Below are 115489 nucleotides of genomic sequence, written 5' to 3' on the forward strand. Positions count from 1 at the left end.
ACCAATCTAAAAAATGGTAGCTGACATGGGCTAACTGAATGACAAATTTTGCCATAGGGTGGAGAGAAATTGTTGCAGTTTTAAAGCTAATTTCCTGCAATTCTACACATTTTGCCATGACTTATGCCATGTTAATATGATATCTGAGTGAGAGTGACTAACAAAATAAATGGGGGCCCCCTGGAGGTCAGGGGACCTTGGCACGTGCCCTTTGTGCCTAGTCGATAATTCAACCATGATTACTACGTTTAGATAACTGGCTAGACTCATTTACCAATCTACAAAATGTTAGCTGACATGCTAATTGAGTGACTCTCGGTTACTTCTGATGCACAACCAAATTTCGAAATTGCACCTTGTGTATTCTACTAATCTAACTCTCAACATTAAGGTTTGGCCTTGACTGAGTTCCTAAAAATACATGTTTTGTTTAAAAATACATGTTTTTTTTTAAATATATAAATTGAGTGTACAAAACATTAGCAACACTTTCTAATATTGAGTTGCACCCCTTTTGCCCTCAGAACAGCCTCAATTCATCTGGGCATGGTCTACAAGGTGTCGGAAACGTTCCACAGGGATGCTGGCCAATGTTGACTCCAATGCTTCCCACAGTTGTGTCAAGTAGGCTGGATGTCCTTTGGGTGGTGGACCTTTCTTGATACACACGGAAACTGTTGAGCGTGAAAAACCCAGCAGCATTGCAGCTCTTGACACAAACCGGTGCACCTGGCCCCTACTACCATACCCCGTTCAAAGGCACTTAAATCTTTTGTCTTGCCCATTCAAAATCTGAATGGCACACATACACAATCCAAGTTTCAGTTGCTCATGGCTTAAAAATCCTTCTTCAACCCGTCTCCTCCCCTTCATCTACACTGATTGAAGTGGATTTAACAGGTGACATCAATAACGGATCATAGCTTTCACCTGGATTCACCAGGTCAGTCTACGCCAGTGTTCCTAATGTTTTGTACACTCAGAGTATATATAAATATATATACAGTACCAGTCCAAAGTTTGGACACACCCACTCATTCAAGGGTTTTTCTTTATTTTTACTATTTTCTACATTGTATAATAATAGTGAAGACATCAAAACTATGAAATAACACATATGGAATCATGTAGTAACCAAAAAAGTGTTCAACAAATCAAAATATATTTTACATTTTAGATTCCTCAAAGTAGACACCCTTTGCCTTGATGACATCTTTGCACACTCTTGGCATTCTCTCAACCAGCTTCATGAGGTAGTCACCTGGAATGCATTTAATTAACATGTGTGCCTTGTTAAAAGTTAATTTGTGGAATTTCTTTCCTTCTTAATGTATTTGAGCCAAATCAGTTGTGTTGTGACAAGGTAGGGTTGGTAAACAGAAGATAGCCCTATTTGGTAAAATACCAAGTCCATATTATGGCAAGTACAGCTCAAATAAGCAAAGAAAAACGACATTCCATCATTACTTTAAGACATGAAGGTCAGTCAATACGGAAAATTTCAAGAACTTTGACAGTTTCAAGTGCAGTTTCAAAAAACATAAAGCTTTATGATGAACCTGGCTCTCATGAGGACCGCCACAGGAAAGGAAGACCCAGAGTTACCTCTGCTGCAGAGGATAAGTTCATTAGAGTTACCAGCCTCAGAAATTGCAGCCCAAATAAATGCTTCACAGAGTTCAAGTAACAGGCACATCTCAACATCAACTGTTCAGAGGAGACTGCGTGAATCAGGCCTTCATGGTCGAATTGCTGCATAGAAACCACAACTAAAGGACAACAATAATAAGAAGAGACTTGCTTGGGCCAAGAAACACGAGCAATGGACATTAGACCGGTGGAAATCTGTTCTTTGGTCTGATGAGTCCAAATTTGAGATTTTTGGTTCCAACCTCTGTGTCTTTGTGAGACGCAGAGTAGGCGAACGGATGATCTCTGTTGGAAGAAAAAAAATGATGCACTCACTAACTGTAAGTCGCTCTGGATAAGAGCATCTGCTAAATGACTAAAATGTAAATGTAAATGTAATCTGGTTCCCTCCGTAAAGCATGGAGGAGGTGTGATGGTGTGGGGGTGCTTTGCTGGTGAAACTGTCAGTGATTGATTTAGAATTCAAGGCACACTTAACCAGCATGGCTACCACAGCATTCTGCAGCGATACGCCATCCCATCTGGTTTGCACTTAGTGGGACTATCATTTGTTTTTCTCATAGTTTTGATGTCTTCACTATTATTCTACAATGTAGAAAATAGTAAAAAATAAAGAAAGACCCTTGAATGAGTAGGTGTGTCCAAACTTTTGAAATCTAAGCGACCTCCTATGTCACTTATGCCCAGGGCCACCCTTCAGTCTCTGCTCTTATGAGCAGTACTATTGCACCCTCTGATGGATTTTGTAGGTGGTGGAACTATCCCGAAGATCAGGGGTGCATTCAGTGCATGCATACTGAGCAAACTGTAGCAAAATGTTTTGCAATGAAAATTAACGTTTCTTATTCCGGACCCAGTTGCTTTTCAATAAAGCCTTTCACTGAAAATATTTTTTTGCTTTCTCACATTCTTAACGTGGTGCAACTTTGTCAGAGAACCTAGTACTACATTGTAATGTAGTTTAGTTTGAAAGACATCAATAAATGGAAAGATGGGTGTTTTCTTTCCATAAGTTCTGCCATAATGATCCACTCATTTTGTTTACAGTTTTTTTATTGCTTTGCTACTATTTTCACGTGGTGAATTTTCAAAACTCATAGTACAAAACTCCAAACTGGTAACACTTGTAACGCAGTCAGTCTTACATTCAAAACATTTAACTGTGCGTTCATTTTGTTTGTAGTTTTCTTTCACCACACAACCATTGATCCAAAATATAAGTTTACTATGAAATACTGTATAATCAGTATATTAGTTTAACCACCAAAGCACAGCATAATGATATCTTCTCAATTTAGTTAGTTTAAAAACCAATTAATCCAATAGGAAGAAATGTAAGATACATGTTTCAAAATTGCCCTTTGAATGTAGTATGCTACAGTACTGTAAATTACAGTCCATTACACTGTTTTCACATTAGGCAATGCACTTACACTATCCATTAAAATGAACTGAACATCACATTTCCCTCATTTCTATCCCATGTGTTATCAAAGGTGTGATCCCTGAAGACATATTTCAGAATATAATCAAATGAAAGAATTTAAAGAAACATAATGTAAGCCGTCACTAGTTTGCATCACACCTGTCTTGAGCATTTGGTCCCCCCCCCCCCCCCCCCCCCCCCCCCCCCAATCAAAAAGCAACTTCATTTTGGATACATGTTTATGCATTTCTTTCTTGTTTTGGACTTTCTGGATTATTTGCGTATTAGTATCGTATTTATATTGTATTACTGCACTGTAGGAGCTAGAAACACAAACATTTCACTGCACCTGCTGTAACATCTGCTAATCTGTGAGCTCAACCAATAAACGTTGATTTGATTTGTTACATACAGTACATGGGTGGCAAGGAATAAGTTAGTCCTAAATATTTCCAAAACTAAAAGCATTGCATTTGGGACAAATCATTCACTAAACCATAAACCTCAACTAAATATTGTAATGAATAATGTGGAAACTGAGCAAGTTGAGGTGACTAAACTGTTTGGAGTAACCCTGGATTGCAAACTGTCATGGTCAAAACATATTGATACAACAGTAGCTAAAATGGGGAGAAGTCTGTCCATAATAAAGCGCTGCTCTGCCTTCTTAACAACACTATCATAAAGGCAGGTCCTACAGGCCCTAGTTTTGTCGCACCTGGACTACTGTTCAGTAGTGTGGTCAGGTGCCACAAAGAGGGACTTAGGAAAATTACAATTGGCTCAGAACATGGCACCACGGCTGGCCCTTAAAAGTACACGGTGATCCAACGTTAATTATATGCATCTCAATCTCTCATGGCTCAATGTGGAAGAGAGATTGACTTCATCACTACTTGTTTTTGTAAGAAGTGTTGACAAGCTGAATGTACCGAGCTCTCTGTTTAAACTACTAGCACACAGCTCGGACACCCATGCATATCCCACAAGACATGCCACCAGAGGTCTCTTCACAATCCCCAAGTCCAAAACAGACTATGGGTGGCGCACAGTACTACATAGAGCCATGACTACATGGAACTCTATTCCACATCAGGTAACTGATGCAAGCAGTAGAATCAGATTTTTAAAAACAGGTAAAAATACACCTTATGGAACAGTGGGGACTGTGAAGAGACACGCATACACACACAAGAGCTAGCGCACGCACTCTACACACGCGTACATTATAATATTGTTGTATTGTGGTATTACAGTGCATTCGGAAAGTATTCATACCCCTTGACTTTTTCCACATTTTGTTACATTACAGCCTTATTCTAAAATTGATACAATTGTTTTTCCCCCCTCATAAATCTACACACATTACCCCATAATGACAAAGCAAAAACAGGTATTTAGATTTTTTTGCAAATTCATTAAAAATTTAAAACGGAAATATTACATTTACATAAGTATTCAGACCCTTTACTCAGTACTTTGTTGAAGCACCTTTGGCAGCGATTACAGCCTTGAGTCTTCTTGGGTATGGCGCTACAAGCTTGGCACACCTGTATTTGGGGAGCTTCTCCCATTTTTCTCTGCATTTCCTCTCAAGCTCTGTCAGGTTGGATGGGGAGCGTCGCTGCACAGCTAATTTCAGGTCTCTCCAGAGATATTGGATCGGGTTCAAGTCCGGGCTCTGGCTGGGCCACTCAAGGACATTCAGAGACTTGTCCCGAAGGAAAAGGCTCTTCTCCCCCAATTGCTCAGTTTGGCCGGGCGGCCAGCTCTAGAAAGAGTCTTGGTGCTTCCAAACTTCTTCCATTTAAGAATGATGGAGGCCACTGTGTTCTTGGGGACCTTCAATGCTGCTGACATTTTTTGGTACCCTTCCCCAGATCTGTGCCTCGACACAATCCTGTCTCGGAGCTTCCTTCAAAAATCCTGTCTCAGAGCTTCCTCGAATTCCTTCGACCTCATGGCTTGGTTTTTGCTCTGACTTGCACTGTCAACTGTGGGACCTTATATAGACAGGTGTGTGCCTTTCCAAATCATGTGCAATCGATTGAATTTACCACAGGTGGACTCCAATCAAGTTGTAGAAACATGTCAAGGATGATCAATGGAAACAGGATGCACCTGAGCTCTTTTTCCAAGTCTCATAGCAAAGGGTCTGAATATTTATATACATTTACATTTTACATTTTAGTCATTTAGCAGACGCTCTTATCCAGAGCGACTTACAGTTAGTGAGTGCATACATTTTTTCATACTGGCCCCCCGTGGGAAACGAACCCACAACCCTGGCGTTGCAAGCGCCATGCTCTACCAACTGAGCTACACGGGGCCACATTTCATTTCAATTAACTTAAAAACAAAAACATGTATCTAGAAAATGCCATTAGGTTGACATTTTGCACAATGCACCTGTGGCTATATAGCCTATTGAAATAATGGATGCAAATGGGGAATTTTGCACAATGCCCCTGCGGTCATTAAAAATTCAAGTCACATACAGACATCTGTTCACAGACACTATGGTGGCACCCAACAATCCAGCAAGCATGCAGGCGTTACCATGTAGCATACAAAACAGTAGCATCGCGCATACTACCTTGCACGACCACCACCTCGGTATTGAAAGACACCTCTTTATTTGAATAGCTCGGCGTGATATAAGGTATTTCTGTTTTTTATTTTTAATACATTTGCAAACATTTCTAAAATCCTGGTTTCACTTTGTCATTATGGAGTATTGTGTGTAGATTGTTCAGAGAGAAAAAGAAATCAAGGGGTCTGAATACTTTCCGAATGTACTGTATACATTTTGTATTGTAGATATGTAGTGGTGTAATAATGTTATATGATGTACTGTTTTATATTTTGTTTTATATGTAATGTAAGTGCCTTAATGTGTTTGGACCCCAGGAAGAGTAGCTGCTAATGGGGATCCCTAATAAATATAAATACAAAATCTCTGATCTTGTCAATATCAGATTTTTTAAGAACTTACTGTGAAGGGGGGGGGGGGGGGGGCACTACAATACATACAGTAGGAAGAACATGTATTTGATACACTGCCGATTTTGCAGGTTTTTCTACTTACAAAGCATGTAGAGGTCTGTAATTTTTATCATAGGTACACTTCAACTGTGAGAGACGGAATCTAAAACAAAAATCCAGAAAATCACATTGTATGATTTTTAAGTAATTAATTTGCATTTTATTGCATGACATAAGTATTTGATCACCTACCAACCAGTAAGAATTCTGGCTCTCACAGACCTGTTAGTTTTTCTTTAAGAAGCCCTCCTGTTCTCCACTCAATACCTGTATTAACTGCACCTGTTTGAACTCGTTACCTGTATAAAAGACACCTGTCCACACACTCAATCAAACAGACTCCCACCTCTCCACAATGGCCAAGACCAGAGAGCTGTGTAAGGACATCAGGGATAAAATTGTAGACGTGCACAAGGCTGGGATGGGTTACAGGACAATAGGCAAGCAGCTTGGTGAGAAGGCAACAACTTTTGGCGCAATTATTAGAAAATGGAAGAAGTTCAAGATGAAGGTCAATCACCCTCGGTCTGGGGCTCCATGCAAGATCTCACCTCGTGGGGCATCAATGATCATGAGGAAGGTGAAGGATCAGCCCAGAACTACACGGCAGGACCTGGTCAATGACCTGAAGAGAGCTGGGACCACAGTCTCAAAGAAAACCATTAGTAACACACTATGCCGTCATGGATTAAAATCCTGCAGCGCACGCAAGGTCCCCCTGCTCAAGCCAGCACATGTCCAGGGCCATCTGAAGTTTGCCAATGACCATCTGGATGATCCAGAAGAGGAATGGGAGAAGGTCATGTGGTCTGATGAGACAAAAATAGAGCTTTTTGGTCTAAACTCCACTCGCCGTGTTTGGAGGAAGAAGAAGGATGAGTACAACCCCAAGAACACCATCCCAACCGTGAAGCATGGAGGTGGAAACATCATTCTTTGGGGATGCTTTTCTGCAAAGGGGACAGGACGACTGCACCGTATTGAGGGGAGGATGGATGGGGCCATGTATCGCGAGATCTTGGCCAACAACCTCCTTCCCTCAGTAAGAGCATTGAAGATGGGTCGTGGTTGGGTCTTCCAGCATGACAACGACCCGAAACACACAGCCAGGGCAACTAAGGAGTGGCTCCGTAAGAAGCATCTCAAGGTCCTGGAGTGGCCTAGCCAGTCTCCAGACCTGAACCCAATAGAACATCTTTGGAGGGAGCTGAAAGTCCGTATTGCCCAGCGACAGCCCCGAAACCTGAAGGATCTGGAGAAGGTCTGTATGGAGGAGTGGGCCAAAATCCCTGCTGCAGTGTGTGCAAACCTGGTCAAGACCTACAGGAAACGTATGATCTCTGTAATTGCAAGCAAAGGTTTCTGTACCAAATATTAAGTTCTGCTTTTCTGATGTATCAAATACTTATGTCATGCAATAAAATGCAAATTAATTACTTAAAAATCATACAATGTGATTTTCTGGATTTTTGTTTTAGTATCCGTCTCTCACAGTTGAAGTGTACCTATGATAAAAATTACAGACCTCTACATGCTTTGTAAGTAGGAAAACCTGCAAAATCGGCAGTGCATCAAATACTTGTTCTCCCCACTGTAAGTACATTTGTACTTTACAGACATACATTTTCATTATGTAGTTCTCAAAATCTTTAGTAGATAAACCAGTTTCCATGTAAACTCTATAGGTTTACCAAACATTTAAGTGATCATCAATTAAGAGCAGTCAGATTAAGTAATATTAAAATATATTTTAACAAAAGAGAAGGGAATCATATGAAACGAAATATGAGCATTGCATTGTGAAAAGCATTTACTTTATATGAACATGTATTGCAATTAGAAACATGTATTTCTAGATGAAACACTGATTAAAAGTTAGGTGAAAAAGTGACCTTGTGATGTTGTGTGTTGTACTTAGTCAATTGAAAATGTGCTTAGAGTTTTGAAGCAACTGCATTTTTATGATCTGTTTTGAGTTTTGTACTAAAAGTTGTGAAAATATACCACATACTTGTGAAAATTGCACCAAAGCGAGAGAAAATAAACTGTAAACACATATTGGGAATGGGACCCTAATTGGAGCAGAAATGTAGCATTTGGAGTTGGAGTGACGGTTCCTCTGAATATTGACCACTAGAGGGTATCACATTATTGTAAATCATGACAGAAATGAACTCCATTTTAAGAGCAGAGGCATTACACATAGTAATACACTCCACAGATGTCCCCAACAGAGCAGTGGTTTCTAACCTTTTTTAGTTACTGTAACGCCAATTTAATTTTGCTCTGCCCGGAATAGCCCTGAAGTACCCCCTCATGTGCATTTTACCAGTAGGCCTATGATCTCATGAGTCTTCTCAAGTACCCCCTGTGGATAGGCCAAGTACCCCCAGAGGTCCTAGTACCCCTGGTTGGGAACCACTGCAGAAAAAGGGAGGTACAAACACACACAAATCCTCACATTGAATCACTTTAATTTGTGCTGTGTGAAAGGAGGGACCCAGAGAAAAAGGAGGAGACCCCAATATGTGGAACCAACCACATGCCTTTCCCTGGAGCAATTAGTAGTGGGCAGTGAGCAGGAGAGCCATACAGGCCAGGGTGTGTTACAGGAAGGGCAGGGCCCCCTTCTCTCTGCCCAGGGGAATGGTACAGTATGAGTGCTGGAGGTGGGTGGTATGGCTACAAAGTGTGGTGGTTATTGTGGTGGAGTAGGAAGAATTACCTGCTAGAAACTAAAGGTTTGGATATAGGGAAGGTAAGCTGATCCTAGATCTGTACCTAAGGGAAATATCTAATTTGGAGCTAGCTACTGTAGAATGTGGTTGTTTGTTTGTGTGCATGTGGAATACTGAGGACAAGTGACACTTATTTAGTGCTGTTACCACAGTCGTTAAGTGGGGCCATAATCTTCACAGAATCCCAGTGATGCAGAGACATAGAGTTGCGACCATTGGCCAGGAAATCGGATTTACCTAAGGGAACTGTACACTCTTAGAAAAAAAGGGTTCCTAAAGGGTTCTTCGGCTGTCCCCATAGGATAACCCTTTTTGGTTATAGGTAGAAACTGTTATGGTTCCAGGTATAACTATTTTGGGTTACATGTAGAACCCTCTGGGGAAAGGGTTCTACCTGGAACCAAAAAGGGTTCTTCAAATGGTTCTCCTATGGGAACAGCCGCAGAACCATTTCAGGTTCTAGATAGCACCTTTTTTTCCTAATAGTGTAGGAATCAAGGTATGGGCTATCCCCTAAGATACACTCACACACAAACAGACGCACACACACACACACACACACACACACAAACAATCCTCCGATCTGTTACAGTCATGGTTACAACCTGGTCTCAGAGCATTTTGTATTATTGAGTTTGAGTTTATTTTTTACAGGGACAGTGCACATTAATCAACGTTTCAGTAAAAGTGCCGGTTTTAGCCAGCCGGCTAATTTTCAACCGCAGTCCCTGGGCAGGTTATTATTCTGTTCATAAATCTGAGACACTCCATTTAATATGATATGTTATGTTTTGTATGGTATGTATTAATTTGTGGATGTCCATCATCCATTTCGTATGATATGTTACAAATTACAATTTGTATGATATGCTGCGAGTTGCATTTCATATGATATGTTACAAATTGCAATTCGTACAATATGTTGTGAATTTTCAATACATATGATATGTTACGAATTCCAATTTGTTGTGGCTAATGTTAGCTAGGTGGCTAACGCTAACGTATATTATAGCTAGGCTAGGGGTTAGGGTTAGAGGTTAAGGTTAGGGTTAAGGTTAGGGTTAGGAGTTAGCTTAAAGGGTTAAGGTTAGGGTTAAAGTTAGGGTTAGGAGAAGGGTTAGCTAATATGCTAAGTAGTTGCAAAGTAGCTAAAAAGTTGTAAGTATTTTGCTAATTAGCTAAAATGCTCAAGTTGTCTATGATGAGATTCGAACACGCAACCTATGGGTTGCTAGACGTTCGCATTATACAATACTAAAGGCAGGAAATGGCCTATGAGTGCTGGGGCTCAGATGACTGTGGGGTGTACATGGGCTCTACTGTACGTTGTGTATCCCTCGGTGACTCCCCACAGCACCATAACATACTGACCCTCATCTTACTGTAGCACTCTGGGAAATTAGCCCCATACCCTCTCTCACTCCCGGCCCGGTGTGTTTTAGCTTTAAGATTTATACAGACTTATGAACTCAGATTAACTCACTCACACAGCACAACAAATCATGAAAATAAACTGATCTAGTCTATGTGTGTCTTCAGTAAGGTCTCACTTCTGACCATGGGGAGCGAAACAGTGGCCTGTGTTGTGCTTTTATATGGAGAGTCATCCAGGACTCTAGTGGACACTGGCATCTTATTCAGCTCTGGAGATACTGGCTGTGTCTGGACAGAGAATACAGTCAGGGTGGATAAACGAATCTGAGTATCAAAGCTGTGTTGTGCTGAACTGGCTTCTGAGAGAGTGAAATGAGGAGGAGAAAAATGTGATGGAATGAAAAAACAGACAGCGAGTTTGCTTTCTACTGCTTCGTTCTCCTAGAATGCCTATGATGATATCAGGGCTGAATTAAATGAAAGCTGCAGTGTATTGTAATTTCACCTTTGCAAAGAAATCCAAATCTGCGATTGCTTTACCTAAAACATGCCTTCTCACTTCACTGACTCAAGCAACATTATTTCCCTACAGTTTATGTTGCCACATTGCTTGTTTGATTTAATTACATGTCTTAGGACAGTGATTCATTCTGTCTGCCTTTCCTCTCCTAACTGCTCTCTGCACTCTTGAGTGGGCATGTTGATTACTCACACGGTGGCCTGTGTCCATGTAACCAGTCTACCCACTTTTCAACAGCTCACGGGGCACTTAGCATGGCTACGCTGGCTGCTGCCGGATTATCAGCGGAATGACAGGCCGATTACATCATGCATTCTTCCTGTGCTCTTAAGTGCAATACCCAGATAACCTCAACACTACAACTCACTGTGTGTGTCAGAAATAAATGTGAAGGAGCAGAACACAAATGGGTCTAACGTTGTAGCTAGCTAAATATGGAAATGTTGGTCCTTTTTTGGTATGTATGAGCACAATGCATGTCATCTGTGGAATTGAAACATTCAACAGTGGAAAATGTGGCAGTGAAGATTACACATTTCACTGTAACCAGGTCATGAAGCTGTGGTTATTATGTTCCCACGCAATAATTTTCATATTCATGTATTTTCTCATATGTCTACCATTTGTGTATGGAGTTTTGAATAATGGTCAAGTCAGGGTGGTCATCCACTGTAAGGTGTCATGCAAACAGTACAAACTCAGGGGTACTGTTTCACTTTCCTATGGGGTCTTTGAATGTGGGTAATCCCAGGACAAAGGCAAACAGTACACATAATGTTGAATTAGAGCCTATTAATAATTAATAATCATTCAAACATTATGTTGGCCTGGTCTCACTCACGTCTCATCCATGTTACTACTCTCATTTTCCTTTGGACAAAGTCTTATATTTACTCTCCTTCCCTTTCAACGCCCAGCCTTTGTGCCACTTGTGGCGGCCATTTATGAATGAATGTAATGAAATGATAAGCAATGTAAATAGACTTCGCTTCGCATCATATTCTTCCATCATTCAAAGCCCTGGATTTTTATTTATACCCTGTCTCAATGAACAGCAGGAGGAGGAGGAGGCAAATGTAACAGCAGATAACAGTACAGGCTGGAGAGGATACAATGATTCAGCTGTATAGTGTAGACTGATACAGTCTTTGTGTGGAGAAAGACTGTCCTCTTTCCCATAGCTTTTACTGCCATGTAGGGTGCCTACATGATGGTGTGCTCCACTGATGGAGAGAACCATAAAGAAAGGGTCAGAGTTGAGTTATCCGTGTTATTGTGACCTCCTGGCAGTACCATGAACACAGCTCCTAGTCCAATCCTAGTCAGACTAAGGAGGGCATGGAGGGTAAATGTTATTGATGAGAAAGACTCCTGGAGGCGAATCTCTGGCCATGAGAGGCCATGGAGGCGAAACAGACACAAAGGTCCTATTTGATGTTTTTTCACAGTGTTCATCTGGGATATGGACACATTTCATGTTTAGGTTTCCTATTTATGACACGTTTCCCATGGTCAACAACTGCACTGTATAAAAAGAAATCCTGTTGTTTTTACGATAACTTACTGGCAACCAATTACCTGTAAGTTACTGTAAAAAAGGTACAGTATGTTACCTTAAATTCCAAAGAAACTTTGGTTTAACAGTACATTACTGTATTAATTTTTTTACAGTAATTTACAGGTAACTGGCTGCCAGTAAGTTCCTGTAAAAACAGTACTGAGGACGACACAGAGAGGAATGTTTACAATATATTGTCAGTGCCAAGGCTCATTGGCTTATATTATGCAATAAAGATATAGAAATGGCTGAGGTTCATGTACGCTCTGCACATAAATGCTTCGATAGTGAAATGTTATGAAAATGTGCCATGTGTGAGAGACAGTGACGTGAACCACCTCAAACAGCCTTAAACTAGGTACATTATCTTCACCAAGGACAACAAGAGAATGTAAGCTAATGCTCTGTGTTTTACCTATGGGTATCATCTGTTCTTGTAGAATGTAACTAGCATTTATGTTTTTTGTCTACACTAAACGAACATTCAGACTAACATGTTCAAAGTTGTGTGACAGTCAAATCCCTATTTTCTCCTTCAGCAATACACTCTGCTCTCATTTCCCTTGTGACTCTGTAGCTTTGAATCCAGCTATATCTTACCCATATTCCCCAGTCACCCAGCTTTTTAGGGAGTTTTTTACCTTAAAAGGCCATGCCGAGTCGAGCTGTGGTTTCCTGTGGGAGGGCTTTCCTCTCTCCGCCTGTGTAACTGGGGCCTGGACCTGCCCCTCCTCCCCCTTTACCTCCCTCTCTCTCTCTGGTTCTCCCTCTCTTTCTAGCGGCAAGTCCTGGCTCCTCCACTCTGCCACTCCCTCACACACAAATACACGTTCACTTCTGGTCTCTTTCCTGTTCCAGGCAGAGTAGAGGACAGTCCCCACAAAGCCAGATATACACAGCGTATGAGTGGCTCAACTGGACAGTTCTCTGTGCGATTCTGCTGTCCCCTCCACTCCAAGCTGACCTGACCTCTTACTTAACAGAGGTTAAATATACTTTAAGACATTCCTCCTTTCTCTCATGCTGGTTTAGATGTTTCACGAAATAACCCAAAAATCTGAGCCCAATGATGACCTAATGGAGGATACTGTAGATATTTCCAAACAACTTTACTGCCCACTACAACTACACAATCATGAGAGGCTGGGTGGGGGTGGGGTGGAAGAAAAGTGAGAAATGAAGAGAGAAAGGGGAGAGAGACAGAGAGAGAGAGAGAGAGAGAGAGAGAGAGAGAGTACTCCAAGTAGTGGGTGCTCATTGAAACATTAAATCATCCTCAGCCCATAACATCCTCTGTGAGGAGCATCCTGATTCCTCCTCAGATCAGACAATGATAAATGACTTAGTGAGCTCGCTCATGTCCATATAAGGTATACTTCCACATGCTGAAGATGACTCCTGCTTTACTGAGTACTTTTGAAAACTGCCACAGGTGTTGGTGTGTCATCACTCATCATTAGGTTGGATATGAGTACTTAATCATCCCTGTTGAGGAAATAGGTCTTGCAGCATCACAAGTGTGTTGTGACACAGAAACATAGCCTACTGAAAGCAGTAGTCATACAATAACTACTGTATTAACACATTTGAGCACTATAAATTATTGGAATAGACCTGCATTCATGATACAACATGAATAAGGGAGAGACTAATAGCAAAACTCTCCTTCTCATCTAGTCTCTTGCTCTCTCCTGTCCTTGCTCAGCTCCTTGCTCAGCTGGTAGAGCATGGCGCTTGTAACGCCAGGGTAGTGGGTTCGATCCCCGGGACCACCCATACACAAAAAAAAAGCGTCTGCTAAATGGCATATTATTATATTATTATCTCAATGCTGTCTGAGTGATCAGATTACTGTTTGTGTGCCTCCTGCTCATTATAACCCCATCTAAACTTGTACCACAGGCTTCTGCCCCAACGTGCCTCAGGACAATTCTCAAATAACTATCTGGATTATTGTGTACTGATCAGAACAAATCAAAGAACATGTGGTTATGGAATAAATCTGCAGGACTTGTCCTTGTTATTTTGCTTCATAGAAACGGTTGGCCATAGGCATACAGCCCATCCGGTTTCCAATGGGAAGTGTGCATTGTGAGGCAGTATAATGTGATGGTGATGTATTGATGTGGGATCCCACAGTCGTCACATGGTGACATGCACAGGGACAGGCTTCGTCCCCGACTGACTGAGCGGTGAGAAAAGGTTGAGTCACCCAGGTGAGTGTTTACGAGTGAGCGTTTGTGTCAGTGTATGCGTGTGGGCACATACAGTACCAGTCAAAGGTTTGGACACACCTACTCATTCCAGGGTTTTTCTTTATTTTTTTACTATTTCCTACATTTCCACCTTTTGCATGACGTCATTCCAACAGGCACGAATGCAGCAATGATAATCAGGGGAACATGTGACCTTCTCACACAGCTGTTTGTGAGTGTGTGTGTGAGTGTGTGTGTGAGTGTGTGAGTGTGTGTATGTGTGTGAACGTGTGTGTGTGTGTGTGTTACAGAGGACGAGGAGAACATCATCCTCACGGCTGATAACAGAGACCAGGTGGTGCAGTGTCTAGGATGAGTCATAGTCAGAGAGTCTGAGAGGGATTACAAGGTGATGAATGGAGCTGGAGGTGTAGTTCAGGCCTGCTTTAATTTCTATGACTGGGAAAGAGTGAGAGCCATGACTACATGCTTTTGTGTTCATCATAGTGATAAGGAAGCAAAACTGAGAAAGAATGACTGTTTGAACAATTGAGAGAAGTGTAACTACATTGTAATTAATGGTTGAAGCCATTAATAGTGGTGATTAACATGTTCATATAGGTTTACCACTTACAAATATAATAGGTATGGTAGGAGTAGGATTCCTTTCCTCTTAAGAGAGAAAAAGATCAGCAGGTAAAAATTACGTTTAAAAGATGTTGAGAGAGTCTGCAGATTCATAATCCATGCCAGAATTAATATCCATCAATTCCATCATAACTCTCCCCTTTCCTTATCTCTCTCATATTTTCCGCCTTACATACTTCAGACCAGTATAATTCATGGTTAGAAATCATATACACTTACATACACTTATACTACCTATTCAAACTCAGCAACATATTTCATATTGGTCTAACTTATTTTGAAGCATTTCTGTGGCTCCTTTTCTGAAACAGAATGCGGGCCTGGAAATGTGGGAGAGAATATTAAAAGCACTAAATTATGCTCCAGAGTTTCTGTGTCAGAGGGAACATGCTGAAATATTCAGAAGTATTTCTGATCTCTGGATCCAGAGTGTTCTGAGGCCCCATCAACCTATGTGGTGCCAGCTCCATAGAGTCCATACAGTTGCCTGTCTGAATTCAGGCCTATTCCTAGAGAGGAGATGTTTACATTTAGCAGACACTCTTATCCAGAGCGACTTACATGAGCAATTATGGTTAAGTGCCTTGCTCAAGGGGACATCGGCAGATTTTTCATCTAGTCGGCTCAGAGATTTGAACCATCTACCTTTTGGTTACTGGCCCAATGTTCTTAACCTGCTGTCCCAAAGACAGACATTGAAGGGACAGAGGAAGCCAATTGTAAAACATATTTAAATAACTATGATATGTGATCCTTCTGGTTCTCAACCCACTTTCAGAAATGGGCTCCATATTTGGGAAATTCCAGTGGCATCCATCCATGCAGAAATGCAGTGTGAACAGAACAGCAGTGCAATGTCTTATTCTCAAGAGCAGAAAACGCCACAACAAAGAACCATGAAAACACTAGAAAAACAAGTAAATATTCCTTTCTATTAATTCTTAATATCTAATGGATTTGGATTCCTCATGTCTCATTCCTTAGTGGATGAGATTTGTTATGATTAGACCCTCTGAGCATAAGTCCTTGTATTCTTAGGGGGATACCTTTAATCACACTGGCTTACAGTGCTTACATACAATACAAATTAGTTGTTCCCTTTAAAGCCATATTATCATCATATGAACCTGTCATCAAATGATCTTTGCCATATGTCAAACGCTTATGGACTTAGCAGGCTTTATCTGAACTACTTATGGCCCTACGATAAAGCTGTTAGCCTGGGTTGACGGGTGGGCTGGACAGTACATGGTGTGACATTTTTCACTTCAGTGAGCTTTTCTTGGCCAACTCCCTTGGCACCACTCAAGGGGAAATTGTATGACGGGTAGGGTTGCAAAATTGGGGGAACTTTCAATAAATTCCCTGGTTTTCCCGAAATCCCGGTTGGAGGTCTACTGGAATCAGGAGGGAATAAGCAGGAAATCCAGAATCTTCCAACCAGGATTTCTGAAAAACCAGGGAATTTATTGAAAGTTCCCCGAATTTTGCAACCCTAATGATGGGACTATGGCAACTTTGCACCTCAGTGTCACCCAAGTCATAGCAGCTGTCTGTAAACAATGCTGTTCCATGAATCAGGGGAGTTGGGGCGGTTAGGATGACTTTGGCACTGACAAACCTAACATCTAATAGTGAAAGCACAGTGTTATAAATCAGATCAGGTTCCTCACTGGAAAGTATGTGTAGAGCCAATCAATAAATGTCGCCATGAGGCCTCTTTTGTCATTTGATCTTCTTCTGACCCCTCTAAAACACTGACTATTGTATAACATCCGACCAGTTGGAAAATGAGTTTTTTTCCCAGATCTTTGGGAATGAATAACTTACAGCTCGCATAACTACGCTGTCTATACACAAGGAGAGTGTGTACGGAAGAGATTTAATGAGTTGATAAAATCCCAGATATATTTGGTCTATGTGTTTTGCTTTGGATAAACATGCCAAGGGGAATATACACAGTGTTAACACTGCTATTAGCTTAAAAATGCAATTATAATTAGTTGCGTAGGCTGTTGTTGTAGTGGTTTACCACAGATAGACAGTTGTAGTGCAGCTGCTACGCTACTAAGCTGTGAACAGACAGACAGGCTGCAGGTCCAGGTTTAGGGGGGGACACCCCCTGCACATCTCTCCACATACACCCCTATGAGAGAAAACCTCTCCATAGTTCTCCCATTGTTCACAATGCCCTGGCTCTCTGTGAATTTTCACCCCTCACTCATCAAATTCAAATATCAGGTGTACAGAAATCTGGGCAAAATGGTATCTTTCAGAGGTTGGTGTTTGTTAGCAGAATGCAGAATTTTTGTATGTCAATCCTTAATAAGAATCATGTTTATTTGTCTATGTCTTCCTGTTTCGATGGCAGCCATTATTCTCCATCAGGGTTGGGAAGTAACTGACTACATGTAATCAGTAATATCTAATCTGATTATTAAAAAACGGTAACTGTAATCAGTTACCAGCTAAAATATTGTAAACAGATTACAGTTGCTTTTTAAAAACTAGATGATTACTTCTCGGATTACTTTTAAATTCAGAAAGGATGAAAAAATACATTATGACACCTTTCGGTTTTCTCAATGACATTCAATTCAGCATTGAAAAAAGGTGCAAGTTTAAGTTTGTTCCACCTGAGCGAGTCTGACCACAAGTCAGGGACCACTATGATGACACACCAAATACGTTTGATGGATCCTTTTTGTCTTCTAATGGTAAGTAATCCAACAGTAACTGAAAGTAATCAGATTACATTACTGAGTTTGGGTAATCCAAAAGTTACGTTACTGATTACAATTTTGGACAGGAAACTAGTAAATGTAATGGATTACATTTAGAAGGTAACCTATCCAACCCTGTACTCCATTCTCTCCAATCAACAGGACATCTGATCCCCTCATCAAAACCTAAAAACCCTGGCATTCCCACTAATATCAGCTTGGTGAGGGGAAACTACGTCAATGCAACCTCATTAGATCTGTCTTTTGTTGTATCTGGAGCTGCTAAGCATCCTGTGTTAGTGGCTTGGATGGCCGGTCCAACAATAGCCTACAGACATCTTCACCAAGCAATCACAACTTGATAACTCTCTCTCTCTTTCTCTCTCTTTCTCTCTCTTTCTCTCGCTCACTCACAACAGAGCCCAAACCTATTCTTGAGCAGGGCAAGAGGTGTGTTAAGCATTGTATGTCAACACTTCCAACCACAGGGTTAAATGTGGAAACAGGCCCTGTGTTTCTCTCTCCTGTCTGATCGGTCTTTTTTTCAGTGAAAACATAGCAACCCAAATAAGGAGATTGGCTGAGGGCTGCTGTGTGAGTGAGTGTGTACAGCGGGCCAAGACATTCTTTAGAAAGGCCTCGTATGGGTGGTTTGATTGGGTGGAGTGGGGTGGGGTGGGGGAATGTCTGGTGAGGTGAGGGGGACAGAGTGGTGAGTGCAGGGCGGGAGGGATGGAGGATGGAGAGGAGAGGAGGTCATCGGAGACTACCCTCAGGTTTAGTTGGGCATTTAAAACATTGACGGCAGCCCTAGGCTTGAGTCTGCATCCCTCTGTGCTGCGCGTGCTCCCTCTCTCTCTCACTCCCTCGCTCTCCCTCTTTTCTACCTCTGTCTGTCTCTCTATCCCTCTGACTCTTGTGGACGCAGGTTCCAGTGGACGTTTCTCCAGTACTGAACAGGACAGACTCTGTCTCAAACTACAGGGGTAACACCTCAACTTTCTCAGCTACATTTCTCATCTCAGTGAGCACACTCTAACCAGGCACCATGGAGGCCATCAAGAAGAAGATGCAGATGCTGAAGCTGGACAAGGAGAACGCCATCGACCGCGCAGAGCAGGCCGAGACCGATAAGAAGGCAGCGGAGGACAAGTGCAAGCAGGTGGGTTCAGTTACATGGAACTCAAAAGAGTTCTACCTGGAACCAAAGGGTTGTACCTGGAACCAAAAGGGTTTCTTCAAAGGGTTATCCTATGGGGACAGTCGAATAACCTTTTTTGTTCTAGATAGCACCTTTTTTTTCTAAGAGTATACAGAAGGATAAGGTGTGGGATTTGGTCAATGGGTATGTTTATAACATTGTCTAATAGATTAGTTTAAAGCTCTGTGCAGGTTTTTACAAGAGAAATCTGAGTTGGATGATGATGATGCTCAAACTCAAACCATGTACAGGCTCTGATGTTATGTCTCTTACTGCTCCAGACTTTGTAAGCCAATCTCAACATTTATTCCATACTAGACATATTTCTGAGGAAATGAGGCATAAACACATCACACAGTTTATTTAATTAATCCCAGACATTATGTTTGATTAAAGTATGGACCTAAATCAAAGAGTTATATTGTTAGCAATTTATTGTTAGTGAATTTTAAAAGAAGATGTAAGACCAAGTCAATCAAAGTTGATGAAAATGTATGAAATAATCTAAGTTTATTAAACAAAATGAAAGCATCTTAAAGATGATGCTTTAGAGAGGCAGAGTGTGCATATGCCTACAATGGCTTCAGCTGACAGAGCTTGGTGTGAAAGTGTTAATGTCGGCATAAACCAACAAATGACTCATGGACTCAATGAAACATGAAGACGCTCTGAGGCAAGTTTCCTTACCAACAGCCCACAACAGCCTTGGGAGGGAAAGAGGACAGGATGACAACTCCTTCAATGGACCACACACAGTACCACTGGGACTTGACAAGAAGCCAAGAGTTTGGCTTTAGTGAGCATCAAACTGAATTCAGCACATCACATAAGGATTTATTTATGATTATTTGTATTGTATTCTGCATTGTTGGGAAGGGCCCGTAAGTAAGCATTTCACTGTTAGTCTACACCTGTTGTTTACGAAGCAGGTGACTATAAAATTTTATTTTATTTGATTCATGATGGTCTGAGTACTACATCCCCCACCTTGGACTAAAGTGATGCCAACTGAAAAAAGGACAAATAAGTGCTGAATGCAGCATCACTGGGATATGTCTTGATTGATGGTCTGTTTTCATTAAGGCTCGGCCCCAAATCAAGATATTTGGTCCTACAATCACAACCTCTACAGCCACGGAGACCCAGGCGCCAGAGCCTATTCACCCAGAGTTTGGAGGTTTGTGATGGGGCTCTGGCTGGGGTCTACTGGGAGATCAAGGGTGTCTGTACGGTCGTCCATCCAAATGCCTGACAGGTGTCTCCACCTGGATAGCGGCTGTATTTTTAGACAGCAGGAGAGATAGGCCGTGTGGAATCCAGTGGGATTATCAGGAGCACTTCAGAGCCCCACAGGCACAGAGAGGAACTCTGATTAGGGACTACTTAGCTACCAGTGTGTGTGCAGGATGTGCATGCCAACACTCTTGTTAGTTCTGACTAAAAATAAACGTAGCTTTCAACACCCCGAAGGACGTCACCATGCACATTCTAGACTTATCATCTCATCACTATTACTTTGACCAGATTATCAATCCATCAGCAGAGTTGTTATCATTTTATAGGCATTAATGTTCCTCTCTAATGTTTTACCATCCCATGATAGAGGGGTGTAATAATGGTACCCATGGGGGTGCCCAATAGGTCCCTGAAAAACAAGATGGATTGGTCCTGTAAAGTACACTGAACACAAACATTTCCCCAAGTCAATAAAGCTCCTGGTAAATGAAAACGCACACCCTTTTATTTGCGGCTCTGAGGAATTTGATATAGCTAGATGTGTAGCTGAAGCACAATGCTTTCAAAGCATACACACTCCCGCCCATACCAAAATATTTTCTTATAGAAAATTGGAAATAAAATCTTTCCAATTCAACCACTTAAATTGATTTGATTAATTAATAAAAGAGGATAAACAAAAACGATAAGACATAAAGGAAACTTGATACTAAAAACCTTGAGTTGACCTCAAGGCAAAACACCTGGGGGAATTTGAAGGATTCTTCAAGAGACTTTCTTGTTTAACTTTGATAGGGCTGTAATTTAAGAAGAGTAAAATATGTTATCATAATACTGAAAGAAGAAAAGACACCAAAAGAAAATGTATATGTGTGTGTGAGAGAGCTATCGGGTGAGAGAGAGAGAGAGAGAGAGAGAGAGAGAGAGAGAGAGAGAGAGAGAGAGAGAGAGAGAGAGAGGGAGCGAGAGAGCGAGATAGAGAGAGAGAGGGAGCGAGAGAGAGAGAGAGAGAGAGAGAGAGAGAGAGAGAGAGAGAGAGAGAGAGAGAGAGAGAGAGAGAGAGAGAGAGAGAGAGAGAGAGGGAGCGAGAGAGAGTGTGAGAGAGAGAGAGAGAGAGAGAGAGAGAGAGAGAGAGAGAGAGAGAGAGAGAGAGAGGAGAGAGAGAGAGAGAGGGAGAGCGAGAGAGAGAGAGAGAGAGAGAGAGAGAGATGAGAAGAGAGAGAGAGAGAGAGATGAAGGAGAGAGAGAGAGAGAGAGAGAGGGAGCGAGAAGAGGCGAGATAGAGAGAGAGAGGGAGCGAGCGCGAGAGAGAGAGAGAGAGAGAGAGAGAAGAGAGAGAGAGAGAGAGAGTGGTGGGGGGGGGGGTTAACTGTGTGTACTTTTAACTAACAAACACCTGTCCTGCTCTAGCTGGAAGACGAGCTGCTGAGCCTGCAGAAGAATCTGAAGGGGACTGAAGATGAGTTGGACAAATACTCTGAGGCCCTCAAAGACGCCCAGGAGAAACTGGAACAGTCTGAGAAGACCGCCGCAGACGTGAGTAGGCAGCAAAGCACCCTGGGTAGAGCCTCTATAACACGCCCACTGGGTGGAGATTGGAGAGAGGGGACTAGGAGGAGGTTGGGGGTATGGGTTAAAGCCCACATACTCATTAACCAAACCACAGGCCCCCCAGTTCCTGTCATATGTTTACGTTTGTTTAGAAAATATATAGACTAAAAAGCAGGCTAAGAATAACGGGCTAATATTGCTTATTTGGGGAACAGTAATGTAATGTAATGGTCCATCTGCTACACAGGTTCTCAGTTATGAACAGTCCCTATTTCCAAGGCTTTATTATTCAGTTAGATAATTGTTACAGTATTGAGCATTAGTGGAATGGCTCCCACCTGTTGGGACTGAGCCTTCACCCAGTCCCTTCACTATCACTAAGTGCTCGAACACACCAATAACGTTTGCCTACCGAGATTACTTGCGAAAATGTCGGCAGTCAGACGTAAACAGCACGCTGAACGATCAGTAAGCGAACAGGAGATCCACATTCCGTGCAATGTGTGTGACCCTTAAGAGGCCTTCAGAACACCAAAACCAAACATGGCCACTGTTGTACCAGCACAGATCATTATTTTGAATGGGAATATCCATTCTACAGATTCTATTTCTATGGCTGGTCCGTTGCCCCAGTGCCAGTGCCAGCTGTGAGTGTGCTTTGATCAGGCCTATCTGTTGGGGAGGAGATCAGAGAGTGTGTTCACATTCCTGTGCACCCAGTCCTGAAAGATGAGCTCGCTAACACCTCCATACACACTCACACTCAGTCGCTCTGTTACACCTAAGCACAGCAGCACTGGTTAACAGACAGGAATGCTGGTAAACACTGCATAGTGGTTATTGTGTGGCTGGTCGGCTGCTGTAAAGGGGGTATCCCTCTACACCTTCTCTGACTGTACTGTACTGTCCAGCAGTACTTAAAGACTTAATTTCAAAGTTTTATGTAGAATTAAGGGTGTATTTGTTGTACTTATAAGGGGTATTTTTCAATATTGAGTAAGGATAAACTTGTATTGTTGTTTTTCAATAGCCACAATCTTATTCTAATCTGTAGCCATTAAAATATACAAAATGTACAGATGTTCATCAGAAGAAAGGCAGGTTTTGACATACAAGCAGCTGTCAGAGAGGACGGCACTGTCTGTTTTGCCTGTGGCTAAATTATGTTATCCTGCTGTCATCATCAGATATTATCACTCACACCAGACCAACTTTCAAACACAGTAGGCCTGGTGCCTGGGATCTGCAAGCAGACAGACAGAATGAATGACCACAAATATTTATACAATAAACAATCTAAGCAAACCAACATTTAGCAGCAACAATACAGTTCCTGTAACACTTTCTAAAATAAACTCTAAGGAAAGAGATAGCGGTTTATGGATAAGATAGCAAAGTATCTCAGTCAATGAAGGTTATCTGAGCTGAGTGTGTCCCCCAACTTCCACAAGGCCACTGTATTGTTTGGGTTTCCGGATATCCTAGGGAAATCCACTGTTGTGTTGCACAGGGAGAGACAGGAAGTGGCCGACTAGGCCCAGGCAGGCAGGACTGACATGGCAGCTATGAGGAATTCAGGGCAGGCCTCCTGTGAAAACATGCTCCTGAATGCTCCGCCACATGTCATTTATTAGAGGCAGCAGTCAACTCATTACATATATGAATTCACACAGCCGATGCAGATGAGGAGGAGGGAAGAGCTATCCAGATAGCTGTTGGAGGGAAGAGCTAACAGTAATCCTGTCTGGTATGCTAACGGTAGCCTGTGTTTGTAACTAAGGGCCATTCTTAAGATAGCCTAGTGGAATGGAGTAGGGTGGAGTTGCCCCTAGAAACTGATCTAAGGTCAGTTTTATTCCCCCTTAATGATTAACATCAGGATTTTGGGGAGGGGGAACTCCAACCTGAAGCATGTGGTATGTCCTACACTCTTAGAAAAATAGGTGGTATCTAGAACCTAAAAGGGTTCTTCGGCTGTCCCCATAGGAGAACCCTTTGAAGAACCCTTTTGGGATCCAGGTAGAACCATTTTGGGTTCCATGTAGAACCCTTTCCACAGAGATTTCTACATGGAACCCAAAAAGGTTCTACCTGGATCCCAAAAGGGTTCGACCTGGAACCAAAAATTGTTCTCATATGGGACAGCCGAAGAACCCTTTTGGAACCCTTTTTTCTAAGAGTGTACAGTATGTCTGTGTCTGTGGGGCATGCTACATTATGAGGGAGTGGGCTGAGGTGAATAGGGGGCTGGTGGTAGTTTATTGCAGGCCTGTTACTGAGAAGGGTTGTGGAGCAGCAGGGGAGAGCAGGCTCCAATAGCTGAGTAGCAGTCCCGGAATGTCAGGAATGCAGCTAAAGCAAACAGAAAGGCCCACACAGTTCTGTGTCTAATGAAATCAATGCTCCAAGCTTTTCCGGTGGGCAAATCACACAGGCATTTACAGAGCTGGAGCTGTATCGACCACATTTCCACAACAGACACTCATTTGAGACACCATAAATCAAAACCTGCTTATTCCATCTGCTGGCTGGAGTATATACAGACAACTGAATCATACGCATTGCTTTGTGTATTGGCACCCACACACATATGAGGTATTTAACAATAAAGTTACAGTAGCCAATACAAATAGGCATCTCCAGAGCTACTCTAACACACCACAACATACAGTATAGCCTAAAAATCTAACACTTTGGACTTTGATCTGGACAACTCTTGATAAAACATGGATTTTTTGGTACACTGTAATATATACTATACAGCATAATAAGAATGAACTGTTCAGTTTAATCTCTTAGGTCAATGATGACTTTTCCCTATCAGAGAGGGGAGCTATTTCTATAGGCAATTAAAAGTGTTACATTTAGCCTAATGTTTGCTGGACTGGATTTCCCCTGTACTCCCTGTTCTTTTGTGACTGAACTGAAGCCCTGAATTTGAAGAACATACGTAATTTACCATAGGCAACTGTTGACGTACATAAGGCTTTATAGGCTATGTACTGTATTGATGTCTCATCATTTGAACTATTCATTGAATTTTCATTGAAAGTTCCCTTCGCCTACACCACCCTCAAACATCACGCAACCAGGACGGGCACGCCCCGCCTATCCTGGAACCGTGACCTCATCTGAATCACACTACTCTGGGTTGGAGGAGTGCACATTAACTTTCCTCATAATTCCTGCCATTTTATCTGCCTTTCAAAACTGGAACGCTCTGCTTCGCTAATGCGTTCATACATATTACATTCCAAAGTAGATATTTGAATACTTTTGTTAAGCCATACTTAGGCTGAAGCTGAACTAAAGAAACATTTCGGAAACACCTGGATAGCCTACTGCTTTGGCTTATACAATTTATATTTTTCCACTTGAGATTTCTATTCTGCTCTTTCGGTCCATTCCAAAGATTTTGAAAACTATTTGTAGCTTATATCCTGTTTGGAATAGACCAAAGCAGCTTTTGCACAATATTTTATTTTTCTATACCAAAAGTTTTATTTTTAACCAAATAGTACGACAATGACAGGTTTGAATTCTTTGGAAGCTGTGAAGAGAAAGATCCAGTGTTTGCAACAGCAAGCCGACGATGCAGAAGACCGAACCCAGGTTTTACAGAGAGAACTGGATGGGGAACGAGAACTTCGGGAGAAAGTGAGACAATAGAATACTTATATTTTCCCTCTCTCTGTCTATTCCCTTTGGAAACGTCTTTTACCTGTCCTTCTCCCCCTGACCAAGTCTGTCATGATGTTACGTTTTGTAATAGTGTGGAAAGGCCACGTTAATTAATTGATCTGCCGGTAGTGATGAAGACATACAATGCATGGCGTTGGTCTCCAAAAAAAGCTGGATAATCATTCTCAGAGGTGTTATAAAAGTAGGAATCATCCATCTTTGCCTTAGAAAGTCCTCTATTGACGTATTTCATAGCATAAATATATGTTCTTATATTTGCTTTGGACATTGTCACATTTACTTTTCAATATAAAGGAAGTAAGCTGTAAGTAGGCTACTTCATTAGTATTACATCTTAATAAGGCCTAATTTTGGTTTGTATAAGTGCAAATACTGGAATAAGATGTTAGTAGCCTATAGGTAAATAGGGTAATTCTGGAGGGCCAGTTCAAACGTAAGTTTCTTTTGAAGTAGCTGGATGGTTCAAAAAGTATTTCACATACTGTTCCTTTTGAAATGTGCCTAGGGGATCTGAATCATCAAACTTATTTGCAATGTAAGTATTAAATGTCTTGTTGCATTATGCAATATTAGATTTTGACAGAGAGAGAGAGTGAGGTAGGGAGCGAGAGATTGGAGAGAGCGAGAGAGAGAGAATGAGGAGAGAGAGTTGTGGAGTTGCTGCTCAGTAGAATGGGAGGCAGTCTTGACTTGTTATGTATGTTAAAACACTTGATTATGTATGTAGAGAGCGTATGTAGGCTACCATTTGCATACTTGTAGGAGGCCTGATGAGAGAATTAGAGAGAGAAAGCTCAGGTCTTGCCTGGAAAGGCAGCAGAGGTGAGGTAATGAGAAGATCTGGCTAAAGCAGGGGTTTTCCCTTCATTTCAGAGCAATCCATCACAGGGAGTGAAAGAAAGAGAGATGTGAAATGGATGCTTGATGGATGGCATTGTCCTCCACGAGAAGCCCAGGATGTAAATGTGTGCCACTGGCATCTTGGGAGTTGTTGTCAGCTATAGGCCTTGTGGGGAGGCAGCTTTCATTGACATAAGTCGCTCTGGATAAGAGCGTCTGCTAAATGACGTAAATGTAAATGTAATATGGTGATAAACAAAGAAGAGAGACCCTCAAGGCACATTGGACAGAGCTGATGACAGAATACTGACTCAGGGAAACTATGTGGGCCTGTGAGAAGTTTAAGTACCAGGCTTGGTGAGGGATACTACTGCTATTCTGGTTGGGATGGAGGTCAATTCCATTTCAATTCAGGATGTTAATCGAAAGGTCTACATAGAAAACAATAGACAGTTTTCAGTTATGTCCATTGTAATGAATTTTAAAGGTACAATATGCAGAAATCGCTCTGCCATTTCCTGGTTGCTAAAATTAGAATAGTTTGCCTAATTTCTGTTTGTGAAAAAACAAGCAATGCATAGCGTAGAGAATCATTGTACCATCTAAATGCTGTGACATATCTTTTCAATAACCAAAAATATTGTATTTTCAGCTGTTTGAAGCTGGTGTACAAAACTGAAAGTAAAAGACGCACAAACAAAACTTAAGAACGGGAAGCATAGAAAGAGCGCAAATAGAACAGATCTACCGCTTCTTAGACTTGCTTTCAATGAGAATGACAGATCTATAGCTCATAGTTCTAAGTGAATTTTGGCGGGTCGCCCAAAAAGTTACATATTGCAGCTTTAATACATCCCTTGAATTAACCCCAAGCCCCCAACCTGGCTGCTATTGAGATCTGCCATTCATTCACAGTTTACTCAGACACAGACTGTCTTAACATAATTTCAGTCTTCTCAGCTTCAAAGCATAAGAACACGTACCTCTTAAACTCAAGCTATTCGTCTATGTTCAAGGATGAAAAGACTTGAAGTGGTTGAGTGAGCACTTGTGTAGCAACCTTATGGGAGTATGGGCCCATGTGTGAGTAATTGGCACAAAGCAGGGTGATTTCTTGGCACAACAAACCCTTTCATTGGATCATGGTACACAAAAGAGGGAACATTGTTGTGTCTTTTGGCCTCAAACTAATTCCTTGACGTTAATTTGGAGTGAAGTGGCACTCTTGTCTTTCAAGGTGTTATTTACTTCACACAACACCCTCAGCTTTTGTTGAATCACCATGGAAAGATTTAATTAGGAAAAGCGTGAGGAGCAAAGTGTGCACCATTTACATTCTTTTGCATATTCATATCAACAGTTCTCAGTTTAGTTTAGAGGTTCATTTAGATATAATCCATTTCCCATTCAGGTAGATAAGAAGAATGATTGCCATCTACTGGACACAGACGTCAATTCAACGTCTGTTCCACGTTGGTTCAACGTAATTTCTTTAAAATGATGTGGAAACAACATTGATTCAACCAGTGTGTGCCCAGTAAGTAGCTATAGCCCAGGCTCAGCTAACTCCACTCCCAGTTGAGCAAAGCCTCTTCCTGGAGGGACTACCTCTGGCTCGATGTAGACCAAGTTGCACCAAACCACAGATCTAGGATCCGATTACCCTACCCCCAGTCCTAGTCATAACCATTAGAGGGATGAAACAGTATCTGACCCAGTATCAGTGGTTAGAGACGCAGCTTCTCTACTCCCTGCCCCTGAGGAACATGCCCAGGATACTGCCTGCCTGCCAGCTCCACTCCGACACTTCCTGTGCTTCAGCCCAGATCAGCAGGAAGATAAGCAGATGCTGGACATTTCTCCCAGGCCCGGGCTGTATGATACAGACACATCCTGATTATATGAAGGGTCAAGACAACCCAGTTGCTGTTTGATGTTGGTCACTGACTTTGTTGCTGAAAGTATTTCTCACCAATTCTTTTTTCTTTGAAATACCCCAACTATCCCTTGTTATAATAGACTTAAGGGCAGACAACAGTCTCTCCCTTTCACCAAGCTTTAAATTACATTTGTTTGCTTGGATCTGTATGCTTTTGACAGCCACGTAAACATACAGTAGCCTACAGTGAATGCCAAATAGGCCTAGATCTGTTGACTGGCCTGTCTGGTAATTGGCTAGTGGTTTCCTGCCCCTAATAGCACCCGGATGAATTGTATGCTATGGAAAGAATTACCTCCTTGTTCCACTGGGTTATTTTTTCTCTTTGGACTTTCTCCATGGGAATATCACAACTTTCCAAATTTAACTTTAACAGTAATACATTTTGGCATTAATCGAAGTTCCACGGGGCACTCCCATGAACCTTCGAAGTACATTATTTGATGGAGTGGATTGAGGGATGCAGTGGAGGGTAAACGCACGTTAACCTTTACACCATTTACGTACTTTTTTTGGTGAAATAGCGTTTACTCACCTTTTATTTTGTTAATTATCTTTTACCCACTTATTATTGTGTTCCCAGCGTTGATCAATGCTCAGAACGCTAATATTCCATGTGGGGTCCCCTGAAATGTAAATGGAATCCCCTAAGAGAATCTGTAACCTTATCAAACACATTAATAACTTGTGTCTCTTCAAATGGGTATAGAATACAACATTTTAGAGTCAACTAAGCGGCTTTTACACTGGTGCACTTAAGCAGTTTACAACGCAGAAAACTGAATTGCAGTGCAGCTCACATGAGATACTAAGAACATGAATGTGATTAAAAAGATAACACATTTCAATATAAACATCTCCACATCCTATTTTTCTGGACTTTTCTAGCATCCAGTCCAAATTGACTATTTTGGGAGGGATTACCTGATGTGCATTGTGTGTAATTTTTACTACAGAAAATTGCATTAGGCCTTCCCTATAGACATGCATGAAAATTCAATCAAACAATACAGTTCTAAAAATGTAAAATGTTTTGGTTTATATCGGTGGTTGTTCGTCTTATCTCAATCACCCACTGAGTTTATATTTTACCCACCTTTTTTTTTTTTACCACTACATCACTGGAGTGGATATTGTCTTATACTTACTTACAGTGTTGACCAGGGGTCCCACTGGCTGCCATGCATATCGACAGGCCTAAGCTTGTCTACTGCTTTAGAGTTGTGGGAGGGGGTCACCATGATATATGGACCAGTAAATAGTTTTACTAGCGGAATGTTTACTTGACCTGATGGCACTTAACTCTCTGGTCTCTGCTGTCAGCAAGGCTCAAGGTTTAAGACCCAATTGAGCTCTTGCATCCTTATTTGCATGCATACCCACACTACTGGGGAGCCTACTGAAGCTCAGGCCTTTTGTTTTACCAATGTTTTAAGACTCATAAACGAATCAGTGAGCAGTGAGCAGTCTCCACTATAAAGCTGGCTTAAGTCTGGATGAAGAATGGAACAGGGTCTGAATGTGGCTGAAATATGATGGAGTTGTCCACTCTATTCATTCAGCATCCTATTTGCATTGAAAAGGCTTGTGGAGCTGCATTAGAAGCATGTGCCTGATGTTTAATAGCCTGCCTTTTACATATCTCATTCTCCTCCTGACATGCCTGCTTATATGAGGCTGTCTTTGCATGTCAAGTCTCTGCTAACAGATGGGATCACACCAGGACTGGACCAGCACTATAACATAGCGCCTGCCTGGAACACTTCCATAGAAACCCAAGCCTTATGCTCTTCATTACCCCACCGTCCTCAAATTAAGCAATTATTACATTCCTGATGTCTCACTTCCTTGTGCTGTATTCCTCCTTCCCTCTCAATGCCTATGACTCAACAGGATGAGAGCAACAACAGGAATGTGTTTCCTAATGAATGGCATGTCTCACCTCCTTGGTCCTTTGTGGCTCAGTTCAAGTACCCCTCGCTGCGGCACATAGAACGGGGTGGAGTCGGCTGTGGGGCTGACTCCACCCACAACACATTTTCATTGGTTGAGGAGCATTCTCATTCCACCACGTTCGAGATGTTTGTTCAGCAATACAACATAGCCTGCGTGGTTATATGTCAGCACGTACATGCAGGTACAAATCAGCTAGCTTGCCACTCTAGCTCTAGCTAGCTGGCTAACATTATACAGTGCCTTGGCAAAAGTATTCATCCCCCTTGGCGTTTTTCCTATTTTGTTGCATTACAACCTGTAATTTAAATGGATTTTTATTTGCATTTCATGTAATGGACATATACAAAATAGTCCAAATTAGTGAAGTGTAATGAAAAAAATACTTTTAAAAAAATAAAAAAATAAAAAGGGAAAAGTGGTGCGTGCATATGTATTCACCCCCTTTGCTATGAAGCCCCTAAATAAGATCTGGTGCAACCAATTACATTCAGAAGTCACATAATTAGTTAAATAAAGTCCACCTGTGTGCAATCTAAGTGTCACATGATTTGTCACATGATCTCAGTATATATATATACCTGTTCTGAAAGGCTCCAGAGTCTGCAACACCACTAAGCAAGGGGCACCACCAAGCAAGCAGCACCATGAAGACCAAGGAGCTCTCCAAACAGGTCAGGGACAAAGTTGTGGAGGAGTACAGATCAGGGTTGGGTTATAAAAAAATATCCGAAACTTTGAACATCCCACCTTTAAATCCATTATAAAAAAATTGAAAGAATATGGCACCACAACAAACCTGCCATGAGAGAGCCGCCCACCAAAACTCACGGACCAGGCAAGGAGGGCATTAATCAGAGAGGCAACAAAGAGACCAAAGATAACCCTGAAGGAGCTGCAAAGCTCCACAGCGGCGATTGGAGTATCTGTCCATAGGACCACTTTAAGCCGTACACTCCACAGAGCTGGGCTTTACGGAAGAGTGTCCAGAAAAAAGCCATTGCTTCAAGAAAAAAAGAAGCAAACACGTTTGGTGTTCGCCAAAAGGCATGTGGGAGACTCCCCAAACATATGGAAGAAGGTACTCTGGTCAGATGAGACTAAAATTGAGCTTTTTGGCCATCAAGGAAAATGTCTGGCGCAAACCCAACACCTCTCATCACCCCGAGAACACCATCCCCACAGTGAAGCATGATGGTGGCAGCATCATGCTGTGGGGATGTTTTTCATCGGCAGGAACTGGGAAACTGGTCAGAATTGAAGGAATGATGGATGGCGCTAAATACAGGAAAATTATTGAGGGAAATCTCAGTCTTCCAGAGATTTGAGACTGCGACGGAGGTTCACCTTCCAGCAGGACAATGACCCTAAGCATACTGCTAAAGCAACACTCGAGTGGTTTAAGGGGAAACATTTCAATGTCTTGGAATGGCCTAGTCAAAGCCCAGACCTCAATCCAATTGAGAATCTGTGGTATGACTTAAAGATTGCTGTACACCAGCGGAACCAATCCAACTTGAAGGAGATGGAGCAGTTTTGCCTTGAAGAATGGGCAAAAATCCCAGTGGCTAGATGTGCCAAGCTTATAAAGACATACCCCAAGAGACTTGCAGCTGTAATTGCTGCTAAAGGTGGCTTTACAAAGTATTGACTTTGGGGGGGTTAATAGTTATGCACGCTCAAGTTTTCTGTTTTTCTGTTATTTCTTGTTTGTTTCACAATAAAATATATTTTGCATCTTCAAAGTGGTAAGCATGTTGTGTAAATCAAATGATACAAACTCCCCAAAAATCTATTTTAATTCCAGGTTGTAAGGCAACAAAATAAGAAAAATGCCAAGGGGGGTGTGAATACTTTCGCAAGGTTTACAGAGTCAGTCACGTCTAACAATAAAAAACATTGTTTTTTGGTTAATCATTTCGATTGCCTGTAAATACTTTTTTATGCATGCTTATGGTGCTATAGCGTTTAAGTTTTCACACTTCGAAAATGTTTGTTTAGTGGCTGTCGTCCTCCGTCTCTCTCTGTGTGTGTGTGTGTGTGTGTGTGTGTGTGTGAAGGTACTAGGGTTAGTGCTATCTGGTATCCTTGGGACATCCCTACCCTAACCTTAACCCCTACCTTAACGCTTACCTAACCTTAAAATCATGTTTTTCATGAAATGTGATGATATTTGGATGAAACCAGTTCAAAGTATGATGACCAAAGTATACAAAATTACTGTTGCTTCTACATTGATAATGTTTGATCATAAAGGTACTGGTCCCCTCCCCATGTCAAACACTTGGATTCAGGATGCAGGATTATTAAGGGGATGGGGGTGACATCACCCTAACTCTCATTTGAATACACCAATGATAACATGATATTCTCTTACCTAATTTAAATAAGTACTGCCTTATAACCAACATTGGAGAAGGTGTGTTTGCAGAGGGGCAATGGTTTATATGGCTAGATAGCTACTCAACTGGTGCCAAAATTTGACTGTAGGGTGTCAGCAAATATAATAAAAAGTATACACTATTCATCTATGGCAAAGATAGTTATATGTTTCCCCTTTCATCGGTGTCTGGTGTTTTTCTACTTACTGGCTAGCTAGGTCTTCAGCCAGCATGGAACAAAAGCGGGGAGGGTTGTTCAAAACTCTGAGGTAGTTGTCTTGTCAACACATCCATCAGTGCTGCTGTGAACCGCATCACAAGAGACATGCCAAACAGGAGATGTGTAAAAACAAATAACATAATTGATGCAATTTCAATGTTGTTTCAGTTGCTTTGTGTATCACCAAATTTGCTTGAGATTATTTTACTGCTACACTGCTCACTGTATCCACGTTTCTTGACATGGGAGTTTCAAATAGCTTTCAGTCAAGGCAAGCTCATGAATATAAGCTCCCATGCCCACTCAGCCTGTCTTTTTTAAACTTCCTGATAGTTAGCCATGAGAGAGAAAATATTTTTTCTCAAATTTTGAGCATTTCTATCCCCCAAAATGATTATGGGTGATATTTTAGTCACTCAAAAGGCTATTTTACATGGGAATCAGAATGACTGTTCGGGACCATTAACCCTTACCTTAACCATTTTACATTTCAACTTCAATGGGGCAACGTCAGAGTTGGGACGTCCCAAGGATTCTGGATAGCATGGACCAAGGCACTAGCCGCTTGACAAGAGGGACAAACGCGTACCAGAGCCATGTATTTAGATAAATAAATGCAGGACTCTGACGGGTACCGCTCCAATCATCGCTTGTATGTATGGAATTAAAGATGGTTTAGTTTGAAAACTCTGGCTTAAGTATGGAAATGGTAGTAGTAGTCTTGGTCCTGGTTGAATATCTCAGAGCGTCTGCTCTTTTCATAAAGTATGGTCCTTTGCCTCCGCAAATAAAAATGTGTGGTGTGCGGGGTTGGCCCACCCTGTTCCATGAGCCACAGCGAGGGGCTTCTCGCTCAGTTGGTAAGAGCATGACGCTAGCGGCGCCAGGGACTTGGGTTTGATTTCCGCTGGTGCCATCAATACGAAAATGTATTCAGTCACTGTATAAGTCGCTTTGGTAAAAATAAAGTGTCTGCTAAATTATATGGCCAATCCCTGTCGTCTATAGCTCAGCATTTACATAATTGTGGCCATTGAAAAGCCTCTGGTGTTGATATAAAGTATATTGGAGTTATATTGACAGCATTAAGAAAGCCAGTCGCGTGGCCAAAGGGAGGGAGATACCACTGTGTGCAGAGCAGGGGCCAAAGGGAGGGAGATACCACTGTGTGCAGAGCGGAGGACAAAGGGAGGGAGATACCACTGTGTGCAGAGCGGGGGACAAAGGGAGTGATTCAGCTATTCAGCACTCCAGATGCTGGGCTAACAACATCAAGCTTATTATAGTGAGCTGCGGGCGCTCATTGAGGATGCTGTGTCAGTGTGTAATTAGTGTCAGTAGGGTGTCGTTGTGTCATTAGCTGCCAAGCCTCAAACGGCCTCCAAACAACAGAACACATTCAGCTGGTACTGCAGACATATAGTAGCTACCTATGTGCTAGGAGTTTTTCCTGACCAATATAACTTGGGTTTTCAGTTTTTCCTGATCTGGCCATGGGATCAGAAAAAAACTCCTGGTCCTAGTTATAGACCATAACGTTAACTAAGGTTCCAAGTTTTTCCTGACGTGGCCAGGAGACACTCCTGGCCCTAGCCATAGCTACTGACACACTTTTCATTCAGAACACATTATTGTTGATAGCTATATTTAGTGCCATCATGACATAATATTAGACATGTCATTAATGTAGTCTATTTAGTTTCTCACTAGACATTTCCTATCTCCATTCATAATTGGATCGGCTTAGTTTATATGAGAGAGAGGAAGAGCTAACAGAGCATGTCCTTGTAGCTTGGTATCTTTGCTTTTCCTGAATCCCAGTGCTCACAGATGGTTTAATTTAAGCATTTTTTTCTGTGTGTGTGTCTATGTGTGATTGTGTGCATGTACACAAGTGTGTGTGTGTGTGTGTGTGTGTGTGTGTGTGTGTGTGTGTGTGTGCACGCATGCGTGCGCATGCGTGTGTGATTGCTCTCTAACATCTTCCTGGCACCACAAACATTCTCTTGAGTATGTTTTACCATATAAGGCGTGCGTCGCAGGCAGCCGGAGAATGCTGGGTGACTAAGGAAGGGGCATGGCTAGGGAAAGAGAGAGAAAGAGGGAGAGAGAGCTCTCCTCTGACCCTGAACTGACTGAGAAAGAAAGAGGGGAGGGAGGAAGGAGAGGGTTGGCTTCCTGTTCCTTTTCTACCTTTTTCCCCCTTTAAACTTATTCCACTTCCTTTCTCTCAAAAAGGGTCATTACATTTAGTCTAAAACGCTGAATGTGTAACAGGAATGTACTCATGTACTGTATAGGGTGATCCTGTAAGCTGTTATGTCAGTTTATTGGAAATGAGTTGCATACTTTTCTTTGTGGTACTTTTCAAGTCTCCAGAGTATTCATTAGCAACCATCCATAATGGCATGGGCCTTGTACATAGATAAGGTACTGTGTAGCTGAACAAACAACAACAAAATGCCACTCCCATTCAACCCTGAGAGACTTCTGTGGTTGAATGCCAGTATCTACCATTGTCATGTGTCTCACAGAAGAATGCCTGGTTCCCTCCACATAGCTGAATGAATACCTTCGGAAGCATGAAGGGACATACTGTATAGATAGATAATCATGTTTTAAAACCCACAGAGTATTGTCTGGGGGAGATTTCCACGTGCACAAGTACATTTCACTGTACTTGTGCACGTGACATTAAAAACTTAACTTGAACGTCTGATGTTAGATCGCCATTATAAACTAGTACCTCAACACTATTGCTCATTATTTGAGTGGTAAATCCCCTGGTAATCAATGTTTCTATGCTGCTGATATTTTGACAACAGCCATTAAACTGTTCAGGAAGCTAGCTCTGTTGCTAACTGCCTGCTTGTCTGTATCTGGAGCTATTTTACAGCCGCATACAGACCTGCATACCTAACTGACCTGCGCTCATGAATAGAATGTTTGTTTATGTGTGGAGGCATTCTCCAGATAGCCATTAGACCAGGTCTCTGTTGAAAAAGTGATTTTATCTCAGTGAGGAAAAACCTGATAAATAAAGGTTAAATAATAAAAATGACCTCACCCAGGAAATAACAATCTGTTTTTTCAGGCCCGGTTTGTATTTTCTTTCAAACTGTCTGGCAGTTGATCTGATATCCATAGAATCCTATAAAGAAGTTAGGGAACGAGATATTATCCACAATTATTCATTTTGTGGTCAATTTATGCAACAGCATTCACTGTCTGGAAAATCGGTCATCGTCTCGTTGGATTCAATTGGCTTTTAGCTGGCTGACTGTTGTTCCATCAACCTTTCATTTAACAGACATTTCCTGTCCGCCTCCACTGTCTCTTTACAGGCTTTTGTCGTAACTAGGGAAAGACTGAGAGAGAGAGGGAGAGATCGAGAGAAAGCAAAAGAGAGGCATAGAAAGGAGAGTGCTGACTAACCGCCAGGCCCTGAGCAGAGCAGAGCAGGAAGCCATGTCTCTCCCACAGCCATCCCAGCCAAGAGCAGAGCTGGAATATCCAGGCCATGAGAGAATGGAATGGGATGGCACTCACTCTGCACAAATAGCTCCTAATTACCCTTTTCCCCTGTGCTCTGTTAGCTCTCTCTATGCCTCCCTCTCCAAAGGTAAACCGCCATCTCTGTGGCCCTTTTATTCCAGGCCCTAGCCCTAACCTGTATTCTGCTGGCCTCTGAGACAGCATGTCTCTAGTAGGCAGGCCTAGTGTTCAGTCCTCACGCCCATGGTGACTAACTGACTGAGAGACTGACTGGCTGGTGATAGGACCAAGTGATAGAGGGCAGTGGAGGGCAGCTCCCTTTGTCAGCACGCCTTGTAATTAGGAGAGGAGTAACTGCAGGTTGTGTAAAATGGGTCTGGTCATGGTCAGCCAGAGGCAGGCCTGTGGGTGCTGTACTGAACTGTGGGAGAGGTAGTAGTAGGGCCTGAGTGAGTCAGAGTTTGCGGGAGAGCTTCCATTGAACTGGTCTGGAGTCAGTTTGCTGTGTTTAAATAGGAGGTGGATATGCTTATGGACTAAATAAATGTTTGCTTTTCTGTTTGCTTTCTACAAAGTGGATTGTTTATCGAGTGAAGAGCATCCAATTTTTCTTCCATCTCGTGACCCCGTTCTGTTTTCTTAATAGATGGAATCAAGAGTTCTGTTCACATTTCATTCACCATTAAACCCACTGACCTTAAAAGACTCTAGCTTCTATCCATTTGAACATTTCCTTCAATTCACTTTGCCATTTAGTTATTAGTCATTTAGACACTGTGAATGCATGACTCATTTGACACCCAAGAACTCAGCCATATAGATTGCCTTGGCTTAAGTTATCATGGAGAGGATATGGGCTCTCTGTGAATTCCCCTGTCCTTGGATCCTGACACATGGTTATGGGTGACTGAGGGTGTCTTTAACCTCCATAAGATGGCTTCCATCCAGGGAACATCCTCTTAGCAGGACGTGCTTCTCTCTAGTACAACACATTACTATGTCAGTGTGACCCTGATATCTGTCTAACCTTTGACCCCTCTTCCCCCTCTCTTCTCCCAGGCGGAGGGTGATGTGGCGGGTCTGAACCGCAGGATCCAGCTAGTGGAGGAGGAGTTGGACCGGGCCCAGGAGAGGCTGGCCACCGCGCTGCAGAAACTGGAGGAGGCAGAGAAGGCCGCAGATGAGAGCGAGAGGTCAGTACCAGCCAGCCACAGAAACTGATGTATTTATCATCTTTAATTTGACAGCATATTTATAGGCCCTTTTTCCTGCTGGTTTGAGGCCTGTTGGATAGTACCAGGCACATGCAGCTTGCTTTGAAGGTTCTTTATCGTTAAGTTTTGTTGCTATGTGCATTGCTAGCAAATGACCAGCCCCTTCAATAGCGTACTGAAAGCGTACTATTTCCCAGACAGCCATCTTGAATGTGTAAAACGATTCAATGTGCCTCCATGTTGGATGGGCTATGTAAATGACACTTGCAATTGAGTGTGTCTTGTGTGTTGCTGATATCACTGTGTGTCCTGTCCAATCAGAGGTATGAAGGTGATAGAGAACAGGGCCTCTAAGGATGAGGAGAAGATGGAGATCCAGGAGATGCAGCTGAAGGAGGCCAAGCACATCGCTGAGGAGGCCGACCGGAAATACGAGGAGGTGAGACTTCATATAGTCCCATAGAGATTGTCCTGTGTGGAGCTCTACACCCACCGTCCATTCACCCATTCATACTGTTCTCATAGTGTTCTCATACTGTTCTCATACTGTTCTCATACTGTTCTCCCATTCATAGTGTTCTCATACTGTTCTCATACTGTTCTCATACTTTTTCTTCCATTCATAGTGTTCTCATACTGTTCTCATACTGTTCTCATACTGTTCTCCCATTCATTACTCTTACTTTTAATATTCGTTTTACTCTTACTGTTCCACTTATATGGTTCTCTCTGTCTACCTCAGGTGGCCCGTAAGCTGGTGATCTTGGAGGGAGAGCTGGAGAGAGCTGAGGAGAGGGCAGAAGTCTCAGAACTGTAAGTGCAGCACACTCCTCCTATTACGCTGGAATACAAGGGGAAATTGGGGTTAGGATCCCTCTGTGATGGGGTCTCTTATCCTCCTATTTAGAAATAGAAGAGTCAAAAGGTTTGTAAGGAGCTTCATAACACTTTTTTATTAACATTTTAAAAAGTGTCCAGTTCAAAAATGTGATTTACTGCCATAAGCTAAAATGGACATCAGTTTTCTTTAAGGTTTTTCCAGGCTTGTGTAACTATTGAGATGTCCAAGCTAAGTACTTCTCTTCCTTTCTCCCCCTGTAGTAAATGCAGTGATCTGGAGGAGGAGTTGAAAAATGTGACCAACAACCTCAAGTCCCTAGAAGCCTCGTCTGAGAAGGTCAGTGTGCATACTATTACATCATACAAGTAAATGCAGTCAACTGCTGATAAGTGCACATTGGATAAGTGCGAAGTGCAGTGTAGATCCCCATTCCCAATTCAAATACATTATTTTAACTTATTCTGGGATATCTGCATGTTCTGGGTTAGTTCACCCACTTAGGGCTGTCCCAAGCCTTTGCAGTTATCAGGAGTTGACTATACATGGCTGACATGAAAGCAGAGTTGTTTTGAGTATAATCACTGCCTGCCACACTTTTACTTTCATAGGCATCAGAACAAAGACCCTGTTATCACCTGACAAATTGGATGTTGATTTCTTAATGATAATGTTGATGGCACATGAAGGTGTAATAGTTCTAGACCAGCACAGATTTGTCTCTGCATTCCTACCCAGCCGGTCTAGTGTCAGTCATGCCACATGATTCCCCCTTAGCCAATTAAGCAGTTGCGCTGTGCTGATTAAATCAATGTCCTTCTCATGGTTGGCATCACAGCACAATGTGTTCCCTATACCAACACACAGACAGTTTATCACACCTGAAGTGTTGTATTACAACGAAGCATGGTTGACAAACAGTCCTGCAAGACCATCACTCTCTATGCACTTTCATGCTAATATGTCTGTGTGTTTCTGTATCTGTCTTGGAGTTCAGACATGTTCAAGAATTCAGAGCTTGTCTGTAACAGACTTGTATTTTGACAGTACTCAGAAAAAGAGGACAAGTATGAGGAGGAGATCAAGGTTCTTAGTGACAAGCTGAAGGAGGTAAGCAGTTGCTGGCATCTTATTTGATTCTTAATACATACAGTAGTAAACCAATTTGCTCCATGTCAAAGATGGCGTCTTGTTCTGACGCCCCCCACTCCCTCTGTGTCCCCCAGGCTGAGACTCGTGCAGAATTTGCAGAGAGGACTGTGGCCAAACTGGAAAAGTCCATCGACGACCTGGAAGGTATGAGTGCTTTGTTTAAGAAACTGTTGCAAACTGCTCTATGGCAATATAGAAGAGAATGTAAACGTATCTTAGTGTAGAGCAAGTTACTGTAAGTTAGACATATTTTATTGCAGAAGATTAAACTATATTTTGAAAGAACAGTTTTATCATTGTTTTTAGTAGCATCTCAGACCTCTAAACCTGAGTATCTCTAAACAGAACAACATACGGTATGTCAGGCTGGCAAGGCCGCAGTCTACCATATACATTTCTCCCAGGGAGATATTCCAATTTATTAAATTAGTAAAGATGTCGAGCTTGTTCAGGAATCCCCAGTGGATGTAGTTTCCTAGGTCGAGGTCTGGTTATTTAATCCTCTCTGTGAGCAAAGAAACAACATCTTAATATGCACAGTTCCATTTTGTGATGCAGTTTCACATTGACACGGTCCCAGCAAGGGTTTTGTGTTTCATCTAGCTGGAAATATTTATCTGGAAGAAAGGGTACTCTGCCAAACATATGGAAACTTCTCCGACAAGCTAATAAAACACACTGTCTTGGTCTCAAGTGTAAAGAAATATGTAGGCCCATTCCCTACTAACCGGCAACAGGCCGACCTCCAAAGACAACCACTTTTTGTGTCTGCTGTCTGCACAAAGGACAAAGTGTGCTCAAAATCCTTTTAAAAGATCAGCATATTTGGTCCTAAAGCCACATGGAATGGGTTTACAAACCTTTATATGGGCTTAATTGCTTAAAGTAGTCACCTGCCCATAAAAAAAGATTTGCAACATATTTTCATTTTGAAATGCTCACAGGTACATTTTTAACATTTTACATTTTAGTCATTTAGCAGACACTCTTATTCAGAGCGACTTACAGTTAGTGAGTGCATACATTATTATTATTATATATATATATTTTTTTTTCATACTGGCCCCCCGTGGGAAGGTAGACAAACATCTCTTATCTTTCTGGCATCTTCTGTTCTTACATTTTTATACTGTATGAATTTTCTCTTCTGCAACCACTGACCTGTCCTCTCTTTCTCTTCCCTCTCTTTTTGCTGCCATTTTCTTTCTCATTCCCTGTCCTCCACCTCTCTTTCTGCTACTGCTGCTTTCCTTGTGCCTTACCTGCACTACTTCCTGCTGCCCTTTGACCTCCAGATGAACTGTACGCTCAGAAGCTGAAGTACAAGGCTATCAGCGAGGAGCTGGACCATGCCCTCAATGACATGACCTCCTTGTAGATGTCTCTTCCTGTCTGTCTCCTGCTGCCTCCAGGGTGTATGCCCTCTCACCCTTCCCACTGTAGGCCTACTGTGTCCCAGGGTTAGCTGCCAGAAACACAGGCCTTTCTCCAGTTCTCTGTGCCTTCTGTCCATCTCACTGTGCAATTCAACTCATTAAAAGCCCATTCTTTCCTACATCTAAACTATACTTTCTTCTTGAATTAAATGTTTCAATGTTTCAAAACAACTGTTTTAAGAAGGTGAGAATTTATGGAGTGAGGCATGCATTCACGTTGCCTGTCCCTCACCTATTTTGCATAAATGTCACACAACTATGTATATCTTGACTAACACACTCCTGGTTGTGGTTGCAGTTTAAGTATTTGAGGTGTGTTCACAACAACATGTTTTAAAAAGTGTGCATAAGATCGGAAATGTCCAGTGGCTTTGTCTTTTAAGTTCAGTGCAACAAAGTGCTTTCAATAGACTGTTACTGTACATAGCTGCTGAATAGATGCAGACTTAACCATCATCAGTTTTATGCATGCAAATCTGCATTTTGTAGGGTTCTTTAGTGTGGTTGGGGTTTGCATATGGAACAACTTAACATGACCACAGCAGTTATGTTAAACAGCTGTTGGGCATACTGTATAAGAATTGCTTTGGCATCAGTGTAGAATATTGTTTACCAAACCTAAGGAGAATGAATTAATATTAATCAACTTTATGATGCTCCTGTCCTGTGTGGTTTCATTCAATAATTCTTCAATGTCATTCTTTTTTATTTTCCAGAAAAATTAGCAGGTGCCAAAGAAGAAAACTTGGGAATGCATCAAGTCCTGGATCAAACACTGCAAGAGCTCAACAGCTTATAAAAATTATGAGGAAGATGGAGAGGATAAAAGTCTTGCAACATTCCATAAATATTCAATTTCATTCCCAGTGAAAGGGGATTAACTTAAATACTTGTACCCTTAATATTTCTTCTCTTTTTAAGTCACAACTTTCTCTCTCTCTCTTCAAGAGAAATACATTCCAATCCACCACCATCCTCGAATCCCCTGTTTCTTATGTTTACAGCATTTTGTTTTATGGAACTTTGAGATTATAGACCAGTGTTAAAAGAAAATGGATTATGACCATAATTATAAACAGTCTTATATTCAGACCAATTAGTAAAGAATAGAAAAACGACAACTCATATTTGAAATGTGAACTCCAGGAGCATGGTTTTGAAATAGGTTAAGTGACATGGTCTTCATTTTATGATGAGCTCCGCCTAGAGGTCTTATGTGAACAGTTTACAGGAATCAGCTTTACTGTCCATGCACCCATTGACATGGTCATATTTAGTGCATTCACAATGTATGTGAACATATTCACAAGTTGCACTGTGCCTTTTCAGAATGAGTCAATATTCTGCCTTCGGTGTGCTTGCGTGTGTTAACATGCTCATTGAGACTAGAGGATGACTCATGGAAAGGATGGTGAACATGTCTGTGGTGCTACTGGTGGTGGTAAAATACTATGACTGACAGACATGGAGGGTTTGCCAAAGCCAAAATCATTGTTTTTGATGATGTGAAAAGAGCCTTTAAAGAACTGCATCCCATCCTCTGACTTAACCTATAATCTCTATGGTTTTAAAGTGCCACCGTATGCAGCTTCATAGCACCTCCTTTCCGCTATACCCTGACGTGCTGGACCACTATCCCAGCTCTACATTTGACTGCCTAGCCCTAGGTGTAAAATCACATTCCTGGTATTAAATTTGGTGGTAGCATATACAGTAAAAGTTATGCCAAATAAGCACCACTGGAGCATCAATCACGGTATTAAAACATGGATACTTATTGTATATAGTAGAATAATGTTAGTTATTGAGAAGATGTATTGCTCCAGTTTTTCACCACTTTCTGGCAGGGGAACTCTCGAAACCAAAGAATACACATACCAGAGAAGATGAACCCTCAAATGTTTTTATTGTTGTCTGTGAAGGTGATCATGGCTTCTCGTCCTTTGCCCTTGAAAAAAGCTTCACATTTGACTGAGTCTGTGTTGAAATGTTTCATTCACCTTTCCCGCTTTCAATCTAATAAATTTTTACAAAACAAAATAACCTGGCTTAAGCGATTATTTATTTTATTATTTACTAAGAAAAATATAAATTTCATAAACATACAGAGGCAGACTATTTCAACTTATATTATATCATATTATTCCTATTCAATATGAAAGGAAGACATAATATTGTAGCTGAACATATGACTCTGCTTGTATTTTGCATGAAAGACAGACATCACAATAAGGTCAAAGCACTGTCAATCAGCTCAGCTAAATATACCCATTCCAATCAATATAATGTATGCTAAAATTAAGACTGAAGAGTCGGAATCATCCATGGTCCACCTTTCACGACTATCAGAGTTGAAAGCTCACTACTGTAATCTCCCTCAGTGTTGCTTTCTTCTGAACGAGCAGCCTGGATAGAGAGGCGAGAAAGAGAAGTTCAAGTTAATAATCAGTAGACATTCAATAGAGCTCTAAACTGATATAGTATGTGCATATGCTACTGTATAAGTTCAGGCTCTTGAGCAATGTAATTGTACAACTTCTTACCCTCAGTGAGGCGACATTTCCCCCCTCTGGGCTGGCACAGGACGAAGGAGCAACCGCCACAGGGCACCACTCTCTGGGCATGACTGAACACTGTGGTGATCCTGTAGCAGCCTGGAATAAACGGGACAACAAAGATGTTTTTCTGTTCCCTTATATAATATGTTTTCTTTAAAGGGATAGTTCGGGATTTTGGTAATGAAGCCCTTTATCTACTTCCCTAGAGTCAGATTAACTCATGGATACCATTTTTATGTATCTGCGTGCAGTTTGATGGAAGCTGCTAACTAGTGCTAGTGCAATTGCTAACAAGCGTTAGCGCAATGACTGGCATGCTAGCTGTTCCTGTAGAATTTGTCACTGTGCAACGCTAGCAGATACATTTAAATGGTATCCACGAGTTCATCTGACTCTGGGGAAGTAGATAAAGGGCCTCATTGCCAAAATCCCGAACTATCCCTTTAATAAGCCTTTGTAAATGCTTTATTTTCATGCTTAATTTATTTGTTGTAAATTATTATAATTATTTTAGATAATAATGTTATTATAATAATAGTGTGAACACTACATGTACATAGTTTATCAATGCAGTATGGTAAATAGTGATGGGGGAAAAATCGATACAGTTATATATCATGATATTATTTTGGAAGATAAATCCATACTTTGACTCCAAGTAGAGGGCTGCGGGTCCTGACAGAGATCATTGTGGCGCGGTCGTAACTTTTCATGCTGCGGGCGGGAGCTTGCAGTCAGACAGACAACTTTGGGATGAAAATATTTTTTGCTCGCGCAGATTGTTTGGAAACGGTCGTCTTTCTGCTTTGTATGCATTAGCCTGGGTCTACATATTGTATTAAAAGCACCTCTTTGTTGCATTATTCACACTCTCAGAATTCGCTGCTTCAAGTTCAGTAGCGACCCATCATTCAGCGCATTACTACGCGTCACATATCAGTTTACAAACAATGTAAACAAATATATATACAGTGAGGGAAAAAAGTATTTGATCCCCTGCTGATTTTGTACGTTTGCCCACTGACAAAGAAATGATCAGTCTATAATTTTAATGGTAGGTTTATTTGAACAGTGAGACAGAATAACAACAAAAAAATCCAGAAAAACGCATGTAGAAAATGTTATAAATTGATTTGCATTTTAATGAGGGAAAAAAGTATTTGACCCCCTCTCAATCAGAAAGATTTCTGGCTCCCAGGTGTCTTTTATACAGGTAACGAGCTGAGATTAGGAGCACACTCTTAAAGGGAGTGCTCCTAATCTCAGCTTGTTACCTGTATAAAAAGACACCTGTCCACAGAAGCAATCAATCAATCAGATTCCAAACTCTCCACCATGGCCAAGACCAAAGAGCTCTCCAAGGATGTCAGGGACAAGATTGTAGACCTACACAAGGCTGGAATGGGCTACAAGACCATCGCCAAGCAGCTTGGTGAGAAGGTGACAACAGTTGGTGCGATTATTCGCAAATGGAAGAAACACAAAAGAACTGTCAATCTCCCTTGGCCTGGGGCTCCATGCAAGATCTCACCTCGTGGAGTTGCAATGATCATGAGAACGGTGAGGAATCAGCCCAGAACTACACGGGAGGATCTTGATCTCAAGGCAGCTGGGACCATAGTCACCAAGAAAACAATTGGTAACACACTACGCCGTGAAGGACTGAAATCCTGCAGCGCCCGCAAGGTCCCCCTGCTCAAGAAAGCACATATACATGCCCGTCTGAAGTTTGCCAATTAACATCTGAATGATTCAGAGGAGAACTGGGTGAAAGTGTTGTGGTCAGGTGAGACCAAAATGTAGCTCTTTGGCATCAACTCAACTCGCCATGTTTGGAGGAGGAGGAATGCTGCCTATGACCCCAAGAACACCATTCCCACCGTCAAACATGGAGGTGGAAACATTATGCTTTGGGGGTATTTTTCTGCTAAGGGGACAGGACAACTTCACTGCATCAAAGGGACGATGGACGGGGCCATGTACCGTCAAATCTTGGGTGAGAACCTCCTTCCCTCAGCCAGGGCATTGAAAATGGGTCGTGGATGGGTATTCCAGCATGACAATGACCCAAAACACACGGCCAAGGCAACAAAGGAGTGGCTCAAGAAGAAGCACATTAAGGTCCTGGAGTGGCCTAGCCAGTCTCCAGACCTTAATCCCATAGAAAATCTGTGGAGGGAGCTGAAGGTTCGAGTTGCCAAACGTCAGCCTCGAAACCTTAATGACTTGGAGAAGCTCTGCAAAGAGGAGTGGAACAAAATCCCTCCTGAGATGTGTGCAAACCTGGTGGCCAACTACAAGAAACGTCTGACCTCTGTGATTGCCAACAAGGGTTTTGCCACCAAGTACTAAGTCATGTTTTGCAGAGGGGTCAAATACTTATTTCCCTCATTAAAATGCAAATCAATTTATAACATTTTTGACATGCGTTTTTCTTGATTTTTTTGTTGTTATTCTGTCTCTCACTGTTCAAATAAACCTACCATTAAAATGATAGACTGATCATGTCTTTGTCAGTGGGCAAACGTACAAAATCAGCAGGGGATCAAATACTTTTTTCCCTCACTGTATATATATCATTGACTTAAAGCTGCATACAAACATGGTCTCTTTTTTGCTTTCTTGAGTAAGGCAGCTCCAAAATGCAGGTGTTTCAGCCTAGCTCAGTGCTTTCTGTGGTGGTGGGGCAGCCAGCGGAAAATACGGAGCATAGGTGTTGTTAATGTTCTCTAGTTGCGCTGTGATTGGCTCAATGTTCTGTCACTCATGGAGACACTACATTTCAAAAGTGCTTAACAAATAGTTATTGACTACGTCCATCCTAGCTCGCTCATTATGTCTTAATCGAAATTACGGATTGCCTCTTATCCGCTTGTCGTCCCCTTATGCCATAGTTTGTACATCTCAATTATCAGTAGAAACCACATTTGTTTAAGCAAGTCAGCTATATCAGCTATGTTTTTTTTTTTAAGCCGTAAATGAGGCTGAATGAACTGTTTCGCTGCCAGACAAGGCTCCGCTGATAGCCAGGTGTAGCAGTGGTAAGATGTTGGGACTGCTGTTGGGACAGCTTTATGTAGGCCCTAACAGTTTGTGGGCACCGTCTGTCACCGTTATAGTGCAATTAATGTATTGTTTAGTGTTGTGTTGTGGGTTTGCTGGCATGCATCCCACTTATTTCTTTTTTTTCACCCCACCAAGATTTACATGCTAAAATCTCCACTGAGCCTACCTCTCCTCTCCAAGTGTGCCTACAGTATGTGTGGTCTTAATTAAATCGAGTAGGCTGTCTATGCATGGGTGGAGGAGAATCACTTGACAGTTATCTTTCCAAGGAATTAACTTAAATATGATTAGGCTATAGTTTATTACAGTGTCTGTAAATAAATATCGGTAATGGAAAGAAGTGGAGGGCGCTCAACCAACATGAGTCGAGGTGCAATCCAAAAAATAGATAATCACTGAAAAGGAGAAGGCGCAACCATGTTGCGCGAGCGTTGCACCTTTCCTTTTCAAAGAATATTGATTTTCCAGTAATTTGTCTCTGCCTGCAAATTGTCCCGCTCCTAAAAGGTAGGCTATATTCTATATGCAAAACGTAGCTCAAGAGAAATTGCAAGTGTCCGCTCTCATCATCGTGGTCCTCTGTAGCTCAGCTGGTAGAGCACGGCGCTTGTAACGCCAAGGTAGTGGGTTCGATCCCCGGGACCACCCATACACAAAAATGTATGCACGCATGACTGTAAGTCGCTTTGGATAAAAGCGTCTGCTAAATGGCATATTATATTTATTATTATTATTATTATTATCATTCTTGCTGCTTCAAGTTGAATAGCCATACGTGCAAGATCAGGTGCGCGTGTGGTCTCAATTAAATAAAGCTGCCTGGGCTACAGCCGCATGGACGGAGAAGCACGGGGCAGTTATATTTCCAAAGAAATGTACTTCCTAAATATGATTAGGCTAAAGTTTACTACATTGCCTAGGAATAAATATTCATCACCCATATTTGTCTCCATCTGAAAATCGCCCCGCTCCTAAAAGGTAGGCTATAAAACGTAACTCAAGAGAAATTGTAAGTGTCCCTTGTATCTCCATCTACTCTGCTCTCTTCAAACTACGTCTAGCCTAGGCTGATATAGCCCAGTAATACCAATAACCTAATATAATGGGCCATGTGAGAATCTCTGGTAATTTAACCTATTACTTACTTTTGCACATTTTGATATTGCCTATAGGCGCAAAATTGCTGAGACCATGGCTGGCAAGCGAGCTGAATCACATGCCTAAAATAACATTGCAGGACTGTGGTTGGGTTCGGGACCAGTTCTTGCAGGAGCAGGTGGGAGTTGGACAGAAAGCCAGCTGGAGCGGGTGGGTACAGTATGAAAGCTGCAGGTGCGGGCAGGATGTAACTTTTTAAAAATTGTTATTATTATTATTTTGCTAGAGTAGTGTTTGCTAGCACTAGTCGGCTGTACCTGGGCCAAAACTCCAGTATTGTTCATCCAATAGCTTGTTCTCCATCTTCTTTCTAAATATTGAGCCAACATGTTTTCAGCACATTTATTTCCATGACTGATCAAAACTACTTTTCTCATGGTCTCTCTGCAGCAGATATATAGTGAGCAATATTTTGACCATCAAATCGCAATAAAAGATCAGTATCGAAGTGCAATGGATATGTAGAATCGTGAGAATCACAATATATATCGTATCGGCACATACACTACCAGTCAAAAGTTTGGACACACCTACTCATTCAACGGTTTCTCTTTATTGTTACAATTTTTTACATTGTAGAATAATAGTGAAGACATCGAAACTATGAAACAACACATATGGAATCATGTAGTAACCACAAAAGTACTAAACAAATCAAAATATATTTTATATTTGAGATTCTTCAAATAGCCACCCTTTGCCTTGATGACACCTTTGCACACTCTCGGCATTCTCTCAACCAGCTTCATGAGGTAGTCACCTGGAATGCATTTCAGTTAACAGGTGTGCCTTCTTAAAAGTTAATTTGTGGAATTTATTTCCTTCTTAATGAGTTTGAGCCAATCAGTTGTGTTGTGAGACAAGGTAGGGGGGGTATACATAAGATAGCCCTATTTGGTAAAAGACCAAGTCCATATTATGGCAAGAACAGCTCAAATAAGCAAAGACAAATGACAGTCCATCATTTCTTACACTGTCTGTGATTCTATGGAGACACTTATCTCCCCCACCAACTTTAAGCATCAGTTGTCAGAGCACCTTACCGATCACTGCACCTGTACACAGCCCATCTGAAATTAGCCAGCCCAACTACCTCATCCCTATATTGTTATTTATTTTGCTCATTTGTACCCCAGTATCTCTATTTGCACATCATCTCTTGCACATCTATCATTCCAGTGTTAATACTAATTGTAATTATTTTGCACTATAGCCTATTTATTGCCTTACCTCCATAACTTGCTACATTTGCACACACTGTATATATATGTATTTCTGTTGTATTTTTGACTTTGTTTTGTTTTACCCCATATGTAACTCTGTGTTGTTGTTTTTATCGCACTGCTTTGCTTTATCTTGGCCAGGTCGCAGTTGTAAATGAGAACTTGTTCTCAACTGGTTTACCTGGTTAAATAAAGGTGAAATAAAATAAAATAAAAATTAGAATTCAACGCACACTTATCCAGCATGACTACCACAGCATTCTGCAGCGATACGCCATCCCATCTGGTTTGGGCTTAGTGGGACTATCATTTGTTTTTCAACAGGACAATGACCCAACACACCTCCAGGCGGTATAAGGGCTATTTTAACAAGAAGGAGAGTGATGGAGTGCTGCATCAGATGACCTGGCCTCCACAATCCCCCGACCTCAACCCAATTGAGATGGTTTGGGGTGTCGGACGGCAGAGTGAAGGAAAAGCAGCCAACAAGTGCTACGCATATGTGGGAACTCCTTCAAGACTGTTGGAAAAGCATTCCAGGTGTAGCTGGTTGAGAGAATGCCAAGAGTGTGCAAAGCTGTCATCAAGGCAAAAGGTGGCTATTTGAAGAATCTCAAATATAAAATATATTATGATTTGCTTAACACTTTTTTGGTTACTACATGATTCCATATGTGTTATTTCATAGTTTTGATGTCTTCACTGTTATTCTACAATGTAGAAAATAGTAAAAATTAAGAAAAACCCTTGAATGAGTAGGTGTGTCTAAACTTTTAACTGGTACTGCAAGTATTGTGATAATATCGTATTGTGAGGTCCCTGGCAATTCCCAGCCCTAATGGCAAGTCGCAAACTTGGGCAGTTGTACATCCTTACTACTCACCTGGGCATTTTACATCCATGAAGTAGGAGTTGGGACTCTGAACCAACCTCTTCTTCTTGTGTCTTTGCCTCTCAGCCTCCAAAGTAGGGTGCATTAGGTCCTTAGCGAGCTGCAATACGGATTAATGTATAAATATATGATTTTGCAGTTTACACAATTTGTCTATACATTAAGAGCCATAGAATTATACAAACACAGATTAAAACGTTAATCTTTAGTTAGTTATAATAATATTTTATATAAATGTATGGTTTTGATGTAAATAAGTCAAGGGCGCCCTCTCATGTCTGATACAAAAACTATTTTTGAGGCATGCCCAGACATATATCCCATTCCCAGGACAAGCCCCACTATTTAATTTGTTTATGACATGTGGTGAAAAAGTAATCAATCATCATACTTTAGTAAAAGTAAAAGCTATACATCAAATTCCTTATATTAAGCAAACGGCACGATTTTTCATTTTATTTTTTTACGGACAGACTGTCACAGACAGTAGCACACTCCAACACTCAGACATAATTTACAAACGCAGTATGTGTTTAGTAAGTCCACCAGATCAGTGGCAGAGGGGATGACAAAACGTTATATTGATATGTGCATGAATTGCACCATATTGCTGTCCTGCCTGAGCATTCGAAATGTAACGAGTACTTTTGGGTATATATTTTTACTTAAGTACTTTACACCACTGAAAGCAAGGCCTCCAATAAAGAAGTAGGCCTACAGTATTTGACTGGCTATTCCAGTGGCGTAAACACGACATATGTGGCTCTGGTGTGGCTACTTCTCACATGAGCAAAGAAAAAACACTTACCGACATTGCTTCTCTTGGTTATTGTTATTTCACTGGCACTGTACTTTGATAAAAATATTATAGCACGGCTTGCAGACTGTACACTGATATTGTTGTTGTGAATGTGAAGCTGAAAAGTTGTAAAACTGTATAAGGGTGGGATCACATCTTAATGGGTGGGACATTGACTGCAAGCGCACAATCAGATGGCTTTTCTATTTTGATTGACAGTGGGTAAATCGCGCTTCCGGAGCCACGACTACTGTCAAGAGTGACATGTTGTTTGTCCAATCACTGGTCCAGTATAAATTGAAAACGCAGTGACATATCCAAATATTTTTTTTAACTAACCATATCTCTTTACACAGCTGCCGGGCGGGATTTCCGCGATAGCTAATAATATGGCGAAGACTTACGATTACTTGTTCAAATTACTGTTAATCGGCGATTCTGGCGTCGGAAAGACTTGTGTGTTGTTCAGATTTTCAGAAGATGCCTTTAACTCAACGTTTATCTCGACAATAGGTATGTGCATTTTGTAAGTTTTCTGGTTCGAAAAGTTATGCAGGAGAGGGGTAGCTAGCTCCCGACCCCAACTAGCAATATTGGTGGTGAGCGCCCATCCTAACGATAGCTAGCAAGAGCTTGTTTGGTTAGCATTCAGTTCTCCAGCCAGGAAACAACGCCAGGAAACAATAATCGGCTTGTCACACTGCTCGCTTGACAATAAAACCAGCACTTCAGCATCCCCGGCATACCTAACATTGAGATGTTCATGAGTTTTTGTAGGCGACGTCACCAGACACCAGCTGATTCCTTAGCTAACGTTGGCTGTCAAGTGAGCAAGTAGCCTACTCTGACTAACTACACTATATATACAAAAGTATGTGGACACCCGTTCAAATGAGTGGATTCCGCAATTTCAGCCACACCCGTTGCTGACAGGTGTATAAAATCGAGCACACAGCCATGCAATCTCCATAGACAAACACTGGCAGTAGAATGGCCTTACTGAAGAACTCAGTGACTTTCAACGTGGCACCGTCATAGGATGCCACCTTTCCAACAAGCCAGTTCATCAAATTTCTGCCCTGTTAGAGCTGCCCTGGTCAACTGTAAGTGCTGTTGTTGTGAAGTGGAAAGGTCTAGGAGCAACAACGGCTCAGCCACAAAGTGATAGGCTACACAAGCTCAGCGCGTAAAAATCGTCTGACCTCGGTTGCAACTGAGGTTCCAAACTGCCTCTGGAAGCAACGTCAGCACAATAACTGTTTGTCGGGAGCTTCATGAAATGGTTTTCCATGGCCGAACAACCGCACACAAGCCTAAGATCACCATGCGTAATGCCAAGCGTCGGCTGGAGTGGTGTATAGCTCGCCGCTATTGGACTCTGGAGCAGTGGAAAAGCGTTCTCTGGAGTGATGAATCACACTTTACCATCTGGCAGTACAACGGACGAATCTGGGTTTGGCGGATGCCAGGGAAAACGCTACCTGCCACAATGCATAGTGCCAACTGTAAAGTTTGGTGGAGGAGGAATAATGGTCTGGGGCTGTTTTTCATGGTTCGGGCTAGACCCCTTATTTACAGTGAAGGGAAATCTTAACGCTACCTTATACAATGACATTCTAGACTATTCTGTGCTTCCAACTTTGTGGCAACAGTTTGGGGTAGGCCCTTTCCTGTTCCAGCATGACAATGCCTTCGTGCACAAAGTGAGGTCCATACAGAAATTGTTTGTCGATCGGTGTGGAAGAACTTGACTGGCCTGCACAGAGCCCTGACCTCAACCCCATCGAACACCTTTGGGATGAATTCCAACTTCGACTGTGAGCCAGGCCTAATCGCCCAACATCAGTGCCCGACCTCACTAATGCTCATGTGGCTGAATGGAAGCAAGTCCCTGCAGCAATGTTCCAACATCTAGTGGAAAACCTTCCCAGAAGAGTGGAGGCTGTTATAGCAGCAATGGGGGGACCAACTCTATATTAATGCCCATGATTTTGGAATAAGATGTTCGACGAGCATGTGTCCACATACTTTTGGTCATGTTGTGTATCTAGCTAGCTAATCTAGCAGTGAAGTTCCTACACAGCAAGCAGTCCAATTTTAGCTGAAAGAGTTTGCTACTTAGTTCAAACCAGTCACTGTTACATTACAGAAAGGATAGCTCTAACTACAGGTGTGGTGAGGTTTCCCCTGATGTTTTGCAGAAATTTACATTGAAGTCCTTGACTTCCTGTGTGTGGCTTGCAACATCATCTAAAAAGATGGGCCTCCCTAGCCAGACCCCAGTCACTCTGGACTTTGAGTCATGCAAATAAGTACTTGCTAGCTTCCGAGCAAATGTTGAATGTAGTCTACTTTTGCCACCTCTGCATAAACAGTGCTGTACATCAACGTCAAATGGTTGTTTCAAGGATCCTTTGTCATTTGGAACTCTGTTAGACAACAATGAAATATAAATACATTTAAAATTGTCTCTCTGTTAGGTATTGACTTCAAAATTAGAACAATAGAACTAGACGGGAAGAAGATCAAGCTACAGATATGGTAAGACAGCCCTTTGACTTCTTCACACAATGTCTCTTAAATTATGTCTTGGAAAGAGCACCTTGGGAATGCTCACAATTGGCCTATAATTCAACAAGTGGGTTGATTCAGGGATAGGCATGAAAGGCTCTCATTGTGTTGTTCTCTCCCAGGGACACAGCTGGCCAGGAGCGGTTCCGAACAATCACAACGGCATACTACAGAGGAGCGATGGTCAGTCGCCTTGCTTCTCTATGTCACTCTCACAATGTCACAAATGTACTAAGCATATGCCTAGCTAGCTAAGAACTTAGTTTGGATTTAAAAAATAATGTTCAGAGACATTCATGGCAATCAGTGCATCACTAATAGATTCCGCACTAGTCTGAGCCTCTCCCTTTATTGTTGTAAATGAAGCAGTACATACCTGAGATCATCCATGGGAGGTGGGTACAATCGCCCTGGAATCCTGTTTAGGCCCTTTATAACAATTTGCTATCCTCCCAACTGTACAGGTTTCTCAGGTTTAACGGGATTCTAATATCTGACATGCTCTGTTAGTGGTTGTTTACTATATGTTTCTGTTTATTCTTCCTCCCCAGGGCATCATGTTAGTCTATGACATCACCAACGAGAAGTCATTTGACAACATCAAGAACTGGATAAGGAATATAGAGGAGGTAGTCGTCAGAAATTGTAACATTTATATCTCTGTAGGAGAACAGAATTGAGTGAAATTGAAGGTGTTGCATTTCTCTATAAATACTATGGATGACTCATATCCTCTCGTCCTGTCTAGCATGCCTCTGCAGATGTGGAGAAGATGGTGCTGGGCAACAAGTGTGACGTCAATGACAAGCGACAGGTGTCCAAAGACAGAGGGGAGAAGGTGGGTGATCACTGACCAGTAAATGAAAAGTATCATATCATAAACTAAATAACTAAATAGTGTCTATACAGTAGATGTAGATTTCTGATTGGGCTATTGTCCATGTAGCCACGCAAGGCCACCTGATCCTGCGTGCTTACATTAAAACGCTGCATCCATGCAGCATTTTAATGTGAGCTTGAGGGATCAGGTGGCTTTGCGAGGCTACATGGACAGTAGCGCAATCAGAAATCTACATGTTGTCTGAGGTTTTTTGTGTCCCTCTTATCTCCTGTTGGTAGTTGGCGTTGGAGTATGGTATCAAGTTTATGGAGACCAGTGCAAAGGCCAACATCAACGTGGAGAATGTGAGTTGTAGTGGGGTAAAATGTCATAAGACTATGCAAAATAATATGGTCAAAGTCTATTAAACCGAATAACTGGATTTAACATTATAGTAAAACCATTTGCAATGATGCGTTTAGCTGACTAAGATCAAGGAATGGTCATGAGAAGAGAATATCAAAGCAAGTATTATACTTTGTAAAATGAATGGATTCACATTAGAGGTCTTCACGGGTCCAAAAAGTTGGACCCGTTCCGAAATGGATCTGGGGCTTTCCCACCCGGACCCGATATGCATAAATAAATGTTTTAAATATAGAGACCCGTTCCGAACGGACCCGTGGACAACTAGACCCATTCCGTATAGACCTGGTCGGCTCCAGACCCGGTCCGATCCGAGGTGAGGGAAGCAGCAGAAAATGAATTGTTTATGCTACTTTATTAACCGGAGCTGATAAAGCGCGAGAGGAGGGAGAGCGGTGCCGCTCTCGCAGGCAGGGGAGGGGCCGTACTGTGAACGAGTGACACGGTGAAGAGGGAGGGTAGAGACGGCAACCAACCAAGCCGACTCGCGCTATAGTAGACTAATGGCTGCTATAGCTAGTTTATTTATCATCAAATATTATTACGTAGTACCTGTCTTGACTGTATCAAACCGGGAGAATCTAGCTAGCTAGCTAGGCTAATTGCGGTTTCTCATCCTACAGTTACAAATAACTCCATTCAGAATATTAAGTAGCAGCCTACCTGTTGGCTCTTGGTCGTTCTAGCCTATCCACCTTCCGTCATTGTAATTACATCTTCCATTGATTAGATGTCTCCTAACTTTTGACATGCACGGAGGCTCTATGACTAGCCTATTGCTGCTTTGATGGCTTATGATTGGCCAACAACAAAAACAAGCTACACTTGCCATGCTCCACTCTCGTGAAAAGCAAGAGCAGTAGCATAAAAGATATGTCTCTGTACTGCAGCAGTTGCGTTCGGATCTGTATTGGCCCTTCCGGACAAGTCGGTTAAAATTACCCATACCCGTGACAATCATATCAGATCCGACCCAGACCTGTGACATTATTTAGAATTCTGGATCCAGACCCGCTCGAGTTCGGATCTCGGGTATTCGGGTACAAGTGGATCTGTGAAGACCTCTAATTCACATACAAGGCATACATCTTAAGTTACAAGGCAATACTAGATCCTAAGGTTCACTTACAAGACAAAGCATGAACAAAGAGATGTCTACTAGGCCAGAGTCCTAGAAGCCTAGGAAATTAGAAAATATCATACAACCGTTATCCAATATACAGGATAAGATGGAGAACAACAGACCTTCATTTCATTTATAACATCTGAAGGTGTAAAACCAACCACCATTGACCAATCATACAATACCAAGTTTACAGTAACCTGATCACCCATGACAATGTCCATAAGGCTTGTGTGAGGGATGAGACCAATGTAAATAAGACAGAATTCCTGAAGACAATAAAACCCTTTCGTATAGAGTAATTTTAAAGTTCACCCTGTACAGATACAAGTTACCACAGAGATCATACATCCGTATAGCTAGCTTCATTTGCCATGTAGACCCAGGTGACGGGGAGCACACTGTTTAGGGCCGAGCCTACAGAGTTGACTCATTCCAAGCAGTTCTAAAACCAATGGGAGTACAGTAATTGCTGTGATGTTACTGTAGGTTAGTGAAAGACGATGCACATTGTTTTGTCTCTCTTTGATTTGATCTCAGTTTGCCCTGTTTTCCCCCCTGACATTTTCAGGCATTTATGACCCTTGCCAGAGACATCAAGGCGAAAATGGACAAGAAACTGGTAAGTGTGTGTGTGGTGTAGTATGTGCACATCTATTTTAGATGGGCTATATATAATGTGTGTGCGCTCCGCTCTGACTTACAGTGAGTGTATTTGTGTGTTCCAGGAGGGCAACAGTCCTCAGGGCAGCAGTCAGGGGGTGAAGATCACAGAACAGCCCAAGAAGAGCAGTTTCTTCCGCTGCACCCTCCTGTGAGGACCACGGCCTAATCCTTGTCCACAGCTGGACAGAACTGGACTGCGCTTGCTCAGAGCTCTCCTCTCTTTCGCCCTGTTCTCATCCCTTTCTCATTCCCCATATCCCAGGCCTCTTTGGGCTTTCAGCTTTTTTTCTGATTCACCATGTGCCCCCAGTTGAAAAACGGAAGCATTCATTGGTCAGGTGGATCAATCAGGGTTGTTGGATGGGTGCTAGATGGAGATCTCTATACCAGGCACTCCTCTGTACCCTCATGCTCTTATATCGTCTCTCATAATTACACTTAGGGTTCTGCTCCCCCTCTCCTCTCTCTTTGTCCTCTGCAGTTGGTATTGTTACAGGTACTTTATGTTGCTATGTGGTTGCACTGCTGCCAAAGTGTATCCTTAGTGAGGTTTTGTCTCAACGTGGATTAACCTTATCCTTAAAAGCAGTGGCTTAATTCCATGATAAGACTAGTTAACCATCATACATACATCTGACGTCTTCTGTCAGATAGTTGACTTCTGTGTCATCTAGCTACTACGGAGATCTATGTGTCCCTGTTTTTTCCTTTCTCAAATGATAGTGATTCTCTCTCTTCTACCTTGACAATACTCATTTGCAATCCAACAAATAGCATCCAAGAAAGACACTTATTTTCTTAAGGTAATACTTATAAAAATTCTGAAGTGTTAACGTCTTACCATGTTTAATAGTGAAGACGTGAGATGAGGGCAGTGGGAAGGTAGGCCCCTAAATGGCAGGTAATCAGGATGTTGTAATAAACTTTAGTGAACTGTTAACAGAAAATATATGCAAAATAATACATATTGGAGCAGATCAGCATTGTACATGAGGACGCACAACTGCAACGCGTTTCAAAGCTGCCTGAGGAAGATTAGAAGTCGAAACGTGTTGCAGTTGTGCGTCCTCACGTACAATGCTGATCTGCTTCAATATGTATTCTTTTGTATATATTTTCTGTTAACAGTTCACTAAAGTTTATTGCAACGTACTGGCCGCCTACTCGTCTTCTTTCTTCAATAGTAAAGACATTCCATCTAAAGACATACCTAAAAAATTGCCTTGTGTGTTCATCATTTTACATGTACTCTATCATTATGCAGTTTCAAAAATTTTATGTGCGAGATTTAGTAACCATATTTGAGTGGTAAAACAATTGTGCCAAATCTGCACATTTTGATTGCACTTTAGTAATGAAATTGGCGTCACTGCTTACAATTTGCAAAAGCGTGTCTTATTCTGTTCCCTTGTATAGGAATATGTCAGTATTCATTAGAACTATTACATTCCAGAACTTCCGGTGGCTGTCAGTTGAAATCTGTTCCACAGTAACATCAGTCTAGTTAGGAAATAGATTAATTGTGATCTAACGATTTAATTGCATAAATTGCCCACATTTTTGGTTTTGGCATTCAAAATGTGTTTTTAATATTAAACCACTCCACAAAATGTTCTCTCTACCCCATATATTCGTCTTGTTTGTGAGGTGGAGACCACTGAAATAGAGAGAGAATATTTTGGGTGGTAATAATCGCTTTATGTCATGGATTTGACTTTTTTTTTTTTTTTTTGTTATGTCTTATGCAACCTTTTCAAATGCCAGCCTCTCAGACTATTCCTTACTTGTTTACTGGTTGTTAAATTGTGATACTGTAATACCATTCAGGTTTAGTTTTGTGTGACTTTCGTAGCCTGTTTTCATGCTGTTGTGTTGTCCGTATTTGTGGCAGAAAATTAGTGACAATGGCGCAAATATTAGTCTGCCTTTATAGTTGTTTTGTAGGCCTATAGTCCATTCCAACTAAAGTAAATGTGATTATAAGAACTCAATTTAATAACGTCAACCTACTGTATTGAGAGTATTTGAAATAGATGCCATGAAAAGGTTTATTACTCTTCTCCTTTTTCTTTCTGTTGATTTATCAAAATGCTGTGACAGTCCATTTCCCTAGAGAACCACTCCTGCAGCTTCTTTAGTCAAGTGGAAAGAAGCTATATGTTGCCCTAATACTTTCTGCTTTGAAACTTAGAGCCCCACATTTTGGTGTTGATTCTTACTATTCGTGTGCCAGTATTAAGACACCAGTCTATTTCAGGGTGTTTTGGGTATGATTGCAGTTTTACATTGATGGCATTGGCATCAGTACTTTTATCCTAGCACTAGGGGGCAATGTAGTGACATGGCAATGGACTCAAATGTCACAAGCAACGAGTCAGAGGACATGTAGTCACTATTTTCAGAGTGAAACAACAAAACATCCAAATATGAATGTGCCCTTGTAGAAAGCCTTGCAAGAGTTGCAATATTCTACCAGTCCCTATCCTCAAGACTTAATCATAGTCTCAGTGATTTAAGTCAGCTATAGGGTGACAATGTTAAATGGATGCCTGGAGGAAAGTATCTTTGCCTATTGGATTTTGCGTTTCGTTTTTGTTCTCCTTCCGTACTTGTCCTTCCCTCTGAGCTTGCCACTGTCCATGGCAACACGCGGTCTCCTTCCTTGCTTGTCCTTCCCTCTGAAATTGCCAGGTCCATGGCAACATGCGTCCTCCTTCCTTGCTTGTCATTCCCTCTGAACTTGCCAGGTCCATGGCAACACGCGTGTCTTATTTTCATCTAATACTTGATATCATGGTCTTTGCAACTATGCAGCATGAGACTGTAGGACCTCTTGAGGGTTTGCACATTTGACTTGAAGAGCTTTTCTTTGAGATTATAAATGTAGGATCATTATTGCATAGCTTTCTATTCTCTTTATACTTTTTGTCACCCCCATCATTACATTCATCTGTCTTAATGTGGAACTTGCATTCCATTTGTCAACGTAAACATTTATAGGAAATTGAGCACATATTAAATCACAGCAAAAGGAAATTACTTCCCCCTGAATTTGCACAACTCTTATCTCTACTTGTGACCAACCTAAGTTGTATTTAGAAACTGAATTATTATCTTTCTATGTCCTCTCTTGTGTAGAACATAATGTGTGGCACAGTCAGTTTGTTGAACCGCTGTGTATCTTCAGGACCTTGTATAGGTCTGGCAAATGTTTAATCAGAATGGCAGTTATGGTTTCGTTTCCTTTTGGTGGAACTATTTGTAAATCTTTTTCAGTTCATAAATCAGTACAGCATTCCATGTTCAAGACAATAATTTGGATTTCATAGTTAATTATGGAAAATGGGGGAGAAAAGAGCATTTAGAAAACAATTGTAAATAAGAAAAAATATCTACAATGATTGTACTGTACTTTCATAAATCTTATTGAATTGATCTACACCTTTGTAGATGTGTACTTTTGGTGATTTATTAAAATGATTATTTTAAAACTTGCTGCAGTTTCTCAATTTACTTACAACTTATTAGGCTACCATCAATTGTTGTCCCAATGAATTCCTATAATGTTAAGGGTATCCCTGCAGAAATGTAAGATATTTATATCCCAAGATCCGACCACAACGAACTGTCGTTATTTTTCTACACTTTCGATTGTACCTGTGCTGTTTACATAATATTTTATGGCACTTGTTGAGAAACGAAAGTTTTAGAAATGAGTCTTTATCTAATCTTATCAATCGTATATGAATATTGAAGAGGCCTACTCTTATATGGAATAATACAAAATAAAAAACCGAGCTGGATAAAGCTGTAATTAGTATTGAGGCTAGACAAGGCTATTTACGATAGACCTACCTGTATCACGCATGGGAAAGATATCTCCACCCTTTTCCCTCACAGGCGCTACCTTGTAAAGGTGTGTGAACAGAGCATAGCTTCATTTGCGCGTTGCTCCTCATGAGGTAAGTTGCTTTATTGAAAAGCCCACTAAAATTGTAACTAGCCATTTTATTTGTGGGTTTGGACTTTTCTTATAACCTACATTTTGAAAGAAGAGTTTGCTTTGTTAGACAATGTGGTATCATGCAGATGTAGTGGGCCTAATAACTCAGGTATTTTTATAGTTATCGTACTGGATTCATTTTGATGCATTTTTTATGTATCTGGTTTTCACCCCCTTGTCTAAATAATATTTGAATATTGAGCAGAGTTTTAAAACATGATTTGCATTGAGGCTAACAATGAGTCATGTATGTGTAGCTGTTTCATGTTGTGTTAACTGTCTCAGTTTAAATTGAGTAGAAGGTATACATAATAATAATAATAATCCAAGATGTATTAGTGCTACTAAATGTAAATTAGTGTATCAACCAGCCAGCTGTATGGTCTTCCTCTTTGAATTCAGAAACATAAAATGATAGAGGAACAATAAAAGCAATAGCCAAGTGTAACTTAAGTGCTCTTTGAAATTGGGATGGTTACATTTTGTACCGTCTTCTAACAGTTTATAACTGGACATCAAATCTAACTTATTTATGTTTACTGTCCTTTTATCAAATAATTGTTGACATGTCAAACTGGCAACAGAATAACAGAGAATGTGTGGGGGGGGGGGTGCTTCCTAACATAATTATTTACTCTATGTTACCAAGACACAACTGTGGGGTTATGGACGGAACACAAACTCAGGGAAGACATGACGCCCTTTCCTGGTTCACAGAGTTCCAACTGGACTGTGTCATCAGTAATGGGGTAGTTCCAGAATGGTTCCATGGCATTATTTCCAGGAAGTAAGTTCTCAAATTGTGTCTCTGTCATGTGCCATTGGAATACACTCCAAACAGTAGGACTTACTTTTTCCTGATAAACAACATAGATGAGACCAATGTGTGGCCTGTGGTGAAGGATATACTGTATGCCTTATGACTGTTGTTATTGTCTTACAGTAGGGCACTAAATGGTTGTGTTCTGACTGCACGTTGTAAATGTCTTCAGTCAAGTGAGTTCAAACCGAAGTCTGTTCTGACATCGCTGTGTTTATTCGCCCCAGGGTTGCTGAGGAAATGCTCCTTTCCAACCCCACAGGCTACTTCCTGATCCGTGTCAGTGAAAGCAGGATAGGATACACTCTCTCCTATCGGTAAGCCTCTGTGCTTTGTACATGAGATAGACACTTCCAGGTGAGGCATCATTAGATTGGTTGTTTGTTCAGCTGATACATGAAGAATGGCATTTTATATGATGGCATTTCTTTAAACCGGCAGGCAAAGAAATGTTAACAATGAGCTTATTGGTTGTGTTCTGTTTCCATAGATTTTAACGTATCTTATTCTACACCAATGCCACATACTACCCTCTCTGAAATGAAGTGCCCGCCCTTGTTCTATTCAACAGTGTAGTTCAAAGTCCGTCTGCACTTCCTCATTTCATTTTTTCTCTGTATGTCTAGTGCCACTGATCGGTGCAGGCACTTCATGATCGATGTGCTGAAGGACAATCACTACATTATTGTAGGAGAGGACATGCATCACAGCTCACTGCAAGACCTGGTGAACTTTCACCGCAGGGTGCCCATCATGCCTTTCAATGAGCTGCTGACTGTAGCTTGTGGACAGGTGAGGAACTATACTTGATTCAGTAAACTACAAACTACCATATTGTTTATTTTGTATACACACAGGTACCCTATAGGCTTGAATTGAGTTGGTTTGATATAGCATAAACACACAGTGGTCAGGGTACGGCACACTGTGCTGCATTTCTGTACACTGTTGTGGATACATAAGTGAATTGACGTGTGTTTGACTAAACATTCTTCCCCTTCATCTACTTCATGTTGTAGGTATCCAAGGACAAGGCTGATTATGCAGAACTGTTATTCCCCAAAAGACAAGCCATGAACCCTAATCATGGCGTGTTGCCAAACAACCCCCCACACATGAACAGTAGTACTCATCTAAAACCAGCTGAGGACATTCCACCTGCCCTCCCACATCGTCCCAGCACATTGAGTGACCTTGCCGGCCTACCTCCAAACACTAGCAAACCACCTGTAACTCCAAACACCCCTTTTCCAAGACTCTACCCCTGCCTGGAGTCCGAGTTAAACACATTGAGCTTCCAAACCCCAAGCATGGTAAAGACGCTGGACTAGCATAGTGTTTACAGTATGTGTTTGTTGGGGATAGGGCTAAAGCTTTATTTTCATACTCTGAATGGTGAGATAATACTATTGCAAATGTGTTGTAGGCCTACATTTCCATAATATTGTTGTTATCTAACTTTGGGTCTTAAAAACTAATTTCCTACATATTTCTCTGTAGGTTAAGCGAACTAAGGTTAGACTGTACTCTAAAACGGCATCTATTATTTTCATTCCAGGTAGATCGTACTGCTAAACCAGTGCCATTGCCCAGGAAGATACAAGTAGTCACCACGGACCAGCCAGACCAACCTCCTGAATTACCTGCCAGAGGCCCTGCTCTACCACAGAGAAAGGACAGGGACCAGAGCAGCACTGCATCTAAAGGTCCCCCAGCACCCAGGATTGTATGTACACACAGACCACAGACCCAACCAAACACACACCACCAGGACCCAAACTCCAACCAACAGAAGAATCAAGACGTAAAGTCAGCGATCAGCAACCTGACCCACTTCAAGAGGAAGTTCCATAAGAAGAGAAGTGCATCTCAGGAGCACATGTATGCAGAGATTAGTGTGGAGGATGAGCAGGGGCAAGACCAGCGGAAACTCACAGCTCTGGAGGCTAGAGTGAGGGATATTGATACAGCTGCTGAGAACGGGTACCAGATGGTTCCAGGAGAAATTGACAATGGCCTTCCACCCATCACCGCTGTCACCACTGTTAGACCCACGGACAGTGGGTTACCGACAGAGTATCTGCCCCCTCCTCCTTTTGCCCCTGGATACTAATGTCCACTTCTCTACCCTCAGGATGGATGGCAGGGTGGCCAAACGGACACATGAATTATGAGAGATAGATATCTGTTGAAGGCACTGATGAGTTAAAGTTTAAGTCTGAAGATGTTATTATTTAACTGGATATATCTAGAATCTCTTTTACAACTTAACATTGAGAGCTATTTATGTCTGCAACCAGCTCTGGTTAGTGGTTAGACAATGTCCAATGCTTTACAGTGCTGTGTATGGTCAACAATTTCATATCAAATGTGAAAATACCTTTTTCTTTCATTTTATGTGAGGAATTATGTTAGACATCTATGTATTATTTCCATTAAAATAACATCATGCCAAATACCTGTTTCACTTGTCCATCCAGGCGTGTGATACAACTGCAAGAGATGGTAGTCAAATGCTGATATGTTATCAACAATGTAATAGGGAAGTGTGCTCTCAGAGATATGTGCTGATCTAACTGGTTTGACCAGATGAATTTGAGTGGGTCAATCGGGAGACTCGGGTGCAGTGGTGTAAAGTACTTAAGTAAAAATACTTTTAAGTTCTACTTAAGTAGTTTTTTGGGGGTATCTGTACTTTACTTTACTATTTATATTTTTGACAAGTTTTACTTTTACTCCACTACATTCCTGAAGAAAATAATGTACTTTTTACTCCATACATTTTCCCTGACACCTAAAAGTACTCGCTACATTTAGAATGCTCAAGCAGGACAGAATTATGGCACCTATCAATATAACGCTTTGTCATCCCTACTGCCTCTGATCTGGCGGACTCACGAAACACATACTGTGTGCCCCTGTCTGTGAGTAATAAAAAATATTAAAAAATGAAAATCGTGCCCTCTGGTTTGCTTAATATCAGGAATTTGATGTATAGCATTTACTTTGTACTTTTACTCAAGTATGACAATTGAGTACTTTTGCTACTACTGTACTTAACTACATTTAAAACCAGATACTTTTAGACTTTTACTCAAGTAGTATTTTACTGGGTAACTTTCACTTTTACTTGAGCCATTTTCTGTTAAGGTATCTTAACTTTTTACTCAAATATGACAATTGAGTACTTTTTCCACCACTTCTCGGGTGACAATGTGGGCATTCCGGTGCATTCGGAAAGTATTCAGACGCCTTCACTTTTTCCACATTTTGTTACGTTACAGCCTTATTCTAAAATGGATTAAATTGTTTTTCCCCCTCCTCATCAATCTACACACAATACCCCATAATGACGAAGCAAAAATAAATGAATAAACTGATATCACTTTAACGTAAGTATTCAGACCCTTTACTCAGTACTTTGTTCAAGCACCTTTGGCAGCGATTACAGCCTCGAGTCTTATTGGGTATGACGCTACAAGCTTGGCACACCTGTATTTGGGGAGTTTCTCCCATTCTTCTCTGCAGATCCTCTCAAGCTCTGTCAGGTTGGATGGGGAGCGTCGCTGCACAGCTATTTTCAGGTCTTTCCAGAGATGTTAGATCGGGTTCAAGTCCGGGCTCTGGCTGGGCCACTCAAGGACATTCAGAGACTTGTCCGAAGCCACTCCTGCATTGTCTTGGCTGTGTGCTTAGGGTCGTTGTCCTGTTGAAAGGTGAACCTTCGCCCCAGTCATAGGTCATGAGTGCTCTGGAGAAGGTTTTCATCAAGGATCTCTCTGTACTTTTCTCCGTTCATCTTTCTGCAGCTCTGTCAGAGTGAGCATCGTGTTCTTGGTCACCTCCCTGACCAAGGCCCTTCTCCCCCGATTGCTCAGTTTGGATGGGCGACCAACTCTAGGAAGAGTATTGGTGGTTCCAAACTTCTTCCATTTAAGAATGACGGAGGCCACTATTTTCTTGGGGTCCTTCAACGCTGCAGAAATGTTTTGGTACCCTTCCCCAGATCTGTGCCTCGATACAATCCTGCCTCGCAGCTCTATGGACAATTCCTTCGACCTCATGGCTTGGTTTTTGCTCTGACATGCACTGTCAACTGTGGGACCTTATATAGACAGGTGTGTGCCTTTCCAAATCATGTCCAATAAATTGAAATGACCACAGGTGGACTCCAATTAGGTTGTAGAAACATCTCAAGGATGATCAATGAAAACAGGATGCACCTAAACTGAATTTCTAAAAACTTGTTTTCGCTTTGTCATTATGAGGAAAATGTTTTATTTAATCCATTTTAGAATAAGGCTGTAATGTAACAACATGTGGAAAATGTCAAGGGGTCTGAATACTTTCCGAATGCACTGTACATCATGTGCACACGCTTCAGGTGATAGAAATCTGAAAGCACTACCATGGTTTAAAAAGTCTGTTTAATAATTATTTCATGTGGATATTTTGTCACAAATTTACAGCTGCATTATGACCAACCACCCAGACAATGGGTAGAGTAAGTTAAAATGTAATTTTATTTAACATTCTGGCTTGCAGAGGTCCTGAAAGCACCCCATCCAAATTGTTGTATTGCTATTGTCAGATTATGGTAAAGCGACAGACAAAAGGGGTTAGGCGAGGGGGGTTCCGTGTATAACGTGGCCAATGGCTTTCCGATGTAAAACGGCAACGTCAGCAATGTAAAACGGCAACGTCAGCAACGTGAAAACAGGTTTTTTCAAAAACGAAAAACGCCTATATTTTCGTCATCTCGTTTTCGGAAGAACATTTTTTTTTTTTATCGTTTTTTAGAAACATTGTTCGTTTTTTGTTATCGTTGCATATAAAAAAACAACTTGATATTTCGATTTTCACAAGTGGGTGGGGTTAAATGTGGAATGTCTGTCATTGGCCAAATGCACATCCAACACTTACTGTCCCTTCAAAATAAGAGTTCACCCTTTCTAAAATGTTTCTATTAATCTACTATGAATTAGTCTATTATTAATTCATTATGAATCTGTTATTAATTCATCTACTGTAACATTAATGGTAGGCTTTCTACATGCTATCAATGTTAGTAAGGGTTTGTGTATCTCTGTGGTAACCATCATACACAGCCTATATGCTATTAAATAAAATAAAATGTTATTTGTCACATACGCGTGTTGCAAATGTTATTGCGGGTGTAGCGAAATGCTTCTGCTTCTAGCTCCGACAGTGCAGTAATATCTAACAAGTAATATCTAACAATTTCACAACATATACCCAATACACACAAATCTAAGTAAGGAATGGAATTAAGAATATATACATATATAGATGAGCAATGACAGAGCGGCATGGACTAAGATACAGTAGAATATTATAGAATACAGTATATACATATGTGATGAGTAATGCAAGATATGTAAACATTATTAAAGTGACTAGTGTTCCATTTCTTAAAGTGGCCAGTGATTTCAATAGGCATCAGCAGCCTCTAATGCGCAAGTGATGGCTATTTAACAGTCAGATGGCCTTGAGATAGAAGTTGTTTTTCAGTCTCTTGGTCCCAGCTTTGATGCACCTGTACTGACCTCGCCTTCTGGATGATAGCGGGGTGAACAGGCAGTGGCTCGGGTGGTTGATGTCCTTGATGATCTTTTTGACCTTCCTGTGACATCGGGTGCTGTAGGTGTTCTGGAGGGCGGGTAGTTTGCCCCTGGAGAGCCCTGCGGTTGCGGGCGGTGCAGTTGCCGTACCAGGCGGTGATACAGCCCGACAGGATTTCTTTTATTTTATTTTACCTTTATTTAAGTCAGTTAAGAACAAATTCTTATTTACAATGACGGCCTACACCGGCCATACCCGGACGACGCTGGGTCAATTGTGCGCCGCCCTATGGGACTCCCAATCACGGCCGGTTGTGATACAGCCTGGAATCGAACCAGGGGGTCTGTAGTGACGCCTCAAGCACTGAGATGCAGTGCCTTAGAACACTGCGCCACTCAGGATGCTCTCAATTGTGAATCTGTAAAAGTTTGTGAGGGTTTTAAGTTCCAAGACAAATTTCTTCAGCCTCCTGAGGTTGAAGAGGCTCTGTTTTGCCTTCTTCACCACACTGTCTGCGTGGGTGGACAATTTCAGTTTGCCAGTGACGTGTACGCCAAGGAACTTGAAGCTTTTCACCTTCTCCACTGCGGCCCCGTCGATGTGGATAGTGGGGTGCACCCTCTGCTGTTTCCTGAAGTCCACGATCATCTCCTTTGTTTTGTTAACGTTGAGTGAGAGGATATTTTCCTGGCACCACACTCCCAGAGCCCTCACCTCCTCCCTGTAGGCTGTCTCGTCATTGTTGGTAATCAAGCCTACTACTGTTGTGTCGTCTGCAAACTTGATGATTGAGTTGGAGGCGTGCTTGGCCATGCAGTCATGGGTGAACAGGGAGTACAGGAGGGGGCTGAGCACGCACCCTTGAGGGGCCCCAGTGTTGAGGATCAGCAAAGTGGAGATGTTGTTTCCTATCTTCACCACCTGGGGGCGGCCCATCAGGAATTCCAGGACCCAGTTGCACAGGGCGGGGTTCAGACCCAGGGCCTGGAGCTTAATGATGAGCTTGGAGGGTGCTATGGTGTTGATGTGTAGGGTACTAAGTGATGATGTGTTAGCTTGATAGCGACTTCAATTGAGTGGGTATGGGTGTGGGTGTGTGTGTGGGTGGGGGGATGCAACAGTGTGTATGAAGAATCTTTTGTGACAGTGTTTGAGGGGTTGGCCGAGAGCTGGGAGAGTTCAAGGTGACTGTGGAGAGGCCCTTATACTGCATGCACACAGCCATGGAGCTATCAACAACACTCCCTATGGTACAGCCATGGAGCTATCAACAACACTCCCTATGGTACAGCCATGGAGCTATCAACAACACTCCCTATGGTACAGCCATGGAGCTAATCAACAACACTCCCTGTGGTACAGCAGTGTTGGCACAGCTATTTCCTACATGATGGGTAGGAGGTCATCACTTCTACTTAATATACAATCTATCAATCAAGCATATTTTTTTATATCAGCAGTTGTCACAAAGTGCTTTTACAGTAACCCGGCCTACACCCGGGACATACAAGGCACTACTGCTCCTGCCACATCTATCTCCCTGTGTGATATCATATCCTGTTCTTGTTTAGGCCAGCCGAGTGCAGGTTGGCTCTCCTGTCAACATGAGCTTCCTGCTGTTCTTGCCCCAAATATACACACACACACACACACACATACACACACACACACGCACGCACGCACGCACACACACACGCACACACTATTATGAGTGTTCCCCTATTTACATGTTTGTGTGTTGTGTGTCAGAGTTTAGGGATGATAAGCCAGTGTTTGAAAAGAGGTCTCTGGTGTGGGAGGAGGACATGCAGATGAACTCCAAGTTCCTGAAAAGAAAGGTCACTTATTAGTCTTTCCCTAAACTCTAACCATTACCCCCTACTTTCATCCTAGCCCCCCCTTTTCCATTACACAGCTTTAACACCGGCTACATTACTGTAGCTATGTTGGTCTACTTCAAACAACATAACATAGGGCATTAGGATAAAACCTTCACAGCCCTATTCATTGTCTTAGAGTTGATTTACTAAGACGTCACTGTGACTGACTCCCCCAAGTGTTCACGGGAGATATTACAGAAGTCTGCCAACCACAGGAACATGTACATAACGTAGTTAAAATCGTGGAGAAAATAACCTATGATTCAAGCTGTAGGAAATCAGGGCAGCAAAGTTATCCAAACAATAGCATTACTTGTTGAGTCAGACAAGCATGATCCTAATTTCATTTATAACTTATTCTTACAAATTATGGGGTGATCACATCAGAACCAAAGCAAAGTAGCAGTTACTAGAATTATCACACTCGAGGATAAAGTTCTTAACATAAATAAAGCATGGAAAATATACAAGACATTAAATAATACATGTTCCTTAATTCACACCAACTCACAACTATAACTCTTGAGATTGGAGAGGGGAGTGGAGAGGAATTAGGAGTGGGAGAGGAGGAGGAAGAGGGAGAGCACACCAGAGAAATGTATCTATGGGGGCAACAGCCAGCCTACGTTTCCGTGGTGTGCGTCTGCCCCCTTTCACTAAAGTGAAAGTAACAGGGGTTTTGGAGTTTTTTTTTAAAAAGTGGTAGAAGTCTGTTTTTTCAATCTTATCTGGTGTTGAACACCAACCTGTCCGCCACCACATCCAATGCCTCCCCATCATAGTTTAGCACGTTTGAAGATGAGATGAAATGCTTCATTGGAATCAATATTCTCACGGGCATCCACCGCCTACCCTCTTTTATCAACTACTGGTCTACAGACGCCACCCTCAGGGTACCATACATCGGAAGTAAAATGCCACGCAACCGCTTTGAGCAGCTATGTAGACACAGTGCCTTGAAAAAGTATTCATCCCCCTTGGCGTTTTTCCTATTTTGTTGCATTACAACCTGTAATTTAAATTGATTTTTATTTGGATTTCATGTAATGGACATACACAAAATAGTCCAAATTGGTGAAGTGAAATGAAAAAAAGTACTTCTTGATGCTGACACATATACTATTGTGGCCCAGTAAGGCTCAATAGGAAGAACTTCCCCAAGGCCATTATGGAGGGCAAGCTCCACAGAGGTCAGAGTCTAAAATGGTCTGCAGATAATGTTATGGCATGCCACTAGAGGGACAAATAAGATGTGTACTTTCTAACAGCTCTGGGAATGACACCCTAAAACCAGTATCAAAACACAGGCAGAGCGAACTCATATCTGTTCCGGAGCTGGTCCTGGATTATAACAAGAAAATGGGCGGTGTTGACCATCTCAGGAGCTATTATAATGTTGGACACACAGTCAGGAAATGGTGGAAGTATGTGTTTTGGGGGATGCTCAACATTGCTTTTATCAATGCTTACATTGTGTGGGGGACCCTGCAAAGGCCCCTTCCCAGAAACCGCAGGCGCGTGTGCCTGAAGGCATTTAAAATGTGACTTGTGCATTCGCTTTGTGATGGATACAGTGGCAGGAGGCAGGGAGCTAAGAGTGTGGCACCATGGGGTGTGGACTGAGTTGTAACACATATTTTGAAAGAAGGCCACTCCCTGGTGAAGTTTGAAGGGCGCAAGAGAGGGTGTGTTGTGTGCATTTGGAGTGGACGCAAAGAGTGGGAGATGTGTTGAACTATATTTTGGGTGCTCTACATGTCCTGTGCCACTTTGCAGGATGGGGCTGTGCTTCAACAAGTTCCATGACATGTTGTAGGCTAAATGCTAACACTCAAGTGACAGTGTGACATGGATTTGACCTACAAATTATTTCTGTTTTAAAATCGTTTCTGAACAGTTGTGTTTTTTGTCTTCTCTCTGTATCTGTCCCTATCTAATACTTTGTATATTTTGATTTTTTATATAATACTTGTTGCATTCACTAAATTGTTGGCAAAGTACTATTTCTACATTTTGTGTCAGGCCTGGTCTCTACTAAATTGTATTGAGAGATGTTATCTACATTTTGAAATTATTCACACCCCTTGACTTGTCTTGTTACAGCCTGAATTAAAAATTGATTAAATAGATTTTATTTCTCACTCATCTACACACAATACCCCATAATGACAAAGTAAAAACATGTTTTTAGAAATTTGAGCAAATTCATAAAAAATGAAATACAGAAATATCTCATTTACATAAGTATTCAAATCCCTGAGTCAATACATGTTAGAATCACCTTTGGCAGCGATTACAGCGGTGAGTCTTTTTGGGTAAGGCACTAAACCTGGATTGTACAGTATTTGCACATTATTATAAAAATAATTCTTCAAGCTCTGTCAAGTTGGTTGTTGATCATTGCTAGACAGCCATTTTCAAGGGTTGCCATAGATTTTCAATCCTATTTAAATCAAAGCTGTAACTAGGCCACTCAGAATCATTTAATGTCGTAAGCAACTCCAGTGTACAAAAAGTATACAAAAGTATGTGGACACCACTTCAAATTAGTGGATTTGGCTATTTCAGCCATACCTGTTGCTGACAGGTGTATAAAATCGAGCACACAGCCATGCAATCTCCATAGACAAACATTTGCCTTACTGAAGAGCTCAGTGACTTCCAACATGGCACCGTCATAGGATGCCACCTTTCCAACAAATCAGCTCATCAAATGTCTGCCCTACTAGAGCTGCCCTGGTCAACTGTAAGTGCTGTTATTGTGAAGTAGAAACGTCTAGGAGCAACAACGGCTTAGCCACGAAGTGGTAGGCCACTCAAGCTCACAGATCTGAACCGCCATGTGCTGAAGAGCATAGCGCGTAAAAATCGTCTGTCCTCGGTTGCAAAACTCACTACCGAGTTCCAAACTGCCTCTGGAAGCCACGTCAGCACAATAACTGTTCGTCGGGAGCTTCATGAAATGGGTTTCCATGGCCGAGCAGCCGCACACAAGCCTAAGATCACCATGCACAAAGCCAAGCGTCGGCTGGAGTGGTGTAAAGCTCACCGCCATTGGACTCTGGAGCAGTGGAAACGCATTCTCTGGAGTGATGAATCAAGCTTCACCATATTACAGCCCGATGGACGAATCTGGGTTTGGCGGATGCCAGGAGAACGCTACCTGCCCAAATGCATAGTGCCAACTGTAAAGTTTGGTGGAAGAGGAATAATGGTCTGGGGCTGTTTTACATGGTTTGGGCTAGGCCCCTTAGTTCCAGTGAAGAGAAATCTTAACGCTACAGCATACAATGACATTCTAGATGATTCTGTGCTTCCAGCTTTGTGGCAACAGTTTGGAGAAGGCCCTTTCCTGTTTCAGCATGACAATGCCCCTTTGCACAAAGCAAGGTCCACACAGAAATGGTTTGTCGAGATCGGTGTGGAAGAACTTGACTGGCCTGCATAGAGCTCTGACCTCAACCCCACTGAATACCTTTGGGATGAATTGGAACACAGACTGCGAGCCAGGCCTAATTGCCCAACATCAGTGCCCGACCTAACTATTGCTCTTGTGGCTGAATGGAAGCAAGTCCCCACAGCAATATTCCAACATCTAGTGGAAAGCCTTCCCAGAAGAGTGGAGGCTGTTAAAGCAGCGAAGGGGGGACCAACTCCATATTAATGCCCATGATTTTGGAATGAGATGTTCGACAAGCAGGTGTCCACATACTTTTGGTCATGTAGTGTATATTTGGCCTTGTGTTTTAGGTTATTGTCCTACTGAAAGGATAATTTATCTCCCAGTGTCTGTTGGAAAGCAGACTGAACCAGGTTTTCCTCTAGGATTTTGCCTGTGCTTAGATCTATTCCGTTTCTTTTTATCCCCCCAAAAAATCCTCAGTCCTTGCCGATGACAAGCATACCCATAACATGATGCAGACACCAAGAGTGGTACTCAGTGATGTGTTGTGTTGGATTTGCCCCAAACACAACAATTTGTATTCAGGACATAAAGTTAATTTCTTTCCCATGTTTTTTGCAATTTATTTTGCAATTAGTGCTTTATTGCAAACAGGATGTATGTTTTGGAATATTTTTATTATGTACAGGCTCACATTAAGGGAGTCAGGTTTCTGACCTCTCTATAGGCTGTCTCATCGTCGTCGGTGATCAGGCCTATAACCATTGTGTCGTCTGCAAACTTAATGATGGTGTTGGAGTCGTGCATGACCACGCAGCCGTGGGTGAACAGGGAGTATAGTGTTGAGGGTCAGCGTGGCGGTTGTGTTGTTCCCTACCCTCACCACCTGGGGCCAGCCCGTCAGGAAGTCCACGATACAGTTGCAGAGGGAGGTGTTCAGTCCCAGGGTCCATAGCTTAGTGATGAGCTTAGAGGGCACTATGGTGTTGAATGCTGAGCTGTAGTCATTGAATAGCATTCTCACGTAGGTGTTCCTTTTGTACAGGTGGGAAAGGGCAGTGTGGAGTGCAATAGAGATTGTGTCGACTTTGGATCTGTTGGCGCGGTATGCGAATTGGAGTGTATCCAGGGTTTCTGGGATGATGGTGTTGATGTGAGCCATGACCAGCCTTTTAAAGCATTTCATGGCTACAGATGTGAGTGCTACGGGGTGGTAGTCATTTAGGCAGGTTACCTTGGTGTTCTTGGGCACAGGGACTATGGTGGTCTGCTTGAAACATGTAGGCATTACAGACTGGGTCAGGGAGTGGTTGAAAATGTCACTGAAGACACTTGCCAGCTGGTCAGATCATGCTTTGAGTATCTGGCCCAGCGGCCTTCTGAATGTTAACCTGTTTAAAGGTCTTACTCACATCGGCTACGGAGAGCATGATCACACAGTCGTCCGGAACAGCTGGTGCTCTCGAAGTGAGCATAGATAGCATTTAACTCGTCTGGTAGGCTCACGTCACTGGGCAGCTCACGGCTGGGTTTCCCTTTGTAATCCGTGATAGTTTGCAAACCCTGCCACATTCAACGAGCGTCAGAGCCTGTGTAGTAGGATTCGATCTTAGTCCTGTATTGACGCTTTGCCTGTTTGATGGTTTGTTTTAGGGCATAGCAGGATTTCTTATAAGGGTCTGGATTAGTGTCCCGCTCCTTGAAAGCGGCAGCTCTAGAATTTAGTTCAGTGTGGATGTTGCCTGTAATCCATGGCTTCTGGTTGGGATATGTACGTACGGTCACTGTGGGGACGACCTCATTGATGCACTTATTAATGAAGCCGGTGACTCATGTGGTATACTCCTCAATGCTATCGGATTAATCCCGGAACATATTCCAGTCTGTGCTAGCAAAACAGTCCTGTAGTTTAGCATCCGCTTCACCGGACCACTTCTGTATTGAGCGTGTCACTGGTACTTCCTGTTTCAGTTTTTGCTTATAAGCAGGAATCTTGAGGATAGAGTTATGGTCAGATTTTCCAAATGGAGGGCAAGGGAGAGCTTTGTGCGCATCTCTGTGTGTGGAGTTAAGGTGATCTAGAGTTTTTTTTCCCGTAGTTGCACATGTGACATACTGGTAGAAATGAGGTAAAACTGATTTTAGTTTTCCTGCATTTAAGTCCCCGGCCACTAGGAGTGCCACATCTGGATGAGCATTTTCTTGTTTGCTTCTGACATACAGCTCGGTAAGTGCGGTCTTAGTGCCAGCATCGGTTTGTGGTGGTAAATAGACAGCTACGAAGAATATAGATGAAAACTCTCTTGGTAAATAGTGTGGTCTACAGTTTATCATGAGGTACTCTAACTCAGGCGAGCAAAACCTTGAGACTTCCTTAATATTAGAGCACACCAACTGTTGTTAATAAAGAGATATAGAACACCGCCCAATCTTACCGGACACTGCTGTTCTGTCTTGTCGATGCACGGAAAACCCAGGTTACTGTATATTATCCATGTCCTTGTTTATTGTGGGTAGCTTAATGGTTAAGAGCATTGTGCCAGTAACCGAAAGGTCGCTGGTTCTAATCCCCGAGCCGACTAGGTGAAAAATCTGTTGATGTGCCCTTGAGCAAGGCACTTAACCCTAATTGCTCCTGTAAGTTGCTCTGGATAAGAGCGTCTGCTAAATGACCAATTTATTTATTCTCCAGTGATTGCACGTTCGCCAGTAGAACGGAGGGTAGAGGCAGATTATCCATTCGCCGTTGCAGTCTCGCCAGGCATCCGGCTCGTCAACCCCTGGAGCGGCATCTCCTCTTCTTATGATTTACAGGGATTTGGGCCTGGTCCGGGAAGAACAGTATATCCTTCGCGTACGACTCATTAAAGAAAACAGAACTAGTCCAGATCGAGGTGAGTAATCGCTGTTCTGATGTCCAGAAGCTCTTTTCGGTCATAGGAAACGATGGCAGAAACATTATGTACAAAAAATGTTAAATACAGCACAAAAACACACACAAAATAGCACAATTGGTCAGGAGCCCATAGAACGGCGGCAATCCCCTCTGGTGCCATTCTAATAAAGCAGCATTCTACAGCAGCATTCTAGAATTATTTTGGGGTCTAAAGGGTTAATTATTGTTTCCACTTCCCATGTGAAGCCCACTGGTGTTGATAGGGTTAATTGTTTTCTGGATTTTATTTGGATTTTTGCACTGTTGTGTTGTATTAACTATTTGTGAGCCCAGTATAAGTAGGAAGGGGAAACAGTAATTAAAGGGAAAGTCATACTCAAATGACACACACTTCAACAACAGGAGATAACTACCTGGTGTTGATAGGGTTAGTGTATATTTTCCGAGCTGCTGGAAGGAGAGACAAGGAAGATGTGTCTATCCTCGGCTTCTTCTCTCCAAGCTGAGACCTTGAAACTGAGATATCCCTTTCATTCTCAAAACAAGGTTCTGGGCGTACTGCCAAATTGTAGATACTGATAGTGAGGATTCCTCTCAGGCACATTCAATCAGTCAGACCATGCTGTCCTTCAAAAACCTACACAGAAAAGGAGACCAATCAGAAAACGAGACCTTGATGGGGGCCCCTCAGGGGTACGTGCTTAGTCCCCTCCTATACCCCCTGTTCACCCACGGCTGCGTAGCAGTGCACGACTCCAACACCATCATTAAGTTTGCCGACGAAACGACGGTGTAGGCCTGATCACTGACGACGATGATGGCAGTGTGGTGTCAGGACAGCAACCTCCCCCTCAACGTGGGCAAGATAAAGGAGCTGATCGTAGACTACAGGAAACGGAGGGCCAAGCACGCCCCCATCCACATCGACAGGGCTGTAGTGGAGCAGGTCGAGAGCTTCAAGTTCCTCGGTGTCCACATCACTAAGGGCATATCATGGTCCAAACACACCAACACAGTCGTGAAGAGGGCACGATAATGCCTCTTCCCCCTCAGGTGGCTGAAAAGATTTGACATGGTCCTCAGATCCTCAAAAAGTTATACAGCTGCACCATTGAGAGCATCTTGGCTGGCTGTATCAATGCTTGGTATAGCAACTGCTCGGCATCCGACCGGAAGGCGCTACAGAGGGTAGTGCGTACGGCCCAGTACATCACTGGGGCCGAGTTCCCTGCCATCCAGGACCTCTATTCCAGGCGATGTCAGAGGAAGGCCCTCAAAATTGTCAAAGACTCCAGCCACCTAAGTCATAGACTGTTCTCTCTGCTACCGCACAGGAAGGGTACCGGATCACCAAGTCTCCTGGGACCAAAATACTCCTGAACATCTTCTACCCCCAAGCCATAATACTGCTAAATAGTTAGCCAATACATACGAGAGGAGTGTATGTGGTAGGGAGATTAACCACAGTCAATAGTATTAATGTTCGTTTTAGTGAGAGGCCAGGGTTTTTAGTGACAGGCCATGCTGTCCTTCAACTGCACTGATATGAAAAACCTGCACAGGTTTGTATTTGTTTTTATTAGGGATCACCATTAGCTGCTGCCAAGGCATATGTATATATTCTTAAATCTCATTCCTTACTAGTTTTGTGTGTATTGGGTATATGTTGTGAAATTGTTAGATATTACTTGTTAGATATTACTGCACTGTCGGAGTTAGAAGCACAACCATTCCGCTACACCCGTTATAACATCTGCTAAACACGTGTATGTGACAAATAAAATTTGATTGGATTTGATTCTACCTGGATTATGTTTGAGAGGCTTCGTTTAAAGAACACCCTCTGTGTTCTGTTAGACAAGTAACTCTTTATCCACATTACAGCAGGGGGTGTAAAGCCATAACGCATATACGTTTTTCCAGCAGCAGACTATGATCGATAATCTCTGCTGGGCGCGCAATATCAAGTGCACCTATAGGCTATTTAGTGTGGTCTCAATCAAATGATCCATAGCCTATAGGCTATAGGCTACGAAGTGCATGCTCGAAGAAGCACAAAGTTACAGTATATTTCTAAGATAGCTGCTGGGATGGTATAAATAAAACCAGGCTGCATTATACACGGCAATGGATATTCCAACCCTGAGCCCCGGCCTGCTCTGCTCTTGCTGATCAACACTTTTTTTGTGTGCTGCCTAACCAATGCTGTGCTGTGTAGGTCTACAGGGGCAGTTCAGGAGGAGAGTCAAAGGCTTCTTCCGAATTGTTGTTTTGTTTAGGCCTAGTCCAAAAAATGCAATATCTTGCAGGCGGACTAGCCTATAGCCTATGTTCTGTTCAGTTCAGTTTGATTAGGAGAGCGCAAAGACGAGAAGGAGGACCGGAGGTCAACTTTGATAGCTTGCTACTACTATAATTGATTTTTGACCTCATAAAGTTATTGACCTCATAATAAGCCAGATTCGAGTAACTTACATTGTGGTGCTGAAACTTGAAGCAGCAGCTGATGCACAATCGGAAATGGACAGCTCATGGTGCTAAAAGTAGGCAAATTTATTTCAAGGTCTTCATTTTAATTAGACTCACCATTAGAGGGCTTTGTGTTGGAGCTTATTTCTTACAATTTAAGAAATAAGAGGTAGGCCTACCTGTTTAACAGAAAAATGTTTGCCCGTGCTACAGATGGCTATTTTGGTCCGCTTATACAGGACTAGTACAGGCCCAAAATTATATTTTCAAAAAAGTATATTTGTTTTACTTTATTTTTTATTAGGGTTTCTCAGGGGGTGCTGCAGTATCCCTAGTTCCCGCAGCTATGCCCACCCACCCTAAATAGCCTACCTCTGTGTCAGTGACTGTTAAGTTAAAAACAGGAGTAGAATTGATGGGGTATGAGAGAGTATGCCATAGGCCTACCTTTTATTAAAGAAAATTGCAAAAAGTACAGGCCTACCTGGTTTGTTTTTGTTATCTTGCATATAAAAAACAACAACTTGTTAGTGTGTGAGGGCTCTAACCTGCTACTCTCCCTCTGCTCCCTCTGAGGAAGAACGTCACGGAAAACATGACCTTCCTATCCTTTTTGTGTGTTGTGTGTTACTCTGTTGGTGGACATCCCAGCCACTTGGCAGTGTTGGCACAGCTACTTCCTACATGATGGGTAGGAGGTCATCACTTCTACTTAATATACAATCTATCAAATCAAGCAATTTTTTTGTATATATCAGCAGTTGTCACAAAGTGCTTTTACAGGAACTCGGCCTATACCAGAGAAACCCGGGACATACAAGGCACCACTGCTCCTGCCATATCTATCTCCCTATTTGATGTCATATCCTGTTCCTGTTTAAGCCAGCCGAGTGCAGGTGGGCTCTCCAGTCAACATGAGCTTCCTGCTGCTCTTGCCCCAAATACACACACAATATCATAATGATGCTATACAGCACTTTCAATAAATCAATCAATCAAAATTATTTTATGAAGCCCTTAGTGGCCAGATTGTTTTCCAGTTCATGGTGTGCATATGTATGTCAGACTGATGATTAATCAGACAGGATAGAGTACACCAAAATACATTCATGAATATGTTCATAGATAGATGGGCCAGATTATAACCATAAAGGCTATATAGGGTACACACACTTCAAGACCCATGGTCAGATTACTTTTCATAGATGGTAAGAAGTCAAAGTATGTGGCACAACTGTCTACAGATTCAACACATCAACTATTGTTTATTTATTTAGGATGTTGAAAGTAAAAGATTACAAAGAAGACACTACGTGAAATTTAGCCAAACAGGTTTAGAATAATTCTTCATGTATTTCAATGGGCATAGTTAGCTGGTTGTCTTTGTAGGAAGGGAGTGAGACGATCAAGTGACAGCGTCGCGAGTGAGCGAAGCACAATGTTGCTTCCAATCAACTCTGGTTTCTTGCCTGACAGACTAACTACTAAGTTTGCCAATGTTAGCTGATTAGTTATGAAGCTGGGACAGTTTCCAAATGAATACCATCGATAGAAACAAGACAAAACAACCAACTAGTTAGCTGGCTATGTAAACAAATATCACTGCGCGGGCATCTACCCTAACACGACAGCTAAGCTGTCAAATAATAGGAAAACGAGGCAATGTAAAGCCTATGAATATTTGTACATAGCAAACATGACAAACCATAATATAACAGATAAACAATTACTCTAATCTACATTTCGGTGGCTAGTTAGCTGGTTGACTGTATGGCTAGCTAGTGAAAGTGACAGCTGAGGTTGACGCTTTGCGAGCACAGCTTACCGCCACACAACTTTTATTTCCTGACAGACTAGCTAGCTAGCTATAGCAAGCAGCTTGGGCCGTTTCCATATGAATTACTTGATTGGAGTCCACCTGTGGTAAATTCAATTGATTGGACATGAATTGGAAAGGCACACACCTGTCTATATAAGGCCCCACTTTTGACAGTGCAAGTCAGAGCAAAAACCAAGCCATGAGGTCGAAGGAATTGTCCGTAGAGCTCTGAGACAGCATTGTGTCGAGGCACAGATCTGGGGAAGGGTACCAAAACATTTCTGCAGCATTGAAGGTCCCCAGGAACACAGTGGCCTCCATCATTCTTAAATGGAAGAAGTTTGGAACCACCAAGACTCTTCCTAGAGCTGGCCACCCGGCCAAACTAAGCAATCGGGGGAGAAGGGCCTTGGTCAGGGAGGTGACCAAGAACTCGATGATCACTCTGACAGAGCTCCAGAGTTCCTCTGTGGAGATGGAAGAACCTTCCAGAAGGACAACCATCTCTGCAGCCTTTATGGTAGAGTGGCCAGACGGAAGCCACTCCTCAGTTAAAAGGCATATGACAGCCCGCTTGGAGTTTGCCAAAAGACGCCTAAAGGACTCTCAGACCATGAGAAAAAAGATTCTGAATGCCAAGCTTCACGTCTGGAGGAAACCTGGCACCATCCCTACGGTGAAGCATGGTGGTGACAGCATCATGCTGTGGGGATGTTTTTAAGCGGCAGAGACTGGGAGACTAGTCAGGATCGAGGGAAAGATGATTGGAGCAAAGTACAGAGAGATCCTTGATGAAAACCTGCTCCAGAGCGCTCAGGACCTCAGATTGGGGCGAAGGTTCACCTACCAACAAGACAACGACCCTAAGCACACAGCCAAGAAAATGCAGAAGTGACTTCAGGACAAGTCTCTGAATGTCCATGAGTGGCCCAGCCAGAATACTTTCAGAATGCACTGTTTATCTGCTGTTATTTATTTCAATCACCTAGATATCATCATTGCTTTCAAAGTGCAAGGATGTGTCCGAATCCGTATCACCAACCAAAATAGATACAGCCTCTTCCACAGTGAAAAGTCGTGGCCGCAGGCCTCCCAAGTGGTGCAGCGGTCTAAGGCACTGCATCGCAGTGCTTGAGGCGTCACTACAGCCCCGGGTTCCATCCCAGGCTGTGTTACAGCCGGCCATGACCGGGAGAACCATGAGGCGGCTTACAATTGGCCCAGCGTCGTCTGGGTTAGGGGAGGGTTTGGCCGGCCGGGATGTCCTTGTCCCATCGCGCTCTAGCAACTCCTTGTGGTGGGCCGGGCGTCAGTAAGCTGACTTCGGTCGCCAGTTGTACGGTGTTTCCTCCGACATATTGGTGCGGCTGGCTTCCGGGTTAAGCGAGCAGTGTGTCAAGAAGCAGTGCGGCTTGGCAGGGTCGTGTTTCGAGGACGCATGGCTCTCAACCTTCGCCTCTCCCGAGTCCGTACAGGAGTTGCAGCGATGGGACAAGACTGTAACTACCAATTAGGGAGAAAAAGGGGTAGAAGTACAAATAAAAAATAATATATATATATATACACAGTACCAGTCAAAATGTTGGACACACCCACTCATTCAAGGGTTTTTCTTTATTTGTCAAAATTTTTACATTGTAGAATAATAGTAGTAACCCAAAAACTGTTAAACAAATCAAAATATATTTTATATTTGAAATTCTTCAAATAGCCACCCTTTGCCTTGATAACAGCTTTGCACACTCTTGGCATTCTCTCAACCAGCTTCATGAGGTAGTCATCTGGAATGCATTTCAATTAACAGGTGTGCCTTCTTAAAAGTTAATTTGTGGAATTTATTTCCTTCTTAATGCATTTGAGCCAATCAGTTGTGTTGTGACAAGGTAGTGGGGGTATACAGAAGATAGCCCTATTTGGTAAAAGACCAAGTCCATATTATGGCAAAAACAGCTCAAATAAGCAAAGAGAAACAACAGTCCATCATTACTTTAAGACATGAAGGTCAGTCAATCCGGAAAATGTAAAGAACTTTGAAAGTTTCTTCAAGTGCAATCGCAAAAACCATCAAGCACTATGATGAAACTGGCTCTCATGAGGACCGCCACAGGAATGGAAGACCCAGAGTTACCTCTGCTGCAGAGGATAAGTTCATTAGAGTTACCAGCCTCAGAAATTGCAGCCCAAATAGTTCAAGTAACAGACACATCTCAACATCAACTGTTCAGAGGGGACTGTGTGAATCAGGCCTTCACTGTCGAATTGCTGCAAAGAAACCATTGCGGCATGTGTAGTTCCCACCGTAAAGCATGGAGGAGGAGGTGTTATGGTGTGGGGGTACTTTGCTGGTGACACCGTCTGTGATTTATTTAGAATTCAAGGCACACTTAACCAGCATGGCTACCACAGCATTCTGCAGCGATACGCCATCCCATCTGGTTTGGACTTAGTGGGACTATCATTTGTTTTTCAACAGGACAATGACCCAACACACCTCCAGGCTGTGTAAGGGCTATTTTAACAAGAAGGAGAGTGATGGAGTGCTGCATCATATGACCTGGCCTCCACAATCCCCCGACCTCAACCTAATTGAGATGATTTGGGATGAGTCGGACCGCAGAGTGAAGGAAAAGCAGCCAACAAGTGCTCAGCATATGTGGGAACTCCTTCAAGACTGTTGGAAAAGCATTCCAGGTGAAGCTGGTCGAGAGAATGCCAAGAGTGTGCAAAGCTGTCATCAAGGCAAAGGGTGGCTATTTGAAGAATCTCAAATATAAAATATATTTTGATTTGTTTAACACTTTTATGGTTACTACATGATTCCATATGTGTTATTTCATAGTTTTGATGTCTTCACTATTATTCTACAATGTAAAAAATAGTAAAAATAAAAATAAACCCTTGAATGAGTAGGTGTGTCCAAACTTTTGACTGGTACTGTATATATATAATTTTTTTATAGTCGTGGCCGCTTTGGCGCGATCATTTTGAGTAATGAAGTGAAAAACCCCTGTTAAAAAGTCAAATGACAGCATACCCCTGTTCAGCCACGTGAATACGACAACAGGTTGTTAACTAATTCATTTTGCTATATTGACACATATATTATTGTTAGAAAAACTAGGCCGTTTGCGGCAGGTAGCCTAGCGGTTAAGACCGTTGGGCCAATTACCAAAAGGTCACTGGTTCGAATCCCTGAGCTGGCAAGGTGGGGAAAAATCTGCTGTTCTGCCGTTGAGCAAGGCAGTTAACCTCCAACAGGCGCCGATGACGTGGACATCAATTAAGGCAGCCCCCAAAACCTCTCTGATTCAGAGGGGTTGGGTTAAATGCTGAAGACACATTTTGGTTGAATGCATTCAGTTGTGCAACTGACTAGGTCTCCCCTTTCCCCTATAGTATTTTAAAGAAAGGCCATAAATGGCCGCTATGGGTTCTAAAGAGTAGGGAAAGCTCACCCAAATGTCCTTACCCTGTAAGCAGTCTATGGACAAGGTATGAGTTGCATCCCCTTTTTTCAAAACAGCCTCAATTCGTCGTGGCATGGACTCTACAAGGTGTTGAAAGCGTTCCACATGGATGATGGCCCATGTTGACTCCAATGCTTTCCAAGGTTGTGTCAAGTTGGCTGGATGTCCTTTGGGTGGTGGACCATTCTTGATATACAGGGGAAACTGTTGAGCGTGAAAACCCCAGCAGCGTTGCAGTTCTTGACACACTCAAACCGGTGCACCTGGCACCTACTACCATAACCCGTTCAAAGGAACTTCAATTTTGTCTTGCCCATTCACCCTCTGAATTGCACACGTACACAATCCATGTCTCAATTGTATCAAGGCTTAAAAAGCCTTCTTTAACCTGTCTCCTCCCCTTCACCTACACAGATTGAAGTGGATTTAACAAGTCATATCAATAAAAGATCATAGCTTTCACCTGGATTCACCTGGTCAGTCTATGTCATGGAAAGAGCAGGTGTTCCTAATGTTATGTATACTCAGTGTATTAGCATTTTTTGCGCTTCATGTCAGAAGCTGTCTGTTTTTCCTATGCTTCATGTTTCCTGTTGTAACTTGTAATAAACCAGATTGATTTTTGATTGACTTTATCTGCAACTGCTCTTCTCTTTAATTTAAATACAGCATTTAATAGCAGAGTATTTCAATGTAATTTGGGGAGTAGCAGGTTTAATGTAGCCCCATATAAGGTCCGTGTGGCAGCCTACATCTAGCCACAATTTTGAAAAGGGGACCTAGGCAGGAACTCAGGTGGGAACTCAGCCTTACCTTTGTGCAGTATGTAGGCCAGACCTTTTTATTTTACAATCGTTTGGAACTATATGTCCCAGATCTGGGCCACACCTTTTAGAATTAAACATTTTACAGAGTGTGTGCCAGATCTGGGCCGCTCCTTTTTAATCTGATGGTGATGCAGTATTTGACCCAGGCATATGGTCCAGAAAAACACAAAGTATGTGGCCCAAAGCTGCACCGGAGTAATTTTGCGAACTTGGGAACAGGAGAAAAGGTGAAGGGGCCATTGATTTTAAGCAGTTAACTTGAGATGCATCTCCTGTCAAACTCAAACACAAAGCAGCATTCTGTGAGAAGGACCACCATTTATTCTAGTGGTGATGAATCCTCCATGACATGAGTTTTCCAGTTGCCAATTAAATTAAGACCTTATAAAGTAGTGGGCATTCAGTAAAGCTCTTGACAGAATATGTTTTTTCTTAATTGGCAGGTAGTAGGCCTATCATACAAACAAAGAGAAATACTGTAACGGGCCTGCCTAACCCTTTTCTGGGATACACCCAACCTTGTCCCAGGACATTACAGGATCCATGATGACTAACCACAGAAGGCGGTATGACATCACCAACCCTGCCAGGAATCATTTGCTAGTTGTTCCTCACGCTTAGCAAGTTGCTTCGAATACTGTATGATTTCATGAAAGGAGCAAAAACTACTTTAGACCGTTGAGTTATTTGCAACCAGGGAGAAACACAAAAGTGTCTGACCAGTCTGAAACAATGTCTTTCATCCCAGGACAACCAGTTACTGCTGTTGTGGTAAGTTTTGGAACGATACTCTTCATTCAATAGCTATGGCATCCATTGTCCAGGCCTAAAATCCTTCAAGCAGTGCCTCGATGCAAACTATAAAAATGTACCTAAAGTATTTAGTCAAAAAATGTCGGTTTCACATTGTAGTATTACTGTTTACAATCGTGAATGTGACATTGTGTTCATGCTTGCTTGCTTGCTTCTACTCTTGACAATGTAACTTTGCGAATTTACCCAGCAAAACATGTTCGAAACATTGCTGTTCGATAATCCAACTACCTATATAACGTTACGTTTTACTCCTTTCTCTGTTTGTTGTCAGTCTTCTTTCTTTCAAATTGAATTAACTGCTGTTGCTATCTTGCTAACAGTTTAGGAGCATTTCATTTAATGGGCTAACGTTATGTATTTCATTTTCATATGCGCAATCTAGTATTAACCTAAAGTAAATTAATCTACCTAGCTAGCTAATGTTACACTGTTCTGTCTTGGCAACCTTTTATTTATTTAGGAGCATCTCTGCATTATGGATAGCAGCTAGCATTAGCCAACTTGTTCGCTATGCTACATGGATGAAAGTGAAGCGTTTCAGAGAAAGGCGTCACCAACCTACCTGAGACAACTTGGGTACAAGTCTACTCCTCCCATACACAACTGGCGGACTGGTTCCGGACCCAGAACGGGGTCAATACGGAGTGCAGGTCGTTTTTTTACTCGGTTGGGCTTCAACCCCTGTTATCATATAAACACAAATAAGACATGGAAGAATGCAAAGAATTGCAGGAAAAAATAGTACTTGAGTACCCCTGGCCTACTCTACTGACACAGCCATTGAAGTGACTTGTTCAATACTGTGTCATTCATGAAAGGCCACATGCATAAGTACAGTGAAATGCTTAACTTGCAAGATCTACCCAACAATGCAGTAATCAATATCAAAATAGTATATTTAATAAAACATGTTGAGGTAATCTGAAGATATTTCACCCCATGCTTCCTGAAGCACCTCCCACAAGTTGGATTGGCTTGGCTTGATGGTTACTTCTTATGTACCATATGGTCAAGCTGCTCCCACAACAGCTCAATAGGGTTGAGATCCGGTGACTGTGCTGGCCACTCCATTATAGACAGAATACCAGCTGACTGCTTCTTCCCTAAATATTTATTGCAAAGTTTGGAGCTGTGCTTTGGGTCATTATCCTATAATAATATAATAATATATAATAATAATATAATAATAATAATATGCCATTTAGCAGACGCTTTATCCAAAGCGACTTACAGTCATGCGTGCATAATTTTTTTTGTGTACGTGTGGTCCCGGGGATCGAACCCACTACCTTGGCGTTACAAGCGCCGTGCTCTACCAGCTGAGCTACAGAGGACCACCAATCAAGCGCCGCCCACAGGGTATGTATGGCATGGCGTTGCAAAATGGAGTGATAGCCTTCCTTCTTTAAGATCCCTTTTACCCTGTACAAATCTCCCACTTTACCACCACCAAAGCACCCCCAGACCATCACATTGCCTCCACCATGCTTGACAGATGGCATCAAGCACTCCTCCAGCATCTTTTCATTTGGTCTGCGTCTCACAAATGTTATTCTTTGTGATCCGAACACCTCAAACTTCGATTTGTCTGTCCATAACACTTTTTTCCAATCTTCCTCTGTCCAGTGTCTGTGTTATTTTGCCCATCTTAATCTTTTATTTTTATTGGCCAGTCTGAGATATGGCTTTTTCTTTGCAACTCTGCATAGAAGGTCAGCATCCCGGAGTCACCTCTTCACTGTTGACGTTGAGACTGGTGTTTTGCGGGTACTATTTAATGAAGCTGCCAGTTGAGGACCTGTGAGGCGTCTGTTTCTCAAACTAGACACTCTAATGTATTTGTCCTCATGCTCAGTTGTGCACCGGGGCCTCCCACTCCTCTTTCTATTCTGGTTAGAGCCAGTTTGTGCTGTTCTGTGAAGGGAGTAGTACACAGCGTTGTACGAGATCTTCAGTTTCTTGGCAATTTCTCGCATGGAATAGCCTTCATTTCTCAGAACAAGAATAGACTGACGAGTTTTAGAAGAAAGTTATTTGTTTCTGGCGATTTTGAGCCTGTAATCAAACCCACAATTGCTGATGCTCCAGATACTCAACTAGTCTCAAGAATGCCAGTTTTATTGCTTCTTTAATCAGCACAACAGTTTCAGCTGTGCTAACATAGTTGCAAAAGGGTTTTCTAATGATCAATTAGCCTTTTAAATTGATAAACTTGGATTAGCAAACACAACGTGCCATTGGAACACAGGACTGATGGTTGCTGATAATGGGCCAATGTACGCCTATGTAGATATTCCATAAAGAATCAGCCGTTTCCAGCTACAATAGCCATTTACAACATTAACAGTGTCTACACTGTATTTCTGATCAATTTGATGTTATTTTAATGGACAAAAAAATTGCTTTTCTTTAGTAAACAAGGACATTTCTAAGTGACCCCAAACTTTTGAACGGTAGTATATATATATATATATATATATATATATATATATATATATATATATTATATTTACCATTCATTTCTGTTGGGCAGAAAATAATCTGAAACACAACCAAAACAAACAGCAATGCGTCCAACAAATGTGTTGAGTCACAATCTTGATGTAGTCATTGCATGCTATGAATATGGGACAAATACTTAACTTTTTACTACTTTAATACAAATATAAGTGAATTGGGCCCAATACTTTTGGTCCCCTAAAATGGGGGGGGACTATGTACAAAAAGTGCTGTAAATTCTAAACGGTTCACCTGATATGGATGAAAACACCCTCAAATTAACAGTTTGCACTTTAACCTGCACTTTAGTCATTGTATCATTTCAAATACAAAGTGCTGGAGTACAGAGTCAAAGCAACAAAAAATGTCACTGTCCCAATACTTTTGGACCTCACAGTATGTGCATGTAGGCGGGTGATTAGGAGAAAGTGACTGGTAGCAGGATAAATAATAATAATAATAATAATAGTAAACAGTATGGCAGAAGCATACGTGGTGGGTGGGTGGGTTTGTATCTAAGTGTGAGGGTGTTAGTGTGAGTCAGTGTAGGCATGATAGGCATGTAAACAGGGCTGACAAGTGACTGGTAGCAGGAATATATAAAATACTTATAGTAATATACCAGTGGTAGTACACTGAGTATACCAAACATTAGGAACACCTTCCTAATATTGAGTTGCACCCCCCCCCCCCCCCCCCCCCCCACACACACACACACACACACACACACCTTTGCCTTCAGAACAGCCTCAGTTCGTCTGGGCATGGACTGTACAAGGTGTCGAAAGTGTTCCACAGGGATGCTGGCCCATGTTGACTCCAATGCTTCCCACAGTTGTCAAGTTGGCTGGATGTCCTTTGGGTGGTGGACCATTCTTGATACACACAGGAAACTGAGCGTGAAAAACCCAGCAGCGTTACAGTTGTTGACACAAACCGATGCGACTGGCACCACTACCATACCCCGTTCAAAGGCACTTAAATATTTTGTCTTGCCCGTTCACCCTCTGAATGGCACACATACACAATCCATGTCTCAATTGTCTCAAGGCTTAAAAATCATTATTCAACCTGTCTCCTTCCCTTCATCTACACTGATGTGAAGTGGATTTAACAAGTGACATCAATAAAGGATCATAGCTTTCACCTGGATTCACCTGTTCAGTCTATGTAATGGAAAGAGCAGGTATTCTTAATGTTTTGTATACTCAGTGTATATATATGTGAACAGGAGTAAAAGTGACCAGCAGCAGGATACAGTGGATAGGTACTAATGGTAATGGCAATCAATAATACTTTTTGCAGCAGCTTAGGTGTGAGGGGGAGCAGTAGTAGTTAGCCATTTAACAGTTTTATGGCCAGGGGATAGAAGCTGTTTAGGAGTCTGTTGGTCTGAGCCTTGATGCACCAGTACCGTCTGCAGGATGGGAGTATGGAGAACAGTCCATCTCTCGGGTAGCTGGAGTCTTTGGCAATTTGTCTGGCCTTTCTCAGACACCGCCTGGCATGTAAGCCCTGGTTGGCTGGGAGCTCACCACTAGTGACGCGCTGGGCCGTCCGCACCACCCTCTGTAGGGCCTTCTGGTCGGGAGTGGTGCAGTTGCCATAGCAGACGGTGATACAACCAGTCAGGATGCTTTCAATGGGATGCCTCGCAACACTGTTTATTCCTAACATCAGCGAGAAATATGAGTCATGGAGTAATTGCCTAGTAGCCTAGTGACATAATTATGTATTTTAGCTATTTACATTCTATTTGATTACAGTATGACACAGGCTACACACACCAATCTTATTTAGTTGCATGATTTAGTATGTGTTGCCCACTCTTATGCAACAGCTATCTTCCACACACTCTATAAGTTGAATGCCATAGTATGCTGCTGTTTTCTGGTTGATCTTTATATTTGACAAATCTGGTGTCAGTCATGTGAACAATGGGTTACACAGATACTTTGGGTTGATCTTTCCATTAATATGATCAGCCTGCGTTATACATTTCCATGAGGGTTTCCATGTTCTCGTCACCAAGAACTTCAGATCCACTGATTGATTGTTGACCATGTTGACCACTGAGTGCAGTGGTTTGAAGAACTTTGAACCACTGACACTATGAACCACACTACTGAGGCTCCTCTTATTCACCATCACACAGACTGGCTTTGTGCTGTAAAGAGCAGTGAGCTGGATGTGCCAGAATCCTCCATCTGCTCTAATGAGAGGGCAGCTGTCTGAGGACCATGGGGATAGCTAGACTGAGAAAAGATCTGTGTCTCCAGTCAGTTGGGGCAGAGGGTTTCCCTTTCAGTCGGTCACTCGACATCACACAACAGTGGGATTCTCTTTGTTCCTTTGGGGAACTACAGCCGATTCATAACCGTAGTGTTCTACATTCTTAAAGGGAACACAGTGCTCACCAATCAATTTTACATTCTATTCATTTACCACATTTTTATTATTGCAATGGTAGAATGGGAATACGAACAAATACTTGGTGGTTGTTGAAGTTATGAATTCTTTCCTCTCCAAGCTCAACGACCAATTTTCATGTGTTTTACAGCAACGGATAGAGATCCGCAAACTCCGCCAGGGTGAACACTTGATCCTGGGTTTCAGCATTGGAGGAGGAATAGACCAAGACCCTGGCCAGAACCCCTTCTCTGAAGACAAGTCAGACAAGGTACGGGTAAAACATAAAAAAATACTCTCCCTGTCAGTTCTCAGTGAGCTCAGTTCTGGCAAAATGCCATTAACATCAGAGAGGCAGGTCTGAACTGATCAACTGTAGCCTCGGGTAGCAACACTGCAGACCCAGATAGCTCATCTCATACAATAGCATATATTACTCAAATAGTGACATTTTATAGTTCTATCATCAAACCAGTTTATATAGAATTGATGCTAGTTAATATATTTTATATGTAGATGCATAGACTTTCATATCTATTTTAATATACATTTCTCTTTTGCAGTTTTTATGTTTTTCTGTGTTGTATCTGTGTGTCTGTGTGATCACAGGGCATCTATGTGACACGGGTGACACCAGAGGGACCAGCAGAAGTTGCAGGCTTGATGATGGGAGACAAAGTAATGCAGGTAAACTTTTAAATATTTGTAGATGTTTCAAACTTTTGGCCTCAAGATACATTTACTTTTACCTAGTCTCTCGTGGACAAACTACATAAACATACATTTGACCACGAGCAGCACCGCAGATATTGAGGTGAGCAAGATGCAATACTTCGCTCTCACACAGTATCTGCGCATGTGCATGGGTTCGATTCACGCTGTTACAGCGTGGTAGCCAGGGCACCAAAACAGCTGAGAAGTTAAGCCTCACACTTCAACACTCTTAGTTGTTGCGGAAATGTACCCACTATGCTGTTTACTTTCTGCATCTATGTCATATCACTGAATCTACCTTTAACTAAGATTACCTTTTACTTTATTGATGAATTTCCACAAGGTGGCAACATTTACTCAGTTTCAGTTGTGATTGGACTTTGCCTAGTGACTGTAAAAGACCAGTACACTATTCTATCCTGATATTATACTTACCTCACATCAGGAATAATAACTACTGTAAAGAAGACCTTTATCAGAATATTATAATTATTGATGTCTCTCTCCACCAGGTGAATGGATGGGATATGACCATGGTGACACACGATCAGGCACGCAAACGGCTGACGAAGAAGAACGAAGATGTCGTGCGGCTACTGGTGACCAGGAAATCACTGGAGCAGGCTGTCAGACATTCTATGATGTAATGACTCCAAACAGTAGCAGCGGCTTGGTGACCTCATTGTCTTTCGACAGTTGGCGTCCCTCCTATGCAACGCTAGTCCTTTCGTGCAGAAGGAGTTTGCTATCTGACGTAAGACAATGCCAGTGACCGAGAGCACAGTATTCCAAAGCTTTTCTCGCATACTGTAAGGTTGGGGTGAATTCCATATAAATTCTGTCAATGTATGAGGTAGAAAGAAAATGCTATTCAAGAATAGAAAATTGCCATTTATTTTCCTACAAGGATTTTTCACTTCCTGAATTGATGGAGTTGAAATGGAATTGATTACAGTCCTACTCACATTTTCCCAATTCAAACATGGTACAACCCTTTTATAACATCGCTATAGAATCAATATGGTGCTAGTTATTGGGATCATTAATGCCTTTACTAGCTGACATGAGCATGACTTATTAAGTAATTAGTACATTTCATTACAGTTTATGATCTGTCATTTTATGTTTTCAAGTCAACGTCTTTACAAGCCAAAGGAAAACAGTGCCAAGAAACTGTAGATTGAAAGAGGTTGCTTTGCAAACACATGCAGACAAAGCACATAGCATTTATCTGCTACAGTAATTTGTATGTATTCCATAGAGGCTTCCTGCTTATATGAATTATTATGTTTGAGTTTAATGTATGGCATTAATAACAATGTAACACTTAGTGCTTAACACTGCTTTGTGTTGGGGGAATTGGGCTTGGATTATATATTTTGGTATCTTTATCCATGCAGTGCATCTACCAAACTAACAAGCGCAGCCAAACTGCATACTTTATATTTCATTATACACTAATTGTACTTGTCTACCAAATACTGTAATATTGATTTGAGGATTGGACTTTTGTAGGTAGTGTAGCAGGAAGACAGTTACGTCTCATTCTCAACCATCTGGGTATAATTAATCTGGTGTTGCCATCATTGCCTGGAAATCAAGGCAAGAGTATAGTCAATTTTAAGTGCCTTCTTTCTCAGGTTCATATAGAGAAAGTGGCATGTTGGATTGTTAATTAGGTCGCTTGCTGGTTGATGTCAGACAGCTAATACACTTTAGTTGCATGCTGGACCAACGTTGAAGGATCAAATTAAATGAAAGAGACGTTTGAATACGCACAGCCTTAAATTAGACTCTAGTGATTGTACCGCTAAAACGTGATGGCGCCAATAGGGTTTTTGTATTCACGCTGTTTTCCATTCCTATATTGTTCAACGATATTGCATTTATCACTGCCTCAGCCATGTTTTACACAGCGATGCCTCACTGATTTAATCCAATTTTATCAATTCCTATTCAAATGGATCAAAGGTAAAGTGATATTGTAATGTGGATTACAATGGTACCTAATATACATACACGTCCTAGTATGTTCTACTAATGAAATATTTTGTATGGTTTTGTTTTTGTTAGAATTCTTTGAATTGGGAGATTATCATGATATACTGTATTGTTGGCAGAGTGACATAACTTAGTCTACACACAACTTTGTAAAGAATAAACACTTTAAAAGCCTGCCCAACCTTTTGATAAATGTAGCCTTGCATGAACATTTTCTATAATTACTCCAAGTATATGACGAAAACCTTTGATATTACTATTTTGGCAAATGATTGTATACTGGACACTTTCCGAATGTTCTTTAACATAAATCAAATTGAACTGAAAGATTGCTTTCTTTTTTGCGGTATTATGTGTTTGTCAGGCGCTTTACAAAATTAGCAGTTGTCACCTATAGACTGTCACCCATAGACTGTCACCCATAGGTCCCATAGGGTGATAGAGAAAATATAATATTTGGTTATAAGACATGAGCAGGGATATTACCTTCTCAGTGTGCGCTGTATGTTAGAAGAAATATCCCTGTTTTTGTGAAAGAATAAACCAACATCAGCTGAAACCATGAAGAGCAGCTGTTCTTCACAGATCCACAGCTGCTAATTAAATGGTGTTAGTGAGCATAAGTGTGAATGTTAGATTTGAAGCAATTGGAACATCTTGGTGTGTGCATAGATTCATGGTGTGTGTGGGAAGTTGCACAGCTTACCACCACCCGTCATCCACCATTGTATGTAGCATAGTAATCAATAGAAACGCATTGAATAACACATTTATAGATGGCAAAAGACAGTCAAACATTTAATCATAAGGAATAGGGTTTTGAAGTCTCTGTCCTATATCTAAGAGATATAAGTTTTATCTAATATTTTAGTTTTTTGGACACATTTGAACCCCTTTTTTTTTGTTGCCACAAAACTACTTCCATACTTCCATTCATTTTTTAAACTGATACCGGGTTACCTTCAGAGGAGTCCCTTGACACTTGTGGCACCATCGAGTCCCATGACACCATCATGATCGTGTGTCTCATCTTGCCATAGAGTGGTCATATTAGTTTCTAGGCCAAACTGTTCTGACACTACAGACGTGTTCGTGAGAAGACCAATTTTTTGGATATCTGACAAACAGCGCTGTAGCTCTGCCACTTTCCATCACAAAGACGCAGCCCTTACAAAAAAACTGATATCTAGCTTAAACAGACTGATTCTTTTTTCACGGGTGCGTCAATCAACTCTTAAGGATTAATATTGCCGCTAAAAACAAACATTCCCCTTTTAACTGCAGGTGTTGCAGCAACACCTGATGCACCGCCTAGAGCAGCCAGGTCCATCCTCTCCCTCATTTCTTCCCTCTAAGAATAGCAGCACATCCCTGCATCACAACATCATCTTTTATCCAATTCAGCATCTTTTTATTCATGACTGTCATTAACAAAGATGCAGACATGGCACTATTTTTCCCTTACTAATTGTCATGCTAATGATGTGGTCCCATCATGGGTCTATACTGGTCGCTGTACCAGGTCAGGTGAGAGGTTTTTTTGGGGGGGGCTGGAGGGGGTCGATTCAGTGAGATGCTAGCTAAAATCTTTTGAGAAATAATTTATGAGGAAACTGTGCGCGCGCAGCACACATTGTGTGTGTGTGTGTGTTTCTCTGTGTATGAGAGAGAGAGAGTGAGTCTGTTGACATGAAGGCATCAGTAAGAGTATTGTTTGTCTCTTTGGGACTGACTTTTTGGGGGGTCTAATGCAGAAGGAAGCATGCTCCATTCCACTTGCCTAAAGGCTGCAGGGAAATATTATGTGGGGCTACAGTGGATGTGGTTGACCACAGATTTCTTGTTTGCTTGTTGCTAGGTAACTGGATTTAACGAGATAATCACCACCTCCATCTCAAGAGATACAGTGAGGGAAAAAAGTATTTGATCCACTGCTGATTTTGTACGTTTGCCCACTGACAGAGAAATGATCAGTCTATAATTTTAATGGTAGGTTTATTTGAACAGTGAGAGACAGAACAACAACAAAAAAATCCAGAAAAACGCATGTCAAAAATGTTATAAATTGATTTGCATTTTAATGAGGGAAATAAGTATTTGACCCCCTCTCAATCAGAAAGATTTCTGGCTCCCAGGTGTCTTTTATACAGGTAACGAGCTGAGATTAGGAGCACACTTAAAGGGAGTGCTCCTAATCTCAGCTTGTTACCTGTATAAAAGACACCTGTCCACAGAAGCAATCAATCAGATTCCAAACTCTCCACCATGGCCAGACCAAAGAGCTCTCCAAGGATGTCAGGGACAAGATTGTAGACCTACACAAGGCTGGAATGGGCTACAAGACCATCACCAAGCAGCTTGGTGAGAAGGTGACAACAGTTGGTGTAATTATTCGCAAATGGAAGAAACACAAAAGAACTGTCAAGCTCCCTCGGCCTGGGGCTCCTTGCAAGATCTCACCTCGTGGAGTTGCAATGATCATGATAACGGTGAGGAATTAGCCCAGAACTACACGGGAGGATCTTGTCAATGATCTTAAGGCAGCTGGGACCATAGTCACCAAGAAAACAATTGGTAACACACTACGCCGTGAAGGACTGAAATCCTGCAGCACCCGCAAGGTCCCCCTGCTCAAGAAAGCACATATACAGGCCTGTCTGAAGTTTGCCAATGACCAGAGGAGAACTGGGTGAAAGTGTTGTGGTCAGATGAGACCAAAATCGAGGTCTTTGGTATCAACTCAACTCGCCGTGTTTGGAGGAGGAGGAATGCTGCCTATGACCCCAAGAACACCATCCCCACCGTCAAACATGGAGGTGGAAACATTATGCTTTGGGGGTGTTTTTCTGCTAAAGGGACAGGACAACTTCACCGCATCAAAGGGACAATGGACGGGGCCATGTACCGTCAAATCTTGGGTGAGAACCTCCTTCCCTCAGCCAGGGCATTGAAAATGGGTCGTGGATGGGTATTCCAGCATGACAATGACCCAAAACACACGGCCAAGGCAACAAAGGAGTGGCTCAAGAAGAAGCACATTAAGGTCCTGGAGTGGCCTAGCCAGTCTCCAGACCTTAATCCCATAGAAAATCTGTGGAGGGAGCTGAAGGTTCGAGTTGCCAAACGTCAGCCTCGAAACCTTAATGACTTGGAGAAGATCTGCAAAGAGGAGTGGGACAAAATCCCTCCTAAGATGTGTGCAAACCTGGTGGCCAACTACAAGAAACTTCTGACCTCTGTGATTGCCAACAAGGGTTTTGCCACCAAGTACTAAGTCATGTTTTGCAGAGGGGTCAAATACTTATTTCCCTCATTAAAATGCAAATCAATTTATAACATTTTTGACATGCGTTTTTCTGGATTTTTTTGTTGTTATTCTGTCTCTCACTGTTCAAATAAACCTACCATTAAAATTATAGACTGATCATGTCTTTGTCAGTGGGCAAACGTACAAAATCAGCAGGGGATCAAATACTTTTTTCCCTCACTGTATACAGTACTACCCTTCCTAATAATACTGTAGTAGAGTAGTTGTGGTTCATGTAGATGAAATCATTTCATTGAGGTAGAAAACTCAAACCAAAACTATGCCAAAACAATAAGCTTATTGAGAAACTATTTATACTGATATTCTACGAATAAACTTTTTCTCCCTTATCTGCATTGATTTACATTGGATCAAGCAACCATTTCACGCTTGAGAAAATCACGTTGATTTAATTAACAAATCAGATTTCATGCAAGACAATGGAGCCATCACACATCACACACACTATCCTGCAAATGACATGCCTTACTTTCTACAGAGAAGTGCATAATTATCTGGCTAAATGTGGATCATACATGGTCCAAACCTCCCACGCTGTGACAGGGTAATTGTGTTTCCATAGTGATGCAATCTGCTCCCATCACTTTGGAGACACCAGATTGGAATCATGTGATCATGCAACATTTACATTTACATTTTAGTCATTTAGCAGATGCTCTTATCCAGAGCGACTTACAGTTAGTGAGTGCATACATTTTTCATTCTGGAACCATAGCTTCCAATCTCTGCTTGTTCTGAGGGTAAAGGATTTTCAAGTCATTCCTTATGATGATGTTTTCTAGAAATGTCAAATTATCATGGTACAACAAAGATGTCCAATGCACTTCCTGTTTGTCCTTAAAAAACACTGTTGATTACCGTTGTTAATGTTTTTGTCAACAATATAAATCAGTCTTATTCAAAATCAAATCAAATAATTGTATTTGTCACATGCGCCGAATACAACAGGTGTAGACCTTACAGTGAAATGCTTACTTACAAGCCCTTAACCAACAGTGTTAAGTAAACAATAGATAAGTAAAAAATAAAAGCAGTAAAATAACAGTAGAAAATAACAGTAGCGAGGCTATATACAGGGGGTACCGGTACATAGTCAATGTGCGGGGGGCACCGGTTAGTCAAGGTAATTGAGGTAATATGTACATGTAGGTATAGTTAAAGTGACTATGCATAGATAATAAACAGAGAGTAGCAGCAGCATAAAAGAGGGGGTGGGGGACAATGCAAATAGTCCGGGTAGCCATTTGATTAGCTGTTCAGGAGTCTTATGGCTTGCGGGTAGAAGCTGTTAAGAAGCCTTTTGGACCTAGACTTGGCGCTCTGGTACTGCTTGCCATGTGGTAGCAGAGAGAACAGTCTATGACTAGGGTGGCTGGAGTCTTTGACAATATTTAGGGCTGCCTGGTATAGAGGTCCTGGATGGCAGGAAGCTTGGCCCCAGTGATGTACTGGGCCGTACGCATTACCATCTGTAGTGCCTTGCGGTTGGAGGCCAAGCAGTTGCCATACCAGGCAGTGATGCAACCAGTCAGGATGCTCTCGATGGTGCAGCTGTATAACTTTTTGAGGATCTGAGGACCCATGCCAAATCTTTTCAGTCTCCTGAGGGGGAATAGCCTTTGTTGTGCCCTCTTTAGGACTGTCTTGGTGTGTTTGGACCATGATAGTTTGTTGGTAATGTGGACACCAAGGAACTTGAAGCTCTCAACCTGTTCCACTACAGCCCCGTCGATGAGAATGGGGGCGTGCTCAGTCCTTCTGATCCTGTAGTCCACAATCATCTCCTTTGTCTTGATCACGTTGAGGGAGAGGTTGTTATCCTGGCACCACACAGCCAGGTCTCTGACCTCCTCCCTATAGACTGTCTCATCATTGTCGGTGATCAGGCCTACCACTGTTGTGTCATCGGCAAACTTAATGATGGTGTTGGAGTCGTGCCTGGCCATGCAGTCATGGGTGAACAGGGAGTACAGGAGGGGACTGAGCACACACCCCTGAGGGGGCACCGTGTTGAGGATCAGCGTGGCAGATGTGTTGTTACCTACCCTTACCACCTGGGGGTGGCCCGTCAGGAAGTCCAGGATCCAGTTGCAGAGGGAGGTGTTTAGTCCCAGGGTCCTTAGCTTAGTGATGAGCTTTGAGGGCACTATGGTGTTGAACGCTGAGCTATAGTCAATGAATAGCATTCTCACGTAGGTGTTCCTTTTGTCCAGGTGGGAAAGGGCAGTGTGGAGAGCAATAGAGATTGCATAATCTGTGGATCTGTTGGGGCGGTATGCAAATTGCAGTGGGTCTAGGGTTTCTGGGATAATAGTGTTGATGTGAGCCATGACCAGCTTTTCAAAGCACTTCATGGCTCAGACGTGAGCTCTACAGGTCTGTAGACATTTAGGCAGGTTACCTTAGTGTTCATGGGCACAGGGACAATGGTGGTCTGCTTGAAACATGTTGGTATTACAGACTCAGTCAGGGACAGGTTGAAAATGTCAGTGATTTAGCTCGTCTGGTAGGCTCGTGTCACTGGGCAGCTCGCGGCTGAGTTGGAGCCGGTGTAGTACGATTCAATCTTAGTCCTGTATTGACGCTTTGCCTGTTTGATGGTTCATCGGCAAGCAGAGCGGGATTTCTTATAAGCGTCCGGGTTAGAGTCCCGCTCCTTAAAAGCAGCAGCTCTACCCTTTAGCTCAGTGCAGATGTAATCCATGGCTTCTGGTTGGGGTACGTACAGTCACTGTGGTGACGATGTCATTGATGCACTTATCGATGAAGCCAGTGACTGATGTGGTGTCCTCTTCAATGCCATCGGAAGAATCCCGGAACATATTCCAGTCTGTGCTAGCAAAACAGTCCTGTAGCTTAGCATCTGCGTCATCTGACCACTTCGTTATTGACTGAGTCACTGGTGCTTCCTGCTTTAGTTTTTGCTTGTAAGCAGGAATCAGGAGGATAGAATTATGGTCAGATTTGCCAAATGGAGGGCGTGGGAGAGCTTTGTACATGTCTCTGTGTCTAGAGTTTTTTTTTCGTCTGGTTGCACATTTAACATGCTGGTAGAAATTAGGTAAAACGGATTTAAGTTTCCCTGCATTAAAGTCCCCAGCCACTAGGAGCGCCGCCTCTGGATGAGCGTTTTCCTGTTTACTTATGGCCTTATACAGCTCATTGAGTGCAATCTTAATGCCAGCATCGGTTTGTGGTGGTAAATAGACTACTACGAAAACATAGATGAAAACTCTCTTGGTAAATAGTGTGGTCTACAGCTTATCATGAGATACTCTACATCAGCGAGCAAAACCTAGAGACTTCCTTAATATTAGATTTCGTACACCAGCTGTTGTTTACAAATTTACACAGACCGCCACCCCTTATCTTACCGGAAGCGGCTGTTCTATCTTGCCGATGCAGCGTAAACCCCGCCAGCTGTATATTATCCATGTAGTTATTAACTGAGAAGGAATTAATTGAAACCGGTGAAATACACGTTTTGCATGTGATAATTAACCATTAATTTAAAATGAATACAACCCAAAAAAGTAGGCCTAGTATTTTCATACCTTCTCTCACATCAATATAAGAGGACAATATCTGAGTTTGAAGAAACAATGGTAAAGCTCACATGACTGAATGTCTCTCAAGGGTATACACCTTTTTCTATTGATAAACAGAACAGATACTAGCGCAAGACCTCACCCATATTACAGCTCCAATACTTAACATTATTTTACTACTTTGGAGAATTTAATGGTGGTATTTCAGTGAAAATGCTATAATGTCAATGCATTCTGAACATGGAGTTCTTTGAAGCCCTCTGAAAAAGTTATAGAACATCCACATTGAGGTAATGCTTGTATACACAAAGGGCCTAAAACAATGTGTGGGTGGGAGTGTGGGTAGTCAGGAGTTGAATGTTACACATGTGGTTCCCTTGAGCTGCTAAGACCAGACCCTGAGCAATTGCAGGAAGGCAGGTTGTCATGGAAATAAGAGCAGTGTGTATGCATCTTTTCACCTCTCTCTCCCAAGTTCACAATATCCAAGGAGATTTTTTTTAAACTATTCTATTACAAATGTGTTTTCTGAAGAACAAATATAATGTCAACCTCACAATCATCCCTATAATGACAGCAAATGGATTAAGCTTTTAATTTGTTGAGCAATTACTGTGGCCATTAGAGAGCAAATGATCTCTCTTATCATTATTGCCATAACCACTCTACCACCCATATTGGGACTCTGCTCTTGTGTTAGAGCTCTGCGGATTCGGTTGGGCAGCAGGTGTCTTTTCTTCGCGCCAGAAGAATCCTTAACCTCTTCCCTCCCACGCAGACCTCTGATCGATGTCGAGGCGTTTTTCTATCGCGCGCCAGAGGGCTGGAGAAAAAGCGCTTATGCTCATGTAGTAAATTAAAATTAACTGTAGATGTGAATGTCTTATACTGTACTTCATGCGAGTGGAAAGCAAGCAAGGAAAGAATGCACCATACCGTGTGAGGACCGTCTTGAGAGAAGGTATGAAATTATAACTAGGCCTACTTTTTTGGGTTGTATTCATTTTAAATTAATGGTTCATTATCACATGCAAAACATGTATTTCACCGGTTTCAATTAATTTCTTTTCAGTTAATAACTACATGATTTCATGACTCCTATAAGTGGTACCAACTTTGAAAACTGGTTATCAAGTACTAATATTGCGATTTAAACGTTTATTTTTTACGATTATGACCTAGAGTGAAGGACCATCAGTTGAAGACGTTCCACCTGGACCAGAGAAACTCTCCGTGACTGTAGGCTATCTTAATCCGTGAAGACAAGACAGGAAGCATCAGAAACAGGGTATATTTTTCTTTGCCTATTTTATTAACAGTGATTAAATAGGCTATACATTTAAAAGTGACAATGAATAACTTAATTATTGTCCAGCTTTGTTGTCAGTCAGTGTTTGGAGAAAAAAGGCAACAGCAACAACTAATTTCCTCCAGCATTGAAATGGAAAAGGAGAGCTTCCACTGCTGACACTGACAACTCACTTGCTGATGCTCAGTCAGTATGTCTCTTAACCATTTATTAGGATTAGGGCTAGTTGTAAGGATTCTGCTCTGCTGGGTTATTGCCACACCCATGGTAGAGTAGGAACAGTTGTGTTGATGCAATGTGAAGAGCATGTATTTTATATGAATGAACAAATATGTGAAGGACCACATTTTTAAAAAATGAGTTTGCTTTGTCATGTATAGCTATTTCCAGCCCTGGGACTGCTGGGGAGACTAACGTTGGCTAGGGCAGTGGGACACGGGTAGGGTAGGTTGCGGTTAAACTGTACCTGCAGTTGTCCCAGGGATTTGTAGTGGTGTTTCCACTGTGTGTGTGTGTGTGTGTGTGTGTGTGTGTGTGTGTGTGTGTGTGTGTGTGTGTGTGTGTGTGTGTGTGTGTGTGTGTGTGTGTGTGTGTGTGTGTGTGTGTGTGTGTGTGTGTGTGTGCGTGCGTGCGTGCGTGCGTGCGTGCTGGCAGGGAGGGAGGGAGGGAGGGAGGGCAGAGCAGGCATGTGAAGGTCAGGTCAGACGTGATGACAGACCTTTTCATGTCTGCCCGCTTCAGATTAGTGAAGTGTCACCTCCAGTCACTCTGGCCCTGAGGCTCTGGACAGTACATATAATCTGTTTTATCTAGGCTTTGGACTGTTTGAAAATAATCCCTAAACTAAACCATGAGTGGTGAGTATGCTATAATGCTTAAAGAGTACGCTAAAGGTAAGTCAGATTGAGTCAGCTTGAAAACAAGTGTCCACAAGTTGGAGATTAAGTTGTGTAGCTAAAAGGGACCTGTTTATATTTTCTGCACAAACTTTGTGTCTCTGAGAAACTGTGCTGTTTGATTTCGCACAGTGATTTTGCTTCTTTGTCTCCAACACTTGCTTAGAAAAGCTGTGATTTGTTTCTGTCTGTAAGACGTTACAATTATACTGTAGAATTACTGTAGAAATACCATCTCCTTTAACAAAATGGGGCCATGTCTATGCTAGCCTGGTCCCAGATCTGAATGTGTTTTTTACCCAACTTCTCCATACATGGCATGACAATGCTAGTCAGAGGAGTTGGCTATAGCTCACACAGATCTGGGACCAGGCTAATATAGGCTACCTGTGCCCTGGGAGGTGACACCCAGGGACTCATCCAGTCAGAAATGCATGCAACTTTAATACCATACTGCTGGGCGTCTGAACCAGGACTGGCAAAGCTTGCCAGCCTGCCAGCTTGCCAGGGAGCTGCCAATGTGGTTGCTATTCAGAGTAGTTCGTATTTACTGTAGTTGAATCTTCATTGAGTATGCCTGTATGCTGTCTGTATCCACCCCGTTAAGATTATAAGGCACGTATTAGGTGAATTTCCTGGGATCAGTTACATATATGATATGATTTGGACCTGACCCTTCTCATTCTTCTGGAGGCATTCATTGACATAGCTTGAACACTGTATATGCAGCACAATCATTATTTTCTGTTTCAAATTAATAGATTAACCATCCATTTGAATAATAACTGCATGGAGAACTCCATAATTTTATCCACTTATTGATGCATACAACGCCCACATCCATTAAGCCTACTGTGTAAGAGTGAATAGAACCCCATTCACTGTAATATGAGGCTTTCTGATTCATTGTAAAACAGTGTGAGTACGTTTCAATCAAGGTCAGTATCACAATGGATGGCTTTCAAACACTTGATCTGTTGATTCGTTAAAACACAGGCACTATTTTCTACAGTGTGGAGTATTATGCTACTGACGCCAAGCTAAATGATAGATATGGACCAAGGCTCATTCAAAAGTCCTCTCCACGATGGATGGATGGATTGCATTGTGAACATTTATAGACAGAGCAGAGCAAAACAATGAACAAAGAAGATCAATGGGCAATAAGACAGAATAGGAGGACATTCCCTGTGGACCATGATGCCACTGGTCACCTCTAGTTAGTGTTGATCCTTGGGGGAAGCTGTAGAGATATAAAGGCTGTTCAGAGGACGATCTGGAAGAAGGAATACACAGCTTCAGTGAGGGACACAGCTACAGACACACTATCTGCCTTATGGGATTGCCTTGGACCAGGTAGGATGATAGGATCATCATTCAGAAAATAATTCATATTTCAGTGCAGAGCTGTGATACTGTATGTATTAATCATGTATTTCATCAAAGCTCATCCATCACTGTTTGAATATTAGCAATGACAATCAGGTTCCTGAGTGCTGAATTTATCAATATTTCCAACCAACTCCTCTATCAAGAGCTCCTGTGCACTTCATACATATTGTTCATTCACTGCATTATAACAGAATGCTTATAGTCTCCATCTTCTCTCCTCCAGTTTCCCACGAAACCTGCCTGCTGGATCAGGTGCTGGAGCTGATTATGAATGAGAAGCCCCCCAACACTACCAGCCTTTTCCTGAACGAGGACGCCGACAAGCCCCCCCTCCCCAAACGAGGCCTCTGGCGGCGGCTACGTAGGGCCATGCAGAAGAAAGCGGCCTGCACCAAGGACAGGATGAGCACCATCACTAAGGAGAACGTCAAGGGCTTCCTGAGACGCAACCTCTTTGTCCTCCTCACCATCGCAGCAGTGGCTCTGGGCAAGTGGACGAGATACTCTCTTACTAGGTTTAGGGCAAAGGTTAAGGTGGGGTTAAAGGTTAGGGCTAAGGTTATGGGTAGTTTGTTGATAGTTAAAACAATGTTAATAAAAAAAACGATATTAATTGCAGGATTATTACAGAGGTATATGAGCTGTAGCCCTAGGTAAAGAAGTCTGTGTCGAGAAGACTTGAAATACAGTATTCTTCATCAATGCACCAGCCTTTAAATCATGTCCCCTGTCTGTGTGTCCAGGTGTCATGCTGGGTTTCGCCCTGCGGCCCCACAACCTGACTCTCAGGGAGATCAAGTACTTTGCCTTCCCTGGAGAGCTGCTGATGAGGATGCTGCAGATGCTGGTTCTGCCTCTCATCATCTCCAGCCTGGTCACAGGTAGCTGGTCACAGGACTTCTGCTTTATTAGCATCATTATTTGCATTTATGTATTGCTTTTCTCAAACTCAAAATGATTTACATTTTATGGTGATCTCTCACCCCTCCTGTAAGCTACTATTTTCCATACTAAGCTACTATTTTTCACCCTAATACTACTTCTTGCTGTTTTGAGTTTCAAAGTTAGTTGGTACAGTGGAAGTACCTAGAGTATTCATGAGAAAATAATGAACCTTGTCTTGCAGGTATTTCCTCTCTGGACAGCAAAGCGTCTGGGAAGATGGGAATGCGGGCTGTGGTTTATTACATGGTGACCACCCTCATCGCTGTCTTCATTGGCATCGTCATTGTGATTGTCATCAAACCAGGGAAAGGCCATAGGGACAGCCCAGTGGCCTCTAGCGGTACCATAGAGCCGGTACAAGCAGCTGATGCTTTCCTGGATCTCATCAGGTGAGTAACTGCTGAATGATCTAAATGACGGTGTCAATATGCGGTATATCATTTATTGGCCTTTATTCACCATTGTTTATCTTTCAGGAACATGTTCCCTCCTAATTTGGTGGAAGCCTGTTTCAAGCAGGTAAGGGAATTCACTTCAACATGATTGATCATGTTGCCGATTCCCAATACACTGAGTTAAAATGCTTACTCACCATTACAGTATGTTGTTGAGGACTGATACTCTTCACTGCTACAATAGATTTTTTTTACAAGAATATATGTGTTATAAATGCACTGTCTTCCTCAGTACAAAACGGTCTACAAGAAGACCATCCACACGAAGAACGTGACTGTTGCACTCAGTCTAACTGACTCCCTCAACACTACAGAGGCTGCCTTGGCTGTTAACATGAGCAGAGTGCTGCAGACCATCCAGGTGGGTGATACATATTAGTGGTGGATGGGGTGACTTACCCTGAAGTCCTATGGGGAAAAAAGTGCTACAGTTACTTTGGATAAATGTGAATGTAAATGTTATGTGGATGGTTGTTCTGCTCCTGCTCCAGGAGACAGTGGTAGAGATGATCCCAGTGTCTGGTTCCTCTAATGGGGTGAACGCCCTGGGTCTGGTGGTGTTCTCCATGTGCTTCGGCCTGGTCATCGGCAGCATGAAGCAACAAGGACAGGCTCTCAGGGACTTCTTCGACTGCCTCAATGAAGCCATCATGCGCCTGGTGGCCATCATCATCTGGTTAGTAGTCAGATTAGTGGTCACAAAGTAACATGTTAATGAACTCTTACGTGCCTCTACCATTACTTCTCACATATATCTCTCAAAACAGTTGCTTTTGGTGGAATTGTTGTAATAGGTGAGAGTGTAGGCTATCATACAACTACCTCTGTCTTTCTCTCCCTTCCTCCCTCTCTCTCCATCAGGTACGCTCCAGTGGGCATCCTGTTCCTGATAGCAGGTAAGATCGTGGAGATGAAGAATCTGGCCGAGGTGGGAGGTCAGCTGGGGATGTACACGGTGTCTGTCATCGTGGGTCTGCTCATCCACGGCTTGTTTGTCCTGCCCCTGCTCTACTTCCTGGTTACCAGGAAGAACCCCTACACCTTCATCGCTGGCCTGCTGCAGGCCCTCATCACAGCACTGGGAACATCCTCTAGGTGGGTGTATGAACTGACTCAGGGTCAGAGGTAGCTAATTCACTGCCCTGGGAACATCCTCTAGGTGGGTACATAAACTGATCTAGGTGGGTACATAAACTGATTTTGCAATTCCTCTAGTTGGATGTATGAACTCATGAACTGATTCAGGGTCAGGCTAATTCATTTCCCTGGGGCCATCCTCTAGTTGTTGTTTGGACTATTATGATCTCACAACATCTTCCATTATCTACCTCTACTGCCATAGCTCTGCCACCCTGCCCATCACCTTCCGCTGTCTGGAGGAGAACAACCGTGTGGACAAGAGAGTGACACGCTTCATCCTGCCCGTGGGTGCCACCATCAACATGGATGGCACTGCCCTCTACGAAGCCGTGGCAGCCATCTTCATCGCCCAGGTCAACGTCATGGAACTCAACTTTGGCCAGATCCTCACCATCAGGTCAGTCTAAAGACACTATCTGATAAGCCACAATGCTATCAATGTGCTATAGAATGGAATAGAATAAAACTGTATTGTCCATCCAGGATGGACTTTTTTCTTTGGCATCACCTTACATTAAAAGGATCACACACACATACGTTCTCACATCACACACATTTAAAGTAGTCAGTCCATCATACTGCATACACTAAAAACATAGAGGACATTGATACGTACAATTTACGTTGCATTTAGTAGTCCAACATCACACTCAACGAATGAATGTTTGAACACGTTATTCTTGGCCATGGGCATTCTGAAGTGCCAGCCAGAGGGAAGCCTCTCGAACTGAGGGTGTAGAGGTTGGGAGGGGTCGCCAACGACAGACAGTGCCTTCCTTTAGCCTTATGGAACAGACTGCTCAAATGTGCCTGTGGTCGACCAGTTACTTTGCTGGCTGTGTTTACTGTTCTGGTTAGTTTGCTTTGGCTCCTCACGCTCAGATTGCCATACCAGACTGTCATATTGAACGTGAAGAAGCTCTCTACCAGACTGCTGTACACCCTCTCCAGAACATCCTGGCTGACCCCAAACCCCTTCAATTTCCTGATTAAAAACAGGCGCTGGCTTGCTTAAAAAAAAATACAGTCTGCATTCTCTGTAAAGCTCAACTTGTCATCAATTTGTGTCCCTAAATATTTGAAACACTCAACCACCTCCACTGGTTGGTCATTCAGAGAGAGTGGTTGGGACATTGGTAGGTTGTTGCCATTGATGATCAGCTCCTTTGTCTTGTCCACATTGATGTGGAGGGCACTTGACCGGCAGCATTATTGAAAGTTGTTGGCCTGTTTAAAATAGCTGTCCCCAGCTGACTTAGCATCTTTTTAAAATAGTCCCACCAGAGCCATGTCATCTGCATACTAGTGTAGATAGAGAACAACAACCGTGAAAGGACACATCCCTGGGGCGCCCCTGTGTTCAGGGCCAGTTCATCAGAGAGGGCCCCATTCATAAGAACCCTCTGTGGGTGGTCAGCTAAAAAGTCCTTGATCCAATCTGCAGGCCTCCGTTGCCCTTCAACTATCAGACCTATGAAGTCAAGTTCATTTGATCTAATCTTACTGTAAAATCATGGTAAAGGCTAAATCAGCTAATTTTATGTCCACATTAGTTGGAGGAGAGATAAGATTGATTTTGTGGTCTTTGCCGAACTCCTCCATGTTATTGGCTTTCTTCTATTGACTTCTCTACCCAAGACTACTCTACTGTGGAGTGTTGATTTATACATCTCTATATCCATATCACTCTCCACCGATTCCCTAATTCAATGTGTGTGTGTTTGCTTCTGTTATTAAATGGCGCTGTCGCCACCTCCTCCACAGTATCACAGCAACAGCTGCCAGCATCGGCGCAGCAGGCATCCCACAGGCTGGTCTGGTTACCATGGTGATCGTATTGACATCGGTGGGACTGCCCACAGAGGACATAACGCTGATCATCGCTGTGGATTGGTTCCTGTAAGTCTGCCTAAATGTCACTATGAGGCCGCCACCCCACTAGAACAGAGAACAGGTCCCTCTGAAAGGTTATTGATGCATTATGCACATCAGATTATTGTAATTAATTAAGTGTTTACAACCAGCCCTATCTAATGTTGTGCTGTGGTGTTGTATTGTGTTGTGTACACTTTCTTGCATGTCTCATAACTTGATTTACAAAAAATGGTTGGAAATCCTTTTTGAATACATTTAGGGTTGATTACTTGTGGGTGGATTACCCCAAAGACTGCCTTGTGTTTATGTGTGGCTACGCAGGGGTTGAGACCCTGAGGGAGCGTGTGTGTGAGTATGAATGCGTGTGTGCGTGCACGGTGTGTGTTTGTGTGTGCGCTATATAATGTGGGTGTATCTCTGCAGGGATCGCCTGAGGACCACTACCAACGTGCTGGGGGACTCTCTCGGGGCAGGCATCGTGGAGCACCTGTCTCGCCAGGAGTTGCAGAGCCAGGATGTTGAGATTGGAAACTCAGTGATTGAAGAGAATGAGAAGCCCTACCGGCTCATCTACCAGGAAAACGACTCAGTGAAGCACCGCAACAGTGAGACCCCCATGTAGGGGTCAGGACAGTCTGAAAACAACCACTAGCCCATACTGTACTTCTTCAGCAATATGGGGAAAGCTATTGGATACCTAATCGGAGCCATCACCATATTGATAACACCTAACTGGTTAACTTCAGATCTACAAACACTGTAGGGATAGTGGCTAGAGATTGTTTTGACACTGTCAACCATATCACCAACTCTTTTGGTAATTTCAGTCCAAATCAGAGATGCATCTCAATTGTCTAGAGGACACTGATGTGAAAGAACTGGACAGGTGAAATCACATTTCTCGTAGATATCTAGCTACTATATTGCTTTCACTTATTTTATGTGTTCATATCAGTAGAGACCACTTTAGACTGTTATGTACTCTGTATCGGTTTGATTTTCATGAACAAGAAAGTAAATGCCATTCAATGGCCTTTTTAAATCTGTGAATAGATGGAAAATCCATTAGCTGGTTCTCTTGCATGGCTTGATTTGTATTTTATTGTTTTTTATTTTGCCACTTTTAGTTGGTGGTTGTTGTTTTTAATGTGAATCTACCTCTAAAATTCAAGTGTACATTATGCTTTCTCTTAAGTAATTTCATTTTCTGCCCCAAACATTACCAAGAGGTCATTTTATACCATATTATCCATGCTACCAACTTTGATAAGCAGTTTTTCTACAGTTTCAAAAACAAATATTGAATTTATGATGTAATGTACTGTAGTTTGCTTGATCTTTGTCAATTGAATCAATATGAATGTATACAGTATATATTTGTACCGATATCTGCAATCATGTTTTACACTTGGGTGATTTCTATGTTACTTATTGAGCTAAATTGGGGTTAGATTTTTTTTTTTTTTTCAAAACAATATTTGTAACAAAGATGTATTTTCAGTGTTAACTAGTGTTTCTTAACTGAACATATTTTGGTACTAGTCACTTAAGTCTGAAGTATGTGAAAGTATTACTGTATGCTTGCTCTGAATATTGATATTATTGGGGCTGTTGTATGTTTCTGTGCATAGTAAAGATGGACAAATATGGACAAAAGGATGTTACATAGCCTACTGAATTACATTATATGTTTTTCCCCCCCAATGTTACTATGGTTTGATATTTTAGGCCTTGAGTCCAGCCCTTTTTGTTTGAGTGTTGTGTTTTCAGACAATGCGAGGATTGAATATCCATTTGGTCCATTTGTAGAATATGAGGGAGATCTTCATATATTTCTTGACTCACAACTAAAATGCTCACCAGAAATATTCCCTTTCCTTGATGCTGTAATCTTACATGGCCATTTCAGTTCAACATCCGGTGCTTTATCGATGAAAGCAATATAGCCAGTTGTGGTAGTGGTACATTTATGATGATGGCTTTTCTCTTTAATTTGACTGTTGAAAAAAGTTGAAAAATGTTATGATGCCTTAAACATAATTTGAAAGCAATTAAGTTGAATGTTAAGTGGAAAGGGTTTTGAAAGTATATAGGCCTACTGTGTACGTAGTTAAGTTTTTAAAACAATCTATTTTGAATGTGGTTGAGCACATATTGTTTTAATTTGTGCCTATTGTTTTATATATTAAATAGTTGATTAAAGTTTTTGTGAGATGGCTCAAATTTGCATTTCTTTTGGGAAGTGTCATTATCAGTATTTTGTTGCAACAAATAAATGTCTCAGGAATTGACAATTGTGTTATTCTAAGACACCAAGACTTTAACTGTAACACACATGTTCTTACACACAGGATCTGACCACAGATGACCACAGACTCTGGCAACATGCCCTTGGGTTTAGAGACACAGACTGATCTGTCTAGAGGGGACTGGAACCAATAGTAGTAGTGTATACTCTGAAGGTTGCCTAGATAAGAAAGGGGAGGTTCTGGCTGTAGTTGAAGTGACTGTGAAATTGGAGGGCGACGCATGGAATCCAGATAGTCACCTAGGAGACGGACACTCACAGGGCAGAGATTTCTTAGGTTACGGGAAAATCATAGGGACAAATTAAAATGTTGCGGCCCACTCCCCTTTACACGCGTTCAGGGATCGCAACCCAGTGTCCACATGGATGGGGCCTTCCGATTCACACGGCCGCGTCCTTTTCGATCAGGTATTGAACTCAAACGACGGGGCTAGACCCCAGGCTCGGGGAGGGGGAGCAACATCTGGCAATAGTAAAGAGAAGCGGTTCCTCTGCATGTTCTGTAACAAAGGCTTCAGCTGCCCCCAGAAGGTGGAGATCCACCAGAAGGTCCACACAGGGGTGAAACCCTTCAGATGTACCCAGTGTCACGTGTTTCGCTGAGGCTGGCACCCTGAAGAGGCACCAGAGGGTCCACACAGGGGAGAACCCCTACAGCTGCCCCCAGTGTGAGAAGAGGTTCTCCCGTCAGCACCAGCTGAAGATGCACATGAAGGTCCACACGGGAGAAAGGCTGTTCGCCTGTACGCACTTCAGGAAGAGGTTCTCAGAGAGGAGATACCTCAGGATACACCAGCAGAAAAACCACTCCGCTCTATAAAATAGAAAGTAACCATTCCACTCGATAGCTTCTGACGTTAATATCAAACCCTGCATTAAAGGTAGACTCAGCGAGATTATGTACATGCACAAAGTAAACAGCAGTAGTTGGTCAATTTACGCAACAACTAAGAGCGTTGAAGTGCAAGGGCCAGACATTGTGGGATATATAAGGCATATATAAGCCTGACAAGCAGAAGCTGAGCTATAACCTTGTAAAGTCGAGGAGTCAAAGAAATTGGACTTTGCTTGGGAAGTAATCTTATTCTCTTTTACAGAAAGTGAAATGATCAGTTGATAGCGAGAGTCACACATTGTATATGTATAATTAAATTGAGGGTTCATATAAATTATCATAATAAAACATTTTTGAAGCGGAATAACATTTGGGGAAATTGGGCCTAGACTTTATTTTCCTAATCCATTATTATTATAATTAAATAGCCTACCTAAAATATGTAATGAGTGTTCAACCTTCCCAAGTTCTCTCATGTCACCCCGCTCCTCCGCACACTCCACTGGCTTCCAGTTGAAGCTCGCATCTACTACAAAACCATGGTGCTTGCCTACGGAGCTGTGAGGGGAACGGCACCTCCATAACTTCAGGCTCTTATCAGACCCTACACCCAAACGAGGGCACTACGTTCATCCACCTCTGGCCTGCTAGCTCCCCTACCTCTACGGAAGTACAGTTCCCGCTCAGCCCAGTCAAAGCTATTCACTGCTCTGGCACCCCAATGGTGGAACAAACTCCCCCACGACGCCAGGACAGCGGAGTCACTGACCACCTTCCGGAGACACTTGAAACCCTACCTCTTTAAGGAATACCTGGAATAGTATAAAGTAATCCTTCTTCCCCCACCCCCCATAAAAAAAAGGTGGTTGTCCCACTGGCTATCATAAGTTGAATGCACCAATTTGTAAGTCGCTCTGGATAAGAGCGTCTGCTAAATGATGTAAATGTAATTCTCTAGACTGTGATAAATGTGGTTGAGAGAGAGAGATTCCCCAGGAGGTGGTGCCATCCTCCTGTTGTCTGGCTACCCCTGGTGGAGAAGCTCCTTCTGTTTTTGGCCCCGAGTCTCCATGGATTCTTCCTCCCGACCAGTCTAAACTGCAGGACTGAACACCTGCATTACATTCCAGCTGGCTTCACACTTACAGTACTGCCTCTCATTGAATAAAGTCTCCCCATTGTTGGTCTAAACCTCTAGGTAGTGATATGGTGTCAAGCTGTCTTCACCTAAATTAATAAACTGTCAAACGGAGTGCCAGAGCAGCTTTGGGCATCTCAAACAGTGTTGAGCCAGAAGTGCAACGCTATGGGAAGCATTAATGACCTTTTGTCTGGGAGTGAAGGTGCTGGGCACCTCAACATCAAACAGTGTGCACCCACCCAGGGCCAGTAAACAGAAGCAGCGTGGGGTCTCAGCCAGAGAGGAACCAACAGCACCTTTGTGTGTTAAGCTACACACTGATTCTCTGGGCTGTTGAACTCAGTTTTGTTGCAAATTATTAATACAGCAGTTATTATGCTTGTTTTATAGCAGTAACTGTTACAACTGCACCTATAAGAGAAATCCTAGAGTAGCTACTTGAACCAATGAAATATAGAACCACACTAATACTTTCAGAGTAACCCACTGACATATTATAGATTGAGCCTAGGCTGCAATAAGACACAATAAGGAAGAAAATCGAATTCTTTCAGGTTCATTTATTTATAAAAGATCCACTTCAGATGTCGTGTTTAAACATACAGAGCCTTTTTCTACATGACATTGTTTCAGGCGAGAACAAGCCCTCTATGAAATTGAACAGGTATACATAGACGGTGAAGACCGGTTTCTTGGAATAGAGTAATCAGAAATACTTAGCAAATACTTTGGCATAGTTAGCGACAGTCAGTGTAAAATACATTTAGCTATATATCAAAACCTCTCATGGACTGTATGGCAGTGACAGCTCAGCCACCACACTCCCAGGCAGATAGACAGTGACACGAGACGACTGGAGAGTCAGCAAGCTTGGCTGAGTTAGGATGACAAGCCGCTGGAAGTTTACTTGGCCTGCAATGACAGGAGAGATAGTTTGGTTCAGTTCAGTAAATCTTTGTCCCCAAAGGGCAATTTAAGTGCACCATAAATGTCAGATACTTTCGGTCATAACAGAGACAATACAATATTGCTGGAGTAAAAGGATGAACAGATGTCACCTATGACAATAATTATCCTGTGGTAACAACAACCTCACACACATTCCACATGGAAGGCATCCCACCCATCCTTCTTGTCCTGATAGAGAAAAGCAAACTGTACAGCAGTGTATTCAAATGTGGAAAATCATTGTATATGGAGACATAATCAGGGGTAAAGTCTACGGCACACTTTTCAATAAAGCTAATATTTCCACTCGTTCTAATAAAGCCTTTTGGATGTACAGCCTGGATTCAATCACTCCCACCATAGGAATGTTTATGTAGTATCTTAACGTAGTATAACTGCAATGTGGGTTAGATTGAATTGAGCCCTGTGTATAAACACGGTGCATATTTCCCACCTCCGACATGACTGGCAGGTTGCCATGAGGGTGGAGCCACATGATCCTATGTGCTTTGGTCCTCTGCCTCTGGAGCAGCTTCCTCAGTAACCTCTTGACCTTTCTGTCTCTGGGGTCAGCACACTTCACCACCTTCTTGGTGTACAGTCTGCATCCACAACACAACAGACAAAAGAACATTCACCACGCCAACTTTCCAACTGAAACATACAGTACAAACTGTAGATATGCAGCATGGTTTTAATAAAGCCTTCTCTGAACCAAAGCCTCAACAAAGTTGGCTAGCGAGGCATCTTTTATTTGGATGGCTTGTTATTCCCACTTATTTCCTTCCTCACTTCCATGGCAATTACAGTAGAATCTGAGCCATAACAACATGACCTGGATAGATGACAATGCCTCATAGCTCTGAGAGGCATATTTTCCATGTCTGCGAGTTGCTTCGGGATAGTTGGAATACTTGCATGATGGCTTTTATGCTGCAGTCTGGCCCCTCCGTCTGTACCTCAAACCTCAGCACGTCTTTGGTGCGAACTTTCCCCTGGGAGTACTGCATACAGCACTGAACATCTCTCTGCATCTGTACCCCCTTACCTGAGAGAGAAGGGGGGGGGAGAGAAAGAGATGGAGAGAAAGGCAAACCCTTATGTCAAATTCGTCAAAGCACACTTACGGTATATGAAGGCTGATCGCTATTGGCTCATAAGGAGGGTTGTTATGATAGATTATGAGTTCAAATATATTAGTAGGAATGTAAGGCATTTCATTGCACTGTTCTATACAGTATAGTTGGACTATCAAAAGGTTAATATGTAATGGTTGCTCTTTTTGACAGGATATGTCATCTAGAGTGCAGAGAGAGAGAGAGAGAGAGAGAGAGTCAGGAGAACTACACACCCCCTATACACACATGAATGCCAGGAGGATTTAGAACATCCCATGATCCCCCATAATGTGCTGTTATGCCAGTGGCACTGTGACTACATGACAAGGCTTTTCATCCAATCAGAGTGAGTAAGCACAATAACATTAGCTGAGATAAATAGTTACCATATGCGTGTCATATGAAAGCTGCTCTGAACCTTGTCATATTTTATCATTGATATCATCTATCATTTTTCCCATTAAAGTCTGAGGTATTCAGTTAGCTTGTTATTAGCATTCTATATTTTGATGTGAAATCATTGTCTTCATTCTAGCTCTGTTTACATCCATGGCTCTCCCTGCTGCTGCTCCAGTATTCTCTTCCCCTCTCCTCTAGCTTCATCTCCTTCGCCATCGCTTCCATGCTAAACTGGCTCCCAGCAGGGTGCATGCTGCTAACGGTATACACTGTAGGTGTTATTGTGTCTTACCTTCCACCGAGCCCAGGAGAATGACAGTCAGAGAAATAACAGTCACAGTCTGCAGCAGAAACATGGTGAGCCTGGCAGGGAAGTAATCTGCTGTGTTACCTTCCCCTCTATTTCTGTGTCGCTTATATTTCTCCCTCCCTCCTTTTCACTCTCTCCCTCAAACACACACACACATACACTCACTAACCCTTCCCCCTCCATCTCCCCCTCTCCCCTACCTTCTCCTCTGAGTGCCCCACTCACTGTGTTCATTTTCATGTCTTTCCCACGCTTCAAAAGGTGCTTTCCCAAAAAAAGCTCTTCAAATAATCCATATTTATGGCATTCTCTAATGCGGTCATGGAAATTGCACTACCTTGTTGTAGGTGTGTCCCATTAGTCACTGCTCAAGCACAATACAGGGAATACCACAAAGCTTGTGATACATTTCAGTCATTTAGCAGACGCTCTTATCCAGAGCGACTTACAGTTAGTGAGTGCATACATTTTCATACTGGCCCCCCGTGGGAAACGAACCCACAACCCTGGCGTTGCAAGCGCCATGCTCTACCAACTGAGCTACAGGGGACTACATAAGACAAATGACACTGTCCTGTAATACATCCATGTAAAGGACAATGGCATCTCTAGTACCAACATGGTTCAAAGCACAAGCAAGTTTCATGCAGTCTGTTTCCAAAACCAACCACCACTAAAATATGCTAGAAGGCTTTAGCCTATCTGTGGTTCAAGCATCAACAATTAAACATTCAAGACAACCAATAGCAGCAGGATGTGATTACCAGTAAAAAAAAGTATTGAGTGTGTCTGCTCCTGTATGGTATTCATTTAAACTAAGTTGTGCTGAAAGATGTTTAAAAAGGCAGATGCCAGTAGTCATGCACTATAAAAACGGCAACCAGCTCTCTACCATTAGATAGATCAGAAGAAATGATAACATTTTGAAAACAGAAGCCGATTTGCCAAACTAAAGTACAGCTGTACATGTTCAATACAGTATGGACTGTGACTTTGTATAGCAGCTACATTCTAACAATAATTCTCAGTACAACACCTAACAACCTTGTCAAGAGGTTTGGACCTCTCTTGGTGTAATGGCAAAGGTCTTGGACTGACAAATGCAAGTCCCAGACGGCTACCCCATAAATTTGCAACATTGTGTGTCAGAAGTGGGATGCATGGGGCTAAGCACGAGGGCATCCAAAGTGTAGGAGTAGTTTGTAAGTGTGTTACTTACTTGCCTTTAGGAACAGTGTCTGACAAGCCCCCAAATTCAGTACTATAACTAAATACAAAATGTCAAATATAAAATGGCCTATGTAATTAGAGGAAACGGATACAAAGTCAACGCTGGTTGGCAGTTGAAGATTGACTGACCCTGAGACCCGGAGTGGTGGTTTTGGGTAGAGACCATTTGTTTTGGCAGGTTGGGTGTCATTAGAACCCAGCTGATGCTCCCCCACTGTCTCAAAAACCACCCTTCTAACCAAGCAATGAAACTATTGCAGAATTACAGCACACTCTAATGCCTTTGGTATTCAATGAAATAAACATGGTTGGAAAAAAAAGTAATGCTATAAAAATGTGTTACATAAAAACAATTTAAAAAAACTAAAA

General features: G+C 42.2%; 7 protein-coding genes across 11 annotated transcripts; 5 read left to right on the forward strand and 2 right to left on the reverse strand.

Annotated features, from left to right (window-relative positions):
- The first annotated feature begins 18651 nt into the window (after positions 1-18651).
- Positions 18652-43078, forward strand: LOC311130264 (tropomyosin alpha-4 chain). 4 transcript variants are annotated; one of them, XM_084162978.1, is made up of 9 exons: positions 18652-19039; positions 21725-21850; positions 37455-37588; positions 37931-38048; positions 38352-38422; positions 38711-38786; positions 39495-39557; positions 39674-39743; positions 41752-43078. In XM_084162978.1, exons 1-9 carry the CDS (start codon positions 18926-18928, stop codon positions 41832-41834), a joined length of 855 nt encoding a protein of 284 aa, XP_084019104.1. In that variant the 5' UTR covers positions 18652-18925; the 3' UTR covers positions 41835-43078. The 4 variants fall into 4 exon arrangements, with proteins under 4 accessions (XP_084019104.1, XP_084019106.1, XP_084019105.1 ...); XM_084162980.1 differs by lacking the exon at positions 41752-43078 and adding an exon at positions 40895-41069 and having other exon boundaries at positions 18856-19039; XM_084162979.1 differs by lacking the exons at positions 18652-19039; positions 21725-21850 and adding an exon at positions 24883-25522.
- On the reverse strand, positions 42925-50897 carry LOC311130265 (small ribosomal subunit protein eS27-like; the record flags this gene model as incomplete). Of its 2 annotated transcripts, XM_084162983.1 has the most annotated exons (4): positions 50741-50897; positions 49924-50032; positions 43579-43689; positions 42925-43441 (listed from the first exon to the last, which is right to left on the reverse strand). In XM_084162983.1, exons 1-4 carry the CDS (start codon positions 50744-50746, stop codon positions 43413-43415), a joined length of 255 nt encoding a protein of 84 aa, XP_084019109.1. In that variant the 5' UTR covers positions 50747-50897. The 2 variants fall into 2 exon arrangements, with proteins under 2 accessions (XP_084019109.1, XP_084019108.1); XM_084162982.1 differs by lacking the exon at positions 42925-43441 and having other exon boundaries at positions 43529-43689; positions 50741-50831.
- A 118-nt stretch (positions 50898-51015) lies between these two features.
- On the forward strand, positions 51016-58386 carry LOC311130266 (ras-related protein Rab-8A). Its single transcript, XM_084162984.1, has 9 exons — positions 51016-51244; positions 53212-53272; positions 53425-53485; positions 53854-53931; positions 54051-54140; positions 54422-54487; positions 56243-56293; positions 56400-57265; positions 57396-58386. The coding sequence occupies exons 1-8, from the start codon at positions 51121-51123 to the stop codon at positions 56487-56489; spliced, it is 621 nt and encodes a 206-aa protein (XP_084019110.1). The 5' UTR covers positions 51016-51120; the 3' UTR covers positions 56490-57265; positions 57396-58386.
- Positions 58387-60239: 1853 nt separating this feature from the next.
- hsh2d (hematopoietic SH2 domain containing) lies at positions 60240-64090 on the forward strand. Its single transcript, XM_084164348.1, has 6 exons — positions 60240-60299; positions 60990-61127; positions 61388-61477; positions 61787-61952; positions 62180-62473; positions 62719-64090. Exons 1-6 carry the CDS (start codon positions 60295-60297, stop codon positions 63271-63273), a joined length of 1248 nt encoding a protein of 415 aa, XP_084020474.1. The 5' UTR covers positions 60240-60294; the 3' UTR covers positions 63274-64090.
- Positions 64091-83620: 19530 nt separating this feature from the next.
- LOC311130581 (tax1-binding protein 3-like) lies at positions 83621-92118 on the forward strand. Its single transcript, XM_084163351.1, has 4 exons — positions 83621-84275; positions 89380-89499; positions 89838-89915; positions 90455-92118. The coding sequence occupies exons 1-4, from the start codon at positions 84237-84239 to the stop codon at positions 90587-90589; spliced, it is 372 nt and encodes a 123-aa protein (XP_084019477.1). The 5' UTR covers positions 83621-84236; the 3' UTR covers positions 90590-92118.
- Positions 92119-102641: 10523 nt separating this feature from the next.
- LOC311130198 (excitatory amino acid transporter 1-like) lies at positions 102642-107453 on the forward strand (the record flags this gene model as incomplete). Its single annotated transcript, XM_084162895.1, has 10 exons — positions 102642-102903; positions 103160-103297; positions 103543-103750; positions 103838-103880; positions 104049-104177; positions 104308-104492; positions 104678-104911; positions 105159-105353; positions 106721-106855; positions 107255-107453. The coding sequence occupies exons 1-10, from the start codon at positions 102684-102686 to the stop codon at positions 107451-107453; spliced, it is 1686 nt and encodes a 561-aa protein (XP_084019021.1). The 5' UTR covers positions 102642-102683.
- A 4446-nt stretch (positions 107454-111899) lies between these two features.
- Positions 111900-113936, reverse strand: LOC311131025 (uncharacterized protein; the record flags this gene model as incomplete). Its single annotated transcript, XM_084163852.1, has 5 exons — positions 111900-112027; positions 112216-112252; positions 112518-112665; positions 112982-113111; positions 113873-113936. 5 exons carry the CDS (start codon positions 113934-113936, stop codon positions 111900-111902), a joined length of 507 nt encoding a protein of 168 aa, XP_084019978.1.
- Positions 113937-115489: the final 1553 nt, after the last annotated feature.

The sequence above is a fragment of the Coregonus lavaretus genome, assembly GCF_964263955.1.
Source record: "Coregonus lavaretus genome assembly, chromosome: 6".
Lineage (NCBI taxonomy): Eukaryota > Metazoa > Chordata > Actinopteri > Salmoniformes > Salmonidae > Coregonus > Coregonus lavaretus.

Excerpts from the sequence above, each read along its gene's own strand:
- LOC311130581 (XM_084163351.1), top strand. The coding sequence starts at position 84,237 with ATGTCTTTCATCCCAGGACAACCAGTTACTGCTGTTGTG. Across the intron at positions 89,500-89,837 it reads CTGAAGACAAGTCAGACAAG|GGCATCTATGTGACACGGGT; the intron begins GTACGGGTAAAA and ends GTGTGATCACAG. Across the intron at positions 89,916-90,454 it reads TGGGAGACAAAGTAATGCAG|GTGAATGGATGGGATATGAC; the intron begins GTAAACTTTTAA and ends TCTCTCCACCAG.
- LOC311130264 (XM_084162978.1), top strand. The coding sequence starts at position 18,926 with ATGGAGGCCATCAAGAAGAAGATGCAGATGCTGAAGCTGGACAAGGAG. Across the intron at positions 21,851-37,454 it reads CTGAGAAGACCGCCGCAGAC|GCGGAGGGTGATGTGGCGGG; the intron begins GTGAGTAGGCAG and ends CTCTTCTCCCAG. Across the intron at positions 38,049-38,351 it reads CCGACCGGAAATACGAGGAG|GTGGCCCGTAAGCTGGTGAT; the intron begins GTGAGACTTCAT and ends TGTCTACCTCAG.
- hsh2d (XM_084164348.1), top strand. Across the intron at positions 61,953-62,179 it reads TGACTGTAGCTTGTGGACAG|GTATCCAAGGACAAGGCTGA; the intron begins GTGAGGAACTAT and ends TTCATGTTGTAG. Across the intron at positions 62,474-62,718 it reads GCTTCCAAACCCCAAGCATG|GTAGATCGTACTGCTAAACC; the intron begins GTAAAGACGCTG and ends TTTTCATTCCAG.
- LOC311130266 (XM_084162984.1), top strand. The coding sequence starts at position 51,121 with ATGGCGAAGACTTACGATTACTTGTTCAAATTACTGTTAATCGGCGAT. Across the intron at positions 53,486-53,853 it reads CATACTACAGAGGAGCGATG|GGCATCATGTTAGTCTATGA; the intron begins GTCAGTCGCCTT and ends CTTCCTCCCCAG. Across the intron at positions 56,294-56,399 it reads CGAAAATGGACAAGAAACTG|GAGGGCAACAGTCCTCAGGG; the intron begins GTAAGTGTGTGT and ends TGTGTGTTCCAG.